This window comes from Ochotona princeps, chromosome 9 (genome assembly GCF_030435755.1).
Source record: "Ochotona princeps isolate mOchPri1 chromosome 9, mOchPri1.hap1, whole genome shotgun sequence".
NCBI classification, from domain to species: domain Eukaryota; kingdom Metazoa; phylum Chordata; class Mammalia; order Lagomorpha; family Ochotonidae; genus Ochotona; species Ochotona princeps.
The window spans coordinates 297426-421823 of record NC_080840.1 but is presented as its reverse complement, the minus strand read 5'-3'; the positions used below and the strand labels follow the sequence as shown (position 1 = coordinate 421823).

The 124398-nt window shown below is 61.9% G+C and overlaps 11 protein-coding genes across 15 annotated transcripts; 2 read left to right on the top strand and 9 right to left on the bottom strand.

Moving 5' to 3' along the window:
- Window positions 1-4293: 4293 nt before the first annotated feature.
- Window positions 4294-25984, bottom strand: LOC101516487 (maestro heat-like repeat family member 5). Of its 5 annotated transcripts, none has more exons than XM_058668351.1 (26): window positions 25869-25984; window positions 24895-25043; window positions 24525-24620; window positions 24174-24290; window positions 23971-24084; window positions 23479-23631; window positions 22535-22657; window positions 22371-22447; window positions 22013-22154; window positions 15907-16002; window positions 15415-15519; window positions 12682-12817; window positions 12510-12604; window positions 11385-11534; window positions 11075-11229; window positions 10557-10701; window positions 9528-9712; window positions 9256-9393; window positions 8745-8856; window positions 8401-8544; window positions 7840-8016; window positions 7421-7576; window positions 5217-5339; window positions 4890-4992; window positions 4621-4695; window positions 4294-4472 (listed from the first exon to the last, which is right to left on the bottom strand). In XM_058668351.1, the coding sequence occupies exons 1-26, from the start codon at window positions 25957-25959 to the stop codon at window positions 4375-4377; spliced, it is 3255 nt and encodes a 1084-aa protein (XP_058524334.1). In that variant the 5' UTR covers window positions 25960-25984; the 3' UTR covers window positions 4294-4374. The 5 variants fall into 5 exon arrangements, with proteins under 5 accessions (XP_058524334.1, XP_058524335.1, XP_058524337.1 ...); XM_058668352.1 differs by having other exon boundaries at window positions 23479-23628; XM_058668354.1 differs by lacking the exon at window positions 7421-7576.
- Window positions 25985-51141: 25157 nt separating this feature from the next.
- ARC (activity regulated cytoskeleton associated protein) lies at window positions 51142-53024 on the bottom strand. The gene has a single exon (XM_004580752.2). The coding sequence runs from the start codon at window positions 52680-52682 to the stop codon at window positions 51507-51509; it is 1176 nt and encodes a 391-aa protein (XP_004580809.1). The 5' UTR covers window positions 52683-53024; the 3' UTR covers window positions 51142-51506.
- Window positions 53025-70684: 17660 nt separating this feature from the next.
- JRK (Jrk helix-turn-helix protein) lies at window positions 70685-73942 on the bottom strand. The gene is made up of 2 exons (XM_004580753.2): window positions 73847-73942; window positions 70685-72957 (listed from the first exon to the last, which is right to left on the bottom strand). Exon 2 carries the CDS (start codon window positions 72833-72835, stop codon window positions 71204-71206), a length of 1632 nt encoding a protein of 543 aa, XP_004580810.2. The 5' UTR covers window positions 72836-72957; window positions 73847-73942; the 3' UTR covers window positions 70685-71203.
- A 2913-nt stretch (window positions 73943-76855) lies between these two features.
- On the top strand, window positions 76856-78904 carry PSCA (prostate stem cell antigen). Its single transcript, XM_004580754.2, has 3 exons — window positions 76856-77302; window positions 78184-78291; window positions 78485-78904. Exons 1-3 carry the CDS (start codon window positions 77251-77253, stop codon window positions 78694-78696), a joined length of 372 nt encoding a protein of 123 aa, XP_004580811.1. The 5' UTR covers window positions 76856-77250; the 3' UTR covers window positions 78697-78904.
- Window positions 78905-82047: 3143 nt separating this feature from the next.
- THEM6 (thioesterase superfamily member 6) lies at window positions 82048-84561 on the top strand. Its single transcript, XM_004580755.2, has 2 exons — window positions 82048-82640; window positions 83902-84561. Exons 1-2 carry the CDS (start codon window positions 82131-82133, stop codon window positions 84013-84015), a joined length of 624 nt encoding a protein of 207 aa, XP_004580812.2. The 5' UTR covers window positions 82048-82130; the 3' UTR covers window positions 84016-84561.
- A 1232-nt stretch (window positions 84562-85793) lies between these two features.
- Window positions 85794-86466, bottom strand: SLURP1 (secreted LY6/PLAUR domain containing 1). Its single transcript, XM_058668884.1, has 3 exons — window positions 86409-86466; window positions 86104-86223; window positions 85794-85993 (listed from the first exon to the last, which is right to left on the bottom strand). The coding sequence occupies exons 1-3, from the start codon at window positions 86464-86466 to the stop codon at window positions 85794-85796; spliced, it is 378 nt and encodes a 125-aa protein (XP_058524867.1).
- A 4366-nt stretch (window positions 86467-90832) lies between these two features.
- Window positions 90833-93818, bottom strand: LYPD2 (LY6/PLAUR domain containing 2). Its single transcript, XM_004580853.2, has 3 exons — window positions 93671-93818; window positions 91648-91767; window positions 90833-91404 (listed from the first exon to the last, which is right to left on the bottom strand). The coding sequence occupies exons 1-3, from the start codon at window positions 93726-93728 to the stop codon at window positions 91196-91198; spliced, it is 387 nt and encodes a 128-aa protein (XP_004580910.2). The 5' UTR covers window positions 93729-93818; the 3' UTR covers window positions 90833-91195.
- A 3456-nt stretch (window positions 93819-97274) lies between these two features.
- Window positions 97275-99013, bottom strand: SLURP2 (secreted LY6/PLAUR domain containing 2). Its single transcript, XM_004580756.2, has 3 exons — window positions 98874-99013; window positions 97680-97784; window positions 97275-97457 (listed from the first exon to the last, which is right to left on the bottom strand). The coding sequence occupies exons 1-3, from the start codon at window positions 98923-98925 to the stop codon at window positions 97321-97323; spliced, it is 294 nt and encodes a 97-aa protein (XP_004580813.2). The 5' UTR covers window positions 98926-99013; the 3' UTR covers window positions 97275-97320.
- Window positions 99014-102175: 3162 nt separating this feature from the next.
- On the bottom strand, window positions 102176-102960 carry LYNX1 (Ly6/neurotoxin 1). Its single transcript, XM_058668350.1, is given in 4 exon segments — window positions 102176-102574; window positions 102655-102687; window positions 102690-102756; window positions 102901-102960. Coding segments are annotated over 4 exon segments (339 nt in total). The 5' UTR covers window positions 102943-102960; the 3' UTR covers window positions 102176-102377.
- Window positions 102961-108035: 5075 nt separating this feature from the next.
- On the bottom strand, window positions 108036-108597 carry LY6D (lymphocyte antigen 6 family member D). Its single transcript, XM_004580855.2, has 2 exons — window positions 108506-108597; window positions 108036-108425 (listed from the first exon to the last, which is right to left on the bottom strand). Exons 1-2 carry the CDS (start codon window positions 108519-108521, stop codon window positions 108190-108192), a joined length of 252 nt encoding a protein of 83 aa, XP_004580912.2. The 5' UTR covers window positions 108522-108597; the 3' UTR covers window positions 108036-108189.
- A 6116-nt stretch (window positions 108598-114713) lies between these two features.
- LOC101517464 (ly6/PLAUR domain-containing protein 2-like) lies at window positions 114714-117706 on the bottom strand. Its single transcript, XM_058668883.1, has 3 exons — window positions 117642-117706; window positions 116556-116654; window positions 114714-114925 (listed from the first exon to the last, which is right to left on the bottom strand). Exon 3 carries the CDS (start codon window positions 114909-114911, stop codon window positions 114714-114716), a length of 198 nt encoding a protein of 65 aa, XP_058524866.1. The 5' UTR covers window positions 114912-114925; window positions 116556-116654; window positions 117642-117706.
- Between the last annotated feature and the right edge of the window lie 6692 nt (window positions 117707-124398).

The window sequence follows — 124398 nt, the reverse complement described above, 5'->3', positions numbered from 1 at the left end:
GTGTTTCTCTGGCCCTGGTGACTAATGCTCAAGTGTGCACCTGTTGTAGTCAACTTTATTGAGGCATCTCTTATGTAAGACCCGCCAACATAAAGTGTTCCATGAATTGAGCCAATGCATGCACTGGGCACTAAACCCCGGAGAGGACCTGCGTCCCGCCGTGTCCCCCTTGTGGCCTCTCCGAGCAAACCCTGCCTTCAACCCCCTGGCAACTGCTCCTCTTCCTCCTGCCTCTTCCTCCTCCTCCCAAATGCTGTGCAGATGGGCTCTTGCCACACGTGGTTGCCTGAGAACAGCTCCCAGTCCCCAATATCCGGCAGCACACACCCTTTCCGAGAAACAGAGGAGGCGATCATGCTGCCACCACGCGTCCAAGTGGCCCCTCTGGCGGGGACCCTGGGACCCCAGGTGAGCGGTGGGGCTGTGACCACTTCAGCCTTCAGCACTGTCACACAGGCACCAACAGAGGTGGGGACTTCGCCCTGGCCTGGGGGCGGGGCGCAAGCCACTTCACTGCCTCCTTTTCTGGCTCCTGCCACTGCTGTTGGTGTCCAGGACCCCAAGCTGCTCCAGCCCTGTCGACTGTGATGGGAGCCGCCAGGAACATTCCTGCCTGGGGTCTGGTGAAGGTTATGCAATTCTTGGGGCAAGACCCCCTGTGGGGGGACATGGCTCTTATTTCACCAGTACAAGCTTCGGGGGCCACAGCCCGGGAGCAGGGAGCCCCAGGGCTGGAGGCAGCTCGGTGTGGTGTGCTGGGGTGCAGGAATGGTCAGGGTGGGTCAGGAGGAAGAGAGAACAGCCAGCAAAACCTGACTCAAACATGGCCCCGTCTGGAGTGCCACTCAGATGCTGCCCTGGCTCCGCCTTTCTGGTCTGCACAAACTGCCTGGGTCTGGGGGGAGACGGCTGGGTGGGGCGCTGCCAGGCATCCCAGGGTGGCCGAGGGTGCCGGCGTTCCCCCGGCTCAGCTTCCCAGCAGCTGCGTCTCAGTTCTCCCAGAGGGGTCGCTGTTGGCGGGAGCCTTCTTTGTCCTGCGAGGACTGACTCCGGGGTCCCCGCGTGGATTTCTTAGCGAGCCTGGGGTCACACCTTTCCCCTCGAATCCTTTAGCCCTGAGGCTTTTCCTTGCGCGGGCTAGCTGAGGGGCGTGTGGGTACAGTGTGATGCCTTCACGCTGCCGAGCTTCCTGAAGGTGGCGGTTTTTGTCATGCCTCGTTCCTGCTCCCCTGCCTGCCTTGGAGATGGTGTTGTTTCGGTCACGGCAGCCTGACTCGGGCACCTTCTGCTGTGGATTGATCTCGGTTGTTTCCATCTTGAGTTTTGTCTGCTAAAACTGGAAACCTGCCAGCCATCTGGTTTCCCTTTTCTGCCACTGTTGTCTTCCTCCCTTCCTTGGGGCCCTGAAGCTGTGTTGGGCACAGGCGCTGCCCTGGTCCCTGGGGCTCTGCTGGCCTCGTCAGCCTTCTATGCTGGTTGGTGGACACTGGGATGGTTCCTCAGCCTGGCGCGATAGCGTAGTGGCTAAAGTCCTCGTCTTGCATGCACCGGGATCCCACATGGTCGCTGGTTCTAATCCCGGCGGCCCTGTTTCCCGTCCAGCTCCCTGCTTGTGGCCTGGGAAAGCAGTCAAGGACGACTTGGGACCCTGCACCCCTGTGGGAGACCCTGAAGAGGTTCCTGGTTCCCGGCTTTGGATCAACACAGCACCGGCCGTTGCAGTCACTTGGGGAATGAAACATCGGACGGAAGATCTTCCTCTGTCTCTCCTCCTCTCTGTATATCTGACTTTGTAATAAAAATAAACTTAAAAAACCATTTCCTCTCAATCTTGTGGTTTTCTTCCCTCTGCTGAGATGGCTTTGCAAATGTTTCTTGGATTTTTCAGTGTGAGACTTCTCTTTGGTTTCTCTTACAACTTCTACCTGGTTTTGTTTTTAGGGGCTGGTGCCATGCACCGTCTATGACTGGCATTTCCTGTGGCATGCAGGCTCCACTGCAGGCTCCCTGCTGCCACGCCTGGGAAGGCATAGGGGGATGGCTCTCACACCCCGGCCCTGCCACCCATGTGGGTGACCTGAAACTCCTGGCTCCTGGCTCAGGCCACCCCTGGCTGGCTGTTGCGGCCATCTGGGGAGTGATCCAATGGATGGACGAGTCTCTCTCTCTCTCTCTCTCTCTCTCTCTCTCTCTCTCCTTGCCTCTGGAACTTTCACTTCCAAATAAATCAACCTCCTGTGTGTGCTGCACCTATGCCCTTGACCACACGTGTCCTGGAGATGTCTTCTGTCTCTTCCTCCCCTACACCAAGTCTGTTGCTGTGTCACAGACCTCCATGCTAAAGAGGTCAAACCGATTTCCCCCTACATGGCTATGCTTTTGATGTTGTAGCTAAAGACTTGGCCGCGAATCCAGGGCCCCCTAGGTTTCCTCCTGTACTCTCTTGTGGTGGTTCAGACCCTTTTGGAGTGAGCTGCAGAATCCCTGGGGATGGTGCTCTAACCCCCTGAGGTCATGTGTCCATGCAGCTGATGGGATGAGAGCCAGCTTCTAGGCTTCTCAGCCTGACTTTCAAGCTCTGTGTCCCTTCACCAGCCTCACGTGTTCCATGGAGACATCCTAGTTTTCTGTCCACTGCGTGGCTGCCACAGCGGCTTCAGGGGCCTGGACACCCTCCCTAGCTGTGTTGTTTGCATCCATATGGTTTGCTGGTGTTGCAGTTGAAGGCTTGGCCTGAAAGGCCACAGCATGTGCGTGGTGGGCCTGGCCGGTCTGTGTCTGTCACCCACTTTGGAGGGCTCCCCGTGCAGCGCCCGCCTCCTTGTCCTGGCTCTGTGCCAGGCATTCCTGGCCTCATCAAGGTTTGCCAATCCCGTTGCTGCCGGGCAAAGATTCCCATTTTTTAAAAATCTGCCTGATTTTGGCATATCTTTATCTGTGTTCACTTTTTATATAAAATTGATAGAATTTGTTTTTAAGTGCTTGCTTTCTGTTTATGTTAAAGTCAAACACAGAGAGATCTCGATCCAACCACTCGGTGGCTGCCCAAGGAACACCTCAGCCCAGAGTGGGCACCAAGAGCTGTCCAGGGGGCACCACAGCCTGGGAGTGCCAGGAGGAAGCCCCGCACCCAGGGTCTGCTGGGCGGGCAGCCTGGCCCGGAGCGCTGGAGCCATCACCACTAGCAAGTTTGTGTGGCTTCTCTACCAACTTCCTTCCCTTTGCCACCAGCCCACATGCCAGGGAAAGGGTGAGGCTTGTGCACGGGGGGTCTGAGGGGGAGCAGCACATCCAGCAGGGGAGGGGACAAAGGGGACAGCTCACCTTGCAGCACTGGTTCCCGCTGCAAGGGCCTGTGTGCACTCAGCCTCCCAGGGAGGCCCTGCAGGGAGCACCTAGCCTGTGCCCAGGCTGACAGCATTGAGTTCTGAGACTCTGAAGCAAAGTCAGCCCTTCCCCTCAGCACACCCTCCATCCTGGAGGTGGGGAGGGTGCCCCTCTCTCCTCTCCAACAACACCCCAATCCTTCTCAGGCCCTCAGCCAGACCAGGGCCCAGATCTCTGCCAAGCCGCCCGACCGGCCTGCCGTCTGCCCTGGACCATGCACCTCACTCCACCCAGCTGAGGGACGGGGGCCTTGTGCTCACAGCCCGTCTGAGGGGGCCCTACCCCACAACATCTTGCTCCCCCAGGACTGCCTTAATTCTTCCACCGAGATTCCATCGCCCCCCCATCTCTGCCTGCATATGCAGGGCTGGAAGGATGGTGACCGCTTCCTCCCGGTCCTGCCCCATAACCCTTGTGGAGCCCCCACCCAGCGCAGCCTGGGGTTCCCCTCCTCTACTCAGGCGTGGCACCACCTGGCACCTGTGCCTGTGCCCCCATTGCTATGACAAGATGCCCATGGCTGGGGGGCCTGTGAGGAGGTTTCAGGCAGGAGTGTCCACTGCCGGACCACGCCCGTTTAGGGAGTCTGCCCCATCGGATACCTAACGCCCCACAGCAGCCACCACCTCCGGGGTCCCAACCAGAGCCACGCCTCCAGCTTCGGGCCAGTGCCTGAGGTTTGCTGGATTGCCTGAGAGCTTTTCTGTTCCACGGCCAGCATCTGTGGGTGTCAGAGCCAATGCCACCCTAAGAAGCAGGCTGAGGACTGAGCCCATCCGTGAGGGCGCTCGCCGGGGCCAGCCAGGCTAGGGCAGGGCTGCCCAGGGCCAGTGGGAAGTCCTGGGAGCCCCACCCAGTGGCCCAGGACCCACTGTGTGACACGGCTTCCCCAGCTGCACCTGGAGACCAGTGCGAACTCTGTCACATTTAATAGAATTTGGTAAAAAAGCATTCGCCCATTGCACACCCCGCGAGCCGAGGGCTGGCTCAGGGCACGTTGCGGGCCAGCTCCGTGACGTCCTCCAGGAAATTCCGGTAGAACCTGCGGCACGCCAAGTCTCTGTCCTCCCTCAGGGGCTCGAAGTCTGCAGCACAGACCCCCCGTGAGGCCTCTGCCTGCACAGTCTCTCCTCGGCCCCCCACCTGCCCCAGTCTGAGGGCCAGGATGATCACGCCCAGCCCTGGAGAAGCAGGACCCCTGCTCAGGCGATGCAGGCCGGGAGCCCCACGTACATTTCTTGACGATTGACAGGTCACCCTTCCTCAGATAGAAGCAGAGCTCTGTGAGGTAGTCCTGTAGCAGGGCACCTGCAGGTTGGACGGCAGGGGCAGGGCCACCACTGAGGCTGCGACTGTGAGGCAGCCGGCCACAGCTCAGGGGCCCAGCCCAGCCACTCCGGCCGGCCCACCAGGCCCTCTGGAGCATGCTCGGAGACTTGATTACAGTGTCACAGGCGGAGGCTTGGGGCATGAGCAGCAGGTGGACAGGGGCTGGTGCCTACCAATGAACTTCATGGCGGCCAGCTTTAAGGGCCTGTGTGGGCTCCCCAGATAGGTTAGGGCCTGCAGGAGGAACTGGTGGTACTTGCCAAAGTTGCTTTCCACCTGCGGGCACATGCAAGGCCAGGCTGGAGCCAGCTCGCGCACCAGGCCTGGACACAGGCAGCCACGCTCAGCCTGGGGCACGGGCCCAGCCCACCCTGCCTCCAGGACTGGCCAGCACCCTGGGGGTCGGGGTGGAGGAGAGGGGGTTTGGAGATGTGGTGCAGCCGCTCGGGAGGACCGAGTTCCAGTGAGGGCCTGTCCCGCCGAGGGTGCCCACACATTACCACATAGACAAAGACATCGTTTTCGGCACCCAGCCCGTGACCCCACGCCAGCTTGCCAAACAGCTCCTTCCGGAACTCCCACTTGAGCAGGACGGCACAGCGCAGGAACGTGGACTTGCACTTCTGAAGGCCAGCACAGGGGACACTCACATGATGGCCCCCAGGCAGCTGGCTAGTGGGGCACTCAGGGCCCTGCCTGTGCCTCCTGAGAAAGCCAAGACCCCACCTGGTGCCCTGTTCTCGCTCATGGGACACGTCTCGCCAGGCCAGCAGCCATCTTAGCTCGCCCAGGCTCCCTCCCAACCCCAGGGACAGGCTGTATGCTGCCCTCAAGAGCCCCGGCCTCTGGTCTCAAGACTCCTACAATCACTGTCTGCCCTGGGCTACATGTGGGCTCCCCTAATCCTGACCCCCAAGACTTCAGGGTATGACAGTGCTTAGGGTACGGGACCCTCAAAGAGGTGGCTGGGTGATGGTGGAGATGATGTGCCGCCCCCCCCACCAACACACAGATGACCTCACAAGATACAGAGGGCACTTCACCCTGTCCTATGAGCTCCAGGATGGAGAGTGGAAACCACAACCTGGGGTCAGGGTCATGGCCCCTGCTAGACTAGAGCCACCATGCCCACGCTTGGCTGCTCCCTGCTTGGCTGGACTGGGGACACTGCCCCACCCACTTCTCCAAAGCCCTCAGTCCCCTCTTCCCTGGGCCACCCTGCCTGGGCCCCTGAGGCAGTGCCCTGCCCCCAGTCCCCAGCCCCTAGCCCCCATGCCAGGTTCTGCCCACGGCAGGTGTTACATGAATGAGCCATCTGAGCTCAGCCAGCCTTACTCCCCTGCCTCTCCCCAGGGGAGTAGCTTAGCATCCTGATAGCTCAACCTGACCCTGGAGCTTCTGGAGTCTGGATCCAAATGGGTCTCCCACAGCACCAACTTTGGTGCCCCCACCATATCATCTGCTAAACTTATGTATGGAACCCTCTCTATATACTGTGCTTCTACAGGTCTCCCACCCATTCATCCACTCATACACCTGTCCACCCATGTACTCGTCCATCCATCCATCCATCCATCCATCCATCCACCTACTTATCCATGAATTCATTCACCCACTAACCCATCTACCCATCCGTCCGTCCATCCATCCGTCCATCCATCTGTCCATCCATCCGTCCATCCATCCATCCATTCACACATCATTCCATCCATCTACTCACACATTCTCTCAGCAGTGCCTTTGCCAAACCCTCAGCTGAGGGCCGACCCTGCAGACACAGCCCTGGGGTACACCCTCCCAGCCATGGGTCTGGAGGACTCCTAGCTGATGCATCTGGGGCAGGTGGGATCCTGGCAGGTAGAGATGTGACACTTCTCAGCATTTCCTGGGAAAATTCCAGGAGAGAAAGGTGGATTGCAGCAAAGAGGAAGAGGGCAACCCTTAGCAACCAGCATGGAGAACAGCTGCCCAGGCCGACAGTGAGGGACAGCCATCCAGGCCGACAGTGAGGGACAGCCACCCAGGCTGACAGCGAGGGACAGCCACCCAGGCTGACAGCGAGGGACAGCCGCCCAGGCCGACAGTGAGGGACAGCCACCCAGGCTGACAGTGAGGGACAGCCGCCCAGGCCGACAGTGAGGGACAGCCACCCAGGCCGACAGCGAGGGACAGCCACTCAGGCCGACAGCGAGGGACAGCCACCCAGGCCGTCAGCGAGGGACAGCGGGACATCCGGGACAGCCGCCCAGGCTGACAGCGAGGGACAGCCACCCAGGCCGACAGTGAGGGACAGCCACCCAGGCCGTCAGCGAGAGACAGCCGGGACAGCCGCCCAGGCCGACAGCAAGGGACAGCCACCCAGGCCGACAGCGAGGGACAGCTACCCAGGCCGTCAGCGAGGGACAGCGGGACATCCGGGACAGCCGCCCAGGCTGACAGCGAGAGACAGCCACCCAGGCCGTCAGCGAGGGACAGCCGGGACAGCCGCCCAGGCCGACTGCGAGGGACAGCCTCCCAGGCTGACAGCAAGGGACAGCCACCTCAGGGGAAGGGGCCTCGATTCTGCAGTGACCGTGGGCCTGAGCCGGGCTGTTGGTCCTTCCAGGTGAGGCTCTACCCTGTGCTGGAGTGGAGGAAGCCTGGGCTATGGAAAGGGACAGTGCAGGCCCAGGCTTACACAGAGCACCTAGCCCTGATGGCTCACCAAGGCCACTTGGGGGCAAGGGTCCACCAGGTGCAAGAGCAGGGGCACCACGGCCTGGAAGGCGAGGTTCTTGAACGCGTGCCGGGTCTTCTGGCTGCAGCTCGAGATGACATCTCCGAACAGTAAGATGGCACCGCCACGCACCTCCTCCTGCTCCTGGGGGGAGGGAGGCGGGCACCCCGACAGACAGGCCACACGTGGAGCCCTTTTAGTCTCCTTGGAACCCCTTCCTCTCTGCCAGCCACCTGCCCTCACATCCAGACTCAAGCCACATATCAAAGCAGCGTCCACTCCTGGGCAGACAGGCAGGAAGCAGCGCCCCCACCCTATCCGGGGCAAGCCAGGGTTGCCAGGGCCCGGAGCTGCCGTGGGCCCCTCCCCCACCCGCTGCCTTTCCCAGCGGCCATCCAGCTGCTCACATTCTCGAACAAGGACAGTAGGTGCTGGGCGAGCTTGAGGCTGACGGAGACAACACCTTGCAAGCCCAGACACTGCAGGATGTCGTGTAGGACCGCCATCAGTCCCGTGAGGTCCTTGCTCCCCGGCCGCAGGAAGCTGTCCAGAAGCCCCGCCATGCGGTTCCTCAGCAGGGACACCTGGGGAACAGAGAGGCGTCACCACCACATGGGAGCCTGCCCAGGGGACCCAGGGTTCCCAGTTTTACCACCGTGGACTGGGAGCTTGGGCCTGGTAGAAGTGGGGGGCGGAGTGGAAGACCAGTCAAGAGGGAGGGCAAAGCTGGACAGCACCCCTCGCACAGCCCTGGGACAGAGCATAAGAACAAACAGACCAGGCTCAGCAGGGCACCTGGGCCTCAGCTCCAGCCATCAGGCCAGAGGAGGCGGGCCAGAGTCCTGCCTGCTGGTGTGGCCGGCAGCGAGGGAGGGTCAGCAGTGGTCGTCTCCAGGACAGAAAGTGCAGCATCCTGTCCTCAGAGCACACGTGCCCTGCAGCACCTCCCCAGAGCTCCCAGCCCTCACCTTCTTAGGGTGCATGGCGGCGCTGCTGAGGCCCTTGAGGCTCATGGCCCGCACCAGCTGGTTGCAGTTGCCCAGGCCCTGGCTCAGGAGGTTGTCCAACTTCTTCCGAGATGCGTACTGGAAGACCTCAGGGCTGTTGAGGAACTGGGAAGGGCCGGGCTGGCTGTCAGCCTGGCCAGCGGTGGCCGGCTGAGGTGGCAGGGTGCTGCGGGCAGGGTGCTGCGGTGGCAGGGTGCTGCGGTGGCCGGCTGAGGTGGCAGGGTGCTGCGGGCAGGGTGCTGCGGTGGCAGGGTGCTGCAGGCAGGGTGCTGCGGGCAGGGTGCTGCGGGCAGGGAGGGGCTGACCTCTGTGAGGAGCAGGATGGCTACCACGTTGTCTCGCTCCTCCACACTCTTCAGGGAGATGACAGCCTGGCCCAAGACGGCCTTCACCTCACAGTCGTGCTGTACCATGGCCCTGTGGGCATCAGGAGGCTGCAGGGGTCCACAGAGCTGCAAGGCAACCTGGCCCCCAGCACCACCTCTCCCCTTACAGCAGACTCGAGCTGCCAGGTAGCTGGTCCGACGCCTGCCCCTGGGGATGAGTGTGGACCAATGCTTGCCCTTCCAGTGCCCCAAGCTTGAGTGCGGCCCGATGCCTGCTTCCCCACCAGGAGTGAGTGTGGCCCAATGCCTGCTTCCCCACCCAGTGAGTGCGGCCCAATGCCTGCTTCCCCACCCAGTGAGTGCGGCCCAACACCTGCTTCCCCCACCAGGACTGAGTGCGGCCCACCGCCTGCCCGTCCAGCCCGGGCCTTTGTGCAGACCAGCACCTGCCCCCAGGCTAATCCAGAATGGAATCAAGGCAATGGCTCACCTGGCCAGCAGGATCACCCCGTCTGCATAGGTGTCCAGCTGCTCCAGGAGCTCCCAGCCCCTCAGCAGCTGGATGGAGGCGAAGACCTCCCAGTAGTTGCTTGTCCAGAAGAGCCCCTTCAGGGCCTCCAGGCAAGTCCTGCAGGCAACAGGTGCAGGGTCCCCTCCCAGGCCCACCCCCTTTAGCTCCTCTGGGCTCCCAGCACTGAGCCCAGACCTGGGGACCCAGATGTGCGGGATGAGCCAAGGGAAGAGGTGGGCTGGGGATCCCACCTGCAGGGCCCGAGGGGCTTGCTGTCCAGCATGTCTTCCTGGTAGTCAGCCATGCCCTCCACCGCACCCAGCTCAAACAGATAGTGGAGCTGAGTGAGCAGGCCCAGGAGCATGCCGGCGAAGGCCCAGCGGATTGTCGACCTGAACTCCTGGGTGTACAGCAGCTCATAGATGGTGCCCAGGGCCTGTAGCGGATGACAATGTGGACCCTTGGGTACCCCCATAGGCCACTCCCCCAGCACGGAGGAGCTGGTGGCCATGATCACACCCAACTCCACGTTTTGCAGTTTGGGCTGGTCTTGAACCTGCTGCCTCCCCGTGCCATGTGAGGCTGATCACTGCACCACCGCTCACCCTTGCTGCTCAACTCTGCCTGCGGTGATTGCCCTCTGGCCTCAGCCCTGCCTGTCTCGGGACAGGCCCCTGGTCCTGCCGGCTCCCTGCTCCAAGCTGCTGGTCTCTAGTCCGTGACCATCCCCAGGGCTGACCCCAACAGCCCCACTCCCCCAGGGCTGGGCTGCGAGTGGCACAGAGAGCTGTAGTCAGCATGTCCCCAGCCCAGCTGGCCACTGGAGGCAACTGAGCACTCTACTCCTCCCCCCTCAAGCCCTCCTGTCAAAGGGCAGGCCCAGCACGGTTGTTCCTGAGTCATGCTGAGCCACGGCTGCCCAGTGCCCTTGTAGGGGCCCCTGGCCAAGCCCACTGTCTGCAGCCACCAGGAACGGCCTTGCTGTGCCCATGGTCCCAGCTGCTCTTGTTCTCAGCTTGGTCACCACAGCAGGTCCCCGCACCCACTGGGGCTGTTTGATGTGTCCCCAGGAGTGCACCCCAGGGAGATAGCTCTGTGGTGCTTGGTCAGCTTACATCTGGGGACTTGGTGGGGTGGGGCTTCTGTGCAGTGGGGGTCACGATAAGCAGGAGGCAATGACCCTCTGACACACCCTTGCAAGTCAGGTGCACAGTAAGGTCAGCACGGGCCCATCCTGGGCCACCCAGCCACCCCGCGAGTGTGGCCCGGGGCCCGCTCACCAGCAGGGAGATGAGCTGGGTCTGGCAGCTTGAGCGGGTCATGTCCCAGGGGGGCCGCAGTCTGAGCTTCACATACAGCAGAGTGATGACTCTGCGGGCCAGCCGGCAGTCTGCGGCCAGGGCCTTCCACAGGGGCAGGGTCCTCCTGTGGACACAGGCCTGTCCCACCACTGGCTGGAGAGGGGCCGGCCCCCGGAGGGCGGTTGGGGGCTAGGCTGTGATGGCCAGGGTGGGCTGTGGATCCGAGCCCAGCACTCCCACCTCGGCTTGCCTCCCATCCCTACGCAACCAAGTCAAGCAAGGGGCCTGGGAGTCCTGGGTGGGGAGCGTAGCTACGTGTGGCTCACGCAGTTGGCCTGTGGCCCATAGGCAGGGAGTGAGGCCCATCCACTCCTGCCCAGGAGCACAGCTGGCCCCCAGGGATCTCGGCTGTCACTGTGCAGCATGTAGGATGCCCGGCCCTACCCTCTTTCCGCATCCCTGCACGTGATAGGGTGAGTAGGGCTGGAGGCACCTGCCTCTCTGAGGGATGGCACAGGGACAGCACCACCTCGACTGTCTCCTGGGGGTGCTGGCTGCCCAGGGTGGTCATGGCCTTCAGAACGGTCTGCTGGACGTCCTGCAGGGGGATGTCTGGTAGCTCCTGGAACAGGCTGTGCAGGACCTCCGCTACCTGCCACGGCAGAGGTCACAGCCCTCTACCCCCTGTCCCGAGCAGTCTGGCCTGACACAGCATCCCCAGGGCCCAGGCAAACTGCCCTCGCTCCCTCCCGCCTGCTGCAAATGGGGCGGTGTGGGCGGGGCTGGGGGCAGGGCCTCTGTGCCCACCTGCTCAGCCTTGAGCCCCGCCTCCTCGAACATCATGAGGAGGAGCTTGGAGGCCAGGTCACAGCGCAGGTGGTTGTGGCTGCAGAGGCTGTTCAGGAGGGTCAGGACCAGATGTGTGTGCTGCGCCACCGTGAGATCCTGCTCGAAGGCCTGTGCCAGGCAGTGAGGACCTGGTGTCACCCCCAGCCGTGGTGGGCAAGGCACATGGGAGGAACACCAGGGAGTACACCGTGTGCACAGGCCCGCCCCACGTGGGGCCAGTGGGGGCCGGCACCCCTCCCCCACCCCTGGCTGCGAGGCTGTGACACTGGGAGCCCCCCAGGGCCTGAGTGGTCCTCACTTGGAAACTGAGGCCCACAAAGATGGCCTGGATGGCCCAAGGTCGCCCAGCCAGTTAGTGCCAGAGCTCAGATCAAAAGCCAAGTACCTGGTTCCCAGGCAAGCACAGGAGGGCATAGGCCACGGGGTGAGGAGGGAGCCGGAACTGTCCCCAGGAGGGAACCGGGCCCAGGAGTCTCCAGAGAAACACAGCCCAATATGAGGCCCCCCCAAGGCCAGGCAGCACCTTGGGACCTACCTGCAGGCCAGAGGCCAGAGTGTGCATGTCAGGGGAACAGGAGGTGCAGACATGGGGTGCCAGGGAGCCGAGGGTGATGGGGAACCCCACATCACATCCTTGAGCAGCCAGGGGCTTGTGTGTGAACACCACCCTCGGCCCCCAGCCCCTCAGCTGCCCCCGGCCCCCAGCCCCATTTCCCCTTGGCATTTCCCATCACCCTGGCCCCCTCCCCCCCCCGCCTTCCCCGACACCCCAGCCCCCCTCCCCCTCAGCCTACCCCGTCAACCCAGTCCCCCTGCCCCCTGGCCGTCCCATCACCCCGGCCCCCCTGCCCCTCGGCCTTCCCCATCACCCCGGCCCCCTGCCCCCTGGCCATCCCATCACCCCGGCCCCCCTGCCCCTCGGCCTTCCCCATCACCCCGGCCCCCTGCCCCCTGGCCATCCCATCACCCCGGCCCCCCTGCCCCTCGGCCTTCCCCATCACCCCGGCCCCCTGCCCCCTGGCCGTCCCCGTCACCCCGGTCCGCTGCCCCCAGCCGTCCCCGTCACCCCAGCCCCCTGCTCACTTTCGCCATGCTGTAGAGCTTCGCCTCCCAGTCCCTGGGAGACCAAGACTCACGTTGCTTCAGCTTGTTTGGATAGACGGCTTCCTGCGTCTTCCCTGCACAGGACAGCTGGTGGGGAGGAGTGCTGGCCGGGACCCCAGGGTGTCACCCGTCTCCCGCGCGTCCGGCTCACCTTTCTGCTGGACTGTGAGCTGCAGCAGCAGATAGACACACTGGTAGGAGTATCTGCAGGTCATCTTGTCCTCATCCCGCCACAACAGGGTCAGCAGGCCGATCTGGTGACCCAGTACCGAGGGCGTGGCCTCCTCCTGGGAAGGGGTGCAGTGAGCAGAGCGGCTGGCCGGCCTGGCCTCTCCTGCCCTCGGTGCCTCATCTAGCCCGGGATTGGCCAGCCTCCAGGACAGACGCCTGGCCTGGTGGGGCCAAGAGGGGCGGTCCTTGGTTTTCCTGTCCATCTTTCAGGGCTGCTCGCTGCTCAGGGCCGGCCACGCTTTCCTGACCACGCGAGGCACTGCAGCCACTGTTAGCTGTAAGTCTCCTTCTGTCCAGCCCTGTGGGCCCGGCTCGTGGGCACTCGGTCTCCCTTTGCAGCTGCCTGCAGGAGGTGGGCAGTTTTGGAAGGTTGTGCTGTCTGTCCAGTTGACTCTGCCTTTCTTGGGTGGCCCTTCCACGTCAAGTCCGTTGGGCGCTTTTTAAAGAGTGATGCTCCACCCATCAACAGTAGCTATTCCTTCGTTATGTTTGCACTTTGCTTTATATTCCTGTGTGGAAGGCTTACTTATTGCAAAGCTCAGAGTTAGAGAGAGGGAGAGACCTTCCATCTGCTGGTTCACTTCCCTGACAGCCACAACAGCCAGGCCACATCAAGGAGCCAGGAGCTCTATGCAGGTCTGCCACGTGGGTGCAGAGGCCCAAGCACCTGACCCGCTGTCCACTACCTTCCCAGGCACATTAGCAGGGAACAGGGTTAGAAGTGGAGCGGAGGGGACTTGAACGGGGATGGAGTGTCAGCACTGAAGGTGGCTTCTTAACCTACGGTGCTACAATGCCAGCCACCCCTGAATATATCTTTTATTTACTTACACTATATTTGAAAGGCAGAGATACAGAGAATCCACTGGTCTACTCCCCAAAGGCCAGTTAGCAATCAGAGCTGGACCAGGACCCCAGAACTCAGTGTGGCTCTCCTGTGGGGGTGTTGGGGACCCCCATCCCTGCAACCACCACCTTCTGTCTCCCAAGGGACATTGCAGCCAGCCAGCAGGATTGCAAGTGCCGTAATGGAGGCCCAGGCAGTGGAGTGTCTGATGTGCCACATGCGTGGATGTTATGAGTTCTGGGACAGGTGCTATGACACAGCAAGTTAAGCCCCTGCCTGTAGTGCTGGCATTCCATTTGGGCACCAACTCAAGCTCCAGTCACTTTCTTTTAAGATTCATTTTTGATTTATGGAGAAAGGTGAGACAGAGAAAAAGATCTTCCATCCACTGGTTCACTCCCCAAGAAACCTCAACAGCAGAAACTGAGCTGATCTGAAGCCAGGAGCCAGGAGCTTCTTCCAGGTCTCCCACACAGGAGCAGGCTCCCAAGGCTTTGGGCTGTCCTTGACTGCTTTCCCAGGCCACAAGCAGGGAGCTGATGGGAAACAGGGATGCTGGGACACAAACTGGTGCCATTGTGGGATGCCAGCGCTTGCCAGGTGAGGATTTAGTCATCGAGTCGTCACACCGGGCCTTGCTCTACGTCTTCCTATTCTTTTCTTTTCTTTTCTTTTCTTTTCTTTTCTTTTCTTTTCTTTTCTTTTCTTTTCTTTTCTTTTCTTTCTCTCTTTCCCTCTTTCTCTCTCTCTTTCTTCCTTTCTTTTCTCTCTCTCTTTCTTTCTTTCTTATTTCCTGCTCCACTTCTGATCCAGCCCCTTGCCGTGGCCTAGGATGATGGCCTAGGGGAAGGCCTAGAGTGCTGGGCCTCTGCACCACGTGGGAGACACACAGGCAACCCCTGGCTTGGCTTCAGCCTGGCTTGGCACTGGCCTTGTGGCCACTGGGGAGTGGAGCAGCGACTGGAAGATCTCTCTTTCCGAAATTCTGCCTTTGTGGAAGTAAAAGCTTGGAGTTCCATCTTTGTCATTTTGGGGTCTGCTGTGCCCGTCTGGCTGGTCATTTGGGGGTCCGTGGCCCCATCTGGGCTTTCTGCCGACTGCGGTGGGCCCTCTTCACAGGGCACGTAGAGTTCCATCCGGACGCCCCACGCTGCCTGCAGACTTCAGTCTTGGTGAGCAGCTCACCTTTCAACTGGGACCTGTTTCCGTCTGGAACCAGCGCCGTGTGCCCCTGGCCTCCACAGCTGCCCCGGAGCCACTCCTCCCTCGTGGACGGCAGCCCCGCCATCAGGTCACTCTGAGGACACCCACGCTCGCAGGCCCCTCTGCACTTGGGCCATGGCTGACAAGCGTTCCTGCAGCCTACTCTTATAAGAATGGGAGCATCTCGCGTGGGAGCCTCCATCTGCCAGGGCCAAGTCTAGCCTGAGCGCACTTCCTGTAAGAGGAGCGTGCTGTGCACCCCTGGGCGGGCCTGCAGAGTGGGCCTCCCCACAAGCACGCGGCCACCAGTGGCTGCACATTCCAGTCAGGTGGGCCTACAGCAGAGATCGCAGGACCTGCATGGGTCCCCCATGTGGCTGCCCATCCCAGGGATGGGCATGTCTGTGTGCCCTGGCTCCTGAGTCTACCGTCAGCAGTGTTAGGTGGGTTGGGCTCGTGCCCCTTTTGTGTTGAAGGCTGAGGGACAGTTTGTGCCAGGCCTCCCGCCTGCCCTGGCCCTCGCTGCCTCCACTGCCCCCGCAGTCACCCCAGGCTGCCCCCTGCACGCCCCACCTCACCAGGGGCAGGCCCTGGGACACTCACAGTGAACTTGACAGTGTCCACCAGGTACTGCAGAAACAGGAGGATGGACTGCACTGCCCGCTGGCGCTCATGGCTCTTGTCAGACATCAGCCAGGGCTCTGTGTGCTGGACCCCGAGACCCAAAGAATGGGACCCCAAGGGCCAGGTAGGCACAGGAAGGGGGAGGTGGGCTGTCCCGGGGAGGGGAGCTCCCCTGGAAGTCCTCTACCCATCAGACCAGTACCGGAGTCTGAGTCCCATTCTCTCTTCTCTCCAGCTGTTTGTATGCCCACTCTTACCCTCTTGGCTGTGCCCATGCTCCCAGGACTGGCTGGAACCTCTCCCAGAGCTATGGGACTGGCCAAGGGTTTCCAAGGCACCTGGTGGCCACCAGAGCACCCCAAGCTCTTGGGGCCTCGACTGCCCTGAAGGTGTTCAGTGGGTGACTTCCTGCCTGGCAGGGCCTGGGGCCCTTCCACCTGCGGGTTGGCTGGCGTCCCCTGCCGCCCTCACCTGCAGGAGGAAGCAGACCTCATCCATGCTGCTGTTCTCGGTGACGAAGGTGCGCAGGAGCAGGCTGAGGGCGCACATGGTCTCCTTGTACAGCACCTGTATGGGAAGAGGCCACCCCGCATTGCCCCACGTGCCCGGGGTGGGGCACGACACCTGTCGCTACCAAGTCCTTCCTGCTGGGCAGTGATGTCCACCCAACCCCCTCTCACTGAGGCAGCTGCAGTCCTCAGGCAGAGAGCCCAGGACTGGAGCCAGGCGGCGGTCTGCCCTACCCTCTCCAGCCTCCCCCACTGTCTGCTCCTGGTGCCCAAGGCGGCTATCCCTCTGCCTTCATCTTCACTGGGAACAGATGCTCAGAGGCCACCCCCAACCCGGACCCAGCTCCCCAGTGATACATCTGGGAGAGCAGCAGGAGAGTGGGCGCTGCCATGCACGTGCGGGACCAGAATGGAGGTGTGGGCTCCTGGCGCAGCCTGGCCCAGCCCCAGAGGAGGGAAGACCTTTCTGTCTCCACCCCGTCTCATCTCTCCTTCTTCACTCTGCCTTTGATATAAGTCTTTAAACAAATGCAAGCATAGATCCAACTGCCTGTGCGAGGAGTCTTCTGAGACACGGAAATGTGATGAATGAACGCCAGGGGCTCCCAACTTTCTGCACCCAGTGAACAGGTGCTGACTCAGCATGGGACCTAAGGTGACGCTCCAAGGAGGAAACACCAGTTTCAAAAGAGTACCCACTGGTTGGCACTGGGACATAACGGGAAAGCCGCCTAAGGACTCTGGCATCCCATGTAGGCTGGGAGAGCTGTGGAAGACGGCCCAAGTGCTTGGGTTCCTGCACCCACCTGGGAGACCCAGAAGAAGTTCCTGGCTTCAGCCTGGCCCAGCCTGGTGCTGGTTGGGACAGGGTCTCGGGAGCCATGGCTGCCCCAAGGAGGCCGAGCCCGGGAAAGCCTTCTGAGGGCTCCTTCGGGCATTTACACCCAGCCTTGGCAGGGACCCTTTCTCTCACTAATCACAGGAAAGGGGCACGGCTTGGCTGCATTCCCAGGACCCAGGCCTAGGGAGTGCCTCTGGGCTCATCCCCCACAAAACAAGGCCTTAAGCTTGGTGGGGCTCGCCTTGGGGGCTGAAGTGCATCTTTGGCCGTTTCACTGCCCTGCAATTTTTCAGAGCCCAAATGGAAGGACTAACCCTGCCTCCAGCAAGCCCGGGGTCAACACCTTCGCTCAAAAACACATCTCATCCCAACCAGACACTTCCCAGAAGAAAACCAAGCTGCTAGGAATGTAACAGCAAGAGAAGGACGTCACACCGAGGGGGCCGAGGCCCTGTGGTCATGACGGCACCAGGACCACCGCCAGGAGGGAACGTCACACCGAGGGGGCCAAGGCCCTGGGGTCATGACGGCACCAGGACCACCGCCAGGAGGGAACGTCACACCGAGGGGGCCGAGGCCCCGTGGTCATGACGGCACCAGGACCACCGCCAGGAGGGAACGTCACACCGAGGGGGCCAAGGCCCCGTGGTCATGACGGCACCAGGACCACCGCCAGGAGGGAACGTCACACCGAGGGGGCCGAGGCCCCGTGGTCATGACGGCACCAGGACCACCGCCAGGAGGGAACGTCACACCGAGGGGGCCAAGGCCCTGGGGTCATGACGGCACCAGGACCACCGCCAGGAGGGAACGTCACACCGAGGGGGCCGAGGCCCCGTGGTCATGACGGCACCAGGACCACCGCCAGGAGGGAACGTCACACCGAGGGGGCCAAGGCCCCGTGGTCATGACGGCACCAGGACCACCGCCAGGAGGGAACGTCACACCGAGGGGGCCGAGGCCCCGTGGTCATGACGGCACCAGGACCACCGCCAGGAGGGAACGTCACACCGAGGGGGCCAAGGCCCTGGGGTCATGACGGCACCAGGACCACCGCCAGGAGGGAACGTCACACCGAGGGGGCCGAGGCCCCGTGGTCATGACGGCACCAGGACCACCGCCAGGAGGGAACGTCACACCGAGGGGGCCAAGGCCCCGTGGTCATGACGGCACCAGGACCACCGCCAGGAGGGAACGTCACACCGAGGGGGCCGAGGCCCCGTGGTCATGACGGCACCAGGACCACCGCCAGGAGGGAACGTCACACCGAGGGGGCCAAGGCCCTGGGGTCATGACGGCACCAGGACCACCGCCAGGAGGAATTGGAAACGCTTACAAGTCTACAATGTGAGCTTCAAGGTCAACGAGATGGTGGCCGATGGAAGCACAAGAGCGAAGAGCGCAGTGAGGGCCACAGGGTGTGGACAGGAGGCTCCGACAGTGCTGTCCTCTGCTGGCCAAGTGTGGATGCCCATGTGGCGGGGGCAGAGGCACCCTCCTGAGGCAGCCAGCACACTGCATACCCCTGCATCAAAATCAATGCTGCACACCTGCTCCAACCTGGAGCTGGAAGCCCTCGAATGAGGGAAAATGGAAAGGCAGAGAACCAGAAGGCAGAGAAGATGTGTTTGACAAAATCCAACATCAGGTGCTACTGTTGTGGCATAGTGGGTAAACCACTGTCTGTAGTCACAACATCCCATGTGGGCACCAGTTCTAGTCCTGGCTACTCCACTTCCCATCCAGCTCCCTGCTGATGTGCCAGGAGGGCAGCAGAGGACAGCCCGAGGGTTTGGATCCCTGCACCAACCCTGAAGGGACTCTGAGCCCCTGACTCATCCCTGGCTAAACACCAGGCACTGCGGCCATCTGGGGCGCCAGCCAGCGGGCAGACTGTCTCTCCTCCCCTCTCATCATCTCTCAAGCTTTAGAAGTCCGGTGTCTATCTGTGATGGACATTCTCAGGTGGCCAGGAACAGAGAGGCACCCACTCACCCATGCTGCCGCGTGATGATGGGGAACCAGAGCTGCGGCCACCCGTCCTCCCAGGGAGGCTGGCACACCCTCCTCAGCCAGTCAGCAGGGGCCAAGGACAGCCACGCTCACCGCCACCCCGCAGGGCTGGGCTGGGCCGGGAGTGTGAGCATCACAGTGAACCACCAAAACACACAGCCGCCCCCAGCCTGAAAGACAGCCACAGGCAGCCTTGGTCAACAGAAGTCACACGACAAGTCCTTTGGAATCTGCCGGGTTACTAGTGGCTAGGCAAAATGGCGGGCGCGAGCCGGGTCAGCATGCTGAGCTCAGCTGTGTTCCCAAGTGCCAGGAAAGGAGTGGACATGCAGGAGCTTTAAATGCCGTGAGGAACGTGTGAAGCACACACGGCGCCAGCTGGCTGTGGCCATGCACACGGGGGTGGGGAGCTCAGAGGGGCCAGACCAGCTAACATGTAGGGAGGAGCTGAGCCAGCCTCACAGAGCCAAAGAGGCCAGTCATGACCAAACCAATCAACCTGAAACCCGGTGTGCTCCTGTGAAAGCGGCCCGTCTGTGCCTACAATTCTGAGACCCCAGGAGGGCGGGATGAGCCTCCCTGTGGCTTCCCTGTGGCTGCTTGCCTGGCCTCGCCCCGCAGGCTCCCAGGTAAGGTAAGCTCCTCTGCCATCCTGGTGCTGGCAGCCTTCGGGTGTGCTGTGACGTGGGCTTGTGGGCCCCGCGGGTGCTGCATTCCTGCCATGTGTCCCTCCGCATGCTGCCTCCTGCATTCCAGACCTGGGCTCAGGGCTGAAGGCCCTGCTCTCAGCACCTTGCCACCTCGGCGAATTCTGAGGATTGTAGATGTGTAGCCCGCTGCACCCCTGTTGTGCAACTGATGGACATGTCAGTAGGGTGGGATGGGAGATGTATGATGAAGACGCAGGGGCTGCTGAGCGGAGCCACCGCCTGTGAGGTGCAAAGCACTGACCCTCAGTGTGCCTGCTGGACGACGTCAGGATGGACACTGCCATGGGCAGATTTGCACCCTCAGAATGAGATGGTATCTCCACTCTGGCAGGAGAGCCAGCAGGATGCTTCTCTATCCAGTTCCTTTGTGCTGTCTGAGGTGCAGCCAGCATTGCCCTCCCCACCCCGCCAGATCCAGCCTCCAGCATGGGAAGAGGGAAAAGCTGCCTGTCCATGAGCCGATGAGAGGCCAGGAGCAGTATCTGAAGCTCTGGGCGCTTCCACAGGACACAGCGGCCACTGGCATACAGCTGAGGTCAGCAGAGACTCCCTGGGGACACCCCAAGACAAGCCCATGGAGGACAGCTGAATCAAGCTTGCTGCAGATGAAGGGGAGACTGGCAGGCAAGAGGGAGGAGACGTTTATACACACAAACACACACAGGACAATGCCTCACGTCTGATACAAGGGGCTCCTGCATCCAGTGCATCCAGGCAGACATCGTGGAACTACGGGTTAAACCGCTACCTGCGACACCAGCATCGGTTCGAGTCCCAGCTGCCCCACTTCCCTTCCAGCTCCCTGCTAATGGCCTGAGAGGCAGCAGAGAATGACGTAGCACTGGGGCCCCTGCACCCACGTGGGAGACCTGGAAGAGGCTCCTGGCTCCTGGCTTTGGCCGCTGCAGCTGTCTGGGGAGTGAACCAAACAGTGGAAAACCTCTCTCCCTGTAACTTTCAAAGATAACAAGTGTTTACAATGAAATACAGGCATGAGTGTCAGATTGAGCCTCACCCAAGTGGGTGTCAGGATGACAAGCCAGCATGAGACAGGCTGTTCCATGGCACAGGTGAGCAGGAAATACGTGGAGAGCCCCCACGAGGCACCACCGCACACCTGGAGGGTGGGCTGGCCCTGCCAGGGAGGGTGCAGCATCAGGACTGCCCGTGTGGGAGCTACAGATCAGCGAGGCCAGGCTGTTTGGAAAACAGCTGGGCAGTTTGTGACAAACCTCCCCTACCATGTGTGTCCTACCCCCAGAATCAGCGCTGAGTGTGCACAGAGGACCCCCGCGTCTGTGCCCAGCATCTCTGTGCAATGGGACCCCCGTGTCTCTGTGCCCAGCATCTCTGTGCAATGGGACCCCCGCGTCTCTGTGCCCAGCATCTCTGTGCAATGGGACCCCCGCGTCTCTGTGTTCATGTCTGAGCTCTGGTTGTGACTCTAACTGCCTGCTGACATGACCCTGGGAGGCCGCAGGTGGAGCTCACACCCTTGTCACCCACTGGGAGACCTGAATGAAGTTCTGAGCTCTGAGCCTGGACCTGGCCCAGTCCTGGCTGCTGCAGGTATCTGGGAAATGAACTGGCAGATGTCTGCATGCCTTTCAGATAAGGTGGGAAAACTCTTTATAAAACCCTAAGAGCCGGGCTTGGCAGCGTGGCCTGGTGGCTAAGGTCCTCGCCTTGATCCCATATGGCCGCTGGTTCTAATCCCGGCAGCTCCACTTTCTCTCTGTCTCTCCTCCTCTCAGTATATCTGACTTTGTAATAAAAAAATAAAATTAAATTAAAAAAAAAAACCCTAAGAGCCACAAACTAAAGTGCCCAGTGGAGAGTGGTGAGGGGGATGTCCCTTGGGGTGGGTGGTGATTATAGGGGAGCCAGAGCTGCCCTGGCTCTGATCTCACGATGGCGTCACAGTTACAGGCCAAAGGACAGAAAGATGTGGCGTTCAAGCTGGCCAGTGCTATGCCCACCCCCAGCCCAGGGCTGCCCATGACTACTGGGACACAGCAAGTGGCCTGCAGGGGCTTCCGAGACCCCCTCAGAGTCCCAGCACCCCGGCAATGGCCCACCATGGCTCCTGCCCCCAGAGGATGAGTGGCTACTCAGTCCCCCGTGGCTGCCATGTCTGCTTGGTGGAGGTCTACACCTGACATCCTCCCACACGGGCTGCTGCTTCACCCCCTCACCTCACTGTGGCCCCATGACAAGGCTGCACCCTGCTCCCCCACCTTGCCCTCCTTCAGGAGCAGGGTCTCCTACCGCAGGGCAGCGTGCACACAGCCACCTGCCCCTGGCACCAAGGTGCCGGGAGCATCGGAGTGCAGAACTAGCAGGTCCCGGGGCACAGCAGGGCTGGAGGCTGGTGAGCATGACTGGGGATGGCAGGGCACTAGGGCCCCCCATTGTGGGGGCCACCATTGGCCTGGACAGGAGTTCTCGCCACCCCCAACCCACACACAGCCCGGAGGCAGGAGGGCCGCGGGGCAGGACGTCACCTTGGCGCTGGGATCCAGCTGCATCAGAGCAGGGCAGCCCTCCGGTGTCTCTGTGGGCATGGGCGGGAGCTTGAAGACACTGCTGAAGCAGACCTGCAGGACCCTGGCCTTGACCAACGGCTTCAGGTGTGGCCGCAGCTTGCTGCAAGAGATGCACGCGAGGTTCTGGCAAGGTCCCGACTGACACTGGAGGCACAGCATGGGGCCAAGTGACAGACAAACCTTGGACTGGGCCCCTGGGCAGGGCGTGACCAGGGCCTTGCTCTGAGCTGGCCATGGACTGTCAGTGGAGCAGAGGCGGCCCCAACCACAGCCCCCGCTGTCGCTCACCCCCTCCAGGGCCCACAAAGTTAGTTACCTCAGCCCCAGCACAACCAGGATGATCTTTGGCCGGAAGGGGGAAGCCAGGAAGTTGGGCTCCTTCTGCAGGATGCACTGGTTGGGCAGAGAAGGGGCCTGGCATGGTTGTGAGGCCCGGCCTGATGTGCCCACCCCTCGGGGCAGGTTCAGGGTGCCACGCACCAACAGGCACTGGACGAGCTCTGGGATCTGCGTGAACCTATAGTTCTGTGTGTTGTACTCCTGCTGGAGGGTTTTCGTGAGCATGGAGGCTGCCGACAGGAAGCTGGACTTCAGGGTCTCATCCTGGTCACACACAGGCAGGGAGAGCAGGCGGAGTGGGAGAGGACAGGCAGTCTACTCCAGCTCCTAGGATGCCGGAGGAGCCCCATGTGCCTCACATCTGGGTAATACGCACATCACCCCTCACGCAGCATGTACATAACACACTTTCACACAATATACCCACACACCATGCACAAGGCAGTGCCTGCAGAAGGTTCATGGAGAATGAGTTTTATGAAAAAAAACATGCATGGGTTTCCAATGTTTTGCACCAGATTTGTCTTACGTGCTTTATTTAGTGAGTTACTTGAAAGAGAGAGCAAGCTGGCATCCGCTGGTTCGCTGCCCAACGTCTTGCAATGACTGGAGCTGGCTGGAGCCAAAGCCAGTCCCGGTCTCACTGGGAGGCTAGACGCCGCCTGCTGCACTGGCAGCCGAAATGGCCCAGGGGAGACCAAACACTCACTCCTTCTACCCAGGTTTTGAAGTCCTGCGTTCCAACGGGCACCCACTGTTCATCCAGGACAGACACACGTGCACACGTCGCCACATGCAACACACACAGCACAGCACAAGGTGCCTATGCAGCATGCAGCCAATGCACTGGGGCACTGGGGTGAACTGGATGCCTGCCTCCTACGGCTCAGGGCTGTGGGCAGGAGAGGGGGTCCCTGGCCCTCTGCTGGCCTCGCTGCCCCGGACTGGCCAGGCTAGGAACTAGTGGAAGCTACAGGGGCAGCCTGGACCCCAGGTGGGCTCTGTCTGGCTTCAGTCTAACCCCACCTGTGGCTGGCCCTCCCCGGGCGTTGCCCCAGTCGCTGCCACTCTCTCAGGGCACTCACGCAGCTGCTGCTGGAGAAGTAGTAGACCATGCGGGAGACGATGTTGTCCACCCAGGGCAGGATCTGCTCCTTGGCATGAGTGGCCATCTGCCCGTAGCACAGCAGGGCAGTGCTGCTGACCCACTTCCAGCGCAGGTCAGGGTCTGACTCCTGCTGGGGGGTGCAGAGTAGGAGGGTGGGGAACGGTCTGGGGCCCTCGTGAGCAGTGTAGACTGCTGCTCAGCTGTGCCCATGTCGCAGGCTCAGGGCCAGCCCCCTCCTCCAGGAAGCCCTTCCAGCTGACACACTGCCAGGCCGCCTTGTCCCTGGGCCAGGCACTGACTGGCAATCAGCATCTCTAGTGCAAGCTCCTGGGTCCGGCGCCAAGACTGAACCACACTCGTCAGCAGGAGTTCCGAATCCTCACCTTGGGGTCCCAGGGCCAGTGTATGCGTCCTCAGTGCAACCCCTCTGGGGAAGGCACCTCCACCCCACCCTCTGCCATCGCCCTACCTGGGTGTCCCTGAGGGCCGACCTCAGGAAACGGGTGCGGCCCAGGTGCTCCAGCATGGCCCACACCACCTCCAGGTGTGAGGCAGACGCCAGGCCCACAGCAAATGCAATGCCCTGCGGCCAGAGGACCAATGAGACAGCTCCTCCCACCCCGGGTGTGAGCCACCTGCAGCTCGCCCTGGGGGCCGCTTGTCCTGGCCCACCTCCCGCTGGCTGCAGCTCTGATGTGACATATCCAGGAGGCGGGTCAGGTACCGCTTCACCACCGCTGCGTCGCTGCACTCCCGCAACATCAGCCCGTACAAGCTGAGCAGGAAGACCTGAGGCCGCCCAGGGAGGGGATGCTGGGAGGCGCTGCCCCCCAGAGGACCCTCGCCCACACCCCAGCCCACCCAGCTCCAAGGCCCCCTGCCACGTGGGACTGCCCGGCCTTCCCAGCTTGGGTCCAGCTATAACACCATGGTGGGTGTAAGCATGAGAGTGGAAGGGGGCTGCCTGTGCAGAAGCTCCACTTCAGGCTGGCTGCCTTCTGGGGGGACTGAGCAGGGCGCTACCTTCTCCTTTGCTTGCTGGGGGTCCAGGCACAGGATCTTCGTGAGGTTCTGGATGGCGCTGTCCTCAAAGCTGGGCAGCAGCTCGCTCCCAGAGGGCTGTGGGCAGAGCCCAGGGCGGGCAGGCAGCTCTCGCCTCCACCGCTCCTGCACAGCACAGGGGGCTCCACCCCACAGTGCTGAGCCAGGGGCAGGCGGCCTGGCCTAAGTGCTGGCACCTGCAGAGGGGCTCCCCGACCCTCATTCCAAGGGTGCCTGCCTCTTCCTGTGCCCAGGGCAGTGTTCCCTGCACATCCCTCGGCCAGGCTGTCGGGCCCCGCACGTCCACAGTGTCCTTTGGAGGACAGGGGCCGCGAGGCCAGCCAGGACCCACCTGGCCATGCTCCTCCAGGCATCGGCAGATGGCTTCCAGCAGTGGGCTCTGCTCCGTGGCCATCAGGCTCCGGATCCTGCTGGTCTGTTCCTCCTGCAGTGACAAGCAGCCGCTCCCAGCCTCCAACTCCAACTCCATGTCCGAGACGCCTGTGGAGAACATGGGACACAGCCTAGGGTAGGCTGTGCCGGCCCTGCTTGGCTCCCAACGCAGTCTGCACACCAGCGGAACGCATGCGCAGAGGACCGGGACACGGAAACGTGGCCCCCGCCGCAGCTACAGCTAGGGTCTACAGCTAGCGTCTACAGCTGACCAGGGACATGTGTGCGGATTGGCAGGCCAAGGAAACTGCAAATCATTCAGGATAAATTAGCTTCAGCCTGGTTTCCTACATACCCTGTTAAGTAGCTGAGGCTGCGAGATTTAAGTTTCTAATCTGGGCCTGGGGGCAGCGCAATGGTGCGGCAGATTCAGCCGCCATCGGCAACCCGGGCGCCTGTGTTGGTGCAGGTTCCAGTCCCAGTCACTCCGTTCCCATTCAGCGCCCTGCGTGCTTGAGCGCTTGGATGTCTCTGGGCCTGGCCGCCCACCTGTGCACCCCCCGCACTTCCAGGGAAGCAGGCAGCAGCTGCTCTGGGCGCACTCCTGCCTGCTGCCCTGTCAGCTCAGGGCTGCTTCCTAGTCGCACACCATGAGCCTAAGGTGCTGAAGCGGGTGTGCGGGATTGGACACAGCCAAGAAGCAAGACCCCATAGCACACTCTGTTTCTGGTTGGTGCAGAGTGGCTGAAGTCCTTCTAGAATTTTCTGTCTGTACACCCTACCTGCCACGGTGAGAGAGACACAGCCACCATGTAACCCAGGAGGCCCCCAACCCTGCAGCAGCCTCCCTGACTCTACTCAGCTCCCCAGACCTGCCCTATCCCCTCCTCACCCTCCCTGCCCCACCCTTGCGGCATCCCCAACCCCGCTCACCAAACTCCAGCTCCAGCACTTCGCGCAACAGTGGGTGGGAGCTGGACCTCCATGGCGTCAATGGGAAAGTCTCGCTGAAGCGGCTTGACATGGTGAGGGTGGGTGCCCAGGCAGACAGCACCTGCAGGGTTAGGCAGGAGGGGTTCTGGTGTGACCCAGTGGGAGTCTGCACAGGTACCCCAGCCTCTACAGGTCTCTGGGGATGGCGGGAGAGGAGGAGCCTGAAAGACTGGGGTCCTGCGTCCCACCTCATGCCCTGCTCAGCCACCCCATATGACTCTGACAGTTCTCTCTGCCCAGGGTTTCCAGGGCAGGCAGCAGCAGCAACCCAGCTCCCCCGCCATCCCACCCCCCATGGCTGTGGGCAGCAGTGATCTAAGGATCTGTCTGCCCCTTCCCTGGGTCCACCCTGCCCAGCATGTGCCTGGCTCTGCTCCCAGATGCTGCAGGTCCCTGAAGTTGTGTGAGTCAGCACAGAGTGGGCACTTGCACTCTGAGTGGCAGACATATTCTGGTCAGCTGGTCAACCTCTGGTAGCTAAGCTGCACCTGCAATTTGGTCCTGAGATCGTCTCGGACTCCTGTGACACCTCTGGCTCCTTACCCACTATCAGGCAGCAGGCCTGACCCCCACTACAGACCCCACTTCTCCCACTGTCTTCCCTGGCCCCACCCTATCGTCAGGATGAGCCCTGCCCAAGCACCCACTTCAGGGCTCCCGGGGGTGCTCCATGGCCCAGCAGCTTTCCAACTCGCTCCCTGTGGATATGGGGCCCATGCACTGCATCCGCCCCAGTACCCCACACACTCTGAGCCCTCCATACAGCCTTCCTGCACCGTGGAGGCCCTGGGCACACCTGCCTCTCCCTCCTTGGCAAGTGAGTGAATGAGTGAAGGATGAAGCTAATGAATGAGCAAATGAATAAAGGAGCGGATGCTTGGGTGATGGAGGGACTGCGAGGAATGAATTTGTGAGCGAGCAGAAGTGGGGAATGAGTGACCGAGGCAGTGGAATGAGTAAGAGAGTGAGCACATGGATGGGTGGATGGAGGGATGGGTGGATGAGTGGGTGCATGGGTGAGGGGTGGGTGAATGTGTGGGTGATGGGTGGGTGGATGGGTGAGTGGGTGATGGGTGAATGGATGGGTGGATGGAGGGATGGATGGATGAGTGGGTGCATGGGTGAGGGGTGGGTGAATGTGTGGGTGGATGGGTGGGTGGATGGATGAGTGGGTGATGGGTGAGGGGTGGGTGAATGTGTGGGTGGATGGATGGGAGGATGAACAGATGGGTGGGTGGATGGGTGAGTGGGTGAGTGGGTGAGTGGGTGATGGGTGAATGGATTGGTGGATGGTTGGGTAATGGGTGAATGGGTGGGTGGATGGCTGGATGGATGCGTGGCTGAGTGGGAGCATGAATGGTTGAGTAAGTGACTGAGTGGAATAAATCAGTGGAGTGATCAAGTGACTGAGTTAATGAGTGAGTGGGTGCCTGGGTGGGGGGAGGGACCACATGGAATGAATCTGAGCAGAATAAATGGGGGGATGTGAGTGAGGCCGTGAGTGCAGCAAGTGGTTGAGTGAATGAGGAGTGAGTGGGACGAGTGGGGAAGGAACGGTTGAGTTAGTGGAAGGAGTGAGAGGAATGGGGAAGGAGGTGGACGAGTGGTGTGAGTGGGACGAGTGAATAAACTGAATGAGCGAATGAGTGAAATAAACAAGCGAACGACACAGTGGGGTGAGTGAATGTGTGAGTGCGCAAGGCCAGGTGGCAGCTCACCTCCCTTCCCTAGGCTGTGCCGTTGTCGGGACCTGGTGGGTGCTGGGCCTGCGGCTGTGCTGTCCCCCAGGGAGTCCCATGCCAGCTCTTCTCCCTGCCTGGTGCTTTCTCAGCCCCCTCCCCACCCAGCCTGAGCTGTGTGTCCCCTGAAGCCCCGTGCCATGGTCAGGAGCCTTTATGTCCTGTCCTGGGGACCCTGGCTCCTCGGGCAGGGTTGGTACTGTAGCACATCAGTACCCCGGTACTCCAGGTCCAGCACTGCAAGCTTTCTCTGGACGCTGAACACAAACTGCCTCCCAAGAGTCTTCAGGGAGAAGGCAAAGCCATCACAGCCCCTTCCATTTCCAGCTGGGGTGACTGGGACAGTGCACGTGAGTCAGAGGGTGCCTCTACTGGAAGCCAAATGGGTTTCCAGGGAACCCAAAGTCCCAGACACAGAGAGAGCCCGGCAGCTGGGCTGGAGCAGGCAGCGCATGCCCCCTCACTCCGCTTTCCCTCCTGGCCCCCCGACCTGAGGCCCTGCCCTCCTGGGCTTCCTCCGACTCCAGGGCAACCCAGCCCCACCCAGCCTGCCAGTGCAGCTCCACTGCCCATCCCCGAGGCCAGCACTGTGGCCTGCCACCTCCACTGCTGTGCAGGGAGGCCCTCAGGCCCACCCCAGCCTGCGCCTCAGCTCTGCTCAAGCCTGGCCCAGCCCCTTCCCTGCCTACACCACTCACCCTGCACACCCTCACTTCACAGGCCTCGCTGCCATGAGCTGCCCCAGGCCCTGATACCAGCTTCAGCCCTGCTTTCCCTCCAGCTTCCTGCTAAGGCACATCCTGGGCAGGGCGGGTGGCAGGACTGGTGAAGCTCAGACGCTCAGGCCCCGGTGCCCAAAGGCAAACCCACGGTGAGTTCCAGGCTCCCGACTTCAGCTCGGCCCAACCCTGGCCGTCGCGAGCGAGCATTCGGGGATGGACCCGCTAGCTGGTAGACCATCTCTGCCTCTCTGCCGAGACTTTCATCTCCAGACTTGTTACATTTTCAAGATGATGTAAGTCGTAGCCAGCCCGGGAGGGGCAAAAGTGGGAGGAGGGCAGAAGGGGGCTCAACCCCATGAAGATGCAGGGTGTAGCCGCGTTCCCAGGCCCCACTCCACTCCCCGCGCATCAACCCCGCTTTCAGGACTTGAATCGGTGGGAAAAATGACAATGCCTTCAGGGGTCCCCTGCCACTTCAGCAGGGCTAGTGCCGTGTCCCTGCTCCCCTGGCTGCTTGAGGACCGGCTGATACGGTCTAGGCAGGCCGGTAGTTCAGGGTCACGAGTCTGGAAGTCATACTTCCCCTACCTGTGTAACATTTTTCACCTACCCGTGCCTACCCATCATTACCTGGGACTTGGGCGAGGGGCAGGGCTACACTGTGATCGGTCACGACCCTCGCAGGCTCTCCCTGTAAGAGTCTGGCGAGGAGGGCTTCAGCCTTTTCCGCCGCTTGGGCAAAGCTTGATTGGTTGGGTTTTTCTCATCTGTCCTGCAGGCTGAGTCAGAACTAAGGTAGCAATCTTTCTCCTTTGGGACTCAGTGTATCAATCTCCCTTACCCCCTTGGACTTTGTATTACATTTTAGTTTGTGTTTCTCACCCTCTGAATAAACTTTACCATGTATTTATCGGTGCCTGTGCTTAAAAATGCTTTTTAAGTAAAAGGTGAGAACCTAACACAACCTAGCCCACAATACTGTGCGCTGCTCACGACCCCACTTTGAGGGAAGTGTTTCACTGGTGCAGTGTTTCTGGTGATTTAAAAATAGATATTTATTTCAAAAGCAACTACAAAGAGACCTTTCATTGCTGCTTCACTCCCCCAAATGGCTGCAGCCGAGACCAGCTGAAGACAGGAGCCTGGCGCTCCATCTGGGTCTCCCACATGCACACGGCACCCTAAGCACTTGGGTCGTCCTCCGCAGCTTTCCCAGGTGCCTTAGTGGGAGCTGGGTCAGAAGTGGGAAAGCCGGGACATGAACCTGTACCCATACGGGACGCCCATGCTGAGGCTTGCATCTTAGTCTGCAAGCCAAAGTGTCAGCCTCCAGGGATTTTCTTTAAAAGTCATTTCCAGATGTGCCCCCTGTCTTCAATGAGGGTGAATAACCCTTCTCAAGGAAGAAGACACTTGTTTAAAATCCAACTCAGGCAAGGGGCTTTCAGGAAAGTGCAAGCGGGATGAGCGGACGGTACCTTCAGCACTGATGTAATTGGGTGGGGCCTCCCCAGGATGGCTCAGCGATTGTCACAGGCAGAGGCAGAGGCCTGTCCCCCGTCAGACACAGCCCTGCAGGTGGGGAGCTCGCAGGCCGTAGGGGAATTGAGGGGTTATGTGCTGAGGAGCAAAATCCCTCTGGAAGCTGGGGGTCCGACAGACCTGCAGACCAAGCAAGCTTCGCCCTGAGAATTCCGCCCTCAACTGACGCTGGGGGCAGTTGGGAAGGCCCTGACTCCTGCCTGCTGCCAGTGCCCATGAAGCCATAAGGGCCAGCCCTGGGTGCTTCCAGGAGCCGCTGGGCCCCTCACACAGTCAGGCCTCCTTCGAGGGCATCAGAAAGGGACTCTGTGACACCTGCCATGTGGGAAGGGTCCTCAGCCTGGCCAGAACTCCGTGGAGCTGACTCCAGCCACTCCTGCCCAGGGAGCCTGACCAGCTAGCAAGGGTCACTGTGGTGGTGGTGGGGTTGCTAAGCCAACTGTCACCTAGGCTCTGAAAGGTCACCGATAAACAGAGTGTCACTCAGATCCCTGGGAAGGGGTGCCCATCTCCTACAGGAAGCACTGACTCAGCCCCAGCCCAGCTTCCAACCCAGAGCTCAGCCCCCAGCCCACAGCCCAACCCGGAGTCCTGCCAGCCCCCAGCCCAGCCCCCAGCCTGGAGCCCTGCCCAGCCCCCAGCCCAGAGTCCAACCTGGAGTCTTGTCCAGCCCCCAGCCCAGCCCTCAGCCTAGAGCCCTGCCCAGCCCTCAGCCTGGAGCCCTGCCCAGAGTCCTGTCCAGCCCAGCCCAGCCCTCAGCCTGGAGCCCTGCCCAGCCCCTAGCCCAGAGTCCAACCTGGAGTCCTGTCCAGCCCCAGCCCAGAGTCCAACCTGGAGTCCCTAGCCCAGCCCCCTGCTCAGAGTCCTGTCCAGCCCCCAGCCCAGCCCCAGGTTGCCCCCAGCCTGCCCCCAGCCCAGCCCCAGCCTGGGCCTTTGTCTCAGCTTCTCAGGTGTCTTCTGCTCTGTCAGGTGCCAGCCCTAACTCTCAAGTGGCATGGGGAGCTGAGAACAGTCCAGCAGGGGTGTCCCTCTAGGTCTGGGGGACAAGGACTGGAATTGAAACAGGCCCTGAGAGGAGCTCAGCAGCACAAGGCAGCCCCAGTAGGAGGGACTGGGGGCAGTGGTGCTCACCCCTGGCACCTCTAACGGGGCTATGGGCATTTCTAGGCCTTCTAGGTCCTAGCAAGGACCAGAGGGAGCCTTTCTGGACCACACGGGATTGGGGGTTCTGGGGCACCAGGATGCACAGGGGAAGCCAGTGGACCTGACCCCCCAAGCAGGCTGTAGATTGCATGGAAGCAGAGGCGGGAGCTGGTGTGGGCGCTGCTGCAAACTGACCCATTCTATCGCAAAAGTGAGTTGGAAGCCGACTCCCAGGGGCTGGGAGGCTTTAGTCACCGGCTGGCCGACTGGTCCATCCCACTGCAGGTGGGAGAGAGGAGCAGCCCCAACAGGCCGCAGGCAGGGGCTTTCAAACATGGCATGAAGAAAATGTGCTGAAGGGGGAGCTGTCAGGAGTTCTTCTCCAGGTTGAACATGTTCCTCCGAGAGCTGTGAAGGACTGGGTTTTGACCTGGGCTGTCAGGCGGAACTACGCCTAGAAGTGCTAAGCTGAGGGTAAGGGAGGCCGATCAGCAGCCAGGCAGCCTTAGGAGAACAGCCACACCATGAATGATGCCAGGCTGCTGTGCTGCTGGCTGGCAAGAAGCTGAGGACGCAGGAAGCCTGCTTAACAGCCAGTGCTGCAGGTAGCCACGGTTTTTTTTTAATTGTTATTTTATTTTGATAATCTTCACATAGTTGATCAGGGCACAAAGAGTCAAGGACTACAGCAAAATGGGTAAGAGTATTGCTTCCACATGACTTTTTTTTCTTTTATCTGGGGTAAGGGGGAGATAAAGGGAGAAGCCCCACCCACTCTCCCACCCATCCCAGGTCCCGACGTGGGGCATGCTCCGAGGACACTGCTCAAGTGGCTTTGATAGTTCACCAGTTCTGAATTGCTGCCAGTCTCACCATTTCAGGCACAATGAAATCTCCAGAATCCACTGGCTGACACAGTCCACCTTACGGTCTCCGTTTGCCCAGATTGTCACTGCAAGCACTTGGCTGGGGTTGTTGATCAATTTGTTCTGTCCTCTGTGTGGTGCCAGGTGTCCTCTGCAGGCTCCAGTGGACTGGCATATCCTCCCTGTGCACCTGGGTTTGAGGTCTACTATTCTTCTGAGCCTCTGAGGAGGCTCAGCCTTGGCACATGCACTCCCTGGTCAGACCATGGAACCTGCACTTCACTTCATGGTTGGGGTTCTGAGATCAGCAGTTCAGTTGCGGAATCCCCAAAGAAACTTCGTGCGAGGTGATCCCAGACCTGATTGTTGTGTGTGAATACCATTACAGAGTCCAGCACAGTCCGTCACCCCAATCAGCTCATGCACATGCTGGTGGTTTCAATTGCTGGGTCAGTTCTGCGTCCAGCCCTGTCTTCTACACAAATCAATGGGTATTGGAGCCCAGCCCAATCCTGCCCACCACACACTCGGTCCTCACACAGACCAGTGGGAGCTGCAGCCTAGTTGGAGCTACCTGTAATAACCCCAACCAGGCCCACCCCCTGCCATGGTTCCCATGCTTGCCAGCATGTACAGCAGACTTGTTTAGCCTGTCCCACATCCCATTCAGCTCTCACACATGTCAATGGGCATTGAAGCCTAGCTCAACCCAACCAGCCCCATTTCCAGCCTACACACATGCTGGTGGGTGCCATTCTATCTAGCCACACCTGCCCAAGTCCTGGTTCTCATACTCTGTAGTGGGAGTGGTTACCCACGAGGGTGGTGACCACCATTTCCCTCCTGGGCCACTAACACTCCCGGATCATGCACTCTCCAGGTGGTTCTGCAGTTTAACTTGACACAGTTATCCCCAGTGCCAGCACTGCCAGCTGATGTTGCGGCTAAGCCCAGCCAACCTGCACCCACTCTGTCTTGTGTATGCACCAGTCAAAACAATCAACCCAGCCTGGCTTTCCCCTGATCCAGCTCACATGAGGCCAACAGGTGTTGTAGTGTTGCCCAGTCTGGTCTGCTCCCATCCCAGCTCATGTTCTCCAGTGGGAGTGGTGTTCCAGGAGGGGAGCCCTCCACATTTCCCTTATTGTTGTGTGCTAGTGCTTGTTAGCCTGGGCAGGAACAGGAACTGGGCTTGTGGCTACAAACACCTAGACTAAATGGACTCATCTGTATCCAATATCCTGCTATATGAGGATGTGGGGGAAGAGTATATAAGGAGAGGTGAGGGAGACTTCGCAGAGACTTCCATCATCACTGGTCTCCTGTCGGTGCTTCATCCCCAGACCCTCTCCCTGTCCACGTTACTGGCTCTGCTGGCCGGAACAAATGACACCTAATGTGGGGCATGGCACAAGGGACAATCTGAGGGACCCTTGGACCTACAAAGGTAAGCTTAAAATTCAAAAAGTTTTTGCAAGGGCATAAGTAGCTTCATCCCCAGACCCTCTCCCTCTTCTGGGGCACGAGGGACAATCTGAGGGACCCCTGGGACTCCGGAGGCAAGCTTAGAATTAAGTATTTTGCAGGGGCATAAGTAAAAGTTATCAAGGGGCAAGAACTCGCTAAAGTGCAGGTGATTAAAGGAACCAGAGATCTGCTCCAGTCAAGGCACCGACCCTAAGCCTAAGACGGTGCAGAAGTTCGTTGAAACTGTCTGCAAAATATTCCCATGGTTTGCTCTCCTTGTAGCCACCTTTTTTCTCTGGCGCTTGATAAAAAGTGCTTTGCCATCCCCTCAAGCAGTGGGGCAACCCTGCCTTGAAAATGTGTCTGTTAGAAGGGGAGAGAGCCGCAAACCAGGGTGAAAAAGGAGAAGGAACCCCAAACCAGACAAAGCCTGGAGAAATTGCGCAAAGAAGATTTGTGGTCCTCTTCTGAGGAGGAAGAGGAAAAGGATGGTAGTGAGTTTGTCGAAGATCCTCCACCTGTAGAGCGTGTGCCAAGCCAAATTCTCTTTTGGACAGGCACGGAGCCCTCTGTGCCGTCTGAGCCATTGGCGCCATCATATCTGGGTGCAGTTGTGAAAGATTTACAGGAGCAACTTCAGCGCCTCTCCCTTCAGTTGAGGCAGGAACAGAGTGGATGCACTGTTGGGGCTTGTGCTGGACCCTCGCTTTCAACTTCTCTTTCAGCTGTGGAACGTGCAGTACAGCAAGCACAGGAGCAGGGAGACTCTGAGGCAGCTACCCTTGCTAGGCGCTTTGCCTTTCCGGTAGTTGAGGTAGAGAATCAGCAGGGGCAGAGAATTAGACAGCACCTGGCACTGTCCTTTAAGGACATAAAGAGTCTGAGGGACGCTGTTGCCAAGTATGGCCCATCGGCCCCCTTTACTGTTTCCATGATTGAAGCCTTAGCACCTGACAATTTGACTCCGGCCGATTGGAAACAGCTCTGTAAGGCTACTCTGGATGGGGGCGATTTTCTAATGTGGAAATCCGAGTTCTATGAGCTTTGCCTTGACTCAGCACAGCAAAATGCCCACGCAGGCCTTCCTGAGAGAAATCATGATATGTTGACAGGAGAGGGGAATTTTGCTAATGTACAGAATCAGCTTAATTATGACCCAGGGATTTACGCACAGACCGCTGCTGCTGCAGTGAGGGCCTGGAAGTCTTTATCACCAAAGGGCTCGCTACATGCACATCTCTCCAAAATTGTCCAAGGCCCGAACGAGGCCTACCAGGCATTTGTAGATTGCCTACTGGTAACTGCAGGTAGGGTATTCGGTGATTTAGATCAAGCCATGCCTTTTGTAAAGCAACTGGCATATGAAAATGCCAACAAATGGTGCCAGGAGGCAATTAGACCTTGGGAGCATAAGCCCCTTAACACGTATCTTAAACTTTGTAAGGACATTGGGGAAGGACAGATAATGGGTGCAGCCATTGCAGAGGCATTGCGTGGTGGCACAACCGTGGGCTCGGGAGCTCGCCCAAAACAAGGATGTTTTAAATGTGGCCGGCTAGGGCATATCCGCCGGAACTGCCCACTCCAAGGTTGTGCACAGGCTGCTAATATGGACAGGCAGTCCCCAGGAGTTTGCCCTTGATGCCAATGTGGGAAACATTGGGCAAATGAATGCAGGTCCAAGACAGACATCTCCAGGCAGCCATCTGTGCCGGGAAACGAGAACAGGGGCCAGCCCCGGGCCCCGCAAGCACCAATGTATGGGGCAGCGATTCAGTTTGTTCCTCAGGGACAAAGGCCATTCATGACCTTGTCTGAGGGAGCCCAGGCAGCGGAGGATGGGGCCCCCACACCACCTCCTACATCATATTGACACCCCAAATGGGGGTACAGGCTATTCCCACAGGAATTTATGGGCCACTACCCCCTGACACTGTAGGGCTTCTGCTGGGACGTAGCAGCATGGCCTTGAAAGGAGTTCACATTACCCCAGGAGTGATTGATGCAGACTATACAGGGGAAATTAAAGTTTTAGCCAGTGTTCATGCTGGAGTTGCAGTTTTGCCCCAGGGGGCACGAATAGCACAGTTAGTGCTGCTCCCCACAGTGAAGTCAGATAATGCTTGCAGGGCTGGACAGAAGAAAGCAGGGTTTGGTTCCAGTGGTGAAGCCTCTGTTTATTGGGTCGCTGATATGGCAGGCCACCCTACTTTGGAGTTGAGTATAGAAGGAAAGATATGTATGGCTCCTAGACACTGGCGCCGACACCACTCTTATTTCACAGAAATATTGGCCCCCAGGTTGGCCTGTTTCACCCACCATGACCACCCTGCAAGGATTGGGGCTGACCCAAAGCCCCCTAGTTAGCTCTAGCCCACTGGCCTGGAGGGATAAGGAAGGAAATGGTGGCCATGTTACCCCCTATGTAGTGCCAGGCCTGCCAGTTAATCTATGGGGGAGGGATGTTTTGCAATAGATGGGGGCAGTATTAGTATCTGGTCAGGAATTAGCTATGCAGCAGATGGAGAGGTACGGCCACATTCCTGGGAAAGGCATAGGGAGAAAGCTGCAAGGAATTACTCAACCAATCTCCGTGGAGCATAGGGAGGACAGGAAGGGGCTAGGGCATTTTCCCTAGGGGCCATTGTGATGGCGGCTGAGGTTACTCCACAGAAGATTACATGGAAAAGTTCTCAACCTGTTTGGATTGACCAATGGCCCCTTTCTACAGAAAAAATAGCCGCCGTTAAGGAGATAGTTCAAGACAGCTAGCTGCTGGACATATTGTCCCTTCCACGTCACCATGAAATACACCTATTTTCGTGATTAAAAAGAAATCAGGGAAGTGGAGACTTTTACAGGATCTCAGAGCAGTGACGGCTACCATGGAGATGATGGGACCACAGCAGCCAGGATTACCGCTGCCTTCCGCCATTCCAAAAGTCTTTAACATTGTTGTGATTGATTTAAAGGATTGTTGTGGTTTTTTTTTCCATTCCCCTTCATCCAGAGGAATCCCCTCGTTTCGCTTTAGTGTGCCCTCTGTTAATTTGCTGTACCAAAGGAAATTTTTGCCCCAAGGAATGGCCAGTAGTCCTACTATGTGTCAGATTTATGTGGCTGCTGCCTTAAAACCGGTGTGCATCAGCTTTCCCTCTGTGATGATTGTTCATTATATGGATGATGTTTTACTGGCTGCGCTATCTGCTCAGGTGTTGCAATCCTGTTTGTGCAAATTACAGCAGGAATTAGAAAAAGCAGGATTAGCTATAGCCCCAGACAAAATACAACTTGTTTCTCCATTTACTTATTTGGGATTTCAACTTTTTCAGAATTGTATTAAACCCCCCAAAATTTCTATAGCCACAGAAAAGTTGCAAACTCTTAATGATTTTCAAGAATTGTTAGGAGGCATTAATTGGATGAGACCCAGTTTGAAACTTACTAATGCAGATTTGAAACCTTTGTTTAATACCTTAAAAGGCGCCTCCTCTCCAGCATCCCCTAGGGTGCTGACTGTGGAGGGACGTCAGGCCCTGTGCAAGGCTGAGATGGCCATTGCAGCCCATCTGACCAGGATTGAGCACAGTGCCCCGCTTTTATTTGTTGTTGTAGCACGCTCATGTGCACCTACAGGGGTATTTTATCAGCAGGGGCCTATACTGTGGGAACATTTGCACGTGTCCCCTGCTAAGACAATTGTGCCTTACTATTTGGCCATAACAGAGTTGGCACAGAAGGCCACTAAGAGCAGCCTAAGACATTTTGGGAAGGTCCCCGATACCATTATTGTTCCATACACTCAGAAGCAGCTTTTGTGGTTGCAGAATATGGAAGAGACCTGGGCAATACTTTTGAGCACTTTAAATGTTAATTTTGACAACCACTATCCCAAGGACCCCATGGTACAGTTTTTTATTTTGCACCCTGTTGTTTTTCCGTTTGTAACCTCTCTTCAACCATTGCCAGAAGCTTTAACTGTTTTCAGTGATGGTCGTCTAATGGTCAGGCAGCTTTTGTAGTAGATGGCCAGGTTACCACCATCCCCACGTCTTTTGTCTCTGCACAGGTTGTAGAATTGGTGGCCATTCTTGCCGTCTTTCAAACATTTTCCATGCAGCCCTTTAATTTGTATTCTGATAGTGGGTATGTTACCCATTCCCTTCCCGTGCTAGAGACTGTGAGCCAGATGTCTTCCCACTCTGCAGCAGCATCTGTATTTGCTAAAATTCAGGCCTGTATTTGGGCCCGCAAAGATAAATTCTTTGTGACTCATATTCAAGCCCATACAGGTTTGCCTGGGCCCTTGACATCAGGAAATGCGGCTGCAGATTCAGCCACCGAATTGGTGGCCTCGGCCCCTGAAGAAGCTCAAAAGGCACATGCTAGGTTTCACTTGAATTCTAACACTCTTCGTTTGCGCTTTAGTCTGACCAAGAAACAAGCCAGAAACATCATGAAGAGATGCTCGGTGTGCCCTCAATTTTTGCCTGTTCCCCATTATGGTGTAAATTCTGGAGGATTGTTGCCCAATCATGTCTGGCAAATGGACGTGACACACATCCCAGAGTTTGGGACACTAAAGTATGTGCATGTTACTATCAATACTTGTTCTGGATTTATTTTAGCTACTCCTCAGATAGGGGAACAAGTCAGACACACTCTAGCCCATTGCTATGCATGTTTTTGCATCTTGGGAACTCCCAAGGTTATCAAAACTGATAATGGCCCTTGCTATATTAGCAGTAAGTTTTGTGATTTTGCTGCCTCCCACCAATCACAAGTAATCACAGGCATTCATTACAATCCTCAAGGACAAGGTATTGTGGAACGTGCCAACCATACTGTTAAGGATTACCTTATTAAAACAAAAAAAGAGGAGTTTAGCACTCCCCGAGATCATTTGAGCCTTGTATTATTTATCTTAAATCTCCTAACATTGGATGCTGAAGGACGGTCTGCTGCAGATCGTCACTGGAATCCATCTCGGAAGCAGAAGGGTTACGTGATGTGGAAGGATCCCTTGACCGGTCAGTGGCAAGGCCCAGATCCCGTCCTCATATGAGGGCAAGGATCAGTTTGTGTTTTCCCAGAAAACGAAAATGGTCCATGGTGGATTTCTTTTTTTTTTTTTTAAAGATTTATTCATTTTATTACAGCCAGATATACACAGAGGAGGAGAGACAGAGAGGAAGATCCTCCGTCCGATGATTCACTCCCCAAGTGAGCTGCAACGGGCCAGTGCTGCACCGATCCGAAGCCGGGAACCTGGAACCTCTTCCGGGTCTCCCATGCGGGTGCAGTGTCCCAAAGCATTGGGCCGTCCTCAACTGCCCTCCCAGGCCACAAGCAGGGAGCTGGACAGGAAGCGAAGCCACCGGGACCAGAACCAGCGCCCATATGGGATCCTGGGGCTCCCAAGGCAAGGACTCCAGCCGCCAGGCCACGCCGGGCCCCATGGTGGATTTCTGAGAGGCTTGTCTGGCAAGCTCCTGCTGAGTCTTGTGAAAGCTTGAGTACTGGCCAAGATGATGGCATTTGAGTAGGAAGATCGACGGGACAGAAAACATCTCGGAAGTGAATTGCACCGAGGTCAGCTGCACTCTAACAGCATATTGGAATGGCAATGGTGATACCACTGTTGTCATGCGGCTGCCCAGAATCCTGCCTGTGCCTGTTGGGACTGACAGAGAGGCCTCTTTTGATCTGATAAGGTGTAAAAGAGACTCGGCATAACATCGACCATCGTAGTCACCGTTGCCCTGACGTCGGCAGCCACTGCCACAGCAGCAGTGACCCTAGGATACCCTACAGTGACCACTGAGACCATGAACAAGCTTGCAGAACTGCCTGCCTGAGCTATGGAACAACAGAACTGTATTGATGAACATGTGCGGGTGGGCATGGTTACATGTTAACAGTGGGTTGTCTTGTTGGTAGAGGAGTGGTACATGCTGTAGGACATGGTTAGGACCTCTTCTTCCCCATCATATCTTTATGTATGTAACACCTGTGCAAGTGCAAAATGTTTCCCAAGCCCAGGAGCTGCTGTCTGCTCACTGCTACCAGGCTAAAGATACTGCTAGCCATGGAACAGGGTTACCAAACTCCCCCAGTATGGTTTGTGCAGCTGCAGCAGGCAACGTGTAGAATGGCAGCCAGTGACGGGTAAGATGGACTGGGCACTGACCAACCTAAAACAGGGGCTCCGTCCTGCTACGGAGATTCCCGATGACGGGTAAGGTTGATAACCTGAGAGTCCACAACCTAAGACAGGTGCATTCAAGTCTGCTTTAAAACAGAAAAGGGGGACCTGTTGTGGGCTAAGGAGGTGATTAGTGCTTGTTAGCCTGGGCAGGAACAGGAACTGGGCTTGTGGCTAAAAACACCTGGACTAATTGGACTCATCTGTATCCAATATCCTGCCATATGAGGATGTGGGGGAAAGAGTATATAAGGAGAGATGAAGGAGCAATAAAGACAAACTTCGCAGAGACTTCCATCATCACTGGTCTCCTGTCGGTGCTTCATCCCCAGACCCTCTCCCTGTCCACGTTACTGGCTCTGCTGGCCAGAGCACCTTATCAGCTTTCCTCCTCCCCCACCCCCCATTTTCACATTTTCTGGTTGGGTGCTGTGGCCCAGCCTGGCATGGCACACCTTGCCTAGGCATTTGCCAGTGGGTGCTGTAGTTTGACCCAGCCCAGCCCACCCCCAATTCCAGCTCAGACTGGTGGGGGTTACAGCCTAGCCCAGCCCAGTTGGCACCCAGTCCCAGCCCTCATGTGTACTGGTTTGTGTTGTGACTGAACTTGGCCTGACCCACACTCTGTTCTGGTGCTTGGATTCGCCAGCAGATGATGTGAACTGGTTTAACCTGGTTTGACCCTGACCTATGCCAAATGCCGGTGGGTACCTTTCCCTGTCCTGGTCTGGGCTGCTGCCTTTCCTGGTTTCACTCATCTGCAGGGACTGTGTCCTGCCAGAGGAGTTGCCCAGGCTCCTCCATCAGAACCTCTCCCAATGTCAGATCTCGTGGGTCCCTGGGCCAGCCCTACTTAATCCTGTCCTGGCAGGAACAGTGGCCTTTCTTGACTGGCCTTCAACCCATTCCGGCTCTTACTGTTGAATATTTAAGCCCAGCCAAGGCTCATCCATACCCAGACACTGTTCACACCTGGCTCAGCAGCTAGCCTAGCCCGTCCTACACCTACTATGGTTCTCATAGAACCAGTTGGTGCTGGAGTCTAGCCCAGTTCGATGTGCCCAGCCCCAGGCCACACTTGTGCCAAAGGACACTGCAACCGTATCTAGACCAGAATGCAGCCCCCCTTCCAGCCCCCACACTCACCAGTGGAAACCACAATCCAGCTAGGGTGTCCCCTTAATTTCCCAACCAGGCCTGTTCCCAGCCATAGATGGTATGCATGCCAGAGTTTTCTCTGACCCAGCTTGGCTCAGCCCCTCACCTGTCTTGGCCTAGCATCCCTGGCTCATGCAAACCAGTAGGTATAAGAGCCTATCTCAACATGATGTGTGCTCCAGCCTGATTTCTTTTCTTGCTGGTAAGCTAAGGTTTGCTCAGTCCTGCCTGGTCCACTCCATTCCATAACCACACATTAGTCAGCCATTGGAGCTACTTTGCCCAGCTTGCCCGACCCCCAGACCTGGACCATGTGATCACCAGTGGAAGTTATGACCCACTAGGGGAGTTTTCCCAAAACCAGATCTCATAGATGCCAGTGGGTGTTAGGCCAGTGACTGGCATAGTCTGCCCTTCCAACTTTGCCTTGTATGATCTGGTGCACGTTGTGGCCCAGCCCGCCCCACACCCTGTTTTAGGATGCACGTGCAGGCACTGCAGCCTGGACCTGCTCGGACTGTTGTCGGTCTCTTACCCGACATTCTGTCAGGTACTGGGATCTTGCCCTGATAGACAGGCCCCCAGCCTTAGCTTTCACATGGACTGGGGTGTGGTGGTCAGCATTGTTCGATGGTAACATGTCCTACACAGGACTCACATGTATGCTAGTGTATCAATCTGACCCATATGGATTGTCCAGTGTCTCTCCTCCAAACCACCAGGTTTCAGTACCCTAGCTTGCATTCAAGGAAACGCCACTCTGTTGTTGGGAGTCCCTCAGGATTGATTCCTCACCAACATGCACAGTGGCCTCAACATGGACGTACCTAGGCAGCAATTCCACACCCCCAAGACCCCAGAGCTCGCCACTGGGCAGAAACAGGTGGAGCCTTGTGTCAATTGGTGCACTGGCTGCCTAGGACTCACCATGTGACAGCAGAGGCTGCGGCCAGAGCCTCAAGCGTTGAGTCCAACCTGGCTTGGGTGCTCCCAGCAGGCGCTAGGCTGCTGGAAGCTCTCTGCACCAAGGCTTCCTGCAGATGGCCAAGTTCTAAAGCAGACAGTAGACTGCTTCTACTGTTCTGTTTCCATGTGCGTCCCTTGCTGAATTCTTGCTTCTCTGCTCGCCCTTAGACCCAAGTCACCATAGGGGACCTGACAAAAGTGATGCCATTTTGAATTTCCAGGCTCCCCCAGGTACCAGGACCTGAGAGGGGGCTGGGATGGGATCCCACTTGGCAGTGAGAGGAGAACCTGGGGTGGGAGTGTTATGGTCTAGATTCTAGGCCAAATATTTATTTCTTGGGTTCCTGCCTTTTACTTAAAAAACATTTTAAAGACAGGCACCAATATGGCTTAAACAGGTGGTAACATGGGTGGGCTCCAGGGCCCTCCTGACAGCCCTAACCTGTGCCCCAGCCCTCTTCAGCCTTATTACTGGGCCAGAGGAGGTCACTGGCACACCATGGAGTCAGGGCTGGTGGATTTGCATGGAACTGGAAGAGGCACCTCTGAGGGTCAGCTCCTTCCACCCAGACCCAGTACCCAAGCTCAGCCGGGAGCCCTGGACCTGCCTGGAAACTCCAGGTGCTGCCCTCTGCCTGCTGACCTGGGAAGTCTGCCAGAGCCCTGTCCCTGGGGGCTGCAGAGGACTGGGCCTGGGAACTTCCCAGGGCAGGGGTGCAAGGCAAAGAGGACCAGAAGAGTCACCCGCAGCCCCGGCAGCCCTGGGCTCCTGCCCACAAGGCAGTGAACATGGTGGAATGAAACTTGTCTCTCTGTCCACGCTGTTCATTGAATGAAAGAGCAAGTGAACGGGCAGGGAGACGGTGGGGGGCAGAGCAGTTGTAGGCACCGAGGGTGGACACACGGCCACTGCCCCTGAGGATCCTGGGTCTCAACCGTTCTCTGCAGACAGAATTCTGCAGGAAGCAAACTTCCTGCCAAGAGTGCGGGCAGCCTTGCTGGCCAAGTGTGCCTGGGGAGGTGGGAGGCGGGTGGCCTTGCTGGCCAAGCGTGCCTGGGGAGGTGGGAGGCGGGTGGCCTTACTGGCCAAGCGTGCCTGGGGAGGTGGCAGGCGGGTGTTTGTGGCCTAAACATGTGTGAGAACGAAGTTTTGTTAGATTCGTTTTCTAGTTAGATCTGTTTGTTCACCAGTGTTGGCTCCTGTAACTCAGGTTTGCTTTTACTGCCACTTGGAGCTTGGTCATTGCTTCCCAAATCCCTTGTAATCTGTCCTTGGAGTAGCTTTTATGCTATTGTCTAGTTAACTAACAACTTTTGCCTGTCTGCTTGCCCTGCAAAAATCATGGTGTAAGTTGCCCAGTAAAACTCCATAAAGTGTGCGTTGGTTCATCTCGCCTCTGCATCTAGCCGTGTGTCCTGATTCTTCTTGGTGCGGTCCGGTCCCCACTAGAGGGACCCCCGCCATCTCACGGGATTCCCCCTGCAGTTACCACAGGCGTCCCTGCCTCCCTCGCCAGCGACGGGCCTGGCCCGGCCTGTCTCCGACACTGGCTCCTGCGGCCTGGAGGGAGACGGCAGGGCTGCCCACTCCTGATGTCCTCCAAGTTTTCATCATGGCTACCCTCTGCATCTGGCTGTGGCCAGTTCTCCACAGCCTGCGGGGTGCCATGGGCCCCAGCGGGGGCAGAGCCTGGGGGACTGGTGCACACCGGGGAGCCTGCTGGGTCAGCCTCCTTAGGCCCAGCTCAGACACAGGCAGGCAGGGGACTGAGCACCTCCATGGTGCACCCGTGCCACTGTCCTCGTCACCCCTGGTCATTCTGCTGACCATCCAGGTCCCAAGGAAAGGCATACCGTCACGATCCCTCCAGAGTGACAAGGTGCTGGGTGGGGGCAAAGGAGAGGCTCAGGGAAGGCCTTGGGGGGGGGAGCTCTGGCAGGGGTCCCCTCTGCCGTGCAGACCACCCAGGCCACCTCGGGCCTCAGAGGCCACCAGGAGCCAGGCCAGGGAGGAGTCCTGTGGAGGAAGTGGCAGGGAGCAGCTGCAGATCCCAATGGCTGGGGAGGAAGGTCAGGCAGAAGGTGCTGTGGGTGCCGGTCGTGGGGTGCCTCTCACCCCAACACTCGAGGGCGGCAGAGGGCAGGCCCACACAGGCAGAGAGCCTCCCCTTTGCTTCTAGCCACCCCCCAGTCGCTGGACACTCTGCACTGGCCACAGCAGGAGGGAAGTGACAGCTAGCCGGTGTGCCTCAGTTCCAAGGGATACAAACCTGTGTCCACGTGGAGAGACTGGTGCTGAGTGCAGAATAGGGGGGAGAGAGTAAGGAAGGCTCAACTTTGCCAAATAGACCTGTCTGAGGGAGGAGACACCCCACCCTGGAGCCCTGTCTGAGGGAGGAGGCCCCCCACCCTGGAGCCCTGACCATGGAAGAGGCCCCTCCCCACCCTGGAGCCCTGTCTGAGGGAGGAGGTCCCCCACCCTGGAGCCCTGTCTGAGGGAGGAGACACCCCACCCTGGAGCCCTGACCATGGAAGAGGCCCCTCCCCACCCTGGAGCCCTGTCTGAGAGAGGAGACACCCAACCCTGGAGCCCTGTCTGAGGGAGGAGGCCCCCCACCCTGGAGCCCTGGAGCCCTGTCTGAGGGAGGAGGCCCCTCCCCACCCTGGAGCCCTGTCTGAGGGAGGAGGCCCCTCCCCACCCTGGAGCCCTGTCTGAGGGAGGAGACACCCCACCCTGGAGCCCTGTCTGAGGGAGGAGACACCCCACCCTGGAGCCCTGTCTGGTGGGTATCACTGCTGTGCAATAGGACCCTACCGCCCCCCTCCTGTGTGCCACACCCTCTCTCCCCTGGTGTGGAATCCAGTCACAAAATGGAGTCACCTTGATGAGGGCCATCTCTGGTCCCCTTATACTTACACTCTGAGAACTGTTAATAAGCCCTCATACTATTAATTGCTTGGTTAACTATATAAAACGAAGAATGCGCAGGTCTCATGATAACCCCGGTCCTCATGGTGACAATGAGTCAACGGTTTGACTCTAGTTACTAGAAAAGGGAGGAACGTAAAATCCAGTCACAAAATGGAGTCACTTTGGTTCAGGCCTGCCTTCGTTTGATAACCTGCCCTTGACGCTTCTGTGCAAAATGCTTTGCCAGCTTCCTGCTTTGGGGGCCAGATCACCAGGCCAACATCCGGCCAGCAACCCTCGGTTCCAGGAACTAGCATTGTGTGTCTTACTACCCTCCCAGTTCCCATGGCTGCCTCCCACAGCTGCCCAACTCACCCTTTGTACCCCTCATCACTCCTGAAGGAAGGAGGTGATGCGTGGCCTGCTCACCTGCCTCCTCGCTGTCTGGCTGCGCTTCTTGGGGAGAGGCTCAGGCTGGGGCAGCTCTGGGAAGCGGCAGCTGCAGGAAGGGCCAGCCCCAGTCTCTCCCCTGCCCACACCGCTCATCGGGACTCCAGGCATGGCGCTCCCAGGTGGGTGGGTGGGGATGGCAGGGAGAGCTGTGGCACAGAGCCAGCTCCTGCCCGCGCTGCTGCCACCCCCATTATCCCCGCCTGCCTGCAGCCACATGGACAGACAGCCAGGTGGAAGCAAGGAGGCTGAGGATGAGTGCCGACCTTGACCATGGCCTGTGGCTCCCTGACCTTCTGGCACAGGGAGCTGGAACCACTGCTAGCGGACAGGAAGACGGGGTGCGGCAGGGGTGGGGGGCATCTCTAGGAGCCCTGTGTCATCCAATCACAAGACCCCAGGCACCGTTCTGAAGCCCCCATCCGTCACACACTAGCACATGTACACGTGCCCCTGCAGGGGCCTGAAACCCATCTATCAAGATGCCGTGGGTACCACAGTTCCCATAGCAACGCCTGGATGGTGGAAGAGGGAAGAGTGCAAACCGCAAAGACATGGGATACGGATCAACAGCCCCCAAAGCTGCAGCTGGGGTGGGTCATGCCACGAGGAGCCTCTGCCCTTCCCACCCTCGCAGGCCCGTGGATTGCCCGTCTTGCTGGTGAGGAAGGCAGGGTGCCCACCCACGCGTCAGGGACTGGAGTCTCGGGGTTGTGGGCAGCCTCCAGAGGGACCCACCCTTCCCTAGCCTGCATTCCCCATGGTGGCTGGGGAGCAGGTGGGCGGGTGTCCTGGCCTTGCCCTGCGCTTTTCTATCTGTCCCACACTCACTTGACTTCACTCAAGCTCAGGAGTGACCCCACCAAAAAATGTAGGTGTGGGGGGTTCACGATGACATAACTGGAGTGAGGGGCGGGGGGCTGTGGGCTGCGGTCGGCTGATTGCTAGGGCTCCCCTGGTGGCAGCATGCCTGCTGGGGAGAGCTTGGTAGCCCAAGGCTCAGCTGCGAGGGAGTCCTGCTTTCTGAAGGCTCACGGTCCAGGCTTCTTCAGTAGGAGGCCTGACTGGCCATGGGGCCTTGAAAGCCAGAGCAAGAGCAGCCAGAAGTTCTGCAGGAGGCAGAACAGGTGAGCCCACGGATGTCAGACAAGGGGAGGCCCTGGCCTGGGGCAAGCTGTGCCAGCCTCGTTAGACCCACCCTCATTCCCTACTCAGCAAGCTGCTCACCTGCAGGCATCGCCCTGCCAGGACCCTAGTGGGAAGGGTCCAGAGAGGGCCACACGCCCTGCCCTTCACCCAGTCCCAGTGGAGGGCTGTTGCCTCCCACACTCCCCTCCGCCCAAGGTCAGGCTCAACTCTGTAAAGGTGCCAGGGTGGCCTGCAGCTGGAAACCAGCCCCTGTACCCACAGGCCCCCTCGTGGGAGGTGGCAGGGTTCCCAGGCAGGGTCTGATGGGGTGCAGGGATACAGGCAACTCCCCACACTGGGTTCCCCACAGCCCAGTGTGCAGGGGACAGGCTGTCACCTGCCATCCTGGCTGTACCAGGCAGGCAGGGCAACATGAAGAGACAGATAATTACGGCAACAGCAGCTAAAAATAGTTACCTTCCTAGCCCCAACTCCAGGGAGATGCCAGACGAGCCGGGCAGCTGGCGGGAGCCTGGGAGTGAGAAGGGCAGCTCTGGCCGGCGCCCCTCATTGTCCTGCAGGCTAAGTCCAGACAGCTGCTTTCCATGCTGTTCTCAGGGCACCCCAGGGCGGTTGTAGAGGCTGGCCTGGAGGGCCAGGGGAGGGGAGGAAGTTGGCATTTGAATAGGAGCCTGGCAGACAGCAGCTGTTCTCTGCCCAAGGAGTGGGCTCCAGGAGTCCTGGCAGCTTGCTGGTGCCCAGAGAGGTAGGCAAGGGGTGTCAGGAACAGGCTGCCCCAGAGCTGAGCCATCCTGCAGGCGCTCCCTTCCCTCAAGCAGCTACCATCCCTGTGGTCACACCTGCAGGGGCAATGGTGGCCCTGATCCTGAGGGTCCATGAGCCGGGCAGGGAGTTGGGACCCGAGGCTGAGCTGGACAGCTGTGTGTGCGGAGCCTAGACTCCCCAGGGACGGGCCTGGCAGGGCCAGGGGAGGTCTCCCACAGGGGCACAGGCAACCGCCACTAAGGGACACGCAGCCAGGGAACCAGGCGACAGGGCCTCTCTGAGGGGAAAAGGGTGGGGGTCCTGCCAGACCCATCCAAGCAGTTCCCTTTAAATAGGTTCTCACTTCACTGATGTGAGTGGGGCCCAACATGGCAGCACATCAACTTAAGCCGCTGCACTGTGGCGCCAGTATTCCATACAGGCACTGGTTCAAGTCCTGGCTGCTCCACTTCCCATCTGGCTCCCTGCTGCAGCCTGGGAAAGCAGTGGAGGACGGCCCAGGTATTTGGGACCTGGTATCAGTGAGGGAGACCTGGAGAAAGCTCCTGGCTCCTGGTTTCAGATCGGAGCTCAGCTACAGCCATTGAGACCATTTGGGGAGTGGAGCAGTAGATGAAAGATCTTTCTTTATCTCCTCTCTGTAAACCTGCCTTTCCAATTAAAAAAGAATCTAAAAAATGTATATGTTTGCATGATTGTGAGTGCAAAGCCCGTTTGCCCGTGCTGGGAATGCACTTATCCTACTGAATCAGAATCCGTTTTCCTGCCACAAATCGATCTACTTTGTTGCGCACGAAAGCCTGGGAGCTTGGGCTAAGTTATCATTTCTTGAAGGCAGTGTTTCTGCTGCAGCAAGCAGTGTCCAGGGGAACCTTGCCCACAGCCGGTGCCCAGCGTGCAGCCCTTTGGCCTGCAGTAAGCTCACAATCTCGTGAAGCCATGGTTGCCAGCAGCTCATTTTTGAAGAGAGGGCAACAGTGTACTCCACTGCATGTCTGCACTCCCCAAACCAAAAGCCCTCTGGGGCTGTGCCAATGCCAAGATCCCATATGGGCACCGGTTCAAGTCCTGGCTGCTCCACTTCCCATCTGGCTCCCTGCTGCGGCCTGGGAAAGCAGTGGAGGACGGCCCAGGTATTTGGGACCTGGTATCAGTGAGGGAGACCTGGAGAAAGCTCCTGGCTCCTGGTTTCAGATCGGAGCTCAGCTACAACCAGTTCAAGTCCAGTCCAGCTCACTGCGTGTGGCCTGGGGAAACAGCGGAGGATGGCCCAAGGCCTTGGGACCCTGCACCCGCGTGGGACACCTGGGTGCAGCTCCTGCCCCCAGCTTTGGGCAGCTCAGCTACAGCCGTTGCGGTTATTTGGGAAATAAACCAGTGGATGCAAGATCCCCCTCTTCTCTCTCTGTGAAATCTAACTTTCCAATAAAAATAAAGTAAGTGCAGATCTTCAATGCTGGTGGACCAGAGGGTGGAGCAGGCAGTGGGTTAGGAGTGAAGACTAACCCACAAGGTCTGCAGTGGGGGCAGAGGTGGGACAAACTGACCAGGGCAGGGGGAGGGATCTAGACTCCACCTTGGAGCAATAGGGGCTGTGTAGGAGCAGGGACCGTTCCATCGGGCCATGGCCATGCTCGCACGCCAGCACCAGGCCGTGATCTGCAGACAGGTGGGGCCTCAGGGAGGCTGGAGCGGCTGCCCAGGGCTGTGAAGGAGGAGGGCAGGGAGCCCAGCCCTGGGCTTTGGGAAAGGAGAGCCTCTGGCTGCCGGCCACCAGGGTCTTGTCTCAGCCGGAGGGTAGGTAGAGCTGCCAGGGAGACTGGTCACACAACAGAGGCGTGAGGCTCCATGCGGGGCAGGGCTCAGGGCAGCACGGGAGGCGCCCGCTTGGGGAGGCAGCAGGAGGGCCATGGATGGGGCTAGTGGTCCAGCTGTTAACTCGTCCTTACTTGTTCGTACATTGTACTTCTCCCAAGCCTCCCCGTCTCCGCTACCGGAAGTTTGCAGCCCAGAGTCCCACCAGCCTTCCTGTGACCTGCAGGTGTAGGGGTAACCCTGAGCTGCATAATCTGTGCCCACCTGGCAGAGGCCTCCCAGAACCTGGCTCTGCCAGAAAGGCTCCACAGGCCTTGGTTTCCCCTCCCAACCACTAGCAAAGGAACCTGGCAACCCGGGGGCTCCTGCTCAGAAGCAGGGAGGGGAGAGCCTCCCGTTCTGCTTTCCCGCCCCTTGGGAACTAACTGCCTCGGCTCCTGCAGCCCATTGGCCTGCCCTCCAAGGAGGGGAGAGTGGTACACATGTGGTCACAGTGACAGCATTTCCTGACAGCAGGTGCTCTGTTGCTGTCCTGCCCAGGCCTCCCCGAGACCCCGCACCCCTAGCAGGACTCTGAGAGGCCCTAGCCCACCCAGAACACAGAGCCACCCCTCTCTGGCCCCAACTCCGCAGCCAGCTCCAGTGCCCACGGTCTGACCTCTGGCAGCCAGGCTGAGCCAGGCAGAGGACTCCTAGAAGGTGATAGGCTAGGGCGCACTTGGCACCCAGGGACCCCTGGCTGCACCCACAGGGGCTCCTCATGGTCAGGCACTGCTCACCGCAGCCCAGCCCCACCCCACCTACACAGGAACAGCCGCACACACTCTCCAGGAAGTTTCAGTGTTGCATTTTATTAACAAAATCTTAGAAAAAGAGTGTTTTCAGGGCATGGGAGTGGGGGGCACCTGCCCGGCTGGATGTTGAAGGCCTGGTCCGTGTGTCTGCCGTGTGCGTGTACATGTATGTGGGTGGGGAGGGGTGGCCATACCCTCTGAGGTTCCTGGAGGATGCCCTGCAGCCCGCACCTGCCTGCATGTGGACTATGGCTTCTGTGCAAAAATAGAATCTGGGGGTGGCTGGCAGGGGGCAGGGGGCAGGGCACAGGACCTGTCCGGGCACCTGCCGAGCCGGCCTCTAGCGGCTCAGACCCCCGTGGACAGTGCACAAAGAGGAGCCCAGGAAGTACCTGCTCAGGCTGCACTCAAGTGGCCACCAGCACCAGGTGTCAGGACCAGGGGCGGTGGGGGGGGCCCGGCCTGGGCAGCAGCAGGGCAGCCCCAGGAGCAGAGGCCTAGGGGATCTCGGGGCCTAGGCTCGACACCCCCAGATGAGGGCAGCCTCCAGGCTCGCCGAAGGCCCTGCAGCGAGCAGGGTTCCATGCCAGGAGGGTGGCACGGCCCACAGTGGCTCCAACTGCAGTGGCTCGTGGGGCGGGCAGCGTATGCGGCCAGCGGGGCGGGTATGGCAGCAGGCCCTGGCCCTCGCGCTGGCCGTCTCCAACAGCAGCTCCTGGCACGGAGCTGGGGACGCTGCTCAAGCCGTGGCTGCCTCTCTCTATCTCTGGACCGTCCTGGAACTTCTCTGCCCACACACAGGCAGCTTGAGAGAGGAGACTGGAAGGGCCGGGGCTGGGCACAGCAGCAGAGACTCGGTGGGAGCCGAGGGGACCTAAAAGAGCAAGAAGAGAGGCGGTCAGCCTAAGGCTGGGATGGGAGGCAGGGGCCGCCCCCAGCTGCGCAGCGAGAACAGCCAGGTTCCCTTACCTGGTGTCACACTCCCGGCTCCAACGGTGCTGGCTGCCGCCTCAGCCTGCTTTGAGGGCTCAGTCCTCACAGGACCCTCCACTTGCCCGCAGCTGAGTCACCGCCGAGCGCTGAACTTTCTCCAGGCTGGCGTGAATCACCATGCTCGCTGCTGAGGGAGAGAGCACACAGGGCCTGTGAGCTGGCACTGCCACACCCTGCCGCCCCTTCCCACGCTCCTGGGGAAGGGGATCTGCCCTGCCTTCCCCCACACCTCCCGTCCCTACAACCAACCGGCAGGGACACCTGCATGCCCAGGGTCACCGGCATGTTGCAGGGTCAGCCTGCAGGCTGGGGCAAGGGCTCACCTGCAGGGGGCCGGGAGACAGGCGGTCAGCTTTGCTGCTGTGTGTGGCTTCGGCTCTTCCGCAGGAGGAGGGAGCCACACGCCGGGGGGCTGGCAGCTGCCCTGGCAGGCAGGGAGGGTGTCGGCGGGCTCCACGGTGGCTGCCAGAGGCCCCGGAAGCAAGAGTTCCCCTAGCGCTGGTCACTATCTCAGCTTCTGCTCTGAGTGGAGTCGGGGAGCCCGCCAGTCCAAGCCGGCCGGACAGCGGGCTGTCAGGGTGCCCAGGCACTGGAGCCAACAGCGAGGGTGCCGGTGGCCGGCTGTGCTGTGATGGTCTGAGTGTGTAGGGTGGGGCTGCTGGCTGTCCAGCTGGGGTGGGTGCTCCCAGACGGAGAGAGTGAGTGGGAAGACAGACACAGGGCAAGAGCCGGGCGGGGGCAGGGCACATGTCTGGAAGGGCCTGAGTCTGTCCGTGCAGGTCTGGCCCGAGGCTGAGGGGGTATCCGGCTGGATGAGGGCCGGAGGAGTCGGCCCCAGCACAAGAGTCCCAGTGGGCAAAAGCCCGGGCTGGGCCCGGTGGGCAGGCTGCCCCCTACTCGGGCTGGGTCCGGTCGCTGGCCACGGACTCGCTGGTGAGGGCGGGCGTGACAGCCTCCGTCTCCTCTTCAGCAGCTGGCTGGGCCCCCTGCTCCAGGCCGTCCTGCACCTCCAGCCCCCGCTGGATGAGCTGCTCCAGGGTCTTGGGCAGCGGATGGCGCAGGAAGCGCTTGAGCTTGGGCTGCAGGGTGCCCACCACGTACTGGATGATCTCCTCCTCATCCGCATCCACGTACAGGGTCTGGTAGAGGTCGCGCTTGCGCCACAGGAACTGGTCAAGCGGCTCGCCCTGCTTCTGGGGCAGGTCGAGCTCCCGCTGGATGGCCTCACGAGACAGCGTGCCCTCGCTGTACTGCAGGAACTCCTTCTTGAACTCCACCCAGTTCTTGACCGAGCCCTGCTTGAACTCCCACCACTTCTTGGCTGGCCCGTTCATGTGGTTTTGGATCTGCGACAGCCAGTACTCCTCGGAGCCGCCCACCTGGCGCAGGTACTCCTCCAGGTGGCTCAGGAACTCGCGGGGATCCTCGAAGATCTGCGTGTCCACCCCGGGACTCGGCTGCCCGTCTTCGCCCGTCACCCACGGCTGGTATTGCTGGGCCTCACTGGGCTCCTGCTCCGGGAGCTCGCCGGCCGGTGGTGGGGTGATGGCATAGGGGCTGACGGTGTAGTCGTAGCCGTCATCCTGGCAGCAGCCCTCAGGTCCCCCCACGCCCACCGAGGCGGTGTGGCGGGCCTGCTCGCCACTGCCCACCGGGTACTTGCCGCCCATGGCCTCCAGCCGGTCGGCCCACCTCTCCAGCCGGTAGAACACCTCGCGCCACACATGCAGCTCGCGCTTGACCCATCGCTCCAGGTTGGCTATGGTCTCCTGGCAGCGGCTCAGGCAAGCCTTGATGGACTTTTTCCAGCGCTGCGAGTCGCCGGTGGGCGCGTAGCCCTCGAGGTTGTTCTCCAGTTTGCCCACGGAGCGGTGCAGCCCCTTGAGCTCGCGCTCCACCTGCCTGGACACCTCGGTGAGCAGGTGGCGGTGCGTCCTCCGCACGTGCTCCAGCATCTCCGTTCGGCACTTACCGATCTGCAGGATCACGTTGGGTTTGGCGGCCGGCGCGCCCCGCGGCCCGGGATAGGTGTGGAGGCCGCCGCTCGTCGTCATATGGTCCAGCTCCATGGTGCGCACTGGTGGCTGCTCGGACACAGGCGGCACGGGGCTCGTCAGCAAACCGGCTTGGCGAGCGCGGGACGCGGATGCGAGGCGAGAGGGCGGATGCGGGCGAGCGCGGCCAGCGCCTGGAGCCCGTAGCTGGTGGAAGGCTGCGCGCAGCTCTGCTGCCAGCCGCCGCGGCGCCGGCCTTTTATGCCTCCAGCGCGGCCCGGGGGCGGCCTCCCTCGCCGGGCCCGGCTCCCATTGGCGCAGCCCGGCCCCCGCCTGCACCCCGCCGCTCCGCCTGCCCGCGCCCACTCGCGCCTCCTCCCTGCGGCGCCGACCAAGGACCCGCCTCCCCCTGCGTTGGGGGCCGGCTCGGGGTGACTAATCCTGCTCCCCGCCTTCCCACCCGGGCCGCGGGAACGCCAGGCCGTGCTGCGGGCCTGGACGCTCCACGCAGCAGGGTCTCCAGGCAGGCTCGGTGCACTGGGCTGCAGGCTTTTTCCGCCCCCGGACGCCGCTGTCCCGGGGCCTCACCGCCGGTGCAGCCGGGTTTGGAGAGAGAGAGAGCCTTTCGGGCAGCACTGACCACTCTGTGCGCAGGACATGCCCCGGGGCCTGAAAGACACCTGCCAGGCGGCAGCTGCAGTGGCCAGGGCTGCCCAGGGGCTCCCACCGGAATCCGAGCACCCCCCAGGAAATGTGGAAACGTCTCCCTGGAGGGGATTGGGGGAGTCGAGGGGTCACTGCATCCTGCCCCGCCCCCTCCAGGTATAGCAGATCCCTGCCCAGAAACTGTAGACTGGCATGGGTTGGCAGATGGGGGGGGGGAGGGCGGAGAGGGAGGGAGAGGAGGAGGAGCCACGCACACAGCCCAGAAAGCCGGAGGCCATATAAGGAGTGAGGCTCCGGAAGCTGAGGTTCCCTCCGGAGGGACGCCCTGTCGTCTGCCTGGCAACACGGGCTGGGGAGGGACGCGTTCCTGGGGTTACCCGGCAGGCTGGGGGGGCTTGGACCTCACAGGAGACACCGCCACTTGACCACCCCCCCCCAGCAGAGGCGCACAGCCGTGGTAGCAGGCACCTGTCTCCTGCCGCCAGTGCCCTCTCCAACACACACAGCACATTCCTACCCCAACTCACACACTCATACCCCCCACTCGCACACTCATACCCCCCACTCGCACACTCATACTCCCCGCTCACACGCTCAAACCCCCCACCCGTACACTCATACCCCCCACTCGCACACTCATACCCCCCACTCGCACACTCTTATCTCCATCACGTCCCCCACCCCGCACACTCTGGTCACCCCAAGCCCACTGGCCGAGGATAAGCAGGTGCAAAGACCCAGCAGGATCCCTCATCCCTGACCCCTCCCCCTTCCCAGGGAGCCCCCCCAAGCCTGTCTGCCTCCTCCCCTCCCTCCCCACCCAGGCTTCCGTCCCTAGAGGAATGCCTTTCTCAAAAAAAAAAAAAAAAAATCCCCAAAAATGGCTCTCCTGGCAGTGCTAATTAAAGGCAAGTTGGCGGAGGGCCCCGTGGAGCGGGGAGGGGGAGACAGAGAAGCTGCCAGAACCTCCAGAGCTTTCCGCAGGGCGGCACCAGGCAGCTGGAGGCGGCAGGACCCAGCAGCAAGCCGAGCCTGAGCCAAGCCAGTTGGGCGCTGCTCCTGCCAAGTGTCCCTGAATGGTGACTCTGGGGAACTATGATCAGGACCACCCCGGGGCACACGCCTGTGTGGCACCTTGGTATCGGGTCAGCTTGGCCTAGGTCTGCAGGGGCCTCCAGCCTCCTCCTCTGCCTTTCCAAGGCCTCTAGGAACCTGCCAGGCTGGGGAGAGGGAGGTGAACTTAAGTGGGGTGAGCATGACCTAAGACTGCAACCTGGGCACAGTGGCACCCTTGGGGCCGGCCTCGAGGAGGGACCAACCAATTCCCAGTGAGCCCTCCACCAGGGGAGGACTCCTGGTGCCACAGCCCTCTCCGGGACCTGGGAAGTCGCAAGCCAGACCCTGTGGCTCTGAGAGAGAAGTAAGCCAGTGCTCAAGGACTCAAGGACGAGCTGGAGAGAGGCTGGCGGAGAGCAGGTGCCCCTCCCCCACCCCCGCATCCAGCTGGCCCTGCCCTCCCCGCCCCCGCCCAGGCAGGTCTGCAGAGCCAGGAATGCAGGCCCTGTGGTGACAGGTGACAGGCGCCAGCTGCTGCGCTGAGAACACTTAATCGCTGCCCAATTATCGCCCCAGAGGCCCTCTGCGAACCTGCGTATTGGAGGCTTGGTGGGCTCCTTCCCTCCACCTCCAAAAAAGAGGCCAGGCTGGGCACCCGGCTCCCCGGGGGCGGGGGCAGCTGACAGCGTTCTGCCAACATTCTGCCAACAGGGACAGCAGTGCTGAGTGGGCATCACAGCACCCAGACTCATCAGAGCCTGTGCCAGGAGCGGGGGCGGTCCTGGGCCCCCCAAGCCAAGCGAGGCTGGTTCTGCGGGGTGAAGAAGACAGCCGGGGAACCCCCAGACTGTCCCGGCCCTTCTGAGCTCTGGCTTCTGCCCCAGCACAGCTCCTGTGCTCTGGCCCTGGGTTTGCATCATGCCGGGACAGGAGGGGGGTTTCCCTCCTCAAGCCACCATCTCGGGGGCCCCCACCCAGCACAGCTGTAACCCCTGTGCCACCCTCCCCACCTCAGGGCTGCCCTGCAACCATGGGCAGGGCCCTGGCCGTCTACCCAGTCTGTCCGTGTGCCACTCAACATGGGCACTGAGTGAAGGCAGGGCCTGTTACCCATACACACACCACACACATTCACACACATGCACGTATATGCATCATTTGCCACATGCCCTTCTTGGATGCTGGCTGAGGGAGCAGCAGGGGGCAGGCCATGGCCCACCATCTCCCCAGGGGACACAGCCTTCCAGCCCTCCCTCCAGCGAAACTGTAGGACCTCCCATCCACGCTGCACCTGCCCGCTCCTGCTGTGGGATCGACCCAGTCCCGAGGCCTTGTCCCTCTGCTGTCTGCGGCTGTGCTAAGTCACAGTGCGGCGAGCAGTCTCCAGGTGGACAGCCTGCCCCGACACTCCCCTGAGGGTCCCCTGTATGCTGGGCGTCCCCCGAGGGCCTCAGGACTGCAGCCCTCAACACCTGTTCTGGATGTTCCGGACTCCGGACTCGCCTCCTTCAAGGCACTGGGCAGGCGTGGCCAAACTGCTGGCCACGGCCATGGCCATGGTGCGCAAGCCCAGCACAGGGTCTGACCCAGAGAAGACCCCAGGACCAAAGGAGGAGATCCTCCTGCATACAGAGACGTTTCCACCCCCGGTGTAGGACGCAGTGCGGGCCTGAGCATCCTGTGAGGCTGAACGCTGCCAGGGCTGCCCCCTGCCAGTGGTCAGTGCCATTCCCGACATGGGAGGTGGGGAGGGGCCAGCTCCTTACTCCTTACCCCCCACCTCCCCTGCTGGCCTGGGGACCTCTGTGGCCCAGCCCTGTGGGTGCCCGAGGCTGTGGGTGTTCAGTGGCCAAATCCGGGCAGCCAGAAGGCCCCACACTACCCACACCTGCACCCCTATTGGAGGGGCCCCAGGAGAGGCAGGGGCAGGCAGCCCAGGGGGTAAGAGGCCCATGGCGGTGCACTGTAGGTTAGCACTGATGCTGGGGACAAAGACTAAAGATGGAGTGGGGTCCCAGGAGACCCCAGGAGAGACCCTGGGTGTGGGGGAAGGTACAGGTGCAGGATGCAGAAGGGCGCGGCTGGGGGGCCAGGGTCCCCGGGAGCTACAGGAACATTCTCTCCTGGGCCCCTCCTTCCTTCCTTCCTTTCTTCCTCTTCCCCCGTCTGGCAGGCTCAGAGCTGTTGTGTGTCCCGGGAACAGGCAGCTCTGTTCCGGGCCCCCACACACCAAGCTCTCCCTCCTCCCTCCTCCCTCCCTCCCTCCTCCTTCCTGCCTCAGCGCCTCCCGTCCAGCCACCAAGGGAAGTTTTGTTGTATTTTTCCAAGAATCCCAGCACCACTGTGCAGGGTCAGGAGGCGCCTGGGGCTCCCAGGGAACAGAGTGGAATGTGGGGAGGGGGAGCCGTGGGCCTGTGCAGGTTCCCAGGGACCCAGTCACAGCCCACACCACCTGGTGAAGCCCCCTGGGCAGCAGGGGCTCCCTGAGAGGGGTGACAGAGGGAGGAGCCCGCAGGACAGGACAGGCTGCACTGCTCCCTGGTCCCATGGACCTGCAGCCCTAGTGTAGGAACACAGACGGCCCACTGACCATCTGACCTCCTGAGCTGCCCAGGCTGAGACTCAGCAGGAAGGGCTTGCCTGAGGGCTGTGGGCCCAGTTCTCAGCCAGGGTGAAGGCAGGGACACCTCCCGCCAGGGGCCAGGGAGCAGCCGCTCCTCCCCCTGGCTTGGCATCGTGGCCCCCCAGAAGGTGGCTGTGCTGCACCAAATGGGGCGCTTCCACAGGATGGTGGAGAAGCCGCTGGGCCCTGGTCCCTCACTGGGTGGCAGGACAGCGAAGCCCCGAGGTGAAGATGCCAAGTGTGGCCTGGCAGGCTACCCCGTGTGCCCCCTGGGGCCTCCTGTGAGTGTGCGCAGAAAGAGGGTGCCCCACTCCCCAGGGCAATGAGGCCAGTGGAGATGAGGGAGGGACACGGGGCCGGCGACCGCGGGGAGGACGCTGTGGCTCACAGGGGCAGAGCTGAGCGGGTGGGACCCGGCTAGCCGCCCCCCTCTGCCCCTTGCCCACGGCGGGGTGTGCGCCTCTCAGCTGGGTTGGGGATGCGGGCGCCTGCGGTTCCACTGCCACCGCGCCAGGCCGCATCACTTCCGGCCCCATAAAAGGAGCGAAGCTGAGAATAGCGTGCCGTGACGCGGCAGGAGCTCCCCCGCGCAGGAGGCCGGGCGCCAGCCGCCCACCCGCGCCCAGGGCCGCCCGCCGAGGGGACCCCTCCCGGCCCCCCGGAAACGGATGCCCGGGGCCGCCGGCTTGTGGGGCCACGGTGTCCTGCCCTGCTCCGCCATCCCCGCCCCCGTCGCCCCACCTGCCTTCCGCGGGCGCGGTCCTCCCGGACACTTGCTCCCGGGGTGCCGCGGGCTCCCCGACCGGGGCTCAGCCTGGGATGGCGGCAAGGGAGCTGGGGGAGCAGCCCCTGCTGCGACGCTGCGTGCGCCTGCCTGTGTGCTGAGACCAGAGGCCTGGATGGAGGGTCCTGGGTAAGCGCCCTACGCTGCAGCCTCCCCTGCCCTGCCCACCCTGCTCTGCCTCCTGGGCTGCCCCAGGACAAGACCCGTTGCCACCTGGTGGTGATACTCCCTGTCTCTCCCTCTGTCTCTGTCTGACTCCCCGTCGCTCTCTCTCTCTGCTTTCCTCCCAACCCCATGTCCAACTCTTCTGGGTTCCTTGGCTCTCCCTAAGCATCCCCGAACTGCTGTCCCTGGTCTTGACCCCACAGACTCTGGGGCTGGGCTGGCCTGGTGACGGGGCTCACGCTGCCCATACCCCTGCATGGGCTGCCCCCCACTCCTGCAGGGACCCCCAAGGCAGGAGGAGGAGGTGGGGAGCAGATGAGGGGCGTGCATCCTGCGTTTGGGCTGGTGCTGGGCACTGGACGCTGAACGCTGAATGCCTCAGAGGGTCCAGCTGCAGCCCCTCCCCTTGCCTTGCTGCCCTGCCCACTGAGGCTCGGCCGCCTGAGGCCAGCCTGCGGGGCTCTCCCAGTGTCCTCAGAGGGGCCACCCAGAGGTCAGAGGCCCTCCCCTGCCCCAAGCCCCCTGCTGTCCCACGACCCATGCTCCCACCCGAGACACAGCATCTCAGATGAGAGGTGGATGGAGCACAGCGGTCCCGAGCCACAGGCCCACCTCAGGCCAGCAGGGCCACCTCAGGCCAGCAGGGCCACCTCAGGCCAGCTGGAGGCTGCTCAGCCAGCGCCTGTGGTCCCCCTGCCACACAGGGTGGATAAGGCAGTGGGCAGTGAAGCCCTGAGCTGAGCTGAGGGTGTCCTGAAGGAAGGCCACCAGGGCACTGCCACTTCCGCCCACCCCATCCTCAGCACCGCCCCCAGCCCCCCTCCAGGGCTTCATCCTCCTGCCATACCACAGGCCACGCTAGGTGCCCAGCCCTGCCTGCACCTTCATTATCCACACCAGGCTGCTCTCATGTCTCGCAGGTGACAAACCAGATCCCAGATCCCCATGGCTGGGAGCCAGGACGGCAAGGGCTGACCGTTAGGCCCTCTGGGGTTGCGGGCTGGGATCCTCACTGCGACCTTGGACGGACCTGAGCTGAGCTAGTGACCGAGGTGATGCCCTGCTGCCACGTGCCTAAAACTGCACTGTCAGGCAGCACTGGCCGTTGCTCTCTGCGAGCTGGTGAGGTGGGTGCTGTCACTGGACTTGCTGTCCTGTGTCCTGTGTCTCAATGCCTGCCTGATGGGTGTCCCCTCCCAGCCCCCCAGGGGACAGCTTGGATCCGGCTGGGCAGAGTGGGCGTCTTCCTCCTCAGCCAGCACACAACCAGGCAGAGCAGCAGGCTGGTAGTGGGCACCAAGAGGCTCTTCCAGGGAGTTGCAACCCGGGTTTCTGGTGCAGGGTGGCCCCTGGCCACAGGCAACACACCTGCTGGTGGCCGTTTGCTGTTGACCCAAGGTCCATGGTGAGTGAGGGGGTGTAGAAAAGCCCCCGGCAGCCTGTCTGCTCTGAGGAAGTGGGTGTTGACTGTGCTCCTGCCTCTGTCTGGCAGCTGGCCGGCTCAGCCCAACCTCCTGGACAGGCAGCAGCATGGCCGCGTGAGCCCCAGGACCCTGCTCTGTGTCCTTGTCCCTAACAGGAGGGAACAAGTCAGAAGAAAGACATTGTCAGGGGCGGCCGAGTGACAGCGCATCCTGACAAGGATGCTGGTGACTCTCAGTGACCCCCTGTCCTGCCTGGCCCAAGGGGGGACCCAGGGCACCTGCCTCAGCTGCGGAGGCCCCTCCGGGTTCCTGTCCTCCTACAGTGGGCTGTCAAGGTCAAGGTGCCCAGCTGGCCAGAGGAGGGGTCTGCTGACAGGAGGCCCCAGCTTGGGGTGTGGGCTGAGCAGGTCCTCCCTTTGGCCTTAGTGGATGGCAGGGGCCCCAGGGTCACCTGCCCCAAGCCCCAGGAGACGGCCACAACAAATCTTGGCCACAGGTGCCATGGAGGCCAAAGAGGTGAGGAAATGGAACAGCATGGATATTGCTGGGCCCCCAGCCCCTGTCTCCTGGGCAGATGGCAGAGGCAGGAGCTGTGCCACAGGCCCTGAGGAAGACACTGGCCCCTGTCCAGGCCAGGGCTGAGGGGAGGAGAGTTCACTCCATCTGCTCATGTCCTCATGCCTATGGCCACCGTCACCACCCACATCACCACAGAGGACCCCGACTGGCCATCACCCTCAGCTTCCACCAAGGCCAGATGCTACCACCACACACATCTTAATCACCACTGCCAGTCCTGTTACCTGAGACACCAGCACCAAAACCACTATCACCATCATCACCACCACCACCGTCACCATCACCACCACCACCGTCACCATCACCACCATCACAACCGTCACCAACACCACCATCACTACCATCACCATCACCACCACAACTGTCACCAACACCACCATCACACCACTGTCACCATCATCATCACCACCATCACCACCACCACCGTCACCATCACCACCATCACAACCGTCACCATCACCATCATCATCACCACCATCACCATCACCATCATCATCACCACCATCACCATCACAACCGTCAACATCACCACTGTCACCATCACCACCACCACCATCACCATCATCACCATCACCATCACCACCATCATCATCACCATCACAACCGTCACCAACACCACCATCACAACCGTCACCAACACCACCATCACTACCATCACCATCACCACCACAACTGTCACCAACGCCACCATCACACCACTGTCACCATCATCACCACCACCATCATCACCATCACCACCGTCACCATCACCATCATCACTATCATCACCATCACCACCACCACTGTCACCAACACCACCATCACACCACTGTCACCATCAGCATCATCACCATCACCACCATCACCATCACAACTGTCACCACCACCATCACCATCACCATCACCACCATCACCACCACGTCACCATCACCACCACCACCACCATCACCACAACCACCAACACCAACCTCGTGTTGTTCTACTGCCTTTGATATCCTCTCCACATTGCATGCTGACCGCTCACACACTGACAGCACCCTGCTCACCCGCACCGTTCCCATGACCACCCTGACCCTCTGCAGCCTGGTACTCATCACTGGTGCCTCAGCTTTCACCACTGCCCACGCACAGCAAGCCCAGCATGGCTGCACTCGGCACGGCACCATTCCCCATGCCTTTGTCCCCTTACCCAGCCTTCTCACAGACCTTGCAGTTCCCCCACGAAGAGCCCTCTCCCGGGGCAGCTGTGGCACCCTTGGAGCAGGATGGCCACTGACCCAGGTCAGGCTCCGGGTAGATTCCTGGGGGAAGGACTGGGCATAATAGGGATCCCCTAGGTTCGTGTCTGTGGTCCCTGTGCCTGGGCCCTGTGGGCAGCAGGCCGGCTGTGTACTATGGTCCCTGTGCCTGGGCCCTGTGGGCAGCAGGCCGGCTGTGTACTATGGCATCAGTGCCCCCTCGGGAGGTGATTGGGAGCCTTTGGCGCATGCCCATAGCAGCTCTTGGTGGACAGTGCAGAGCCCATGGGGTGCCAAGGGGCAGCTCAGCCACCAGGCCCTGGACACACTCCCAGACCACAGGGGTCAGCAGCCGAGAGGTACAGCTCAGGGTCCCTCTGAGAATCGTGTGCTTGGAAGCTGCTCCAGATGGGCAGGGCAGAAGAGGGGTGCAAACAGGGCAGAGGGAGCAAACAGCGGCCATGCCTGTCCCCGGCACTGTGTCCTCCACTCTGAGTAGGCACCCAGCTCAACCCTGCTGAGTGCTGCCCCATCCTGAGGAGGACCCCCTAGGAGCGGGACAAACCCCCCAAGCCAGCACAGAAAGCAGGGGCACGGTGCAGGGGGGACCAGTAGTGTGCCGTCTGCCCACCGGTTGCCAGGCTCCTTGGCCTTCGGACGTTCTGCTGATGCACTGCATGTAGGACCGGAAACCTCTGAGCCCAGCTGCCTGGCTCAGCCAGGGTCCAGCCCCTCCTGGGGCCTTGTTCCCCCTTCAGGGAAAGAAGGGCAGGGAAGGCCTGGCACCACCATCCTGGTTCTGTCAGGTTCCACATGGTGAGGGTTCGGCACCTCCTTTCCTGTACCCTTGCCACCACCCAGGTCAGGACCAGATGCTGTGAGCTGTCCCTGGAAGAAGCTGGGACTGAGGTCCTGGGGTGGGCTGGGGTGTGGGGTCAGGCCAGGACAGCACCTGTGGGACTAGGACCAGGTTGTGCCTCTCTGCTCACAGGTCCACATGAAACCCCCCCCATCAGTCTCAGACGCGGCTCTGACACCTGCAGCCTGCCCCTTCCCCCTCAAACTGTGCAGGTACAGGCTGCGAGCTGTGTTCAGCACTTTAGACAAGGCAGACACTCAGGGGGAGGGGAGGGCCTGCATGTCCTGGAGGGGCAACAGCCCAACGTCATTTCCCTCAGCACCGTGACTACAGGGTGCTGGGCACCCACACCCAGGGCCGTCATCCACCGTGTCTCAGGACAATCCCTGACCCGGCTCCACAGCAAGGAGGCTCTGGGAGGTGGCAGGGAGAAGCCAGAGCCCAGAGCTGGGGGTGAGGGCTGGGGCGCTCTCCCTGGAGCCACCTGACAGGTGGGAGGAGTGAGCGTGTATGAGTCAGTCCCACGGTCCCACCACCCCTGCAGTGCTGACTAGCGCCTGCCTAGGGCCGGGGGCTTGCAGCATGTGGAGCTGAGGCGGATAAAGAGGGTGGGTGGTCAGGGAGAGCGCTGGCTGAGTCACAGAGGCGGGAGGAAGAGTCCTGTCTCTTCTGGGTTCAGAGTAGAACACATGAGGTCGCCAGGGAGTCAGAGGTCAGGGGCAGAGGCTGGGAACAGGAGAGCTCAATGGGAGACCAGGTGATAGCCCAGCGCACGCCTGTGGCCAGGGTCGGCCAGTACCAACGTCACAGCCCAGCACACATCTGTGGTCAGGGTCAGCCAGTGACCAGGTGACAGCCCAGCGCATGCCTGTGGCCAGGGTCAGCCAGTGACCAGGTGACAGCCCAGCGCACGCTGTGGCCAGGGTCAGCCAGTGACCAGGTGACAGCCCGGCGCACGCCTGTGGTCAGGGTCAGCCAGGGACCAGGTGACAGCCTGGCACACGCCTGTGGCCAGGGTCAGCCAATGACTAATGTCACAGCCCAGCGCACGCCTGTGGTCATTGTGTCTGGGGATGGATAATACCGGGTGGCAGGCTATGGGTGCTGTGGTCAATGTCAGTTCTGGTCCATGTGTTCAGCTGGTGCTTGGGTAAATGTGTCCTCCGTTGCTGTGGGACCTCAGGTGAATGCAGCCAGCTGCACTTTCTCAGGCGTCCAGCAGAGGGCACGGTGGGTTCCAGCAGAAGGACAGTTTGTTTTGGGTTGGGGTTTTATGCCACCCCACAGCATAAAGGTGCTCGTGGGCCCAAGAGTGACAGCCCCATGTGGAGAACGAGGCGACTCTAGCGACACCCAGACCCCAGCAGGCCAGTGAGTGGCCGCCCTTCCCTGTAATGACTGCGGTCCCTGGCCTCCTGGCTGTCCTGGCAGCCTGGGTCAATGCTGTGCTGGGGAGTGGTCCAGGCTATTGCTGGGGGCTGCGGTGTGCCACAGTGTGCCCAAGGCAGGAGGAAAGGAGCAGGGAGGTGGGGGCAAAGGAGAGGAGGAGGGAAGCTGGTTCCGGCCCTGCCCCCACTCCTTGGCACCTTCCGCTGGCCCCCTCGCACCCCCTGCAGTGCTGTGACGCAGGCGCTCCTGTCTCCCCTCACTGGGTGACTCACCTCCCAGGTACCAGCCGCCCCCTCAGCAGAGCCCTGCACGTGAGCGGCTGCGTTTCTGACGCAGCGCCAGTGGGAGGTGCTTCCCAAGAGCCGGGGGCCCCGTACCTGAGCCCCTATACAGTTAGGCTGACCTGTGGGCCATGTGGCATCAGGCCCTGCCAGGCCACCTCTGAAAGTCAGCAGGGTGGGCCTGCCCGGGACTGGACCCATTAGGTAGGGCGGCAAAGAGCCAGTGCCAAGCTACGCACCAGAGAGGCAGGCGAAGGCCACAGTTCCAACCCGTGGCAGTTGCTCCCTCCACAGCTGGCCAGCCCTGAGTCCCAGACCCACAAGGGATCCCTACCAACAGCAGGCCCAAAGGCCTGGACACCCAGGGAGGCAACCCCAGGGCAAGGGCAGTAAAGTGCAGGTCGAGCCAGCAGGTGTCCCGGGTTGTGCCACATCACGTGGGTGCTGACCAGAGATGCCAGAGTCCACTCTGAACACATGCACAGCGGGCAGGCTGGTAGGAGCCTGGGCAGCAGCCACAGAGGACTGGCCACAGAGGTGACCAGCCGGAGTTCCCAGGCTGTAACCCTTGTACCTGCCAAGGGCTGGGAGTGACTTCTGGCTCTGAGGCCAGCATAGTGGGACCAAGCTCTACTCCTGGGGCCACTCCCTGGGACATTCAGCAGGTCCCAGTCACTGAGCCCCAAAGGATGTGTGTTCTTCTCCCTGGGTGGACGAGGTGGGTGTAGGCCTGGTGACACCCGTCTTCACCTCACTCCTGCTGGGAACAGAAGCCCAAGACGACTGATTGGCAGCCTCTGTGGGCCATGGCACAGGCTGGGCATTGCTCTGTCCGCCCCCCCCAAGAGCTGCCCTGCGCAGGCACAGGGCAGCAGGCTGGCAAGGGCAGAGGGTCGGGGGAGGGCAGACAGGAGGCCTGAGCCACGCTGAGTTTAGCTGGCAGGAACAAGCCCAGAGTGAACTCTGTCCCCATCACTGGGCCCACACCATTCCCTAGGGGCCCCATGGGACCGCGTCCCAGCAGCCAGGCCAGGCCCGACTCGCAGTGAGTGCTGAATGCATGTCTCAGCGACCCCAGGACGGAAGCACCTTGTAAAGGAGAGGTCAGAGCCCCTGCGCAGGCATGGGGGGCTGCGCCCAGCTCTGTCTCTGCACTCAGCAGATGGCCAGTTGGCCAGGTCACAGGGGACCGGAGAGGCTGAGAGGCAGGATGGCCCAGAGCCCAGGGCAGTGGAGCAGCTGGCAGCAACTTGTCCCTAACATGAGTGCTGGCCCTCAAGGGCCACCACTGCCATGTCCTCCAGCCTTGCCCCTGCAGGGTGCCTTGGGCCCACTCCCCCAAATGCACTTGAATGGAGTTTGGCTGGCATGGGTCCATCCCCAGCCCCAGGACTCTCCTGCAACAGGCCATACCCACTGTGCCCAAAGTGCCCTAGAGGTTGCTGCCAGGCAGGGACATGCTGCCGAATCCAGATGCCATGGTGGCCGCAGCGCTGGGAAGCACAGACGGCTTGCCTGGAGCTGCCAGGTAGGAAAGCTGTGCCACCCACAGGCAGGGTGGCCCTGGGGAGGAGTGCGATCTGTAGCATGGTCGCCAAAATGTACCATGTCCTCCAACCCTCCAGGACGCGCCAGGAGCGCCTGGGAGGTGGGCAGATGGCTGTGAGGAAGGACGGACGGGAGTCCAGGCAGAGGGCTAAGCAAGGGGGTGCATGGAAAGACAGGTGGCTGTGTCACTGCAGATGCTGCTGCTTAGGGGTTCTTGTCTGAGCTGAGACGTGAGACAAGCAGGAGGGCGCCAGAGGCCAGCTCCAGCCGAGTTCGGACCTTGAGAAGGGTGCGTGTGTGGAGTAGGTGCAGAGAGAAAAGAAACGGACCACTACAATTTCAGGATCACAATAGACAATGCAAGGAAGCTGTCCCTGTGTTTATGCAGGAGCAGTCGCAAGCCCTGGCACAGACCTTTTCCGTCACGGTGCTGCATCCACTAGGCCGCAGAACGCGGCCCCGAGCAGCACAATTACAAAGTTTTCTTCAGGGTAGTTTGGCACAGCTTCAAGGGGGGCACAATTTACAACAGGTGAGTGAGGAAGGATTCTGCACTTCTTACTTATCTCGGCTAGCCAGCCCCTGCCTGCTCTCCTCACGTCTGGGCTCCAACCTTGGCGCCCCCTGTGACAACCAGACCCTGACCATGAATCATCTATGGGTTAATAAGGCAGGGGCCTTGGTTTATGGGGGTTGGGGCCATTAGTTGGCCATTAGGCCTGCAAGCTCACACAGTTTCTTAGCTAAGCAAGTAAAGCAGAAGTTATAAAAGCAAAAAGAATTGCAATTGCAATGAGCCATGTTTACTCCATTTTGATTTCAACTCTACAATGGACAAGTGGTGTTTCCAAGGATAACTTTGCCAATTGTTTCCTTAGGGCAGGGCATTATCCATTCTGACGTTGCAACCAGGAATTCCTCAGTTGACAACACATATTTTTTTAATAATCTTTTAAAGATTTATTTATTTTTATTGCAAAGTCAGATATATAGAGAGGAGGACAGAAAGGAAGATCCCCCATCCAATGATTCACTCCCCAAGTGACCGCAACGGCCGGTGCTGCGCCGATCCGAAGCCAGGAGCCCAAATCCTCTTCCGGGTCTCCCAGGTGTGTGCAGGGTTCCAAGGCTTTGGGCTGTCCTTGACTGCTTCCCCAGGCCACAAACAGGGAGCTGGATGGGAAGTGGAGCTGCTGGGATTAGAACCGGTGCCCATAGGGGATCCCGGCGAGTTTAAGGCGAGGACTTTAGCCACTAGGCCACTGTGCCGGGCCCAGACAACACATACTAATCAGTAATTCACTCCTATTATAATTCTCATTCTACAACTTATCAGTTAGAGGAGAAAACATATCACAGAAGAAGAAACCTAAAGATTAAGGACAGGAAACCCTGAAGACAGATTCCCAACTACGGACTCAGTAACCCTGAGTTAGCTTGAAAGCATGTGTTACGAAGTCAGCACAGACATTCCCGAGCTGTTCCAGCTAAAGGACTGGAGAGCACCTGAGACAGCATACATTGTCAAAGGCCCGTTCACCCAGACGTCACCAAAGTCGTCTCGCAGGGGCAAAAAACAATACCTCAACAGATTACAGAATTCTTAGCAGGGTGGCCGGGTGTCCTTGCAAAGGGAGGAGGAACTGCGTTCAGGTGGTTGTGGAGACATCCGCCGGGCCCTGCCGTGCAGCGGCAAGCTCCCCAGGGCCCGGCCAAACAAGAGAGCTGTTCTCTTCACACCTGCGGCACGGCCCCAGCAGGAGAGGTGAGGCGGCAAAGGGAAGCAGTGAAGCGGGTACAGCCGCCAGGGCCCCCCCACCTGGTGCGCACGGCCCGCACTCAGCGTGGAGTGGCTTGGACAGGAGTGTGGGTTCCCACTTCTTTCCTTCTCCTAGGAAATTGTGAGACGTGGAGCTCCCACAAGTCATCCCTGGATCTTATGGGACCTAACAGTCTCCTGGTGTGGGGCCTGGGACCTGGGGGCTGCCCTGAGGGAGAGTTGGGCCACCCGGCAGGGCTGCTGAGTGGGAGCAGGGGTGAGAAGTCACCACTGCTCTGGGCTCAGGGGTTTGTCCTGCAACCCAGTGCTCCCACGGGGCTGCCCCATGCCCTCTAATGCAAGTCCCACACCATCACCCCTGCCAGCTGGCTTGGAGGCACCATGCTCCCGCACCCCAGCACTCCTATGGGGCTGCTCCCACCCCGAGCCCACAGACCCCATGCCCAGAGCAACAGGTGCCACGCATGCCAAAGCCTTGCTGCTCGCCCATCCTCCCTGTTCTTGTTTGCACAGTGCCCCTGGAGCCTGCACCCAGTTGATGCTCAGTGAAGGTGACAGGAGGGACAATGGTGGAGACCTTGCCTCTGTGCAGTGAGGACAGCGCTGCCCAGCTGTGGTGGCTGGCCTGGGCCCCGTGGGGCATGTGAGGCTGGCCACATGAGCTGACAGCTTTCCAAAGAGCCAGCCTGAAGCCGGAAAGCCGCTCTGAGCCAAGGACTTAGGGAGCTGTGGGGGAGCCAATGGGCGATGGGGGACCCCTGAGTGCCACAGCCAGGCAGCAGGGACAGGGAAGGGGCTGTGCTGGGAGTCTTGCTAAGTCACCCCACCAGCACTCATGCCTAAAGCCTGGTTCTGATGCCCAACCAGTCCATGAGGACAGCCAGGCCCGGGCGTTCCATGCAGAACCCAGAGTAGAGCAGGCCGAGGTCCAGCAGGTCATGGCAGGCGGGCTGCGCCTGGGCTGGGCCCCAGATCCAGGAGGTTGTCCAGGCCAGGCTGGTCTCCCTCCAGGTCCCCTTCAGCAAGCACCACACTGCCAGGTTTCCTGTAGCGCTGGAGCTGGCTGAGGTGTGAGAGGCCCTTTTGCTTCCACGACACAGAGCCCAACAGCACCTAGCTACCCACCATGTCAGGAACCTTGAGCCATGGCTGGGCCTGGTGACAGATTGCCAAGGTGGCAAGGTCCTGGGGCTGAGTGGGCCCATCGCCCAGGAGCTGCAGTGTCCACCATGGACATGCCCAGGCTGTGGAGACTAGAACAGCCAAGGGCACATCTGGGGGTCAGAGAGGACCCGGCTGTGGGAGGTGGTTCTGGATTCTCAGATTTGCTACATCATTTCAGTCAAGACAAAGACAAGGGTGGCTGGGGCACTCCCAGACCAGAGACCAACGCTGGAATGCTGCGGGAACACAACAAGGAGGTCGGCCAGCAGGGAGGGCTTACTCCTGAGGCTGCTGGAGCAGTGGGCCTTGTCCTCCAAGAGGCTTGGCACGCACAGGGTGTACCACACGGGGGCCTCACACACAGGGTGTACCACACGGGGGCCTCACACAGAGGGTGTACCACACGGGGGCCTCACACACAGGGTGTACCACACACACACAGGGTGCATAACACAGGGTGCTTCACGCACAGGGTGCACCACACGGGGGCCTCACACACAGGGTATACCACACAGGGGGCCTCACACACAGGGTGTACCACACGGGGGGCCTCACACGGGGCCCTCACACACAGGGTGTACCACACAGGGGGCCTCACACACAGGGTGTACCACACACAGGGTGTACCACACGGGGGGCCTCACACACAGGGTGTACCACACACAGGGTGTACCACACACACACAGGGTGCACCACACGGAGGGGCCTCACACACAGGGTGCACCACACGGGGGGGCCTCACACGGGGCCCTCACACACAGGGTGCTTCACACGAGGGGCCTCACACACAGGGTGTACCACACACACACAGTATCCACCCTATCACACATGTGCAACACACTTGTGCACACATCCTGGCACCCAGAGGCAGTTCTTCATGGACGTGTGCATGACCTCAGCCTGTGGCCTTCTCACCCCACAGGCAAGGATGTCCTTGCTGGCCCACCCTCAAAGTAGAGGGGTCCCCCCCACTTCTGCTGGTTGCAGGGTGGGGGCCTGGCAGCCTCAGAATTGTCCCTTCCCTGTCTCCCTTGGCCTTGGCCCTTACTGGGTTCTCTTGCTGGGGCACAGGGCCCCGCAGCTGAACCTCCTACAGCCTCTGAGCCCAGTTTTGCCCAACGAGCCCCCTCCACTCAGGCACCTGGGGCCATCTTTGGTTCGCTCCACAGGGCAGGCGGCTCCGAGCTCAGCTGCCCTGAATCCCTCAGCGGAGTCCCTCAGCTGTCCGCATGGCGGGTGTGCTGTCTCAGTCACATGCTGGTCCCGTCCTTGAGCCGTGTGTCTCTGCATTGAATTTGTCTCCAGGTGAAGCCAAAAATCTGGGGTACATCCAAGTGGGGCATCCCCCACGTACACACACTCCCATGTCCACACTTGTTCGTTGAAGTCTTCTCTGAGACAGCTTCTCCCCCAACACCCCTGCCTGGCATCACACGCACGGCCCCTCCTGCTTCTTACCCTTCCTCGCCCATCTGGACCGCCCCTGACTCCCCCACCTTTGGGAAGGCCACAGAAGTCGTGTGGCAAGAGAGCTCTGCACAGGTTTCCAGCCTCCGGCCACTCACCTGCTCCGGTGGTGGGAGAGGCAGGGTGTGCAAGCCATGGCAAGTGACAGCGCTGAGACCTGCTGCTCCGGCAGGACCCAGGCCACCGCCTACCCTGGATACCCCCCCTGGCAGAAGCAGTAGTGCCTGAGCTGTCTCTCTGGGTGGGAAGGGACTCCGCCTCCCCCCACAGACCAGCTCTCAGCAGCACGTGGGCCTCCCAGGGTGGACTGCACGTGAAACCCTCAGCCAACAGCCAGACAGTTGGTGACCTCCAGAGCCCAGGGCCAGTGGGCGGAGGCCACTCTTCCTCTACACACATGGGACTTCCAGGAGGAAGGCCCCGCCCTGATGCTGTCTGGTGGCATGAAGGCCAGGGCCCCACCAGCACCCCACACTCAGCACTGCTGGGGACTGCAGCCTCAGAGACCCGCAGGGGGCCAGCTTGTCTGGGCAGTGGGGGGTCAGTGCCACATCTCAAAGCCCAGTGTCCAGGAATGACAGAGCTATGCTCACTGCTGGAAACATGAGGAAGGCTGGAGGCTGTGTGGGAGGCACGGCACCCACACAGCTGGTGCACCGGGGCCCAGGGGGCTGGCACCCACCATGGCTGCAGTCCCTGATCCTAAGGGCCAGTGGGCCTGGCAGCAGCTGAAGAAGACATGATAGGCACCAGGACCCCAGGCATCCCCAGGACCCCAGGCATCCCCAGGACCCCGGCATTCCCAGGACCCCAGGCATCCCCAGGACCCCAGCTCTGCCCACCCTCTGTGACAGCCACCATGGCCACTGCTCGGGCGTGAAGGTTCTGAGGCCAAAACTCCTGCCCACTGCACTTGCAAGTGACTGAAGTGTGGAGAGCAAAGCATGCTGGGAGGACACGGGGGCTACACCAGGAGGAGCCTGTGAGGCTGGACCAGGTGGCCCTCCCTGGGCAGACAGGTGGCCCGATCAGCCAGGACAGCAGAGGGTCCAAGGACAGATAAGAGCCCAGCCAGTCCAACAGCAACTGTTTAATCATTGGCCACAACACTGCCACAGCCCGATGGAGACAAACCACGGCAAGGGACCTGAGAGCACCAGCCAGAGGCTCTGCCCACCAGGGCTGATCGCTGTGCGGAGGCATTTACTGCAGCCACAGGACCACAGGAGCCCACTCCACCACAGAAACAGGGCATGCGGGGAACAAGCGCCAGCCCCCCAGTCAGCAACAGGCCTGTAGGGACAGCCTAAACCTAGCACCTCACCTGTGCGTCAGTACCCCATCCACTCCAGGAGGGAGCGGTGGCCTTGGAGCAGGCGCCAGGGGCGGCCTGAGAGGCAGCATGACCTCCTGGCACAGAGCATCGGGGTGATGCTAAGCAGAGGGCAGGGTCCCGTTCCAGGCGAAGGCCGATTCCCGAGGGCCGTTGGGTGTGGGGTCAGTCAGGCACAGCCCTACCATCCAGGAGGACCTGCGAGTCCACATGGGTCACAGCAGGGCCAAGGGCTGACGGACCCAAGTTTGGCGGGCACCCTCAGTTCTCCTGGGCTGCAGACGGGCAGGGCAAAGGGGAGTGGGCAGCGGCCTTGCAGCAGCCAGACTGCTCCTGCAGGACCCCAACTTTGATCATGGCCCCAGGCTGCCGCCTCAGCTGCTGCTGCTTCCGGAACACTGCATGCAACGAACGCAGCTGCCCCACCTCCTGCACAGAGAAGCAGGGCTGCCCCTCAGCAAAGCCCAGGAGCATGGCGAAGGACGCAGCCGCCTGCTCCCAGGCCCCCTCAGTGTTCCCCCCAGCGTTCCCCTCGCCAGCTGCCTCCGCCTTCTCAGTGGCCCACAAGGGATCCCCCTCCTCAGCCACCTCCCGCTCCGCTGAGCCCCAGCCCTGGGCCTCCCTGTCCTGAAGTCCGCTGCCCAAGCAGGGGGCGCCCCCTCTCATGAGCTGGGGGATGTGGGCAAAGGTCTTGTGAGGCCTGGCTCTGCACAGCTCCTCCTCCTCCTCAGAGCGCTCTGCCAAGGCAGCCGTGGGCCACAGCCTGCGCCAGGCGCGCTGGAATACCTGGCTGGGCACAGCATTCCAGGCGCAGGCCACGTGCAGGATGGCCTCGCTGACACTGGGTGGGGCGGGTGGGTCCAGGAAGTGCCGCAGGAAGGCCCTGCGGATGCCCTGCTCCAAGGGCTGCAGCAAGGAGGCCACGCCGGCCGGCAGGAGGATGCTAAAGATATTCTCAGACACCAGCTCCGACTCCTGCGGGTGGGCCCGGGAGCGCTCCAGCAGGAGGACGGCCTTGCTGTCCGCAGGCAGGCCCAAGGCCCGGAAGTGCTCCCTCACTGAGGGCGCGAAGACCCGGTGGAACCAGTCTGTGAAGACCTCCCGGTCTACCCAGGCGTGGCCCTGGGCCTTGCAAGTGACTGGCAGCTGTGGGAGGCCCCGGGCCGCCCGGGGGCTGCCGCATCTGCTGACCGCCAGGGGCCTGATCCTGTGGGAGCCGGTGGCGTTGGCACACACAAGGACGCTCAGCCGGTCCCGGCACGGCCTGGGGCTGGCCACAGCCACGCCCTCCGTCCCAGCGCTTGACAGGCCGCGCCACAGAAGGCCGGTCTCGTTGGCACTGTACACCTGCTCTGGGGACAGCCCGTGCTCAGCCGCCAGGCTCCTGAAGAACCCGCAGAACTGCTCTGCGGCACGGGGGTTGGCCGCCTGCCTCTCACCGGCCACAGCCAGCTTCCTGATGCCGTGCCTGGCCTTGAAGCGCCACAGCCAGCCCCCAGAGAAGACGCAGGGCTCGGTGAGCTGCATCTGCGTGTATAGGTCCCTGGCTTTCTCAATGAGCATGGGGCCGGACACAGGCACGCCCTCGGCACGCTGCCCCAGGAACCACTGGTACAGCACACGGTCCAGGTGCTCCAGCTTGGGTGTGTGCAGTGTGCGCCGCCGCTCCAGCGCCTGGCCACAGTCAGAGCTGGCGACGAAGCGCAGCAGCTGGGCCTTGTGCGCCCTGATGTCATACAGCGTGGACAGGCCCACGTTGTACTCCTGCATCAGCGCCTTCCGGCTCTCTCCCCGCTCCAGGCGCGTGCAAATCTCCATCTTCTCCCTCAGCGTCAGCACCACGCGCTTCCGCTTGGCTCCCCGGCCCCGGGGGGCCGCTGGCAGGGAGGCCATGGGGAGGGGGAGGCCACCCCGCCTGGCTGGAACCTCAGCCCTGCCCGATCTGAATGGAGACTTTACTGCCTGAGCCGCGGCGTCCAGCTCCGGGGTGTAAGCAGCTCTTACACGCCACGCTCCTGGAAGGCACAAGGGGAAGTGAAGGGCCGTCACCAGGGCTCCAGAAGCTGAGGCACGCCTGCTTTCCAGCAGATGCCAGGAGCAGGTTGACCCAGGGGTACAGTCTCCTGCCCGAGTCAGTCCCAGATGCACAGAAGCCAAGGTGGGTGGTGTGGAAGCAGGAGCTCCTTAAAGGCCCTCCCTGAAGGCCCTGCTGGACGCACACGGGGCACACTCCCAGGGCGCAGGGAGGGCCTGGCCAGCCCCCACCGGGTCCCTCCCTGAAGGCCCTGCTGGACGCACACGGGGCACACTCCCAGGGCGCAGGGAGGGCCTGGCCAGCCCCCACCGCGTCCCTCCCTGAGGTTTCTGCGGAGGCACCAAGGGTGTCCGGCGGCCGCTGATCTCACAGCCCCGTGCCCACAGGGAGGCCGGCTGTGTCCCTCACACATTCCCTCCACCCCCCTGTGGCTGTGGGCGGGCAGCTACCCTCTTCCTGGTCTCCTGGCCCAGCAGCTTTCCCGAGAGTGACCGGCCCGCAGCCCCAGCAGGTTCCGGGGCGCGCCCTGACCCTGGTCTGTGCTAGATGACAAATCCTCCAACGCCCAGGGCGGGTCCTGCAGGGAGCCCTCCTGGGGCACAGCGGCCGTCCCCACCTGAGGGCCGGGTGGACTCTCCTCCGGTTTCTTGGGGGGCCAGCGCGCTCTGGGAGGGCGTGGCCTCAAGTCCCGGGGCTCCGGAGAGGCGCTTGGTGCGAGCCGGGGCGGAGGCTGGGTGCGGAGTGCATGGTCAGCCCCAGAGGGTGGGCGCAGCAGACGCCCGCCCGCGCCCCGCGAACACCGAGCGCGGCAGCCCGTCCGCCCCCACCCCCGCCCCGTGGACCCCGATCGCTCCGCGGACCGCACTCACCCCGCAGACCCCCGAGCAGCCGCCACCGGCCGGAAGTGCCCGCCGCTCAGCGCTCCGGCGGTCCTCCCGTCGCCGCTTCCCTGGAGTCCTTTCCGGGACGCTCTAGGCCAGCTGGAGGACTGCGTCTCGGTGGGGCCTGGCCGGGGACGCTGCGCGCGGGGCTGGACTCGTCCGTGGGTGCTGCGGGGTGGCTGGGGTGGACACAGAGCAGGGCGGGGCAGGGCCTGGCCCGAGCGGAGGGGCCGGCTGCCTCCTCCCAAGGATGGGGAGCACCTCGCAGAGGAGGAGGTGCAGAAAGAAAAGGGGTACCCCGAAGCCTCCAGGGCCTGCCAGGGATGCCCTCCTCCCACAGCCAGGCCAGACTAGAGCAGAGCCACAGCCTGTCCCACCACGTGCCCAGCTGCAAACTCCCCACTGGGATTGCGCGAGCTGGCCTCTCCCGGGCCGGTGGCCACTGCCGGGTGTCTGCATGGTGACGGCCTGGCTGCACTCAGGAGAGGCAGGGTGCTCCGGGGTCTCAGGAGGGCCCAGCACAGCTCCAGGGAGAGGTCCGAGCCACCTGGGCCTGGTGGGACTGGGGGTTGTCAACACACACAGGCAGGTGTTGGGCAGGGCAGTGTTGGCCTGTCCCGAGAGGGCCCACTGAGCACCTCATCTCCAGCCACACTCTGTGCTGAGCACGCCTCCCTGTCCCCATCGAAGCTGAGGCCACGGCCTTATCTCCTGGTGCAGACGCCAACACCCACTGCCCCACCCACTGCCCACCCACTGCCCCCTCTCCCACGCGTCACCGTCTCCCCATCTCCGCTGCCCTGCGCCTCGTGTGTGGAAGTGAGCCCCGCCCCTTGCTCTCTGTCGCTCAAGCGTGTCCGGGCGCCTCCCAACCTAACTGCGTACGTCTTCACCCCAGCACACCTGTGACCCCAAACGCACTCTCCTGCCACAAGCAGTTACACACCTACACAGCCAGCACACACGTGGCCCCGTAGGACACACATGCCCACATGCAGCTATACACACAGAGCACAGGTGTGGCCTTCACCTCCCCGATCTAAGACCAGTGCTGTGTGTGCCAGTGTGCCCACTCACGGGTCCCACTGCCCCCTGTGAAGGCATTCTCCTCCCCCAAGGCGAGGAGCTACAGAAATGAGTATTTGTTTTCATTTGCAGATGATGCATTTTATTTGAAAGGCAGGGCTGTACATTGGCAGAGCAGTATCTTCCACCTTCTGATTCACTCCACTAATGGTCGCAAGCGTCGGGACTGGGCCAAACTAAAGCCGGGAGCCAGGAGCTCTATCTGGGTCTCCCACGTGGATGCAGGGGCCGTCCCTGCTGCTTTCCCAGGTGCACTAGCAGGGAGCAGGATGGAAAGTGGTGCAGCTGGAACCCCAGCATTGTCCATACAGAGACAATGCAGGCAGGGGCTTCACCGGCTACGCCAAGCATGGCCCCGGTGACGAAGTCCTGCTCTGGGCTGGCCAGGCCTGACTGCTGTGTGCATACAGGGAGTGAAATGGCAGCCGGCACATCTCATGTCTGTTCTCTACCTCCTAAAGTCAGCAGTGTCTGAACTGGGAAAGCACAGGGAAGTGCTGTGTGGCAGGCGCCAGCCCAGCACTTGGGCTGCAGTGAACGGGCAGGATCCCGGTTTGCCCAGCTGGTTTGGGTCCATGGTGGGTGGAGGGCCGGGAGGACAGGAAAAGCAGGTGGCCCCAGGCAGGTGGGGTGACAACCTGTGGAGGAAGGAGGGGGCTGGGGTGAGCCATGTCCGCTGCCCGGACACCACCTGGTCTTGCCCTGCTGAGCGTAGGGCCCCCGGAGGATGCAGGCAGGACACACACTGCACTGCCGACAACACAGGCCAGGGCTCAGAGTGTGGGACCAGCACCAGGACAGGGGGCTGGCGGCCAGGGTTGAGGCTCGCCCTGGCACTCCTAGCCAAGGGCAGGCACGGGGCTGTCCCTGGCCTGGACCCACCTGGTGCCAGCAGCACCTGAGTTGGGACAACCCAAGTATTGGGGTGGGGACAGAACGGTCATGCTTGGGAAGAACAGCCGTAATCTCCTCATGTCAGGCCAGGTCGGCAAACACACACACGCCTGCAAATATTTGAGCAATGAGTGTTCCAGCCTGGGGCTGGCTGCTGGCTGCCTCCCACACCAATGTGATAACAGAGGTCCCGGGCCAGGGCCGGGGTACGGGCACATGAGGCAGTGCGTAGGCGCTCATGCAAACCCTGGAGTCATCCGTGTCCTGTTGGAGATGCCCATCAGGGAGCCCAGTGGGCTCAGGGCAGGGAGAGGCCACACTTAGCTTGTGACCCTGTGCAAATCCCTGCCCAGGCCATGGGCCAGGGCCTGACTGGCCAGGACACCAGGGGGTACACAGGGGAGACTCTGGGTGGCGTGGAGGCTGGGCTGAGGCCCCTGATGGAGGGAGGCCTTGTCGCACAATCCCTGACCCCTCCAGTACCTCGGGAAATGGGTCCATTGAGCAATCCAGGGCTGATCTGTGGTCCTGTCCCCCAGACCCTGTGCGGGGTACGCAATCCAAGAACGGTGAGGGGTTAGGGACACAGCTACCACCCCCACACCCACCACACACGCAACAAGAGGACAGCCAAAACAATGCCATGCTCAAAGGCCCACAGAGGGCCCATGCGACAGCAGGTCATCCCAGGGCCACTGGGCCGAGGTGAGGGAAGGGGGGCTGGAGACCAAGCAGCACCAAGCCCTGCTGCTGCCTGGAGAGCTGTGTCCTGCCCCCACCCACCCCCGGGCTCCCAGGCCCCAGCGCAGGTGCAGGTGGGCCAAAGGCTGAGCAATGTCCAGCCCCTCCGGCTGCTCTCGAGCAGCATTTCCTGGTTGGCACTCCAGGTGGTGGGCACTAGAGGGTGAAGCCCTAAACGCAGGTCCTGCACACAGCACCCCTTAAGGGGATCCCCTCGGGCCCCAGAACTATACCACCTCTGCTATACCTGCTCTGAAGCCTGCCTTCCTGTGGGCGTTCCTGTGGAGTTCTGTCCCCTAGGACACTGGAGGCCTGGGAGCAGCATGGTAGAAGGTTAGGGATAGCATGGGTCTGAGGGGTGGGCCTCACCTTGCAGGATTTGGAGGGGTTGTGGGGTGGGGCTGAGCCTGAAGTCCTGAGGCATTTCCAGCCCTCGCCAGAGACCTGAGCTGGGGAGGGGGCCCCACCCTACAGGCTGTGCCTTCTACAGCCTGAAAGAAGGACAAAGGGAGAGGGTGGGGCCCTGGGCTGGCGGAGCCCGAGATTGGAACTGCCAAGCTCTCACTGGCTCCAGGGCACCCAACACCGCTGACTGGGTGGGCGGCATCCCTCCAGCCGCTGGGGCTATATAAAGCCACCCCAAGGCTGGATCCCCTACTGCCCTGGTGAGCATGAAGGTGTTTCTCCTTGCCCTGCTGGCCACCAGCCTGGCCCTGCAGCCAGGTGAGACCTCGATGTGTGTGTGTGTGTGTGTCAGAGAGAGAGAGAGCGAGAGAAGTAGGGGAACTCAGACGGGCAGATGGATATGAGGAAGAAGAAGGAGGGGGAGGCAGGCCGGGGCATGATGGGAGCAGGGAGGACTGAGGGGCTCCTGTCCCAGCTATGGTCTCGGCACATGTGTGCCGGGCTATGACATCCAAGCCCTGGTAGGCAAGCTTGGGGGACAGCAGGGGTCACGGTCCTCCCCATCAAGGGACAGGGCTTGGCCCTTGCGGAGAGCAGGGGCCAGGAACACCAAGCCCAGGTGCTCTGCTGAGGTGCGCGGGGCAGCGAGCCAAGGAGAAGCCTGCACGGCTGGGCCAGGTGTCCTATGGGGTCCCTGCTCTGGGTAAGCCACCTGCCCCTTGAGCTAGAAGGTGGGGAGACCACAGAATAGCCCCCGAGGCTGCGGGGCAGGTGGAGACAAGGGGGGATTTGGGCCCTGAGAATCTCAGACCGCAGCTCGGTGGCCTTTCTGGAGGAGGACCAGCCCCAGGGCTAGAGCCCACTTGGCCAGGAGACTGTGCCTGGTCCCACCTGTCTGGATGACCGTAGACAGCACTGAGGACATGGGTGGGCTGAGGGATAGGTGCCTGGTGCATGATGAAGCCAGAGAAAAGTGGCTGCCCACAGTCCAGCCCGATACCCACCTGGGCCTCTGGCTGGCAGGTCAGCCAGTCCCAGCTCCAGGCCGACCGCACGGTGACCGCAAGTGGACACAGAAGCACGTGGGGGTGGGTGAAGGGCGCGCCAGGGTCCAGCAGGCTCCCAGCACCTCCAGCAAGGCTAGAAGGCAGGCAGGCAGGCCATGCTGTGCTAAGCCCAACCCACTCTGCTGCATACAGGTGCCGGCCTGCAATGCTACTCCTGCACGGCTCAGGTGAGCAACCGGGACTGCCTGAATGTGAAGAACTGCACCGCGGGCCAGACCCAGTGCTGGACTGACCGCATCCGTGAGTGCCCGCGGCCCCCAGGCATGCCTCACTGCTGCTGGGGCTCAGGAGCCGGGCTCAGCTCTGTCCTCCCTCACCCCCGGCCTGCCGTCTTGCTCCAGCTCCAGTCTGCTCCCTGTGCCCTGTGCCCTGTGCTGCGGGATGGCGGGGTCCAGGGAGGCGGGCGCTGGGCCCACAGCTGCCATGCCCGCAGGTGCTGCCGGTCTCGTGACACTCATCAGCAAGGGCTGCAGCTCTGACTGCGTGGACGACGCTGAGAACTATTATGTGGGCAGGAAGAACCTCACCTGTTGCTCCACAGACCTGTGCAATGCCAGCGGGGCCCACAACCTGCGGCCAGCCGCCGCCCTGGGGCTGCTCACGGCGCTGGCCAGCCTGCTGCTCTGGGGCCCTGGCCGGCTCTGAGCCCAGCGTACCTGGCCTAGCCAGGGGCCCTCCTGCCCCCCGCAGGCCTCGAGACCCTGGCCCAGGTCCCAGTATGCCCAGGTCCCCACCCCCACTGCCCCTTGCCCTCCCAGGTTCCTTCTGGGCCGGCTGGCCGCCCCCTGCCCAGCTGGGCTTGTGAGGCCTGTAGTGGACCCTCCTGACCCCACACCCACGCAGCCAGTTTCCAGGGCCCTCACTCAGGCTCCTCTTCCTCCAGGAAGCCTAACCTGCACTCCTCTCCCGGAGCTGGCCCGGGCAGACCCCAAGGAGGACGCAGCCAAGGCTGAGACGAAACGGACCAAGTAGAGCTGAGGGCTGGGAGGGCCCCGGGAGAGCCACCCCAGCACATGGTGGGCCCTCAATAAACAGTGTCGGTGCAGCGGAAAGAACCCTGTCCTTACATGTCCCCCTCAAGGTCAGGTTCAGCGGCTGGGCGCCAGCCAGGTCCCGTGACTGTGGGACCTGCAGTGGCCTTAACAGGAGGACACATACGGCACCTGGATGGCTGGGCTTCTCTGAGGAGGGGTCAGCGCCTCGGACGGCAGGCCAGAGCACCCAGCAGTCATCTGTGACCCACCCCCGCGGGGCAGGGGCGCGAACAGGAAATCTGCAGGAACGGGGTGGGCTCTGGCAGGGGTGAGGGGTTGCACCTTCCACTGCAGGTCCTCCCTGGTCTCCCATCGCCCTCATAGCTCCTGGGGCGCCTTCACAGAGCTGATTCCTGGCCCTGCCCAACCCTCCTAGGAAGGTCTTTTGGGAAAGCATCGGCACCTAGGGGGCACCTGCTGGGTGGGCACAGGAGCTCATGGGGGGAGGGCACCTGCTGGGTGGGCACAGGAGCTCATGGGGGGAAGGCACCTGCTGGGGTGGACACACTGAGCCAAGCCTAGAGCCGGGCCTAGAACCCAGGCCCAGAACCCAGGCCTGGAGCTGTAGGGGCAGCAGCTCAGGCAGGGATCACACTGTGACTCAGCCTGGCCTGAGGCCCCCATTTTGAAAAAAAGATTTGAAAGATAGATGGAAAGAAACATAGATAGATAAGATATGAAATCTTTTATCTGCTGGCTCACTCCCCAAATAGACACAACAGCCTGGGCCAGGGTAGGCCGAAGCCAGGACGTGGAACTCCAACCCGGTCTCTCATGTGGGTGCAGGGGCCCAGGTACTCGGGCCACCCGCTGCTGCTTTCCCAGACACATTGGCAGGGAGCTGGATGGTAAGCCAAGCAGCAGGGCGTGTGAACCAGTGCCCACACGGGATACCAGCCCTGCAGCTGGTGCCTTAATCTGTCCGCCCCAGCCCTGGTAACCTCGACCCCGCTGGTGACCTCAGGTGGGAGGTCGGCCTCTTCAGCACCCAGCCAGCCTGCCCCTCCTCCACGCCGCGCACCTGCCCTGGCAACCCAAGCACATTTAGCACTCAGGCCTGGCTTGGCTGGCTGTTTTCTGGGAGGCAGCTGCAGACCTGGGGTCCCCCACAGAACTGTGTGCCTCTCAGAGCTCTCGTGTGTGACCCCTCAGCCTGGGCCAGCGGGCACCCAGCACCGTGCTTCCCTGTCTGCAGAAGCCGCCAGCTGGACCGTCCACCTGCCTGGCAAGCATGGAGCGTGGCCTGTGGCTTCAGAGCCCACTGGAGCAGGAGAGGGACCCTTCTCCCTGGGGCCAGGTTCCCCGGGGCGCCCACCCTCCCAGGCAAGGTCTGGACTGCAGCTCACATGGCTATCCTCTTCCCAGGGAAGACCAAGGCCGCGCTGCCTGGAGCAGTGTGACAGCCGCTGGGGAGCTCCTTCACAGACACCTGCCACTGACAGGCACTTTGGAGAGCTCTAGGGAAAAAGCAGTTGAAAGAGGAGTTTGCTTTGGGACAAAAATACTCCCCCCACCCCCCGCCAATACACATTTTTATAGACTTCCTGAAGACCTAGCATGCATGGTGTTTTTTTGCATGAAAATAAATTTCTAAAAAATAATCCATTTGTTTGAAAAGCAGAGTTACCCAGAGATTTTCCACCTGCTACTGGTTCTCTTCCCAAATGGCCAGGGCCAGGTGAAACCAGGAGCCAACAGTCCCATCTGGCTCTCCCACGTGAGTGCAGGGACCCAAGGATTGGACCATCCTCTGCTTTCCCAGGGTCTAAGTAGAGGGCTGGATCAGAAACGGAGCAGCCAGGACTCGAGCCAGTGCCCACATGGGCAGCTCAGCTCCGACAGTGCAGACAGCTGGACTGCAAGGAAAGTTCACTGGGATCCAAGCTGTCTGGCACTGCCGCCCTCTCTGGCCCCGAGGGAATAGCCACACTGGCTCCGAGCACTGGCTGCTGGACGTTAAAGATGCCTTTCTGAGCCTCGAGTACTGGACGGACTCTGGGCAGATCCTCCTGCAGTTGTAATGATCAGAATAGTGGCCAGGTAGAAGCAGGCTCCCGGCCTGCCAGCAGCCCTGCCAGGGCCCCCCTGGTCCCACACTAAGTCTGTGGTGCCAGGCTTGGTCTGACGCTGCCCCTGCCCTGGCCTCCACATCCCATGCCGGGCATGTGCCCAGCTGCACAGCCCCAGGGACAGTCACGGGGAGGGGGTAGAATGAGGGGCTACTTTGCACTTGACTGGCCACCTGAGGGTCATCGCAAGCGGCAGAGCACTCTTGTGGGCTGGCCAGGGCAGATGTGCCCAGTAAGGGCCTGGAGGGCGACCTCTGCAGCACTGTGGGGTTCCTGCTCCCCGACCCGGCCCCAGGGACAAACTGCACCGGCACTGGGTTCTGAAGCTGCCGCCAGGTCGGGTCCTACCCTGCCCTCCGCCTCACGGGACACCCAGGCCCGCGCTATCGCCACTGGCACCCAGCTCCACCCCGCCCCGTTCGGCCTTTATCTCCTGCGATTCAAAACGCAGCAAAGGGCTCCGGGTGCTGGGAAATGGGCTTGGGACCAGTTGTCGGGCCGTAGGAGGTGCGGGTCACGCGCGGGTCCCCAGTCTGCGGCTAGGAGTCCCAGCAGCTCCGCCCAGCCCCGCCCGGGCCCCAGGTTCCGGCCAGAGCCCCGGAGCCCTGAGGCCTCTGGAGTCTGGCGCCCGCGCCGGCCGCGCCTCGGCCCGGGTAGACGCCAGGAGGACGGCTCGGGTCACCCCGTGCCTGCAGCGCCCCCGCGGCCACGCGCCGAAGGCCCCACCCGGTCCCCGGGGAAAGCTCCGGTCTCCAGGGCGAGGAGGCGGGACGGACCACGCGGGGCTCGGGGAGGGGGTGTCCGGGAGCCCTGGGCGGAGCTCCGGGCCGCTGCGCCGGCCGCCGCCGGCGCGCCTCCCCCTGCGTCAGCCTCGCGCGGTGGTTGGCTCCAAGCGCGCAGGTTCCCCGGTGCACCGGAGGAAAACCGACCGGGCCGAGCGGAGAAAGGCTGACCTTGCTCCGCCGCCGCTGCCGCGATGCCGTGGCTGTGGGTGGCCTTGCTGGCGGCGCTCGCCTTCTTCGCGCTCCTGGACGGCTGGTACCTGGTGCGCGTGCCGCTGGCCGTGCTGCGCGCGCGCCTGCTGCAGCCGCGCGTCCGCGACTTGCTGGCCGAGCAGCGCACCGGGGGCCGCGTGCTGCCCTCGGACTTGGACCTGCTGCTGCACATGAACAACGCGCGCTACCTGCGCGAGGCCGACGTGGCGCGCGTCGTGCATTTGACCCGCTGCGGAGTGCTGGGCGCACTGCGAGAGCTGGGAGCCAACACGGTGCTGGCCGCCTCGTGCGCGCGCTACCGCCGCTCGCTGCACCTCTTCGAGCCCTTTGAGATGCGCACCCGCCTCCTGGGCTGGGACCACCGAGCCTTCTATCTGGAGGCCCGCTTCGTGAGCCTGCGCGACGGCTTCGTGTGCGCGCTGCTGCGCTTCCAGCAGCACATAGTGGGCACCTCGCCGGAGCGCATCGTGGAGCACTTGTGCAAGCGCAGGGTGAGCTCCCCTCTCCCCAAGATGGTGCCCACCCCCACTGGCCGCGGAACCTGCCTCACCGCGCCCCCCTGGAGAATCTTTGGGGTCCCGCACGCCCACTTCTTGGCCTGGCGCTTGAGGAATGGGGCGTGTGTAAGGCCAGGCCAGGCCTTTATGCAGGGCTCCTGAGGTGCGTGTGCACCCTCTCTGAATGAGAGCCCTCTGGGGGCAGGGCCTGTCAGTCAGATGGGATTGCTGGGAACTGTTGCGGCCGGGGAGAACCCCCTTTCCCCGCAATGGAGAGAGGGGCCAGCAGTTCCCTGGGTTTGGGGCTACAGGCCTGAGCTGCCTTCCCCCGGTTTGAGGGAGCAGGCTCTTCCCCAGGGCATGCTGCTCCCGCGGTTTCCGGGGAGCCCCAGCTGGCTGGAGCCTCCGCGGAAGGAGCCAGCCCTGCCCTGGGTACTGAGGTGTCCCTCCTGAGCTCTGAGGACGGGCGGGGGGCTGGTGCGGACAGAGAGCTTGGCCTCGGTCACTAGAGTTCAGGGTGGTCCTGCGTGTGCAGGACACCAGCAGGGGTGCCCCGAGAGGGACGTCCACGGGGGGGGGCAGGCCACGCAGATGAGGGGGTTGGGGCAGCAAGAACTGGCCACTCTGAGGAGGCGGCAGAGAGCGGGATCTCTCCAGGACAGCAGGGGTCCTGCATGCTACCTGGGAGGGAGAAGTGGACCTGGCCATTGGCACGGGGCAGAAAGGGCACGGGTCCTGCTGTGGAGGGCAGTGGCTGGATTGTGAGCTGAGCCCTGGCTCTGAGCACCTCTTGCTGGGCACCCCCTTGGCACTGGCCTACAAGGCCCGTGTCCCCTGAGTCCAGTCCAGGGTTTGTTCCCATTGCAGAGTGCTGGTTGCATGGCCATGGCAGATGGCTGGTGTAGCCCACAGGGAGGGTTGGAAACAGAGAATCCAGGGCCCTGGGGGCACACAACAGCGAAGAGCTGCCAGTGGCCCCTGCCCAGCGCTGCCCTTCCCTCCCACCCTGGCCTCCAGCTCTCTCCTGCCAGCCAGCCTCACCGGCCTCTGCCTGGCTTTGAAGATCGATGCTGAGCAGGGTTCAGCTCAGAGACATGGGAGACACTGGGCACAGCTGATGTGGGCAGAGGCCCAGGGGGCACTTGGGCACAGCTGAGTGGGCAGAGGCCCAGGGGTCGGGAGGCAGTTACCAGGCAGGGAGTCCCTTCCTGCACCCCCCAGTAACCCCTGCGTCTTCACACCCTGTGCCCTGCAGGTGGAGCCTCCAGAACGGCCCGAGGACCTGCAGCACTGGATCGCCTACAATGCGGCCAGCAGCCAGCTGCTTCGCGCCGAGAGCGGCCTCAGCTGCGCCCCCAAGGACCAGTGACTGGCACCGCCCCGCCTTGCCCTCTGCGAAGGCTGGGCTGCACTGGATCTGCCCCGGCTGAAGGGGCCTCGAGGCCCACCTTGGCCCCTCACCCGCTCAGCTCCTCAGTTCCAGCTCTCTGGGCAGGGGTGGTGAGGGCATTGTCCCTGGTGCGGGGACTGCAGGAGCCCTGGGCGGAGTCCACAGCCAGGCCACACTCCTGTGGGCTTGGTGCCCAGTGCCCGGGTCCCTGCCAGAACGGCCTGTGCCATGCCCAGGGTCAAACTGTGGCCTGGATACTCCACCTTGATGGCAACCCCTGGGGCAGGTGAGAGCAGCTGGCCCCAGGGAGGTCAGCTAGGGCCCAGGTTAGGTGGGGGCGCAGGTGGTGGTCGGGGCTGTGTAGCGGGGAAGGGTCCTAGAAGAGGCAGGGGGTGGGCCCGTGCCCGTCGCTCAGGCCCTGTCCTGCCCTGCACTGGACCAGGACGCTTCCACGGCCTGGGACCCACAAGCCAGGCCAGCTGTGGGGCTCGGCCCGGCCTGGCCCACATGTCGCTCTCCTGGCTTCTGGAACTCTGACCTCTGGGAGACCCAGGCCAGGGTCTCCTCGCTGGCCAAGGGTGCACACAGTGGCCGGGAGCCTGCAACCACCTCTTTGTTGCCCCTCAGGAATGGCTCCCGCCAGCCCCCTCCCTCCCCTGACACCCTGCTTTGCGGGAGTGCCGCAGTCTGTATGGCATACAGCCCCCAGATTAAAGGTCATGCAGGCTGGCATTGTGCAGCTGCCAGTCCCTGCACTCTGTGCAGCGGCTGTCCAGGCTTGTCAGGCTACCCTGGACGAGAGGAGCCACGGTCCCCAGCTGGCCGGTCCACACCCAGCCCAGTCCCCCCGGGCTCGCTGAACGGGGTGGGGAGTGGCCCTAGGGAGAGGGTGGGGGCCCTGGACACACAGGGGCTGACCACCTGCTCTAGATAGACCGGTCAGGTCCAGGGGGGTGGAGACAAGCAGCCCATAGGAAGCACCTGCCATAGGCTGTGGTGCATGGCACCCTTCAGGGCTGGGGTCAACACACAGTGCCAGGCGCGGGCCAGCAGGTGCAGCTTGGGAGACAGTGGGCGTGCAGGTGGTTCCAGGCGGGGCGGGGCCCTATGAAACGTTGGACCGGGGACTGTGCGGTCTGGACATGGGCGTGCAGGGCTGCTGGGCGTCCCGAGGCGGCGGCTTCGCCCAGCTCCCTGCTGCCCTCTGGCGGCTCGGCCGGGCTCGCTGTCCTGGCGCGCAGCCGGGAGCGGCCTGGTGGCACGGGCTCCGGCGCGCCCTCTGCGGGCCACGCGAGCAGCAGTGTCCGTGTGCTCGGCGCCCAGGCTGGGAAGTGAGTCAAGCACAGGGACCCCGGACATGCCAGAATTCAGCCCACGCAGCTGATGGCCTCTTCCGTGGGCTCTCGGGGCTCAGGAAGGACACTGGTGTGGCCACCTCAGCTATTTATTTTTTGTATATTAAAACGCAGAGAGAGAGAGAGGTCCCCCATCACTGATATGGCAGAGGTCAAGGGCAGTGGCTCCCAGAGCCAGCTCCTGCTCCCAGGGTGTGCATTGGCAGGGAGCTGGGCTCAGGACTGCCCCGGGCACCCTTCCACGGGACGCGGGCATCAGGGTCTCCACCCTGCAGCTGGCTCTCTGCGAGCTGGGGGACAGGAACAGAGTGCACCCCAGTGAGCTTGTTTCCCTGGGGCCTCCGGGAGAGCTTGAGGCTCAGGTGGTTCTGCTGGAGGTGTCGGCAGGCAGGGCCAGGCTTGTCAGGGCAGGAGGTGGCGCAGGAAGGCAGCCCCAGGCACAGCCAGGGCCCCGGTGCCCAGCCCAGCAACGCCAGCTGAGTTACAGAGATCATGGAAGCAGCAGAAGACGGGATGGGAGACCCCGATGCTGTCAGGGTCCGTGGCCAGGCAGGAGCTGGAGCAGGAGCGCAGTACCAAGGGGCTTTGATTGAAGGGGTACTCTGAGAGGGGGAGGGGCAGAGCAGCATCAGAGCCTTGCCCCCGCCCCGTGCCCCATGGCGCAAGGTCCCTGAGGTGGGGGCTGCAGGAGCCGTGGAGGGCCCGGCCTCACCTGACTCTACGGCCACCAGCGTGGTCTTGCAGGCTGTGTCCTCCTGTTTGCACAGGGTGACATTCTTGCAGGAGGACATGGTTGCGGGCCGATCGCAGGAGTAGCAGCGGAAGGCTTCACCTGAGCAGCGGCGGGGGATAGCACATGGAACCAGAACAGGGGCCTCAGTGGGCTGGGAGCCTGCCCAGCTGCACCCGGCCCTTAGCCTGCCTGCCCAGACGCTGGGTGCCAGGGCTCAGAGGTCCCCAGCCACACGGCTCCCAGCAGCCCACCCCCGAGGAGCCGGGTAGGCCAAGGCCACTCACCACAGCCCATGCTCCAGGCGGCCGCAAGCAGCAGCTGCACAGCCCAGGGCGTGGCCATGGCGGGTGCTTGGTGGCCGGGAGACGCACTGCGTTCTGTTGGGATTTATACCTGGCTTCTGGGCGGTGGCTGAGCCAGCCATGAATCAGCAGGTGACACACGGCTTGGGATGGGTAGCAGGCAGGCTGGAGGAGGGGTTTGGGATGAGGGGGCAGGCAGGACGGAGGAGGGGCTTGGGATGAGGGGCAGGCAGGGTGGAGGAGGGGCTTGGGATGAGGGGCAGGCAGGGTGGAGGAGGGGCTTGGGATGAGGGGCAGGCAGGGTGGAGGAGGGGCTTGGGATGAGGGGCAGGCAGGGTGGAGGAGGGGCTTGGGATGAGGGGCAGGCAGGGTGGAGGAGGGGCTTGGGATGAGGGGCAGGCAGGGTGGAGGAGGGGCTTGGGATGAGGGGGCAGGCAGGGTGGAGGAGGGGCCTGGGGTGAGGGGCAGGCAGGACCAAGGCAGGCCTTTGGAGCCATCATCTGTCCTAGGGAGGACTGGGGAAATCCCCGCTCTGGGGAACTCACTCCCAGATGCCCCAGTCATCCTGGGTAGTTCAGACTGGGCTTTCACCTGCCCCTGGCCAGCCTCCATCATGTCCAGGGTGTCAGTTGTTCATTTGGTCCCAGTGCTGGGGAACCTGGTGGTGCTCCCTCCCACAGTCTGCCTGGCCTTGGCCCCCCTTCAGCCAGTCAGGGGCCGAGGCCGGACAGGAGCACATTGTTTCCTCTTGCACTTGTCCTTTGATGTAGGAACCTACGAGCAGGGGCTGGAGGCCGGAGCCTGAGCTGGGAGACAGGGAGGTGAATGCTGCTCTAAGTGGGGAAGCCAGGACCGTCAGCATTCCCAGGCCATCCCCACCAGCAGCCTTAATGGCCACCTAAACCCCAACAGACAGCCACCTGAGCCCCGACAGACAGCCGTCTAAGGCCCGACAGACAGCCACCTGAGCCCCGACAGACAGCCACCTGAGCCCTGACAGACAGCCACCTGAGCCCCGACAGACAGCCACCTGAGCCCCGACAGACAGCCACCTGAACCCTGACAGACAGCCACCTGAGCCCTGACAGCCACCTGAGCCCCGACAGACAGCCACTTGAGGCCTGACAGCCACCTGAGCCCTAACAGCCTCTGTCTGCTTGTCCTGGTCTGACTTCTGTCTGCCCCCATCTCCTGCCGTACGCTGCCCCCACCTCCTGCTGCATGCTGCCCCCACCTCCTGCTGCATGCTGCCCCATGCCTTTGGCATTGCCTGCCCCACTCCTCTCAGTGGGCACATCTCTCTCGCCTGCTGTGCCTCAAATCTCCCTGTGGGTTAGCCCCATCCAGGTGTTCCCTCTCACAACCCTTCCCAATATTCCAGCCGATAGCTTTTCTGCCCACCAGGGTGAATCTAATGTGTAGGTGTGTGGTTGGACAGATGGACATAGATGGACGTTGGATGAAAGGGTGGGCAGGTGGATGGATGAATCATGTTGGATCGCTGAGTGACATGAAGGGATGTCTGATGAATGGAGGACAGGTGGGTGTGTGCAGGGATGATATTTAGAGTGAATGAGTACAGGTAAGAGAGGGCGGGTGGGTAAACTTGTGGACAGGACAGGTAACTATAGAAATTGGGCAGGCTGGCTGTGTGGAGGTTTGGGGGTGCACTCTGTGGTGGAATCAGGGCGTCAGGGTCTAACCTTGAGGCACAATAGAGGAAGGAACTCAAGGCCAGGACCTTGGAGGGCAGGACTCTGGTCTCGGCCTGCTGCTCTCCCTGTGTGGGCTTGGGGGCAGCTCCTTGTCCCTGCAAGCTTGGGTCCCCTAATGATTGGCCATCTGGGCAGAAGTATTCAGGGTGGTGTGACTGAGGGGTGTCTGCCTGAGAACAAAGCTAGGGTGTGGCTGGCCGAAGGAGGGGCGTGGCGCAGACACAGCCATCTGCCTCAGGAGCCTGACCCAGATCTGGCCCCCTCTCGCCTGTGATGGGCACAGCGCCAGCTCGCTCAGAGGTGGCTGTGAAGTGCAGTCGGTGTTCGGCCGTGGACAGGTCTCCAGGGTGTCAGGAGTCCCTGCCAGTCTGAGCAGGTGGGCATGCAGCGCGGGCTGGGCTCATGTGACCACACCCAGGCCCTGACTTAGGGGACCACCTGCCCTGGCCTTGGAAGAGGAGGAGGAGCTGGAGGGTCAGAGTGGCAGGGAGGGGCAGGAGAGGGGTCACAGCCAGGAGGGAGCAACATACAGGCCTCTCGTGGGCAGGCCAAGCACCCCACTGGCAGGTGCAAAGCAGCGCCAGTCCCTGTAGACCCAGGTTCCAGTTAGGCAGCTGTCCTCCAGCCTCTGTCTGCCAGTCCCCAGTGGCCCGGCTGTAAAACCAGGAGGCCAGATCCGAGCCCCGTGGAGGGTGATGTGCCAGCCTGGGGGCCCACTTGCTTCCCCAAAATGGCCGGTTGCACAGCCCAGGACTAGATGGATTCTCTCGACCCCAGTAGGTGGCTACCTTGCCCATTACTAGCAGAGCAGCTGTGGACAGCCCACTGCCCCCTTGGGGGGACCGGGGTCCTGGTGCTCAGAGCTATGCGTGAGGCCTGGTTCCTCCTGCTGCTGCTACAGTCAGCAGCACATACTTGGGGACCTGTAGGACTGGGTCACCTGAGACAACTCTGACCCATCACCCAAGATGGAACCAGGACACCCAACCATTCCTCCCACTCTTCCCAGGGATGGACAGCCTGTCACCATCCCTGAGGGCCTGGCGACACCCTCCACCTGCCATTCAGAGGGACTGGCTGCAAATCACCCTGGTCCCCAGGCCCACCCCTGGTGTGTCCCTCCTGGCCTGGCCTGCTGCATTGCCTGCTTTGGGCTGGGGAAGGAGCACTGTCTGCTCCTCAGAGAGTCCTCCCACTGGGCTAGGCTCTGGGCAGCGTTTGCTGGAGGACAGATGGATGGATGGATGGATGGATGGGTGGATGGGTGGGCAATGGATGGATGAGTGGATGATGGGTGGATGGGTGGAGGGTGTGGATGATTGAAGTCACAGAGCTTGCATCATTGCTGAGGTGGCCCAGGACCAATGTTGTCTGCAGCCCAGACTCCGTCCTGGCCCTCGGGCTGACCTCTGCCCAGGACCTGGTGCCCTGTGACTGCTCAGGAAGCCCCAGTCAGCACAGGCCGGAGTGCCCTGGAGTTGGGCAGCTCACCATAGCTCCGGCCCTGTTCCCTGGGATCAGGCTTACCACCCTGACTGGCGCTGTGAGCAGCTGCACTCAGCCCCCATCCCACAGGCACCCCTGGCCCCTGGCCAGCTTCCTCTAGGGTGGGACTCAGGCACTACAGGATGTTTGCATGGCAGAATCCCTCAGCCCTAGGTGGGAGGGGCTGCCATGGCTGCCAAGGTGACAACACGATGGCTATGGGACAGGCAACCACAGGGTGTGAGCAAGAAGCAGAGACCACCGCCCTGGCCTCCACAGCACCACCCTCCCTGTCAGGGTGCCCTGGCCTCTGCTCTCCAGTGCAGGGGGCAGGCCGTGCTGGCTTAGAGCCACAAGGTGGGTTCCTGGCTCCTGGTGGAGCTTATGTCCAAGTTATCTTGTGTTCTGCCTCCGAGTCCCAGACATCCCACTCTGGTAGGGGGAGGGACGGGGCCGCCCTATCCTAGCCTGGGTGGAGGCCTACACGAGGGGCCGCTTGGTTTGGTTCCTCCCCTTCCTGGTCTGTTCTGGCTCCTCTTCCAGCCGAAACTTGGGGCCACCGCCTTGTCCCTCCCCTGTCACAGGGCCTCCCACTGGTGAGTCAGGGAGCAGCAGAGGGTCAAGCAGGGGTTTGGGGTTGGGCTGGGCCCCCATGTGGCCCTCAGCCAGGCCGAGCCCTCCCTGGGCCCCCATGTGGCCGACAGCCAGGCCGAGCCCTCCCTGGATCTATGCCCAGTCGGTGGGAGCCATGGCCGTGCCTGTGTGATACTGGAGAGAAGCCCCTGGCGGCTGCTCTCAGCTGTGGGTGCACGTCTGGCCCGTGGTGCTGCCAGGCTCTGGGACAACAGCTTCCTGCCTGCCTCAGTGGTGGCACGGCGCCCTGGCCCTCCCCCTCCAGGCAGCACCCACCTAAGGTCCTGCCTCCCCCACCCAGGAATGGAGATTCCTTTTGGGGCAGGGCTGCCTGGATTCAGGCTTGGCTGCGGATGTAGGCCTAGGAGTTGGAGCAGCGGCCCGGCTCTTCATCAGGCTGCAGCCAGATCCTGCCCCATTCCCGTGTGTGTGTGTGTCCCCGTGTGTGTGTGTCCCTGTGTGTGTATTCCCATGGGTCTGTGTGTGCCACTGACCACACAGCAGCGCAACGCAAAGGGCACTGCTGAGAGTGCCCTGTGCCCCCAGTGCTTGCCCACCTTGGCAGGGCCCTTCCAGCCCTGCTCCCCACAGATCTGGGACCAGTGGGAAGCTCCATTGAGCCATCTCAGAACCTGGGTCAGCATGGCAACTAAAGAGCAACCCAAGGGCCCCCCCTCCTCCTCCTCCTCCTAGGAGCCCCCTGGCCTCACCAGGGTGGGTGTGGAAGTCCCTGCCCAGTCCCAAGGGAGCTTAGTGGACAACCCAGGAACAGGAGACAGCCAGCTGGGGGCCCATCCCTCTTGGGCAGGCAGGCCAAGACCGCAGAGGAAGGAGCACAGGATGCCAGCTGCAGGCAGGTAGGCACACTTCTTTGAAGCCCATGATGTTGGACTGCACAGAGGCCAGGCCAGGGTGGCACCGGGGTCAGTAGGGCTTCTAGGGAGGGCCCAGGAGGGGGAGGGGGACAAGCACCAGGGCCCAAGCCAGGGTGTGGGGGCCTCCCAAGGCCACCGCCGCGTCCACGTTGCACAGCTCCGCGTTGCAGCAGGACACAGGGCGGGTTTGGCCGATGCCATCCACGTCAGAGGGCTCACACTTGCTGGCGCAGGACTTGGTCACCGTGGAGTCCCCCAGGAAGGGGTACACTTCAGGGGACAGGAAGGATCCGCCTCAGGCCTGGCTGCAGCCCAGGACCCACCCCGGGGCCACCATCCTGGTTCTCTCAGCATCCTCTCTGCATCTGTCCACCAGTGGCATGCCAGGGGCACAGGGACACCCCCCCACTGGGCCTCCTGCCTGCATGAGACCCCCAAACACGGCTTACGAGTGCCTCCTTTGGGCAAACAGGTGGGGGCAGGGAGGGATCGCATCCAGCCACGGCCACTCACCGATCTCCCGGGAGTACAGCGTGGTCTTACACATAGTCTCGTTGCCACGACAGGTGCTGATGGTGACACAGTGGGACACGTCCGTGGGTTCAGAGCAGGTGTAGCATTTCAAGGCTGCCCCTTGGGGAGAGGCGTCATGGTCTCATGTGGTCACATGGGTCCCTGGGCTCGGCCCCGTCTTGGAGGACCTTGACCCAGGGGGCCGTGAGACCAGTTTGGGTCCAGCTGAACAGTAGCCAAACTCCAGGGACACTGCATGGGACTGGGCCAGGATGGACTTGGAGGGGCCCCGAGTCCCAGAGGTGGGGGTGTTTCCTGTGGCAGGGGCGTGGGGGCCGCAGGGACCTCTGTTCTGGCCTCGTTGACGTTGGAGGTGCAGAGGCCTCAGCTGCACATACAGGGGTGGGGCAGGGTGGGCCGAGGCCTTGGCTACAACAGTGACCAGGGAGATTCCCCGAGCCGACTGCTTTGGGTCCAAGGTTGGCTGGGCCCCTGTTAGGTGAGGGGTGCAGGCAGGGGACTGTGGCCCCAGAAGTCCAGGTGGCTGAGAAGATGGAAAGTACCCTGCAGCCGTGGGAGGGGCTGGGGAAATGGCCAAGGCCTGCCTGCACCCCACAGCCCCTGCCTGTCCCCACAGCCCCTGCCTGTCCCCACAGCCCCCTGCCTGTCCCCACAGCTCCCTGCCTGCACCCCATAGCCCCCTGCCTGTCCCCACAGCCCCCTGCCTGTCCCCACAGCCCCCTGCCTGCACCCCATAGCCCCCTGCCTGTCCCCACAGCCCCCTGCCTGTCCCCACAGCTCCCTGTCTGTCCCCACAGCCCCCTGCCTGTCCCCACAGCCCCTGCCTGTACCCCACAGCCCCTGCCTGCACCCCATAGCCCCCTGCCTGTCCCCACAGCCCCCTGCCTGTCCCCACAGCCCCCTGCCTGCACCCCATAGCCCCCTGCCTGTCCCCACCACCCCCTGCCTGTCCCCACAGCCCCTGCCTATCCCCACAGCCCCCTGCCTGTCCCCACAGCCCCCTGCCTGTCCCCACAGCTCCCTGCCTGTACCCCACAGCCCCCTGCCTGTCCCCACCACCCCCTGCCTGTCCTCACAGCCCCCTGCCTATCCCCACAGCCCCCTGCCTGTCCCCACACCCCCTGCCTGTACCCCACAGCCCCCTGCCTGTCCCCACCACCCCCTGCCTGTCCCCACAGCTCCCTGCCTGTACCCCACAGCCCCCTGCCTGTCCCCACCACCCCCTGCCTGTCCTCACAGCCCCCTGCCTGTCCCCACAGCTCCCTGCCTGTACCCCACAGCCCCCTGCCTGTCCCCACCACCCCCTGCCTGTCCTCACAGCTCCTTTCCTGTCCCCACAGCCCCCTGCCTGTCCCCACTGGTCTGCAGCTGGGCCCAGCCTCCCCCCAGAAGTCTGTCTGCCCAGTCTGGTGACCGGCTTTGCACCCAGCAAACCCTTTGTCAGGAGAGGGGTGAGAGTGGAGGGGAGAAAGGTGGGGAGCCCGGGACCTGCCCTTCCTCAGCCCCCTGCTCTTCTCTGCTGAGCTACTGCCTGGCCTGGCCGGGCTCTCTGTGGACTTCGGTAGGATGCCGTTTCCCGGGAGTGGTGGGCACTGTCTCAGATTCACTGTGATGGCTCCCTGGCCCATTGTCCCCCACCCCACCCCAGCCTGTCCCTTCCTGTCCCACAGCCTTCTCCACCCCCTCTGTGGTACCGGTGGGGCCTGGGCCCTCTCTGGCTTGCCTTGTTTGGAATTGGGTGGACGTGGCTGCCCAGGCTCCACAGCTGTGTGCCCTGGCTGGCTGGGGGCTGCAGGTCTGGCTCAGAGTTCCCATTTGCTCAGACCCTGAGTTCAGCGGTCACTGCACAGAAGTCGGCCTCCTCCCTGTGAGGGTGCCCTGCCTCACCCTCCCTACCTACCTGCCTGAGTGCCCCCTCCACCCCTCCCACCTGCGCCAACACACAGGGACCCCTCCTCCCTCCAGGCGTCCAGATCTGTCTGCCCGCCCCCTTGCCCCTCACCGAGCTCCCCGCAAGTGGCCAGCACCAGCGCCAAGAGGGTCAGCTGCATCCCCGGCATGGTCCTGTCGCTGCCTCTGTGGCCTTGCCCGCAGGCTGTCCATCCAGACAGCGGATGCGATAGGGCCCAGGGCTGATCCAACCGGTTGGCTTAGCAGATTAACAGGATTGGGTTTCTAGGTGTGGAGACCCCGCCCCAGGCCAGGGCCCCTCCCGCCCCTCCCACCCTGCCTGTTGGGCTTCCCCTGGTGAACTGAGGCCCCCCCCCATTCTCCTGGAGGAGGGAGGTTCTGCCTAAGGACTTCTGTGCTGGGGTGCCCACACACCCACAGGGTAGCTAGCTGGCTCTCCTGCAAGCCTCCAGGGCGCCCCCACCCCCACAGTCAGGTCCCCGCGCCTGTGGGGTCCAGGACTGGGATCCTCCCAGGAGGACCTGGCCAAGCTGTGCATTGGTTGCTCAGAGACTGACCACTACCGGTCAGCAGGGAGCTCCTGACTGGCCCCAGGGCGGAACACTAACCCTGCTGTTCCAGGAGGCCAGGTAGGCACACCTGCCACCATCCCCCTCAGTCCCAGAGAGCTGGGGGGAGCCTGATGGTGAGCACAACCCCTCTGATTTCGGCTTAATTCCTCTCCTGCTGGACTTGGGCCCTTCTTTGCCTCTGCTGGCCAACCCAGGGTGGGTCTTCTTGGGGGAAGCTGGCCCCCACTCCCACTTTGCTCCTTGGGCAGTCCCAAGTGTGCTGGGAGACTGGGGGACAGCCTCCAGCACTCAGGACAACTGGATTTCCAGCCCCTGTGCTAGAGGTACACAGTTGGGCAGAGGACCTGTGGCTTCCAGAAGCTGCTTGGTGCGGGCAGGGTCAGCCCAGGCGGCGAGCCTGTCAGAGCCTGCGCTCTGCACGCAGCTAACTGGATTACACACCCCACCCCACATTCCTGGGCTACTCCTCGGATCTAACCCAGTTCCCAGTCTCAGCGAGGTGCGGCGGGGGAGGGCCCCCCATGCCTGGCTCCCTGTGACCCTGCTGCCCCTGGAGCTGCTCTCCGTAAGCACTCACGCCTCAAAGGGATCTAGGGACCAGGTACTGCCCTCTCGTCCCCAGCCCACTCCCAGAGCTGGGCTGGGGGCTCCTTCTCCAGGGGCACCTCTGCTGGCTGAAGGTCAGTGTGAGAAGGCCACACAGGAGGGCACGCCTGGGCCACAGCAGGAGGTGGGAGTTGTTTCCATACGGGGCTTGATCGCCTGTGAGCCATACACAAAGGCACACCTCGTTGGCTGCCCGCAATGGATTGGTCCCATCTATGTATGCCGTAGCCAGCCAGACCAGAGAGAACTGTATGGCCACTCATGCTTGTGTTGCTCGGCCCCTGGGTTATAGCCAGGCTGGGCAGCAAGTATCTGGTGGCTCAACCAGGGTGGGATCCAGCTGCAGCCCCTCGCACTGTGTGTGTGTGTCCGGTCACCTGGACGAGAGCCGGCCTCTGCATGCCTCTGTAGCTGTACTCGCTCCCAGAAGGGAAGAGGTGCCCCTAGCCTTGAGGCTTCGACCAGCACACCCCAGCAGCTCAGTGCCTGCAGGTGGTGTGGGCCCGACTGCACTCTGCTTGGGGTTTCCTGGGCCAGCCAGGACGAAGGGGGTGCGGGGCTCTCATCCAGGCAGGTGTGGACAGACTCAGCATCCTGCGATGCCAGTGGGACTCAGGAGCGCTGGCAGGGCCCTGGAGGGAGGGGGCTCCCCCACCCAGCCCCAGAGGTTCCCGTTCACAGATGGCCTTGATCCCTCTAGGGTCTATCTCTGTCCCGCCCTCCCCACTGATCCCAGGCTGGATGTGTCCTCTGCAGCGGGGCGTCAGGCAGAGAGGACCCAGGCTCTGTCATGTTGGTTGTGCATGTCAGCTGACCTAGGATAGAGGTCAGACCTGGGGCTACGGCTAGGGCAGCAGAACAGCTTCTGGACCTTCTGAAGTGAGACACATGTGGCGGCCCCCACGAGCCCCTGCAACCTGAGTGCCATGGCCAGTGTGGGCTCTCTGCTAACACTCCAGGAGGGGCGGCCGATGGCCCCAGGACTTGACCCTGGCCACCCACAGGGGAAGTCCTGGGGCAGTCAGGCTTCCTGGCTCCCGCCTGGCCCAGCCCTGGCTGTTCTGGGCATTTGGGAGGGGAACCACGGCCTGCAAGGTACCCTTCACCAAACCCCACTTGCTTTTTGCATAAAATCAACGAATAAGTGTTTCTTAACAGCTCATGGAAAACAGCATTCAAAGGGAAGTTTATTTGGGTGTGAGGCACGGTAATTTGAAGTGTAGGAGGGCCTTTGCAGAACCTATTTAGATGGGAAAGTGGTAGGTGGGTTAGCAAGGTCCCTGGCGTGGGGCACAGGGGGGCCCTACACCTGCATTTTGCGTGGACATCTTGGGACCCTTCTAACTGCCACTATGGCAGGCTTCCCTCAGGGCCTGCCTGGAGCCAACACAGACACCTGTGTGTCCTAACCTGTGGCTATACCCCAAAAAGTGTTCTTGGGGCCCCCCTCAAAGCACCTCAAAGCCTGGTCTTGGGACCAGGCTCCCAAGTCCCCAGGGCACTGGGAGGGTTGAAGGCCCTTCTGTCCTGGGGCCCAGTGACCTCTGGGCAGCCAGCTGCCAGCAGAGTGGACATTTGGGGTTCTCTCGGTTTGTCCTGCTGTGTGGCTGAGCTGCCTGGTCGGTTGGCTGTACTCAGCACCTGTACCCCTGTATGCCAGGGCGTGTGTCTGGCATGGGCGGTGGTGGATGTCCAGTGTTGGAGGATGTTGCCTGAGCTACCTTGTGCCCCTGCCTCTGCTTTGCTTTTAAGCCTTGCCCGAACAGAGCAGTGGCTGTGGTGAAACAATGACACGTCCAGCTGCTGCAGCTGCCCAAGGGTCCAACCCAGGCTGCAGCGTGGCCGCCAGCCGCGTCCCATGCCGCGTGTGTCCTGTGCTAACACCTGCCCAACGAGGCTGCTGGCTCCATGGGGTGAGGGGTTATGGGGGTGTGTCCCTCCCTCCCTCCCCCTGAGAGATCTGGGAGGTCAGGTGGGTTCAGCCAACCCCAGCACGGCTCTGGGCCCCTTACCCTGGCAGACCCCCAAGGCTCCCCTTCCCAGGAGCTATGGGTCCCCATCCCAGGCAGGTGCAGCGGAGGGAGGGGAAGACTCCCAGGCCAAGGACGCCCTAGGTTTCTTGTGAGCAACAGCATTGGGGGGAGTTGCTTCCCTGAGCCCCCCATATCCTATGAGTTTCTGGGTTTCCCTGGGGAGCCCGTCTGCATCTCTCATCTGTTTGTTCAGCAAGGCCTCCTAGACCCCTGCTGTGCATTGAGGCGCTCCGAGGGGTCCCCCCGTTGGCCCACACAATAGTGTCTGCTTGGGGCCCTATGCTATCTGTGAGGTGTGTGCACCCTTGGGTCCCTAATACCTTTGAGGCAGAGAGGAGGTGAGGGGGCTGTGAGAACAGAGATGGCCTTGAGAGTGGGGGTCACTCTGCACCCAGCGTGGTGCCCCGCCCCCAGACAGACAGCTGAGGATGCTGGCCGGCCACACTTTATTTGGGGCTGGCACAGAGGAAGGGCCCCAGGCCAGGAGCGGTGGGCTGCCTGGGCTGGCCTCGGGGCTCAGGCCCAGAGGGTCAGTCGTGGTTGCAGAGGCTGGACTGGCAGCAGGCGATGGACACATGTGGGCCCAGGTCCAGGCTCCTCACGTCCGGGCAGCCGCTGTAGCACTTCTTGGTGACCAGGGGCAGGTCCTCAAAACTGATGGGGGCTCCTAAGAGGCAGGAGAGAACCCATGGGACTCCCTGAGGCTCTGGGCTGCCTGTCCCACTCTCACCCCTCCTGCTCCTCTCTGGGACCCCTCACCCCATCTGGCAGGTAGGTGTGGTCCCTAGGGACAGGTGTAGGACCGCTTGGACAGGGCTCCGGCTGACCAACCCAGCTGCCCATTCTCCCCCAACCCAGGGCCCAGGCCATCTTGCCCCTCCCGACTCACGCGTGGCGATGACGACGCAGTGGGTCATGCCCCGGGGGCACTGGGCCGCATGGGAGCACCCACCGAAGCCCTTGCATTGGTGACACCACATGCCCTGGGCTGCAGCTGTGGACAGACGGGCACGGACGGCCAGGCGGCCACTTGCAAGGAAGCCACATTGCCCGCCAACACCCTTGGGGTAAGGCAAGGAGAGGACACGGGCACTCCCGGTCGAGGAGTGAGGGCTCAGGCTCCTGCTGGGCTGTCCCCTAGCCACAGAGATCAAGGCCAGCGAGTGTCCATTACCCAGGGTGCCCAGCCAGGGAAGGAGCTAGGACTGTGAGACCCTTGGGGAGCGGTGATCTGAGGCTGGGAGGATTGGGGGGCGAGAGGGAGAGGGTCTCCAAATCTGCTCCCCACCCTTCAGGCCCGTGGGGACTGGATGAGGCGACACAGGGACCATGGACAGGACACAAAGGACGCAGGCAGGGGCCGTGGTTCATTCCTGTGGTGTTTCTGTTTCCCGCTGCCCCTGCCTGGCCCTCCCCGTGTCCAGCGGGATCGCCCTGTCCTGGCCGTCCCAGCTCCAGACCTGGGACTCAGACTTGTATAAAGCCCCTGGTCAGCACAGGCCGAGGCCTCTGGCTGCAGTCCCCGAGCTGGCCACTCGGTCTCCTCCAGGCCCCCAAGCTCTGCTCTGGCCACAGCTGTGCCCAGGGTCGGTTGTGAGTCCTTGGTGTCCCAGGGCAGTACCCGGTCAGCAGGCTGTACTGTTCCATCAGCCTCACAGAGCAGGCTGAAGCCCTGCCGGCACCTGCGGCCCTGTCCTTGGTTCTGCGGCTGTCACGTGAGCACTCAGAAACAAGCTGAGCAGCCCAGGGCTGAGACGCCGCCCGGGGAGTGTGGACTTTTGGGGAGCAGAGGAGGGGGCCAGGCCCTTGCTGCCTCAGTCCAAGCACTTGAGGGCCTGGAGGACAGAGGTGGGGGCTGGGCCCTGCAGCAGGGTGGAATTACCTGAGGATGGAGACCCCTGGGTCCTGGCCAGGGCCAGAGGGAGAAGGGCCCTGGAGGGGGTGGTCCTGGGATGAGGTGGGACAGTGGGGGTTACCCCCGTGTGGGAAGGACCCCGGCAGAGGGCAGACACCGGGGCTGAACCGGAAGCCAACGGGAAGGATGGGACAGGGTAAGGAGGATGGGAGGACATGGCAGACTCACCCAGCTGCAGGCTCACGGTGGCGACCAGCAAGAGCCCAGCGAGGAACTGCATGTTCGGGAGGAGGGCAGCCTGTGGCACCCGACCGTCCCTTATACTGGGTGGCCCCCACCCACCTCCTGCGCCTGAGTCACCTGTACCTGCCCAGAGCTTGCCAGTCGGGTGCCCGCAGCTGCCAGCCTGGGCCAGAGCCAGTTCACAGCATGGCCTGCCCAGCCCAGTGGGTGCCCCATGCAGGCTGCCACCACCGGGAGGCCTGGGGTGCAGGCCAGGAGGCCCTTCCAAGATCCACTGAGCCCAATGTGGGGCAGTCAGAGGCCATGGTCTGCACCCCACCCCAAGTCAGTGGGTCTCATGCTGGTCCTCTCAGGGCTGCTGGGCGCCCTGCCAGACCCATACTGGCGGTTCTGGTGGTGGCTGACGATGGGCTGGTGGGCTGGTAGGCTGGCGATGATGGCAGCAGAGGACTACAGAACCCCCTGCTTGGACCCAGGGATGGAACAAGGCCCCAAAGGGATGAGCTGGCAAGCAGATGGGAGGAGGCAGGTGAGTTACCTGGCAGGCTGGGGTCCTGCTGTGAACTCCCCTGGGGCCTGTCAGAGTGCCCGCACCCTGACCTCAGCCAACGCAGGGAGGGGCTGTGAGCTTCTCAGCCGGCCTCCTGCCACCTGCCACCGGAGCCTAGTCCCACCTTCAGGTGGCTGCACCTGGCAGGCAGCGGGGGTGGGGCCAGGCCGCGGCTGGGGCTGCTAGGACGGTGGCTTCCTCTCTCTTCGGGCGGTCCCCACTCAGGATGTGTGTGTGTGAGCATTCTCTCTCTCTCTCTCTCTCGGTTTTACCTGCCCACCCACGACAACTCCACTTGGAGCCTCGGGTGGGAGCAGGACTGTTGGGGTCCACAGGCCCGTCAGAGCCCGCCGCCCCGACACCTGCTCCAGCCATCTGCAGGGGTCCCTTAGCGCTGCAAAGGTGGGGGAGTGGAAGGAGGGAGCCTAAACCTGGGGTCACAGGACAGCGAGTAGGAGCTTAGGCCAAAGCAGGGTGAGGCTGGCTCTCCGAGCCCAGACGTCCCCAAGCTGGGCTGGCTGAGAGGCGGGATGGAAGTGTGGGGTCCATAGAGCTGGGAGACCAGCAGAGCCGGACAGCAAAGGGAGGTCCATAGAGCTGGGAGACCAGCAGAGCCGGACAGCAAAGGGAGGTCCATAGAGCTGGGAGACCAGCAGAGCCGGACAGCAAAGGGAGGTCCGTAGAGCTGAGGGACCAGCAGAGCCGGACAGCAAAGGGAGGTCCGTAGAGCTGAGGGACCAGCAGAGCCGGACAGCAAAGGGAGGTCCTTAGAGCTGGGAGACCAGCAGAGCCGGACAGCAAAGGGAGGTCCGTAGAGCTGGGAGACCAGCAGAGCCGGACAGCAAAGGGAGGTCCGTAGAGCTGGGAGACCAGCAGAGCCGGACAGCAAAGGGAGGTCCGTAGAGCTGGGAGACCAGCAGAGCCGGACAGCAAAGGGAGGTCCGTAGAGCTGGGAGACCAGCAGAGCCGGACAGCAAAGGGAGGTCCGTAGAGCTGGGAGACCAGCAGAGCCGGACAGCAAAGGGAGGTCCGTAGAGCTGGGAGACCAGCAGAGCCGGACAGCAAAGGGAGGTCCGTAGAGCTGGGAGACCAGCAGAGCCGGACAGCAAAGGGAGGTCCGTAGAGCTGGGAGACCAGCAGAGCCGGACAGCAAAGGGAGGTCCGTAGAGCTGAGGGACCAGCAGAGCCGGACAGCAAAGGGGAGGTCCATAGGGCTGGGGGACCAACAGAGCCGGACAGCAAAGGGGAGGCCTGAGCTCAGGGGAGGTGGCAAGGCTGCAGAGGAGGACACACACGTGCCCTGGTCTGTGTACTTTTTCACCACCTCCACCCACTCGCCCACCATCTACCAACCATCAATCCACTGCCCATCCATCAATGTGCCAGGCACCCATCCTCTGCTCACTTGCAGGCCATACAGCCACCCCTGTGTCCATCGTCCATGTAAGCAGCTCGCACCCACCCACACCACCATCTGTCCAGGGAGGGACAGCGAGACAGCCAAGGCCCGGGGCTGTGACTGCCACAGGAGCATGTTTGGGAAGGTATGTGCGGGACACACAGGACCCCCTTCTTTACAGCAATCCAGGGATGTCAGACACCACAGTGGGACACACAGGAGCAGGCAAGCAGCCCCCTTGCCCAGCACACCCTGCTCCGGACGCTGGAGCTCAGCGGCTCTCCCGCTGCTCGGAGACCAGGCTGTTCCGTGTGGACTCCACAGAACGAGCCTCGGGGCCTCTGGCTTGCATCAGAGCAGTCCTCAAGGTGGGGGTGCCCAGGTCCCGGCACCATGGTACCCACTGCTTCTGCCCCACCCCTGACAGGTGAGTGGGTGCCGGCTGCAGCCGCACAGCTTCTGCGGCCTCTGGTCTGCCTTCCTCCCTCAAAGCCGTCCTCATGCTGAGGAAGTCCATGGCTGAGAGGGGTGGCCAGCCCGCCTGGGGACAGCTGCTGCTCCTGACACTTGGTTTCCAATTCTATCGAACGAGCCTGGGGCGACATCCACAATGCTGGACCCTTCTTCAAGGAGAGGTTTTACCTGCCCCTGAATCACCCCAGTCTGTGGTTCCCAGGGCCACTGCTGGACAGGGGTCCTATCATTTAGCACGCCACAGGCCCCCTCTAGTGGCCACCTACGCTCATGGTGCTAGGATGCCGGGAGGGGCAGGAAGCTGAGCTGTGAGAAGCCGCACCCTTACTCCCAGGGGCCCCTGCGGACCACCCTCCCAGGGCCCAGGCCTGCTTCCTCTGCACCTGCCCTGCAGGGACTGACCCCACGCCCAGTGGGGAGCCTGGCCCAGGCCTGGAGACTCCGGGAGGCCCCTCTGCCAGACTCTGCCAGGCTGAGCCAGGCCGCAGCGGCCACCTGCCCTGCCCCTCCCATGCTGCCCAGAATAGCCCTGGCCGCGCTCAGCACCCAGAGCCCCACCATATAAGGACTGGCCTGTCTGGTCTCCACCCTCCCTCCCCCAGCCCAGCTCAGCCCCACCTAGGCCCAGAGGACGGGGGAGGGGCAGCAGCAGTTGGAGGAGGGAACAAGCACCTTCCCCCACTGCCCCGCTGGAGCCAGATGGCTGCTGGGGCTTGAGGACAGGCCCATTTGCTCCTCCACTTCCAAGGACTGTGGGACACAGGGCCTGGGTCTGCTCCAGGGCACTTGCCATCCCACGGCTGCTCTGGGCAGGTCTGAGGCTGGAGGGTGGGGTAGCACAGGGGCGGCAGCCTGGGCCAGGACCGTCCCCCCCACTCACGAGCACCTACAGCTGGGCCCCAAGGGAATGCCCTCCCCAAGCTCAGCCCAAGCCACATGCCTGTGGCTGGGGGAGGAGCTCAGTTGGACAGGCGGGGTGGGGTGGGGGTCTTCCTGTAGACAGTTGTGGGCGCCAGGTGTGGCCAGGGCACGAAGATGAGTGGGTGTCTCCTAGCTGGAGCCAGCCCTAGAACAGAGCCCGGAGGGCGGCCAGCAGGGCGACCAGCAGGCTCAGGGCACTGGGCACGGCAAGGCCCGCCGTGTTGCACAGGTCGTACTGGCAGCAGGAGGTGGTGGAGGCGTGCTTGGAGTAGCCATCGTACACGGTCTCAAAGCAGCTGGGCACGCACGACTTGCTCACCTTCATCTTGGTGGGGGTGTAGTCTGCAGGGGCAGAGGGTGGTCCTGGTTACTTCCGCCCCGCCCCCACCCCGGCCTCAGCCCTGGGAGGCCCCCAGACTCACAGGTACGAGTGGTCATGCAGTATCTGACCATGTCTGGCAGCGCATGGGGTTGAAGCAGTTGTCTCCGTGGTAGGCGCACACGTGACAGTCCAGAGCCTGGGCTGGGGTCAGGGGCAGGGCCACACAGCACCCATGAGACCCCAGCCCAGCACCTCCCCAGGGCGCACACAGCAGCTCATGGCAGGAGACAGGCCCTGGGGGGTTCCGGCTCCCCGCGCCCCCCGGCTGCCCCCTCCTCCAGCTTACCAGAGGGAGGCCCAGCAGGGCGGCCAGCAGCAGGAGGGCCATGGCAGCTGTTCCCGGAGCGCAGGGGGCTGCGGCGGGGCAGGGTGCGGGGTGGGCGGGAAGAGACACGGGGCAGTCAGTGCGGGGCAGCGTGTGGGCGGCAGGGGAGGCTCCCTGGGGAGCGGGCGCTGAGCGGGACGCTGGCCAGAAGCCTGGCATGCCGCAGCGCCTGGAGAAGTGGAGGGGGCCCGGTGCGCAGGCCACACTGCGGGGACCGCGAGCTCCGGCCTTACTCAGGGCGCCCAGGCGAAGCCCAGCAGCAGCCACCCGCTCCGCTTTGGGCTCCTACAGAGCCCGGTCTGGGGTCTGCGCTCCCTCCGCACCCCCGGACCAACCTGGGGTTATCCCGGGACCAACCGCGGCCAGGGGAGAGTGGGGCCCGAGCCCGGCCAGGCCTGGGCGCCCCGCCCCGAAGGCTGCGGCAACCGCGACCTCCTCCGCGACCTTCACCGTCCTAAGCCCCTGCAGAGCCCGGAACTCACGCGCAGCCGCTCGCGGCCTCCGCCTCGGGTGGGACGCGCGCCGGGCCCGGTTTGCCGCAGCGCCCACACCGCGAGACCGGTCCTGCGAGTTCTGGGGCGGCGAGCCGAAGGCGGAGCGTGAAGTCGTGGAAGATCCCGCCCCAGTCCCGCCCCCAGCTGCCAGCCCCCGCCCGCGGTCCCCGGAGGCCACGCCCCTGACCCGCCCTTTCCCCGCCCCCAACCTGCCGGTCTCAGCCTCAGACCCCAGCCTGGCCCCGCCCCCTCCCCGCCCCCTCCCCGCTGGCCCCGGGCGCTTCCTGCAGGCCCCGCCCCAGCCCCGCCCCTCTTGCGGCGAGGCCGCAGTTGCTGTCGCAGGGTCCGGACGCGCCAGCACGCACACAGCCCGGGGCACCGAGGGCGCGGCCCGGCTGGCGCAGCTGGGGGGCTTCCCGTGCGGCGCGGGGCAGCCTCGGGGAGCCCTGCCCCGATCCTGCCGGGCTTCAAATACTTCGCTTTTCATGAAAGTTTCAGGCAAAATGTGTGAGGAGGCCTACGTGTCCTTCCACTTTCGCACGGGACCCCTCCCCGCCACCCTGCTCCCTGCAGGGCACCTGCACGCGGCCTGGATCGCAACGCTCCTGCGCTCCGGGAGAGGAGTGGGGTCCGTCAGGGATCGGCCCCTCCTGGGCGCCGCAGAACCACAGGACTGGACTGGGGAGGCTAGAGGGAGCTGGTTAGCTTCAAGTGGCCTGGCAGGTGTGCGGGTGAACATGTGTGTGTGCAATACGTGTATGTATGTGAACATGGACGAACATGCATGTGGCATGCAAGCAAGTATGGTTGTGTGTGTGGAGTCCTGGGAGGGAGGAAGGGGAAGCGGTGGCCAAGACAGTCGCAAATTTGGCCAACTCCAAGTGCAAGTCTGAGGAGTGGCGGGGAAGGGGACAACCCGGTTCCCTCTGCTCGGCTTCGCATCCTCACACCCACCCAGCAAGCTGACACTGCCTGCCTGGCGGTGGCATGGGAGCCAGAGCCTGCTACGATGCCCCAGAGAAAGATGGGGGCTGTGGGGCCCAGGGCAGACTCAACTCCTACTGTTGTGGGGTGGGCAGCTAGGTCAGCTTGCAAGCCATTCCTCCTCACCACCTAGGTGCTCCCTGCTGCCCACCTGTCACCACCTGGAACTTGAGAGAGGGTGATGTTGCATTGTTGTGTAACCACTCCCCTCGCAAGCCCCTATAAAGACCCCCCATGGGGAGGGGCTCGCTCTGGCACTCCGACTCTTGGCCAGGACAGACCCCGAGGACAGGTGTCCCCTAGCATGGCCCCGTGTGTCTGTGTTGCTCACCCTCTTGCTTGGGAGGGACAGGAGGGACAGGAGGACCAGGAGGGACAGGAGGACCAGGAGGGACAGGAGGGGCCGGTAAGGACAGCAACGCTAAGATGCCCTGTATTCTTCCGAGAGTTCCAGGAGAGGGGAGGCCTGGCAGTGATGGAATGTGGGCAGAGAGGCCAGGGAAAGGTGAATGCTGCTTTGTAAGTGTGTCCAGGTTGTTTGCTGCACGTCTCTTAGGATGACTTACATTGCTGGGGAAGCTAGGACATAGGTCTTCACCTTAACGGGTGGACTTCAGGGTAATGACCATTCGATTCAGACTGATTTGCCGCATGAACATGTCTTTGCCTAATTTCTGGTGGGCACTGCCATCATTGAGTTTCTTAATGAGGATTCCGAGTCCATCCTCGCTCGCACCTGACAAGCCTGCGAAGTGAACGCAGGTAGGACTCATCAGTGGGAAGGCCCTGGGGTGACGCCTGAAAGCAGCGCGCTGTGGCATCCAGTGCGCCTGTCAGCCGGCAGGTCCGCCCCGGGACGTGCCGGCGAGCGAGCCCGTTGCCCTCAGCATCGAGGCTGGAAAGGCCTGAGCAAAGCGGGAACACCAGGCCTGTGTCCACCGGCTTCTCCGCGTCCCCTTTCCCGTTTCCCTGCAGTTTGCATCTCTTGCTCTCTGTCCCCTCTGCCCGCCCCTGTAGCATGGCTGACCAGAACAGTCGGGGACCAGGGTGGGCAGTCGGACCCTGCTCACATTACAAGACCCTCCTGCAAAGCCCATCTGTCCACAGGCTTCACCAAAGCCCTGAGGACCAGAGGGTCAGATGACCCTGGGATCAGCCTCACTGTGGGAGGGGGTGATGGAGGGCCGTGCCTGCTTCTCAGCATCATGTCTGTCCTTGAGGGCTCTGGCCTCCACTTTGGCTCAGGAAGTCGGGGCAGGGCATGCCCTTGGCTGGGGCCTTGGTCTTCACTGGACTGGCAGGTTGAGCCCTCGCCAGGTGGCATGGCCATTCCTACACTGGCAGGTTGAGCCCTCACCCAGAGACCACCAAGCTCACACTGAGCACCTACCTGGAGTCTCCCCAGCCAGGACCTGTGCAGCCTGGGCTGGAGTCCTTCCTCTCCATTTTAACCCTTTCCTGTCTGCTCCGGCCCGCGTGTTCTTCTCGGGAGGCCCTTACTAGTTCCAGGAAACCCAGTGGTTATTCGGGAAATCTCCTTGGCTGTTGCATGGGGAGGCGGGCGGCCCCTTGCTGGCCTGGGTTCTGCTGTGACCTCATGGGGAGCCGACGCTGCCTGCCACACACTGCTGGGTTCCTCTCACCCACGTCCTAACTCCTGCATTCCTCCTGAGGGCCCCCGCGTTGCACGCCCTCCTGGCCCCGTCACAGGGGCGTGGGCACTGCTGTCTGCCTCCTGATCCAGGACAAGGAGCCACGTGCTTTGGTTTCTGGCTGGGCATGTCACAGCCTCCTGTGAACAAACGTCCTCCCCATCCACTCAGGAGAAGGACGTGCGTACCATGGAAGGACTTCCCAAAGTGCCACGGAAGCCGGGCTGAAGAGCAGGTGCTCCCAGACAGCCACAGTGATGCCTCTTGCCGGCAGGTGGGTCCCTCTCCCTCCGTGATGCTCAGTCTTCCCCGCCCCCGCCTGGTGCCCTGGGCTCCTGGTCCCAACTTTCTCAGTGAGGACTTGTTAGGAGCCACAGACTTATGGGCCTTAGACTTGGCCTACCTGACAGCCTGTTGCATTGCAAAAGCCTGCAAGCAGGGCTACAGCAAGCAGGATATTAGGGCAAAACATCCTCTGTAGAGCAAGCAGAATAGAACCTCCACCCTTGTTCCTGTTCAGATAATTAGTTCCTCCCCTGTTTCAATATAGCTGATTAGTTCCTTCCCTGCTTCAGTGAAGATAATTACTCCCAGGAAGCCCCTCCCTTTTTCCCCCTCCCCTAGAGAAGGTATATATATGAGGAGTGAAAATAAAGAGAGAGGCACTCTTTTCCACCAAGTACGAGTGTCCGTGTGTTTCTTGGGCTAGCAGCCCGGGGCTACCAGCCCAGCATTCCCAGTCCACCCTCAGGGTTTGAGCGTCGTGTCCTGCAGGTCGGGACAAGGACTCGCCTGCCCGTCCTTGACTTCTCTTCTGCCGGGAGGTTTGCAATTACTACAGCTGCAAACTGCTTATATGAGCCGGTCACAGCCACGCACCAGGAACTTTCTGCTTGACATTTGGTATTGAAACTGGACCATTTGTTATCTTCTCTCACTCCCTGCCCCTGGATGCCCATATTTGCCCTGGCCTGGAGGAGTCACTGCCCTGCCCCTAGCCTGGACATCCTGCTCTAGGTGCTTCGGGCCCCTCTAGTCGCCTGTCCCAGCGGAACAGAAAGTGGTGGGTCCTGGGTCAAAGGCCTTAGCGAGGGAGTTTTCTTACCTCCCAGTGATTGGCTCTCAGCGGCCACCAGGGTGCTTCCCTCTGGCCTTCTGAGAGCAGGTTGGGAGTGGCGGCCTAGGGAGGCCCTGGTGTAGGCTAGGGCCACCCCTCCCAACCCCAGGGGACACCAGTGGGCTCCGGCTGTACGTGTAGGACTCCAGGCTTCTGGTCAGGATGGAGCAGCCAGGCTCACTGCAGTCCAAGGCCAGGGCCGCCCGGGCGGGCTTTCAGCCGATCCCCATCAAGTGCCACTGCCTGTCCCGCAGCTGTCAGGGGCTCAGGGCCCGCTCCAGGATGGAGGGTGGTGGGTGTGCTAGTGTTCCGGGGTGAGAGTGCGGAGGGTGGGAGACCAGAAGCTGTGCCTGTCACCAGGATCTCCCCCAAGGCCCCGTGGGGTTGAGCTGGTGCTGAGCAGAGGCTAGGGTGGACCCAGCTGTGGACTGAGCCAGGAGCATGGTGTCGAGGGAGGGCTGCTGGCTTTGGAAAGTGGCTCCAGGCCCTGGCTGTGCTCTACTCAGGCCCTCCCTGTCCCTGGGCACCCGGCCCAACCCCAGGGACTCTGAGTCATGCCCCGCCCCCACCAGCTCCAGCAGGTGAGCCCCTTCCCGCCTCTCCAGCTGCTCCAGCTGCTCCTCATGACAGTGCTGGAAGCTCTGGGGCGGGTGCTGAGAGAAGACAACCCCTCCCACTCCAGAACAACAGCAGTAACCCCTCCCACTCCAGAACAACAGCAGTAACCCCTCCCACTCCAGAACAACAGCAGTAACCCCTCCCACTCCAGAACAAGAGCAGTAGGTGCCTGGTTTAGAAACATTTATTGCCATGCAGTTTCCAGTAGAAAAATCAACAGAAGACAAACCGGGTGAGGGGAATGGCCCGCGATGACCTCAGGCTGCTGTGGGAGCGGCTGCTCTCCACACCCTGATGGAGGGCTTTCCCAGCAGAGGGCATCAAGCACCCGGTCCAGCCAGGGAGGGGTTGGGGAAGAGCAGGGCATGAGCCAGGACTCACGGGGTCACAAGCCTGGGGTCCAGGCGCAGGCAAGGAGGCCGGCGGCCAGCACGAGGCTAAGGAGGGTGCCAGCAAGCGGGGCATGGCGGGGTGCAGCACTGCTGGCGCTCTCATTGCACAGGTCGCTCTGGCAGCAGTAGGTGGCCGCGGTGCCCTTGCTCACCTGGCCCTGCATGTTCCGGCTGGGGGTACAGTAGTCGGTGCAGGCCTTGGTCACCAGGTTCCCTGACAGAGGCTCTACTGCAGAAACAGGGGGCAGTGAGGCCTGGCAGCTGCCTGGGCAGCCCCCACGCGCCCCCGGCCAGCCTGCTGGGCCTTACCTGTGTTCATGGTCATGCAGAAGCGGGAGCTGCTGGGGCAGGCCTGGGGATGTTTGCAGTTCGTGGCACTGCTGCACACGTGGCACTGCAGGGCCCAGGCTGGCAGGAAGCAAAGGAGTCTCAGCCAGGGCTGTGCCTACCACGCAGGGGCCGGGCCCTCCTGGAGCCCCAGGCTTTGTGATCAACCCCGGCAACCACCCTGGAGGAGGCGTCCTGACCTGGAATAACTGTAGGTCTTTGGGAGACCTTTCACCTGCTGCCTCAGAGAGCTAGAGGGCCATGGTGCAGCTGACCCCTCCCTGGGGGCTGTCTTCCCACCTTACCCCACCTCAGGGCTATCCTCCCCCTATCCTGGGGGCTGTCCTCCCATCCCACCTGGGGTGCAAGGGTGCTCCCCTCCAGTCTCCCAGCCCCTGCCCATCCTGAGAGGCCGCAGCCCTGCAATTATACTCAGAAAAGATGGGGGTTCATGTGGGTCTCCTTGCTCACACCTGTTGGAGCCCAGCGGGCCGCCTGGCTCCCCCGCCCTGCCCCGCTCCTTACCGGGCCCCGTGGCCACCGCCAGGGTGATGACCAGCACAAGTGTCCTCATCTCTGGGGTGTGCTGGAGCCGAGGGCCCCTGCTCTCAGGAGGCCCTTATAACAGGCCCAGGCCATGGGCGGGGCTGGTGATGTCAGAGGGGCTGGGTGCTGCCCTGCTCTGCCAGGCCCACACCCATGGGCCAAGCTTGGACTCGGTCTAGCCATGTGGGGGGTTCTGTGTCCCAGCTGCCTCCCAGGGGCTAGCCAGGGCTGGTTGCGGCCAGAGGCCCTGGCCCTGCAGCTGGGTGCTGCTGGGTCTCCGTCCTTTTCCGGGGACCCCGCTATGCTGGAGGCTGCTGCAGGGGATGGAGGTGGGACCTGCTGAGACCTGACTGTACCAGTGCGCTGTTGGATGGCATGGGCAGTGGGCGGTTAGCTCTGAGGGAGGCCTGGTGTACCTGCCTGCACCCATCAAAATAAGGTGGGCAGGCTGGGTCCTGCAGCAGGGAGGGGCCGTGGGCTCCCCGGGCTTCTTCCTGCCTCGTTCTGGGCCAGCTACCCTCTCCTTTACCAAATAGGGGAAAGTTAAGATGCAGGGCTCTGCCTGGGCCAGCATGCAACAGCGCCTTTGGGAACCCGCATGGAGTGTGGGCAGAAACCCCCAAGAGCAAGGAGTGCCCGCAGCCTCAGCCCTAGAACTGCTTGGTGGGGGTAGGAGGCATGGGCCCCCTGGGGGAGGGTGCTCCTGGGCCCCCCTCGGAAACAGAGCCCAAGGCATGGTGACAGAGTGGTGACTTGGAGGGAGGTGGCTGGTGACGGTGACTCACTGGGGTGAGCGGCGTGGGAGCCGCTGGAAAAGCGGGTTTGTAATTCCACCTGGGTGCACCCAAGGGCTGGGATGCTGGGTAGACAGGAGCAGAGTCTGGAGTGGGCCCCCCCAGAGTGGTAGGAGGCCCTCGTCCGGCTGTGCCTCCCACTGATGGGGGCCAGCCTCTCTGTAGCGCCGGAAGCTGGGGCAGATGCTGCCTTCTGTTTGGGGCGGTAGGGGCGGGGAGGACAGGCTGCCCACAGAGACACAAGGCAACACATTAGCAGCGGCCCTCACCACACTTTCCATCCAGGGGACAGTGGGTGACTCTGAGGACTGAGTTGGCCAAGCCAGTGGAGAGCTTCTGGGGCAGTCATGGGGGCTTCCTGTAGGCAGTAGCCTGGCTGGGCCCCTAGGGTTTTGAGGTTTGAGTGGGGAGAGCTCGCTTTACGTCGTCCTCTCCCCGCCCCCGCCGCGGGCATGGACGGTGTTGCTCCTGACCCTGGCTGGCCAGCAGGTTCGGGCCCTGCCCAGAGCGCTGTCTGGGACAGTTTTCCTGCCCACACTCCCCCTCCCCGTCCCTTATGCTAGACTGAGAGGGAGGGAAGGTGGTACAGCATGCTGCCCCAGGCCCAGCCTGGGTGGATGGTGGGCACGGGTGGACAGTCAAGTGCCTGGATGGGAGGTGCTAGCCACCCTTGGAGTGTTGGGGGGATTCTTCAGTCACAGCTCGCCACAGGCCCCAGCCGCAGCCCGGGACCCCCAAATGTGCCTTGCCACCTTGCCTTGAGGTTCTTCATGTACTCCTCCAACAACACTTTGAATCCACTCCCAGCTCCAAGGGTAGTGGATACCCCTGGGGTGAGATGACATTGGCAGGGTGAGGTGCCGGGGCAGGAGATGAGGGGTGGCCCCCAGCTGCAAGCCAGGGCAGGGCACCAGGCCGAGGGGCCCGTGGGGTGCTGGTGTGTCCTTCGTCCCCCTTCCGTCCCTGTCCCAGCCGGAGCCGGATGATTGCTCGGTGTGTCAGCAGCACTGATGAGCAGGAACCGTAGCGGGGAGCGCCCGCTGTGGACACGTGGTCTTTGTCTCACTCCCTCGACTCCCAAAGCATCCCAGGTGTTTCGGTGTGCAGTGCCTAAGGGAGTGCCTGCTGGTCGGGTGCCCCAGGCAGGGATGGGGCCAGTGTCGCCTCCTGCAAGGCTATGGCAGGCTGAGGTTCCTAGATGGTGGTGTTGGGGGTGGGGCATGAGACTCCTCTGCCACTGCTGTGCCTCACTGCATCCCTGCGGGCATCCCGCCCCCTACCCATGTGCGAAAACATGAACAGGCCATTCTCAGAGTTCTGGCTGCTACACTGGCAACTCCAAGGAAGTGGACATCAGAATGCAGGCAGAGGAGCCAGGCTGGAGTCCTGTATTTATTTGAAAGGCAGAGCTACACAGAGAGACCAAGATCTTCCAGTGACTGGTCCACTCACCAAATGGCTGCAACGGCCAGGTGTGTGTGAGGTCATGAGTTGGGGTGCAGGACCCCGAGGACTTGGGTCACCCTCTGCTGCTTTCCCAGGCCATAAGCAGGGCACTGGATCAGAAGTGGCACACGGGGACATGAACTGGCGCCCATGTAGGATGCTGATGCTGCAGGTGGGGGTTCAGCCTTGCTCTGTCACAGCACCAGCCCCCCGGGGACCAGCTTTAAAGGACAGAATCTTTAGCCTGTGGGATCTAACACAACCGCGCAGGCAGTGCTGCAGCTGACCAGGAGTAGAGTGTGCCGTGTGGAATCAGCAGCTGCTCCATGGACACGAGCACCATCCCCCAGCCCCCGCCCCATGGAGTCAGAACTGTGCCATAGGATGTGTGGGGTCTGAGGGTGGGTCTGGCCTCCTGCCGTCCTCATCCCAGCCTGGATGCGGCTCCACAGAGTGGTAACGCCGTCTCGGCTGCGCCCCGCAGTGTGCAGGCACTCGGGGCCAAGCCAGTCCCACTCCCACGATGAGAAGTGAACTGCATGCGAAATCCCACCACATGGGAGAGAGACCATGGAAGCCAGGCCGCCTGGCCATGCACCCCAGCTGGAGCACCGTGGGACCCCTGGGAAGGCAGCCTCCGAGCTGTGTGGGCTTCCAGAATTGGGCACCTCGAGTGCTGGAGAGGGCGCTGCTGCCTGCTGGGAAAGCCCCTCACCCCAGGTGTCCAGCCAAAGGCAAGAGTTCCTGCTGCAGCCACCGCTCTCCCAGTGCCCCGTCCAGGCCTGAGACTGCGACTGCCAACAGCTGCGCTGGGTGGATGAACACAGGCCTTCCTCCCTCCCCTGCTGCAGGTGCTTCCCTCAGGCACTCACCTGTCCCTCTCTTCACCCAGCGCTCCAGCCAGCCATCTATCGTCTGCTCTCCATAGCCACCGTCACTCACCTGTCTACCTGTCCACCCATTCGGGAATCTGTGAGGAGTCTGCAGAGCATGGGCTGCGTCAGGCACCCTGCAGTCTTATGTGCCAGGCTGAGGGGGTACCGAGGCACATTCCCAGGTGCAGATAAGACCACCGAAAACCTTCCAGGACAAGTAACTGAGGGCAGGGATGTCGTGGTGCGTAGCTGGCTAGCAGAGGTGGCCTGGGGAGTGCGGGCCAGTGGCTCAGGCCTGCTGGCAACCGGTGGTCGGGAGCTGTGGCTATGTAGAGCCCTGCCGCATAGCTGGAGCTTCCCTGTCCCCCTGCCTCCTGGCCAGGACAGGCCTCTGTCTGCTGACTCCACGGGGGCCTGTCCTTACTCCAGGACCCCTGCCCTGTGCCCAGCTGGGTCTGCTGGGGCAAGCAGGCACCACGATGTCCCTCTACCTCGCTCTGTTCCCTCCCCCGTACCCTCCCCACCACGCCTGCCCCTGACTGAGTCAGCCTGGCCCTGGGATCGGCCCCTGTGCGTGGGCGTGACTTGCAGGAGCCTTGGAGGCACACCACTGTCCTCATGCTTGGGAGGTCACACTGGGCAGAAGCAGTGCTTGGACCTCATGTGTCCGACCAGGTGGCCCCGGGATCCGGGTCAGTGCTCAGGGCTCTGTTGCACCCTGTGTTCTGCCAGGGAGCTCCTTACCACAGTCCCAGGGGCTTAAGTGATCAAGAGACGTGTCACCCCACAACCTTCCCTTACATAAGAAGTGGAGTGGGTGCGTCCCTGGGGAGGAGGAGCTGCAGGGTGGGGATGGGGGAGCCCTGGGGGAGCTGAGCCCAAGTCGGGTGGGGTCGAATAGGCACAAGGGACCCGGCCTAGCCCTGGGTGCCAAGGGACCCCGCCCGTGCAGGCTCTGTGGAGAGGTGTGGTTCCACAGCTCCCACTGCAGAAGTGCCCGCCGCCGTGCTCAGGGCCTCTGCCTTTTGTGGCCTGGGCTGGGGTGGACACGGAGGACCCCCCGGCCCTGGTGCTGTCTCTGAGGGCTCCAGGAGCTCCGTTCCTGCACAGGGTGGCTGGGTGGCTGCAGCGTGGACATCTCTGGGACAGCATGGACAGGGACCCCTCTGAAGACTCCAGGGAACCCCAACTTGAAATCAACAGGCATGAAGCTGTGCATGCCAGGTGCTGTGCGCACTGCTGGCCCTTGGGGGTCCTTGCAGAAGAGGGTGACTCTCAGGGAGTAGGCCGAGAGGTTGTGCAGGTGCCCTTGGGTCTGGGTCATGTCCACGTTTGTGTCTGTTGAGGGGATGTGTGGTCACGGCGCCACGTCAGGCGGATGTTGGCGGTTACCTGCCTCCCTCTGCACCGCTGGGCCGGCGGAGGGGCGGAAGTGCGTTGTGACTGGTGTGGGTGGTTGAGAGTAGGTGAGGTAGCGCAGTCAGAGGGCTGTGGAAGTGTGTGCCAGGTGGCGGATGGGTGGTGTTTGCTTCTCAAGGGACTCTTACTGTTTTATACCAAAGGTATTGCCGGGGCAGCCTTTACACATGGTATTCCCAACCTGAGTTTATATTTGAAGCGTTTTTCACAGCTTAAGACGGTTCGGTACCGGCCTCCCAGGGACAGGGGTATGCCTCTGTTTTGTATGCACTCACACTTGGGGTAGATGCTTTTTAACCTGTCCTGGGGGAAACGTTTATACCAGGCCATTCGGATTTTGTTAAGGGAGATCAGGAGTGACACTTGACCCACTCCTAAGCAGGCATGGGCACAGGAGCGAGGCAAGGGCCTGACCCCCAGCCCTGAGGGCACGTGGACACAGGAGTGAGGCAAGGGGCAGCAATGCCCCTGGACTGGACATCCCAGGGAAGGGGAAGTTGGCAAACCGTCTAACTTTATTGTTACAGCATCTCAAGGGTTGGCACAGCTGGCACCACTGGGTGAGGGAGGACGGCTCTACACCCACAAGATGAATACCCTTTACCCAACCCCTGGTGAGCCGGCCCAGGCCCACTGTGGGCAGCCAGGGTGCATCTGCCCAGACAGGCTGCATTCTTCCAGGTCAGGGCTGCGGTCCTGGGTGGCAGAGAGAGCTGCTGTGTGAGGCCTGGGGCAGGGCAGGGTCACCTGTGCTGGCCCGTGGCTGTGACCCAGGGAGTGAGAGCAAGGTGTAGATGTTGGCCAACAGGTGTGTGATGGGTGCATGGCCTGGCTATGTACATGGGGGTCCAGCCAGGACTAGCCTGGGGGAGCAGGAACCACCAACCCACGCCCCTCAGATGACGGATGAGGGTCAGGGGGCCAGAGGGCTGTTTCTGTACAGAGGGACTTGGAGCGGGAGGGTCTGTGGGAGGTTCCCAGGGGGGCCATGGTCCTGGTCTCCCTCCTGCACAAGTGGTTGGGGTGGGGCCCAGGTGAAGCAGGGAGGAGGCGGGGCAGCCAGGGTTGGGGATGCGGGACGCTCTGGGGCTGCACCTGCTGGCCGGGCCCTCACCAGGCGGCCTGCAGCAGCACCCACAGCAGGCTGGCAGAGGCGCTGGCCCACAGGGCACCGGGGCTGCCCGCCAGACTGGAGGCGGCACTGCGGTTGCACTGGCTGTCTTGGCAGCAAGAGACAGAGAGGGCGCGGCCATCAGAGGACACGGTGCTGTTGGGGCAGGTCGGAGCGCAGGACTTCATGACAAGCATGCCACCCGGGTTGGCTGCGGAGAGAGAGCAGGGTCCCACGGCTACTCGGGTGCCGCACTGCCGTTGACACGTGCCCCACACCTGCCCAGCCAGGGGCCTCTATGTGACGTGGCTTGACCTCCCCTGGGGGCAGTCCTTCCCAGGGACCTGAGCAACCTGGGCCGGGTCCGACTCGGCAGATCCACCTCCAGCCTGCCCTGTCAGGGGTCAGCCCGCACCCCTCAGCATGGGAGGGCCTGACGGCCTGTGTCCTGTGGGGGAAGTGGAGGCAGGGGGCCCTGGGTGGGGGCCGCTCCACTGCGTCTGTGTGAGACATGGCACCTGGGCCAACACAGGCTGCAGGGGGTCCCAGGAACCCAGGAGCTTTGGGTAACGGTGAGCTGCCATGTCCTTAACCAGTACTTAAGTGAGAATTCAGAACATTTTGGAAGCTGTAATCCCGGACCAAGTGTGGGTGGGGAGAGGGTGAAGACCCCCAGCCTGCCTCTGTGACTTTGTTGGGGCCAGTGAGCAGTGGACGGCGGAAGGCAGTGGGCAGGCAGACTCCCTCTGGCTACACTAGAGGGAGTGGAAAAGGCTGTTCGCGTGAGCTGAATCGTCCGCCAGGGACGCACCCTGTGGGCGCTGTGGGACATGGCACCCTGGCACCCCTCCACAGCAGGCATTGTAGCAGGCCTCCAGTCACATAGCAGGCCTGGAAAGCACCCACACCCTGTTTTTAAGGAGCCTGTTTCACAGTCAGGTGCGGGGGAAGCATGTGTGCTGCCTGCTTCTAGGCCATCTCCATGCCGGCCGAAGACCCCAACCCTGGCCGGAGCTCAGCCCCATCCTTGCTGGGCTGGGACTCTGAGCGCCTCTTGGCTGGCCTGAGGAATGGGCTGGAGAGCTGTGGCTACCACACGAGTAATTGGAAAGTAGACATTGGAAGGCTGGCCCTGGGCAGGGTCGGCAGCAGGGACCCTGGGCAGCACTGTTTCGCTCGGGCTGCACCTGCCCTAGCTGGCTGTTTAGGGGCCCCACCAGGAGGAGGTAGCCTGGGGGGTGCAGGGCCATGAGGAGGCTGTCTGCTGCTCCCTCCCAGGGACACTGGGCCGGTGAGGAGACAGCCATGGGACAGGTCCTGGGGCAGCCCCAACCTCCCTGGGCCCGTGTGGGGCCTCACGGGACTTGTAGTCACCTGAGATGACCCCAGCCCCTGGATGAAACCCCAACGCGGGGGGCCCTCCTGCCCTGCCGCACCCACACCTCCTTCCCCTGCGGGGAGCGCTTGGTCCAGGCCCTCCACCCCTCCCACCCTGTGTTCTGGCCTGTCTTCCACTGGTGGTCCCATCACTCCGCATGCTGGCTTCTCGTCTGTCTCACTCCACCCCAGAACCCTCTGAGCCCCCATCTGGGTCTGATGCCAGCTCTGCCCAGGGTCCCCATCCACGTGGACCCTCAGAGGGGCTCTGAGTTGCCACAGGGAGGACAAGGCCCAGCAAGGGGAGGGTGCCCAGCAGGGAAGGTGCCGGGTGGGCGGAGCAAGTCCAGGGCCACGGAGCGTCCAGGGTCTGCAAGCAGCCTGCTGGCCCCTTCCCTCCCACTAGTCCCAGCGGCTGCACTGGGGTGGCCTGGGCTGCTAGTGGGGCGCCTCCTGGTACTCACTGGCCCGTGTGATGACGCAGTACTTGTCGGTCGCTGCACACTCCACTAGGGACTCGCAGTTCTCATGGCCACAGCACACGTGGCAGTGCAGGGCCCGGGCTGCGGGGAAGCACAGGCCCGTGAGTGCGGGCTGGGCCTGGGGCCGAGTGCCTACCTCCTCCTCCCCCCCGCCGGTGTGTTCTAGGAGCACGGCCCGCCGGGTGCAGGACGAGGGGTCTGTGCCCCTGGCCCTATGGGCTGGCCAGCTGTCATCTCAGCCGGGTAGTCGGGTTGGAGCTAGGCTCTGCCTCCCTGGCCCGCAGCGGCCCTCCCAAAGCCAGGAGATGGATCAGAGTGGGAGGCGTCAGGGGGCTGAAGGGGACTGTGAGACTGCTTGGCCCTGGCCCCTGCCGGAGTTAGGGTGCGTGGCTGGAGGGTGGATGCAGCCCACGGCTCCTGCCCCCTGCAGCTGGGGGCCTCAGCCTGTGGTGGGGGCATTGTGCTGTTAGGCAGAGGCCAGGAGCGGCCCCTAGGCCATGGTTCCTCTTGCATGAAGCCTGCTACCTGCTCCACCCTGGGGCCCCATGCAGAGCTCAAGCAAGACTTTGTGAGGCCCCATGCTGTGTGCTGAGCCCTGGCCAGTCCCCGGACCAAGCTGCTGCCCGCCAGCGCCCACAGGCTTCTTAGGAGTAGCTGACCGGCACAGGGGCTGGAGGAGCAAGGGGCCTTCCTGGACCCCCTTCTAGGCCCAAAGTCTACACCTCTGGGCCAGGATTCCAGAAGTTGCAGCTAAGTAGGAGTGGTCTGATTATTCCAGGGTGGCCCTGGGCATCCCAGAACTCTCTGCATCTAGTCTCCAGCACTGGCGACCCCGAGAAAGACTTCTGCTTACCCTGCACAAGGACCTTCCAGCCTCAGGGTCCTCACTGAGCTCCCTGGACACTGGGGTGAGCTCCCCAGTAGCAGCCACCTCTCGGGAGGCTCTGTCCAGCGTACGCCGGAGGACGCCTCTCTGGAGGCTCTGTGTACTGTCCCCTCCTTGGCGCAGCCTTCGCGGCCTCGGTCTCTCTCCACTGCCTCCCTGCGGTCGGAACCGTCCCGAATGACCTTGCCCTTTGCTCCATCCCCGGGCCAGCCAGCTCAGGTCCTCGTTTGAGGCAGCCCCGCCAGTCTTTCCAGCCCTCCTCAAACTGTTCCGCAAGGTCCCTTCCCCGTCCCACACTCAGGCAGGCTAATTGTGGCTCATTATCTGCAAGATGATAATTATTCAGCTGATAATCACAGGCCCCACTGCTACCCATCTGCTGGCCCCAAAGCCGGGTCATGGAGGTCGGGACACAGCTGGCCGGAGGGCAGCCACCATGCCCTGGCTGGCCCAGGACGGCGCCAGGCAAGCCCTGGGATCTGCAGAGGACACCTTCGCTGAGGCCCAGCCTGGAAGCTCCGGCGCCCTGGGATATTTAGGCGGGATTTGGCTCCCCACGAGAGCCCAGAGGGGTGTTAGACACACCTGTGCCCCAACAAAGGAAGCTTCCGCAAAGGTTTGCTGCACCCCTCCAGGCCAGCCTGCTGCTCCTGGCACCTCAGCCAACCCCCACAGCCTCCAGGCCCCTGGGCGCCCAGGCCTCCACAGGGCAGCCAACAGCCTTACCTAGGGCAGCACCCAGGACAGTCAGCAGCAGCAGCACCAGGAAGGACTTCATCGTGGGACAAGCACCTGCGTCTGGGAGCTGCCAGCATGAGGAAGCTCTTATATGTGGCCCAGGCTCGATCAGACCCAGTAATTTCGCCGGCAGATAAGCTGGGTTTGCCAAGGCTGGTCTGACTCACGCCCCCAGGCTCCCTCGCTCCTCCTCCAGGGCCCTGGGTTTCTAAGAGGTCCCCTGTGACCCACACCTAGCCCTCTCCTGAACCTCCCACGGTCCCCGCTTGTTACCAAGGGGCTCCGGCTGGGCCAGGGGTCAGGAGGGTGGTCAGTGGTGACCTGGCCAGGGCTTCTCTAAGGACAGCGCATGTCTCCTCTGCTCTCGCACAGGCACCAGGCAGGCTGGGAATGGAGCCCATTTCACTGGGGTAAGCTGAGGCGGTGCAAATGGAAAGCAGGCTTTAGGCCGGCGCTTTTCAATCTGTGGTGTGCACCTGCAGGCCCGGGCAAGATGCTGGTGTTGACCTAAAGTCCCGGGGTCCGGGATGAGGAGGGCAAGGTCTGAATGCAGATAGCACTTTGGGGGTAATATTGCCCTGTGCCCCAGTTCCTGATAGAATCCTAAAGGTCTTAGACTCCTAGGCACAGGCTGGTATCCAGCAGAGGCTCCCTGCCTCTTGGGAACCCCCTGGGGCTGCCCCCCACTCCCACGGGCTCTGAGGGGCTGCAACTCTGCTCAGTTCCCTGGAGGAAGCTCACCTCTGGGTACTTGTGCTATAGGGCAAGTGCTGTCACAAGACTGTTCCAGCCGCGCCATGCCGAGCTAGCTGCCTATGTACTTGGTGGCCTGCTGGCCATGGGCCTTGCCTGGAGCTTCCACCCATCAGCCTGTCCCCAAGCCTGCAGGGGGTTGGTGGTGGAGGCAAGGCTGGACAGCCATGGTATTGGGGAGGGGTGAGGTCCAGGGGGCTCGCTGGGGTGCACAGGCCTGGAGGTGTCCCTCCGGAGGGACAGGTGTCTGCTGGCTGCACTGGGGACCAGCCCCTCACTCCCTAAACTTGTCCAGCTCCCCAGTCCTCCCTCATGCTAATACCAAGGTACCCAGTACCCAGGTACCTGCCACAGGAACCCGCCCTGGGTGGCCTGCCATGGAGCACAGGCAGTACTGAACTCAGAGAGGCGGCAGCAGGGCACATGGGAGCGGTGTGCAGGCCCCGGGTCAGGGCTGGGGCGGGGCCTTGTGCATGCATGTGTGTGAGGGTGGCGGCCGTGGGGTCCATGCTGCTGGAGGAACGTTAGTGACAGGGGCTCTCGGGACAGTGCCACTTCCTGGAGAAGGCGCCAGGGGGCTGGCGTTTGGCAGCAGCAAGAGGACAGGGAGCAGGCGGCAGAGGAGAGCGCTGTACAGCAGAGGACACATTGGGGGCTGTGGGATGCTGCCCCTGGCCCCAGCAGGATGGGCAGCTGCCTGGTACTATTCCTTCATGGGGGCCGTGTGCCCAGGCCTGGACCAGGGCATTTTCCTCTAAGTTGGGGTGGGTCGGAGGGTTGGGGGGCAGCTGTCTGAGGAATGTTCTTGGGCCCGCTCTCTTGGGATGGGAAGCAGGAACGTGGGGACCCTCCCCGTGGCACGGGAGCCCAGGTGGGGGTGGTGGGCGGAATGCAGCCTGGGCAGGCTGGGGAAGGGACTCTCCCCCTGCAGGTCATTAAGTTAATCAGGCATCAGCACCCACTTTTACAAGCTAGGTGTCCCCAATTACAGCCCAGCCTGTCTCCCTGGGTCATAATTAACTCCTGCCTCCCCCGCCTGGCTCCACTGCCAGAGCAGCAAGGAGGGATGAAGGCACCCAGTCCCAGGAATGAGGGAACAGGGTTGGGGTTTGGGCCAGCCGGGAGGCCCTCCAGAGTCAGCCTAGAGGAGCTGCAGGCACCTGTGTCCATTCCTTCTTGTGGCGTGCTGTGTACCTCTGGCTGCCCCTTCCTGTACCTCATACTCAGGACCTGGCTGCGGCCTCTGGAGCTCTGGCCCCCAAGTCCCTTCAGACCCCTGAGCAAAGAAGGGCCATGGGGGCTCAGGCCACACCTGTTCCTTGCTTGCTTCACACTGGGGACACTGAGTCCCAGCAAGGATGGAAGGAAGATTCCAACTCTGGCCAGTAAATGCCGGAAGAATTTATGTTTGGGTCCTCAGGGCTCCTGAAGGACAGCCTGGCAGCCCAGGGCCTGGGCTGCAGGTGGAGGGGCAGCAGAAGGCACTTCTCGAGAAACCCCTCCCCAGTTCCCTTCCCTTGGGAGCTCTCCAGGATGAGAGTAGGGTTGTTAAAACCTGCAGGAACTCCTTAGGTCACTGGGGTCCAGAAACTGGGCACAGACACACAGCCTAAATGGGTGGGCTGTGGGTGGTGGGGAATAGCCACGTTCCCACCCACCCAAACAGGTGCAGGTGGGGCTCTGCGCCTTCCCTGAGGAGCCATGCGGTAGGGGGGGTGGGGGTGGACTAAGACTTTGTCCCCAACCCCGCTGTCCATGCCCATGGTCTGGGGCAGCCCAAGCCCACCCTCCTTACCCACACCTTCTGTCCGCCGAGAGTAAAGTCTTCTGCTAGAATGGGAAGCTTCGAGCCTGGCAGCCTTGTACACCGAATGTTTTGGTGCCGGAACCCTTTGGGAAGGCATGTTCTAGCAACTGGCCAGTCTCCACCTCACTCGCTTACAGTCCTAGGAAGTGGGTCTTCCCTCCAGGGACACATTTCCTGTCCGTTCCTGCAGAAATCTTAGCACGGGTAGGCTCCCTGACTGCCTGTGGACACTGGCCTTTGTGGCCCAAGGACACCTTCCCCCAGCAAAGTGGAGATTCTAGAAGACACTCATGTCCCCGTTGCTGTATTTGTGGTGCCACACCCACTGCCTTCACACCAGGGGGAGTGATCCTTCTTAGGGCCTGGTGGTTCGCCCCTGGGGCCATCTCCTCCACGGCGTTTGCTGGTACTCGGGCTTGGTCACAAGCTCTCCCAGACCTCCTAACCTCGAAGTTCCTGGTGGAAAATGACCAGGTTCCCTGGGCCCAAGTCACTCTGTCTCCATAACTGCCTATCATTCTTTTCTTGAAACAAAACTTTCATTCACTAGAAAGGCAGAGTTTCAGAGAGGAGAGACAGAGATGAGAGATCTTCTATCTGCCACAATGACTGGAGCTGGGCCAGGCTGAAGCCAGCAGCCAGGAGCCTCCCCTGGGTCTTTCACATGGGAGCAAGGCCCAAGCACTTGGTCATTCTCTGCTTTCCCGGACCAGGGAAAGTTAGCAGGAAGCTGACTGGGAAGTGGGGGCAGCTGGGACTAGAACTAGCACTCCTATAGGATGCCAGGGCTACGGACTGGTTTAACCGATCACACCAGCACGCTGGCCCCTGAACTCTTGCTTGTGTAAAGACAACAGCCCGGTTCCAGCAGTCTGCTACAATGCCTTTGGTGGAGCCAGCCCAGAAGCAACACAGCAGTGGGCTGAGTCCTCAGCAGCTGCTCTGTGCAGAGGCGCCGCGCCAGGCCCTCCCCTACGAGGCAAGGACGCCCTCTCAGCCCTGCCTGTGTGGCCTCCCCCACCTTGCTTCATCTTTTAGCTGCCATGCTTACACAGAAGGAATATTTCCATCTCAGAAAGTGGAGTGGGGAGGTGTGGGGGCCTCTGCTGGGTAGCCAAGCCCCTCCCCACTGCAGGGCTCCCCCCATTCCACTTTCCTAGCCTCTTGGCCACCCTGTTGAAAAGCGCCTTTCCAGTGAGGTTTGTAAACTGCTGTTTTTTTAACCACTCAGCAGAATCCCTGCAGGGTCCGGAAGTGTTTTCTAGATGTGACAGAGGCAGTCATGACCCATGCGGTTCACATTTTCTCACTGCCTCAGGACAGCATCTGTGGAGGCCTTGCTGGCTACCACTGAGCAAAGTGCAGTGATCTGGAGGACCCCGGTGGGCCTCTGTAGCTCTGTGGTTCCCGGTGGGCCTCTGCAGCTCTGTGGTTCCCGGTGGGCCTCTGCAGCTCTGGGGGTCCCCGGTGGGCCTCTGCAGCTCTGGGGGTCCCCGGTGGGCCTCTGCAGCTCTGGGGGTCGCCAGTGGGCCTCTAAGATGCAGCTGACTGCCAGGCTGTCACACCGTGACTCCCCAGAGCAGCTGTGTCTGTTGACAAAACACTGGTGGGACCAGGCAGACTCTAGACTGAATGTTTCCCCTTGAGACTCAGGGTACTTGGGCCCGGCGGCATGGCCTAGTGGCTAAAGTCCCCTTGAGACTCAGGGTACTTGGGCCCGGCGGCATGGCCTAGCACCTAAAGTCCCCTTGAGACTCAGGGTACACAACTCCTTGCTAAAGTCACTTCATTCTCCAATGTTTGAATGAACAAAGATAAATAAAAACTGCTTTCATGTTCTTAAAATTAAAAAAACTGCCTGAAAGAAACCATGGATGAAAATTCCGTATGTTCTCCCAAAAGATCTGTTTTTCTCTTTTCATAAATTAGCTCTTCTATCTTAACAGACAGCAATGGGTACAAGAGAATGGAGCCAAGTGCAGGCCCCTGGACTAGTGCCAGTGACGATTTAGAGAGGCAACACGTGACAACTGCACACAACACGAGGGCAGGTACCCGGCGGTCTGGAGGGGATTAGGCTGCCCTTGGCATGGCTCACATTAGCTACCGGGAATGTGGAAATCCATAGCTCACTGGCTGCTGGCAAACTGTTGCTGCCAGGGCTTCTGTATGGGTCTGTTTTTGGTGTTCCTTCTGGCAAGGTGGTTGGGGATGGGGTTCTTATCTCAGACACCCCGTCCCCTGCCCCAGCCCTCTCCCGGGGCAGTGCAGGTGCATTCTCCCCTGCCTGTACCTGTGTCAGCTGGGGCTGGGAAGTGCCCTGATCAGGGGAAGGAGGGCCGGAAGAAGAAGCTGTGTAGAGGCTGGGGCATCCGGTGCCCCCCACAAAGCATCTGCTGGATTCCAGGGGAAGCTGGTAGTTGCCAAAGTCTCCACCTGCTAGCATGGCTTACAGCCTGGCAGGTTCTCCAGCTTGGCTGCCCAACTCCTGCTTCTGCCTTATGTAGGCCTCAGGACCTGCATGCAGCTGCTCCCACAGCCCCCCTGGAAGGCAGGGCAGGGCAGAGCACTGGGCACGAGTGAGCAGGAGTATGGCACAGAGGCCACCTCCTTCAGGAAGCCTCCTGGGAAGCCACACACAGCCACATGTTCCCTCTACCCGGGACGTTCCTTGAGTTCCAGTGCCCACTTGCCCACACCCAGCCTCCCTGGAGGAGGAGTGGAAAGCTAGGAACTGTGTACAGCCAGCTGCCAAGGGGACCTCTGCTCTGGGTCAGAGGGTCCTTCCACCAGGGGCAGCACAGCAGGGCATCTCCCGTACTCCTGGCCAGGAGCCAGCATCCTGATGCTTTCTAACAGAGACTTTGTGACCATCCCACCCTCTGCTCCAGGAGGACAGAGCAGAGCATGAGGAAGGCAGCTTTAACACACAGCTTACAAAGCCTGCCCCATGAAAACTATGCAAAGCTTCTCCCTGCGGAGCTGGTTTGTGTCCAAGCTGCTCCACTTCCCATCCAGCTCCTTACAATGACCTGTGAAAGCTAATAGCCTGTGTCCACGAGGGAGACCCAGGAGAAGCTCTGCTCCTGGCTTCAGATCGGCTCAGCTCTGGCCATTGCGGCCGCTTCGGGAGTGAACCAGCAGATAGAAGTTTCTCTGTCTCTGCTCCTCTCTGTAGCACTGCCTTTCAAACAAAAATAAATAAACCTTTTTGAAAAGCACCTTTTGCTCCTATGGCTTCGATTGCACCAGATCCCCCACGGCGTCAAGTCCTGTCTCTCTCTCTGCAGCTATGGTCAGTATGAATGCTGGGATTTCTCAGTCCCAGCACCCAAGGATGCTGAGACACGGTGACTCAGGCTAAGGTCCGTGTCTCCCTGGGTCAGGCTGTGTGAGCCCCCGGCAGTGCTCTGGGTGCTGACGTCTTAGCAGCTGGTTTCATCTGGCTGCCGGCTTCTGTCACTCTGGAACATAGCCTCTCAGTGCAACCGGCCCCTAGGATTTGAGGTGCTCAGAGAAAGCTCTGGGTTAATTGCCTCTGGGTGGGCAGCACCTCCTAGTGGCCTCGAGCTTGAGGATTTGTGCACATCCACAGCCAAAGCCATGCCCCTGTCCATCTAGGAGAAGCAGGGGTCTGCGCT

What these genes read in the sequence shown, in the direction of transcription:
- JRK (XM_004580753.2), bottom strand. Translation starts at nt 72,835, where the DNA reads ATGGCCTCCCTGCCAGCGGCCCCCCGGGGCCGGGGAGCCAAGCGGAAG.
- THEM6 (XM_004580755.2), top strand. Translation starts at nt 82,131, where the DNA reads ATGCCGTGGCTGTGGGTGGCCTTGCTGGCGGCGCTCGCCTTCTTCGCG. An exon ending in AGCACTTGTGCAAGCGCAGG is followed by an intron (nt 82,641 to 83,901) that starts GTGAGCTCCCCT and finishes TGTGCCCTGCAG; the next exon opens with GTGGAGCCTCCAGAACGGCC.
- LOC101517464 (XM_058668883.1), bottom strand. Translation starts at nt 114,911, where the DNA reads ATGCTTGTCATGAAGTCCTGCGCTCCGACCTGCCCCAACAGCACCGTG.
- LYPD2 (XM_004580853.2), bottom strand. Translation starts at nt 93,728, where the DNA reads ATGCCGGGGATGCAGCTGACCCTCTTGGCGCTGGTGCTGGCCACTTGC. An exon ending in GGCCACTTGCGGGGAGCTCG is followed by an intron (nt 91,768 to 93,670) that starts GTGAGGGGCAAG and finishes CCTCTCCCCAAG; the next exon opens with GGGCAGCCTTGAAATGCTAC. An exon ending in GCTGTACTCCCGGGAGATCG is followed by an intron (nt 91,405 to 91,647) that starts GTGAGTGGCCGT and finishes TGTCCCCTGAAG; the next exon opens with TGTACCCCTTCCTGGGGGAC.
- SLURP1 (XM_058668884.1), bottom strand. Translation starts at nt 86,466, where the DNA reads ATGGCCACGCCCTGGGCTGTGCAGCTGCTGCTTGCGGCCGCCTGGAGC. An exon ending in CGCCTGGAGCATGGGCTGTG is followed by an intron (nt 86,224 to 86,408) that starts GTGAGTGGCCTT and finishes GCCGCTGCTCAG; the next exon opens with GTGAAGCCTTCCGCTGCTAC. An exon ending in GCTGGTGGCCGTAGAGTCAG is followed by an intron (nt 85,994 to 86,103) that starts GTGAGGCCGGGC and finishes TCCCCCTCTCAG; the next exon opens with AGTACCCCTTCAATCAAAGC.
- SLURP2 (XM_004580756.2), bottom strand. Translation starts at nt 98,925, where the DNA reads ATGCAGTTCCTCGCTGGGCTCTTGCTGGTCGCCACCGTGAGCCTGCAG. An exon ending in CACCGTGAGCCTGCAGCTGG is followed by an intron (nt 97,785 to 98,873) that starts GTGAGTCTGCCA and finishes GTCTGTCCACAG; the next exon opens with CTGCAGCCCAGGGCATGTGG. An exon ending in CTGCGTCGTCATCGCCACGC is followed by an intron (nt 97,458 to 97,679) that starts GTGAGTCGGGAG and finishes CCTGCCTCTTAG; the next exon opens with GAGCCCCCATCAGTTTTGAG.
- ARC (XM_004580752.2), bottom strand. Translation starts at nt 52,682, where the DNA reads ATGGAGCTGGACCATATGACGACGAGCGGCGGCCTCCACACCTATCCC.
- PSCA (XM_004580754.2), top strand. Translation starts at nt 77,251, where the DNA reads ATGAAGGTGTTTCTCCTTGCCCTGCTGGCCACCAGCCTGGCCCTGCAG. An exon ending in CAGCCTGGCCCTGCAGCCAG is followed by an intron (nt 77,303 to 78,183) that starts GTGAGACCTCGA and finishes TGCTGCATACAG; the next exon opens with GTGCCGGCCTGCAATGCTAC. An exon ending in GTGCTGGACTGACCGCATCC is followed by an intron (nt 78,292 to 78,484) that starts GTGAGTGCCCGC and finishes CCATGCCCGCAG; the next exon opens with GTGCTGCCGGTCTCGTGACA.
- LOC101516487 (XM_058668351.1), bottom strand. Translation starts at nt 25,959, where the DNA reads ATGTCAAGCCGCTTCAGCGAGACTTTCCCATTGACGCCATGGAGGTCC. An exon ending in CTGGTTGTGCTGGGGCTGAG is followed by an intron (nt 22,155 to 22,370) that starts GTAACTAACTTT and finishes CATCTCTTGCAG; the next exon opens with CAAGCTGCGGCCACACCTGA. An exon ending in TGGACACTGTCAAGTTCACT is followed by an intron (nt 12,818 to 15,414) that starts GTGAGTGTCCCA and finishes ACCCCTTCCCAG; the next exon opens with GAGGAGGCCACGCCCTCGGT.